The sequence below is a fragment of the Pezoporus flaviventris genome, unplaced genomic scaffold, assembly GCF_033815535.1.
Source record: "Pezoporus flaviventris isolate CSIRO_AGI_PZ_B2104156 unplaced genomic scaffold, CSIRO_AGI_Pfla_v1 ptg000045l, whole genome shotgun sequence".
Classification (NCBI taxonomy): domain Eukaryota; kingdom Metazoa; phylum Chordata; class Aves; order Psittaciformes; family Psittacidae; genus Pezoporus; species Pezoporus flaviventris.
Genome location: NW_026892593.1, coordinates 28022503 through 28166681, shown reverse-complemented (window position 1 = coordinate 28166681; position 144179 = coordinate 28022503). Strand labels below are relative to the sequence as shown.

Sequence of the window (144179 nt, the reverse complement as noted above, 5' to 3'; positions counted from 1 at the left end):
TCAAGTACATGAAAATGAGCTGGGCTTTTAAGAAGCTTGCCTGTACTAGACATTTTATTGGTTGTCATGAGGTGATGAGGGATTGTCTTGGCATAGCAAAAGGTGTTTGTATTTGTTAATTGGAAAGAAGACAATAAAACCTTCTAAAAGTTAATTTGCTGGATTTATGTATCTGTGGAGGGTCATGAGAATGCTTCGGTGATAAGCAGTAAGAAACTTTTAATAAGACGTTGTTGAAGGTAGGCAGTTTTGACTGCAATTTTAATAACCTTGGTGAAGTCATCATAATTCTAAAATAACCTAATAAATTTGTTGTGACCTTAAGACATTGCTAATATAGAATTATGTAAAAATAAATGAATTTATATTTGACTAATGAAATAAGATATTCTGCAAGTGTTGTGGAATACAAAAGTGTATAAGATAAACAGTCTGAGTTTCAGTATGCTTAAGAAATAATTCTTCAGACCTTTTCCCAGAATGACAGCTTTACTTTCTGTGGATCAGCTTGTCCTGTTAGGGTATAGATGCTGTGTCTATAGTGGGCATAAGAAACCTCTTGCAATGCTTTGCCTTCAGTCTACTTTTGGAGTTATTTCTAGAATGACTAGCGACATGTGAGATGAGCAAAGGTAGTAAGTGTCCATTAAACTCATCCAGTCTCAGTTGAATCTGATGGTCAAAAGTTTTTAACATCTCTAAGACTCCCACTGTGCTCATAGATTTGGTTGAAATTGTCCAAGAGGTTGAAAAAATGCCAGGGAAAGTGGGGTAATAGTTGAGCAAATGGATAATGATCCTACATAAACCTCATTTCCTTAGGACATTATACAACAAAGTGAACAACCTGATGGATGGGGGCATCTTCAAAGTTTAGCAATATAGATGTTTTGTTTCAGTTGTTAATCTTACCGCCAGATTATGGGGAAAGAATTCAGTTTGTTTATCAGGAAAAATACTAATCAGTCTTCATCACGCTTGGCTTTTTCTATGGAAAACATGTAAGAGTTAAACTGAGTATGTTCTACCTCGAGTTAGCTGCAGTTGGCATTTCTGATCAGAACATCCAGTTCTTCCTTCTCTCTTTCCTTTTAAAATTATGTTTTTATTTCAACCACTTTCCACCAGCAGGCAAAGCTGCTGTTACACTCTACCCAGCTGTGAAATCAATATGATTTTCATTACAAAGATTACATAAACTCTCTTAGAAAGACTGTGAATTGCCAAAGGTCAAATAACAGTCAGTGGCAGAGATTAGAATTTAGATGTACTAATTAAAAAATCTCATGGTATAAATATATTAATGAAATGAACCCTGAGAAATGTTTGCATTCAAGATGGCAACAATTTTAAAGTGTTAAATTGTTGCTTTAATTGCTGTAGTTCATGTAAGTCATGTCAGAATGTGGTGTATTTTTTCTCTGGTTTATGATTGTTTCCGATAAAATAGGTATTAACTCTTTTTTAATCACAATTATTTGAACTTGATTAGATTAGAAAGTGTAACAGTCACAGAGGTGAGAATATACCTAGTGAGATTTCTGTCATATTGGGCTCTAAAAATGACACATAAAACTGAGTGAATGGGAGCATCAGTTATTTCTGTGACGTATGACTTCATTAACAACAAGAGGAAGTACACAGTCAAACTGAAAGCAGCACTTGAGTCTTTCAGACAGAGCAGCCAGTTCTATTTAAATTAAAATCAGCATTTTCAAATAAATGTTACTAGTGTTCTTCAGATCATCCTTGATGTCTTTTTACTAACCCTTATTTTTTCCAGCAGTTAAGTTACATCTGTCTTCTTATGGATGAAAATAACAGGAAATCAATTATTTTGTCACTTGCATTTGTTTGATATTCCTCTCTCCCAGCTCTCTGTTTTTATTTAAATTCTGTCTTTTCCAACCTGTATTCTAAACCAGAGAACTCAGATTGCCAAATATTGTGGGTTTTGATAGGAAAAAGTTCTTCACCTCACAGCTGAAGAGTTTTTATGTTATTGTGCTCCCTCTGCTGGATAGTGCCTATTTATTTTTTATTCCCTGAGCTGTACTAATATTCATGTTCTACAAACAAGCAATCACACTGCCCTAACGAAGGAGGTATAATAAGTGGGAATGCTCATTTTGGTCTCAGATGGCATGGAAGGGGACAGTTGTAAGGTAGGAAAAGTCCTGTTGTCTGGCAGCTCAGAGCAACTGAAAGCCTTTGTTGGACATTTGAGGAAAAAGTTATTTACTGTCTCTTGAACAAAACCAGATGGACACTAAATAACCTTCTTTCATTTGTATAACTTAGAGAGGATGATGTTGATTCTTGTCCTCTGGTAAGTACAAGAGTATCCTCAGATGTTGCCATAAGGTTATTAATGTCTCAGTCTTAGTGGTGTGGTTCTCATAACTCACTTCATCCTTTGTTGAATCTTACAGAGATTTTGCTCAGCAGAGAAAGCAGATGTGCTCTCATGCTTCATGCCAGCCCCAAGGCAAGGTGGCTATGGCTCAGTCCTTTCCCATCGTTGCTGCAGTGAGGTGAAAAAGGTGAAAAGCAGTACTCTGGTTCTGTTTCTAGCAGTGATTTTGGTCTTCATGGCCTTTGACTTCACTTTGACTTTTTAGGCTTACTCTCCTGCTCACCTTTCCCACTTCTGTCACATGGTGAACCTGGCTTTGTCTGTCCTTCATTCATTCCTCCTATCCTCCTTTCCTCCCTCCTTTCCTTCCCAGGTGGATGTGGCTTGGGTGGGCACCCCAGCATAGCTGATCCCATCTCACAGCTCTCTCTTGGGTGACCTCAGAGCTTCCAGACCCATGGGGCCACTCAGGCACCTCCATGGGGCACTGTCTGGACCAGCCAGCCCCCAGTTCCAGTCCTGTCCAGTCCAGTCCAGTTCCTGGTTTGGATTCCAAAACCGCCCAGCTCTTCCTGTGCTGACTGACCCAGTCAGTCCTATGGAAAGGGGATGGAAACTCAGCGTCGACTTCAACTGCAGGTGGTTTGCCCGTCTGAGTTGCTTCTTCCCAGATCTTGTGCCGTGGTTTTGCCAGAGGAGCTGGATACCTTTGCAGTTTCCTTCAAATTTAAAGTGATGCTGTAAATGCCACTGCGTATTAGTATCACTGAACTGGGAGTTATTTTTCAATTTGGCTTGGCTGCACTTAGATTAGCTCTTCCATATTTCAATATAGATCAGACTGGTAGCATATTCCTAAAAAGCTATTAAAACTTACCAGTCATTGGGGGCAATAACTTATTTTATGAAAATGGTAGCTATTTGACTCTGGGTTTAACTAGAAGTCTCATTTTGGGAAAAGGCATTATGGACAAATTCTAGTTAAGAGTTTTTTTATTGGGGCCAGTTTTAAATTTTGATTTCTGGATATAAAAAATAATATTCAAGGTCTGTGATTCTCCCAGACAGTCCTGCAGTGAAGTAATCAGCATAATTATCTTCTCTATGACTCTCTAATAAACTACTTCCATGTGCATGTACACTTTCTTTTATGAAGTTGCCTTTTTTAAACCATTTCTGCAAGAACAAACTGGTTAAAAGAATAAATTTCCAGTTCCTAAAACCTTCAGTTCTTCCTATTCAGAAGACAGATGTTGAATACATTTTGCTTTTGTTAGAGTAATAAAAGCTTGCGTTGTTGAACAAATAGTCTTCCTTAATTTAGCGAGGGCTAAACAGAATCAGCATTGCCATTTGCGGGACAGCTTATCCTACGGTGAATTCCTTCACTGAACCAAGTCAGGGTGATGATGGTTCTGCTGATGGCCGGGGCTGCTGGGAAGGACTTCTGCAGAAGGGACTCTTTCTGGAGGAGCTTCCAGGATCAGGTTGAAAATCATTTGCCTATTGAGTTATAGCAACTAAAACACTTGACAGTGCTTGTCTCAGTGAGAGCACACACCATATGCTTTGGGTACATTCCTGAGCACACTATTATCCTCCTAGTGCCCAGGTGAGCTCATTAACACTCCTGTTAACCCGTTCAGTGGCACTAATGCAGCAGCCCCTGCAGCTGGTGAAGAGATTCAAGTTGTCTTTAGGATGCATGGAATGAAACCTTAGATGAAGTTTGCATAATTGAAGTCACATGGGTGGTATTATTTTCCAAAGTTATAAATGTTAGCTTATCTGTTGGTTTCTCTATTCCAAGCTGCCTGATTTCCTCCATCTCATGAAGAGCAGTGATGTGAAACGGAAAAAAGAATATGTAAAAACTTATAGCAGGCATTAACTTCACATACATTACTGCTATTTTCCTAAGTTTTCCCACAGAAGGTCTGGAATACTCTTGCATTGGCATTCCATATAATGCTAATCCAAATGTAAATTTCTATGTTGATCGGGTCTTTTCTCCAAATATGTGATCAGGTCATGAGAGGAAGTGTGGAAAATTTATAGTTGATGTGGACAGAGAAAGCTCCAGTTTAAGCTATTGTAGTCCTCGATCAATTCCAGTCATTCTTTATTGATTTATGGTCACACAACAAATTTAATAGAAAAATAATCTTTTGCAAAATAGCTTATTATAGGTAAGAGAAGAAGAATCGGGCTTTGCTAAAAAGAATTCACCCTCAGATCCCAATATTTTTCCAGGCTGTATTTCTTTATATGTGGAAATTTTTATTTTCACTCCCATTCATTTGAACAGCAGATTTGCATTTGGGGGGGGGGGGGGGGGGAGAAAAAGAAAAAAGAATAGGATATGTAGGCAGTGAGGAAGAATGAAGCTACAAACTAAACAGACAAAAGATACTATTTCAAATAAGTGTATTTATGGTAGTGGGAGGGAAATGTAGATCAAATGAGAAGAAAAGGCTGGAGAGGACCCACTCTGGATTCCCCTGATGTGGTAACAGCTGTTATTACAGTATTCAGCTTTTTGAATTAAATATTGATAGAAATAAATGAATAAAAGACTAGTAAACTGAAATGTGTGTTCTGCCTTCATAAAGCCTTTTTCAGCACCTGGAGTACCAGAATCAACACCCTTTTATACAATTAATATATTAAGTAAAAACATCAGCTGACAGGAAATAAGAAAGTTCCTATGGCAACTAAAAATAAGCACAGGAGGAAAAACGCATCAAATGCTGTCAGCAGACAACATGAAAGGCGGCTGTATGGAGATAATAGAGCAAGAGCATACACAGAAATCCTACTCGTAAACATACACGTTTCAATAGCTTTTACTGGTAGGTTTTTGTTTGGTTTTTTTTTTTTCCCCCAAAACACGAATGTGATACCTTGGTTACAGCATTTACTTATCAATGTCTCACATTGCTTCGCTGAGGTAGGGTCCTGGTTTATAGCCACACACAAACACAGGGATAGAACCCTGCATCTTCAGGGGAGCAGATGTAGCCGCTCAGATCTGTACCCTGTTGAGACAGCCTTTGGGTGCTTCAGATCTCATGCACGTCTGCCACTTTCTCTTAAGGTTACTCCTTGGTCCCTGCGCATGAATTGTATGAGAAAAGTTTATGGTAGAAGCAGAAGTGCAAAATACCTGGTAGAAATGTGACTTGTGGAAGAACAAAGGCTGAACACATCATATAGACACTACTTACACATGCAACTGTGTTCATTTAAAGTTATACTGAGCTTGGGAAGGCGTAGATGATAAAATCCCTGATGGAGGGGAAACCTGAGTGTGCAGCTGCAGGGCTGAGGCTACAGCTGGGCCACTTGTGAGCTCCTCCTTTCATCTCAGTGGGAGAACTAGTTTTGAAGACAGTTTAACTCTTGAAATTCCTGGGTTATCTGCTTTTCCTACCTATCTGATCCTCCTACCTTCACCTCTCTCATAAAAAGCAACACCACCAACACCACCTTCCTCCCCCACCAGACCTGTGCATGGCAAACAGAGATGTACCGTTTCCCCTTTGCTCTCTATGCTGTGAAGTTGGACGAAGCCTTGGGTGAGATGGTTTAGTATGAGGTGTCCCTGCCCATGGCAGGGGGGTTGGAACTTGATGATCTTAAGGTCCTTTCCAACCCTAACTATTCTATGATTCTATGAAGTTGTTGCTGCTCCTGCAGATCCATCCAGGCTGCCCCTTCTGATAGATAGATAATGCTGTTTTCACAGTAAAAGTCTTATGCTGAGCAATGCTTCATCTCCGCACGAGACCCTATGGGGTGGACCAAAAACAGGACCAAAAGCAAGGGCTGGGAGAAACGTGGTCGTACTGCCCTGATGCCAGTAAAGGCTTTTATCTTTACTCAGGCCTTTTGTAGTTTCTGATTTTTTTATGTATCTTTGCTGATTGCTGACCCAAATTTTGAATCCAGCGCTCCAACTGTAAAAGACACTTCATTGTTCCAAGGAGAGCTTCATTTTCAGCCTTACTTTTACACAGCTGAAAGGACTTCCTAGGGCAAGAAGCCTCCTCAGCTGTGGTGAGGCAACTATATCATAGAGATGATTCCATAAGACTAATTTGGATGTGTTCCTATATATATATATATACACTTACATATTCTTCCCACTCCTGTTGTATCACACATGTAACTCATCATTACGTGACTTGAGCTGCAAGTCAACACATGTAGTGCACAGGCATGTGGAGTATGAATAGATATCAGCCACTGATACTATTATAGCTTACTCTGCAGTTTGGGTATGTGCAGGCTATTGTGAGCAAGACCCTGCCCCTGTGTGGACTATACTTGCACTGCCGGCAAGTAACTACATGCACAGCTCCAAAGAAATTTAGGAAGTAATCGTTAGGTAGTCCACAGCAAAACATCAGAAACTAGGTGATAAAGTCACTCAAAGGGAACCACTTTCTCAAACTGGCTGACAAGAACAAGCATAAACATGTTGTGTTTTGCTCTGACATAATTAGCACAGCACAGAAATCAGCTGGTTTCTGATTAAGTAAAGGTGTATACTACACGTAAGTACTCCAGCAAACAAACTGCGTCTGAAATGATCAGAACCAGGAAGTCGTTATAAAGGGAATTTGCACATTATATTGTAAAAGAAATTCAGGGCATGGCGGCTGAGTGCTGGCAATTACCTCCAGATCCGTAACAAACTCATTCTCATTCATGTCTTGGCTATGGGAGCAGAGCAGCCTGTGTCTGTGGGACCTGCGGGTCTTGCATGCGGGAGCATTTGGTCTCTGAGCTGTGAGTTCCTGGTGGCAGGAATGGTCAGATACAAGTCGGAGCAGGAGGCGATGTGGATGGCACAACTTGTTCAGTCCTTCCCTCCTGTCTGTGCGCACCCTGCGCTGTTCAACAGCTGAAGGATCTTACCAACCACTTCTCTAGTGCTGCTACAAAGCTGGGTCACGACATGGGTTATAATGATTACAGTTCAGTTTCTCCTACCCGTGAAATGCTGCAACTCCTTCCACCTTTTATTCATGCCAGGCGGTAGATTCACAGAGTGTATGAATGGCTGCTGCAGGAGTAATCCTCTTCCCCATCCCCAGCTAGGAGACACTTTTCACCTTGTGTGAACTAGTGGGGCAGTAAAACAGACAGCATGTCTACTTTGTGTGAGTCAGACTTGACATTTAATTTACCTTCTCATATCCAATAACTCTCTGATAACCAAGTTGAAAATAACAACAACCAACAACAAGCAAATGAAGCATCAGTGACCTCATACTTTATCTTCCTGGACTGAACAGATATTCTTGATTTGCTGAAGAATCTTAAGATAAATATTAAATGAGAAATAGAAGAAACTAATTATGCAGTTTGAACATTTGTACTAAAAAAATCTCTAAAGAAGACGTTTGGATTAAAAAGTTTAGGTTGGGGTTTGTTTTTTTAAATACTTTTTTTTCAAAGTAGAAAATGCCAATTTATTCTTAAACATAAGTCTAGCTTGAACTAAGGCATTGCACCTAACACCTCTAAAACCGCTGCTAAAGCCTACTTCTAGTGGCTAGAAACATGACTGCTGAAATGCTGACTGCTCAAAATGCTAAAATTTACAGAGGTTTAGATTTTAAAGATATCTGCAAAGCCCAAAAAAACCCACCAGTTTTCATTAGAAAAATGTGCTTCAATCAGTGCAAATGCTCAAAGAATTTCAGAAGTCTTGTTTGTGGAAGAGATAAATGAAAGGTCATTCTTCTCTCTTGTGGCATTTGCCATCTTTTGCTCTAATGACGTCCAGCTCCATTGACCTTGGTGAACATCTTGACAAAAATATTTGGCTGATACAAAACTTTCTTCTCTAGCAACAGTCAATCCAACTGTCCCCAGGTGGACCCAAAAACTGAGAGGGAGCCTGTGTTGATCATCCCTATTTCAGCAAAATCAGTTCTTGAAACCTTATGTCTAGTGTAGAATAGAGGAGGCAAAGGCACTCTGAAGCTCACGTAGCTCCTGGTGATCAAGTATGTGAACAAACTCCTAAAGGAAAAGCACTTTTCAGCTGGAGTGAAGAAGCTAAAATGGGAAAAAGGAACAGAAAATGGGAATGCCTTTGCAATATTAATGTGTAGTGTAATGGATTTTTCCTTTATAGAGTGACTAGTGTTCTACTAAGACCTTTTATAATAACAGATCTCTCTAGTGGATCACTTGCAGATTGACAATTCTCTTTGCTTCAGTGATCAATATTTGAGCAAATGTGTATACAATACAGTGACATTGGTTCATTGTGGATAGTATACTTGGAATAAATCACTTTATGGTGACTTTGTAAGCACTCAGATCACAACCTTCGGAAACAAAATAAGACTGGACAGTGCACATACAGCAAGTTAGTGTCTCTGCACGGGATAACTCTCAAAAACCAAAGGATATTCTGAAATCGATGGGTCAAATGTTCTGTAGGCATAGCTGTCCTATTCTGTTGGGAAGAACTTTTCTCATTAAAAACAAATGTAAAATATCTCATGGAGCTGTTTCTCAACTAATTTAGAGCAGGCTCTTTCATGGGCTTATTCCTAAGGGATGCAAAACATTTTTGGCTACTACTGAAATGAAAGACAGAATCGTTTAGTACCTTGCAGGACAGAGTCAGTAGTAATTGAGGGTGATTGCACATTCTTGGGACCTCAGGCAATGCAGTAATGCCATCTATTCAGTGACCTGCTATACTTAATAAATATAGCTGTCTCACTGGAAACTCATTGCGTATGTTTAACCTGAAAATAATCAAGACTGATTTTGTTATATTAGTAAATTGAAAATATTAATTCATTGCATCTTCAGAATTGAGAGTACATGTTTTTTTCACTTTGAGTACACAGTTTTTTTTCCCTATTCAGTAGATTCCTGTTTCTTCATCAAGTAGAGTTTGGAAGAGGAAGAGAAATATATGACTGATGCATTAAAATCAATCATAATAGCAAATTTAATATCCAAAAAGATCTTCAGATATTCTGGGAAAAAAATCTAAGTGATGACAAAATGTAGTGTGATGGTTAGTACTCATTTTCTGTATTGAAGTCAGAAATATGCTGTAGCTCAGTTTTCCTCATGATTACAAATGGCTCTTGACTTTGCGGGTGAGCCCAAACTATACCACAGCTTTTGAGATAACCAGGTTACTTTGCACATGCAGCTTAAAATGCAGATGGCAGGAGGGTATATGACATGCATAAGTCACTGTCCGGATCCCAGTGCATTGCATGAATATTGTTTGTACAGCACAGACCATATTTATAATATTATGTGAATGTTTGACAAGGAAAATTTTGAACAAAGTCTCACAGAAGTCTTTGAAATCTTGTTATTGTAAGTCATAGGATTAAATTATTAAGCGTGGGCTCCAAATCCCTGTTCCAAGTTCAGGCCCTTCAAGGGTCACACAAGGATGCCTGGTGCACTGGAATCTCCTGATCACAAAGGACACATGAAAGAGAGGAAACTCCGAGAAACCTCCTTTTTGTTGAAGCCTGTGGTGGTAAGAAGGATGAAAGCCATTGGGGCTTGTATCCATATCAGTTGCTGATGGCTTGAGCTGAGCAATGGGGGCTCCAAGGGTGTCAGCTTGCCCAGTGAGAAGCATGAACTGAAGGAACGGAGCTAGGAAGTCCTCAGTGGAGCAGTCTGGTACCTCAGATGGAGAGGTCCCTTGGGCTACCCCTGCACTGCTAAACAAAGTGAGACCGGAGAGGCTCCTCATCCATTTGCCCACCAGCACAGGCTGCCCACATCTGCCCTACGCAGCCCTTGGCCTTGCATCTCTCCCAGATGCTCTGTGGCACCCCCATGACCCTACCTGAGAGCTGGTTTGTGGTTGCCTTTGTGAGGTGGAAGTGTCTGAAATGGTTCCCTTGCAGTGGTGTGAAGATGAAGGCACACCTTGGGTTCCCCAGGCCATGGAGGGGGCAGGTGAGGATGCCCAGGGGGTCACAGTCCGCTGGGACAGCAGTGTGGGCAGCAGGGCTGGGGGACATTGGAAAGATTAAATGGTGTGGATGATCTCCAGCCTGGTACCTTGGCCCTCTTACTTGCCAGGCAAGAAACTCTAAACCAAAGTGACTGCCTCGGGTAAAGGTTTAGCCTGACCTTTTTCGGCTGTCACCCTGTGTTCATGGAAAACCTGCTGTTACAGAGGACTGCTTTGTGAGATTGCATCAAAGAGGGATTTTTCCTGTTTGTCGTTGGATTGCATTTCAGTGCTAAATCACATCACTCCCAGAAAGATGTCAGGAAAAAATGGAAAACGTGTCACTGCTGTCATCCTGAGTTTTGTTTACATTTCTTTACATTAAAGCTCTGATTTCTATAGGAGTTTTGAGGCTGATCTTGTCTCTTCTAGGTTTCAGGAATATATTATAAGACACTAAAGCAGGTCTCGGTGTTGCTTGTAGTATTGTTTACATATTGTAAAATTATATGGTCTAAATGATGCTCCTAGGATTACAGAAGCACTTAAAGCTGTACGATTATAATTTCCAGTTTAGCCATCCTGCGTTTTGTTATTATTTGCATGTGTTAACATTATGCATTAAAAAAAAATAATAAAAAACTGTTAAAAGGACACAAAGCTTTGAAAGTCAGTCAGTAAAACATGATTCTGGATTTTTTTCTGGCTTTAAATCTGTGCAATTCTAACTAGTTTCCGTTGGATTTGTGCATTGTGATCAGTATTTAATTAAGAGAATATGTACGATTATTTTTGTCCTTAATGATGAGCCTCTTGTGCTGAAAGTCTTTAAAGTCAGACACCTGGCATGGAAACATGTTTCATATAGATGGCCCGTTAATGAACTCAGCGTTTGATTTTATCCTTGTTTTCGCTGAGCATCCAATGCCTTATTCATTTCACATTGTGCAAACCTGCTGTAATGCAGAATTATTTATTTCCTTATGACCATTTCTTTCATGTTCCTCGTTAGTGTACCCAGCTGTTTCACAAGCAGTAATGAACTTATTGCCGTACTCCTTTGCTGCAATGAAGAGTATTATTAGTCCCATTTTTCAGATAATAAGCTGAAGCAGAAGAATATAAATAATAACTTTAACTACAAATTTTGGACCCTGAGTAAGAAAACAATAGACAACTGTTCCTCAGGCTTTATTAGCTCACAGCACAGCCCTCCCCAGTGTTGGCTGCGGGTGTGAGAGCCCTGTGCTCCTGCAGGACAAAAGCAGCCTCCTGCTCGAGCTGGGCATACAGCAAAGGGGTTGTCAGTGCCTATGGCGGGACAGCTTTGGGGCAGTGTCTTTCTGAGGTTAGCTGGGTAAGAGGGCTGGAAAGGAGACCAATGCCTTTCCCTTTCCACAGGGAGCAGTTCGATCGATGCAACCACCTTGTGTAACCTCCTTGGTATTGTGTCTGGCTCCCAGGCCAGTGCATCTGGGAAGAGCAATTGCAGGGAAAGTCTTGTCTTAGCCTCCTTGATCCTGGGGTCAGAAAGAAAATAGGTTTGGCATGGACAGAATCCTTGGAAATGCTAGTTTATCAACTCCTACTAAGCATATGCAATCATATATTTTCTCAATTATTTATAACTTGGCTACGTTTGAGCATTATACCCCTCCACACTCATAGATGTACAACAAAAGACTGATGCATCATACAATAAGTATCCAATGCCAAATTTCGCTTCCTTGCCTCAAGTCATCATACTGCCAGAAATTATTGACAAAACTGTTGTCCTAATCACTGCTAAATAGTATGATTGGCAAATAATATATTTTCTGTTGACTTTATTATTGGAAACAACTGGACAATTTATGCTGATGCTCTTTCGGAAAATAGACATGGAAAATTTCAGCCCCAACAGTTAAATCCTGGAAGGGTTTTGAAAGACTGAAATGAAGGGTTTCTAATGGGAAGAGTTTGGCAGCGTTAGCTACAAAGAGCCTTAGCCATTCAGTCTGCAATTGCTTTTCTCAAACTGGGAGTTGCAAATCACTTCTACCCCTAATTCTCCGCTGAGTCACGGTCCCTGGTAAGACACCCAGGAACTTTTATCCTTTTATATGAGGAGACATGGGGATAGAGAGGATGGATGGTGATATGAATTAGTGTGAGGTGTCCCTGCCCACGGCAGGGCGGTTGGAACTAGATGATCTTAAGGTCCTTTCTAACCCTAACCATTCTATGATTCTATGATTCTATGGCTCTAGTCTATAGTATTTGTATGAAGACTGCACTGCTAAAATCATATATGGAAGTATATGATGACAAAATGAAAAGTAGAAATAAGCTTTACATACAGTGTACACAATGCACATAACGGTGGTTTTCAGATTATTCAGTTCTCTGGAATGAGTAAGAATAGTGTTATTCGTTGTTCGCATAGCTGATCTCTTCCAGTTGTGCAATCAGTGTAAGGTATTCACAGGAGCAGTTTTGTTTTGGTTTTAGTTATGTGAATTTGATGTGAGAAAGGCACAGACTGTAATGTCATCTTAATATGAGTCCTGTCCACAAATGAAACTATCAGTATATACTTGTTAGAGCAAGTAAGTTACAGAGTACAGGGGGAGCATTGTGTGAGTATGGTACAAATGCTGTTTCTTTGACTGTGCTCAAAGATATCCCAAGTGCAATAATGTCGTGACATTTTTCATAAGCTTATAATTCATGTAGCATGTACTTAAAGAAAAAGTAGCTGAAGGGCCTCATTTAGAAGTGTTTCTTCAGCTTCAAGCAAAGACAATACTTTGTAGGAACTGTGCAGGAACTCTTTTAACAGCATGGGGTTAAAATGTGCTTATTTTTACATCTTTGGGAATTGTCAGTCATTTTGTACCTGTTTATTTCACAGCCAGATTCCTATTACAACCTGCTGCTAGGAAACCTGGCCATAAACATTGGAAAATACAGCATAGAAGACATTATTATATGCTGAGGTATCATCAGAATAGTTGGTGTGTGTGTCTGGGAGGAGGTGAGGGAGAGCAGTAGCAATGAGGACTTTTTCATTTCACTCGCTAGGCATGACCCAGTGAACTTCTTGTGACTGGGAAGATTACACCAGCACGTGGCAGAAAACAGGTTTGTGCTACGAGCACATTCACTCCCCAGCTGCATGTGTCAGGGGGAAATAAAAAAGGCAGATTGTTATGAGTGATAATACAGAGTTGACTGTACATGACAAGACTGTAAGAGTCAGCACCCTGAGGCATGTTTTATCAATGTGGTGGTAAAAATTGTTAATACTTAACATCTGAGAGGTCTGGCTAAGAAGTTTATCCTACCTAAAAGAACAGTCCTTTCGACTAAGAGCTAGCAGTCTATGTTTGTTTTCCCCTCCCCACATTGCCTACTGATTGAAGGTAATGTGGGGCATGCTTCCTAATACAGGCTCCACCAAGAGCCATCCCTCCAATTCTTTATGTTATTTCCTGTGTGAGTGCTTCTTGGAGCTGTGGCTCCAAGTAAGCTACTGAAGGAGCCCATCCCTGCTAGAGATGGATACCTGGCTTTGTTAATATCAAAATGATTGGTTTTCCTCACCTCTTCCTCTTTTCTTTTTTTGCCTCCTTGACGCAGTGGGTATATAGCCTGTGTCTCTGCAATCACTTGGCAGAGCGCTGGGGAGCAGAAGGGGCAATGCTGTCCCAGTGTTCTTCCCTGTGATCATGGTTAATAAAACTCCAGTCTGACCTGTCCTAAATTGTACCCACGTTATTACACGCTTGGATTCCCGAGATCTCCGACACCAACCTGCAACCTCGGAATTAGATGGTAGCAATGTTCTTGTGATAGGATAGCAAGGAAGTCACTTGCATATTAAAAGAAAAATCTGCTCTTTTTTTCACCCCTTTTCTCTTCAGTTTTAAGCCTTTTTAGAGGTCTTTGCACTGTCTTTCAGTAATCTTTATCTTTAAGAATTGAAGCAGCTTTTTCAGTCCAAAGGAACAACATTTTAAGATGCCCATTTTTCTTAGCAAGACCACATCAACTCTAAACAGAAATATATTACCTGGAATTTATAATGTAATATTGTTTGTCTGAGTCATCATAATGAATCCACATTAGTTTATTATCAGTTACGTTCAGCCCCAACACATTATCTAAATGATATTGGGTAGCAGCTTGTCTATCTGAACATTGAAGTCTTATAAATGGTAACTGCTACTCTGATTTAGAACTTGCATGGGCAGAATGGTCTTTATAATGAGTATTTGTTTATTAGAAGTGATAAAATCCTAGGCAAGGCATTAAAGCAAGATTGGGACAATAGAAACACACACCAGAAGGTTGTGAGGAACAAATATATTTCACTTTGTATTGGAGCAGCAATGACTGTACTGAATGACATCTGCCTGGATACAAATTTCCTTGCTAACACACATCCATGCCAGCAGAAGGAGACTAAAGGGCCTGAAGATCTCCCTCAGTTCTTGTAGGGCTGTGGAGTGCCCAGCCATGCTGCTCATCCTGCTGCCTTCCCAAAATCCAAGTGCTTGGAAGAGACCCAGCTCCACCAGCTGTGGTTTCTATCTGAGGTGCCAGGATGACACTGCCTGCCTGTGGCTTTTGTTGGGGTGAGCTCAACAGGAGATGCATGTTCCTTCAGAATCACTCATTTTAGCCACTGGGTGGTTGTCTTCTTTTATAGTTGTTTACCCCACTGCTCGTGTTGTCATGTCCTGTGTTGCATAAGGTAGTAATTGCCATCTGCCGGACTAGTGCTCTTGTCACTATAGATGTATCTCTAAGTACATAACATCATCTACTCAGAGCGTGTGGGTTTGGGAATATTTCAGATTTATAGATATTGCCACATTTAATTAAAAAATGTTTCATCTCAAGGTACAGCCCATAAACATCAGAGATTATGGTCATGCTTACCAACATAAAAAAGCCCTCTTTTTTTCCTTTAAATTGGAAGTCTCAACCGAAAATGAATACACTTGTCTTTAAAAATACTGTTTGCGTTCATGGCAGTGACAAATTCTTCTAAGGCCTAAATTTACTCTGATTATTCCCAGATGTTAATGAGTTCAAAGTGCATTTGTCCAATGAGAAAAATATCTTCTCTATCGCTCTGGCCACCCTGAGTTAAATCATTTTGTCCAATATTGTGTATCACTTTGTGTAAGTCTCCCAAATGGATCAAGAGGGTTTTTACATTCTTTTTCTTTTAATATTTTTTACTTTGGAACGTTTTCAGTTTGTGCGGTATGGAAGAAGCTTTTCTGAATTACTTCCAGAGGAAATTTTAGCTGTGCGATGCAAACATAATGTTTTCTTCGTTTGTGTTACTTCGTCTAAAGCTGAGAGACTGAGTTAAAATAAGCAGGAAAATGTTTCTGTCTTCCAGTTTCAAAACAAAAACCCCGAATGGACAAGAAAACCATCATCTGAATCTGCAAATTAAAGAATATCTGTATGTATTTACAAAGATGCTCTTGCATGTATGGCTGATTTTCCGAAGTGCTTTGGTGTCTTACTGGCACTGATTTTGACAGAGACAGTGCATCAGGCCTACTGCAGTATTTCTGAAACCCCAGAAGGTAATGAACTGCTTTATTAAGCACCAAATACCTTTGGAAATCAAGCCCATGATGGCCAGAAGCAATCTGTCAGTTTGCTGACTACAATTAACACTTCTTTTGTACAATACTCTGGTTTTAAATACAAAGCATAGTTTAAAAACCTTTTTCTCCTGTGTAAACAGCAGAAGAAAGGTCATTTATTTTACCCGCAGAAACAATTTTCACAAGCTCTTTTTGTGCATTCTTGAGATTTTAGTCTTTAACTTTCACCTGAATACTGGTCATAAAACATTCAAGACAGAAAGTATCACCAGCAAATGCGCCGTTACCATTACCTGACATAAAATATGTGTACAACTAAGCTCCCGAATAAAGGTGTGTGGGACAGATGAATTAGAACGTGAACAGGTATTGTGAAAATACCACGTTCAGCCTAACTGTAGCAGAAGTTGCAAATGACCATGGCTATTAATGAAATTGAACTTAACTCAGGAATGACTAAGTGGTCTACCATGCCCATAGGTAGAGGCGGTGGGGTGATGCAGAATGCAGGTGCAACCCCCTCTGTGTGGGGAACACAGGCTGCCATGAGGAAGGGTCTGGGTGGCTTGTCCTCTGCCTGGCCCAGGGACACTCGTCTCTTCCCAACTTCCTGGTTAGCACAAAGGTGACTGGTGAATGCCTTGCTTTGTGCAATGTGCAAAATCAGGCTTGAAATGAGTCAGGGAAATGGCTTGACTCAGTCAAATGAAGGCCTAGACTTGTTAGCATAGCACCTAGGTTCATCTTAGTGAGGTTAAGGAAGGGGTGCAGAGGGTAAAGGCAGGATCTGCTTGTAATAGAAATACCATTAAAGTCCTGCTGGTCCTTTGCAGTGATGCTGAGTGCTTATGTGACCTGCAAACAGACTGAAGGGTGGTCCCCTCACCTGGGGTGACAGCCCATCAGGGAGCAAAACAGCATGTGGCTCTTGAGCAGCCCAGAGCATGATCTTTGCGGATGGAGCAACGTCAACAGTGGCAGCATTGGAAAGGCTCATCAGGACAAAGGTGGGTTCATTTCACAAGTCACCATGGCAGGGCAGTTACTGCAGCAGGATAGACCGTGCTAAATTTAAAATGCCCAGTCTGGAGCTGTGTTGGTTGCTGCTGACCCTGTTTCAGCCCCTGATGAATGTTATGTATCACTGCTGCAGGGAAGACTTCCTCCAAGAGAAAAGGGAGGTCATTCATGTGAAAGGTAGGTCATTCATAGGAATGATTATAGGGATTGAAAGCAGCACCAGCCTGCTGGTGGTTAATGCAGGGTGGTCTCCCACCACACCCCTGTCTTTTGTCACCTCCTCTCTCCTAAAAGCATCTTGGTGCTGCTCCCAGTGCATTCCCAGTGCCTTCTCCAAGTTCTTGCCTGATGTTTGCTGAAGGCACTGGAAACATTCCTATTAACATCACGAATCTTTGTCTTCCCCAGGTACGTATCCAAAGGCTGTAGCCTCTGAGTCTCCAATTTTCTCTCTTCTTTATCTTTTTGTTTAAGGGATGGGGTGGAAGAGACCCTATATCCTGCATGAAAACCCAGAGGGCTGTAAAGTATTATTCTCTTCACCAGGTCATGCCCTGATTTCATTCAGTCTTAAAGCCAGCCTTTCTCACACTTCTTCTTTATCAGCTCTGCTACATGTTGGGAAAAAAATCTGCCTTGATTCCCTGACACAGCAGAGGCTGTTTATCCCAAAAATGTTTAACACAGCATTTTTTCCGTTCATGTAACATGATTTGTACGCACACATGCAGCATACACAGGCATGTCGAATATCAGGCCAGTTTTCACTTTTTAGCTTCAAGAGCGTGTTTCTTGTCCATAAGCCACATGGGTTGTTTTTTGTTTTTGCAGTACTTTATTCTGAGTGACATCTTTTTGGGGGGCACAGAAATGTACAAGTCAAAAGACATTTACTATTTATACAAATACTTCATGCTTACTGCTCATAAGGAGCAATTTAAAATGACAAATCGCTATTCTATAAATCAGATATAGGCAGACAACTTACTGGACTCCTTCCAAGATACACTGAGACATGCACCAAAATATCAGCGTGTAATTACTTTCATTATGTATTCCAATTAATCTGAAAACAACTGAGACTGTAAAGATCGCATCGTGCTAATTTTTACTGACATAAACCCCAATATTATTTATAGAATTGGTTGTCCTCTGTTTACTTGATCAAAATGTGGACTAATCAGGCACTGCTTTTCTAGAAATAGTTCTTGAGTATGGTAATTTGCCATCTTCTGAGATTTTCTTTATTTAGCCAGAACACAAGCGCATATTTTAATTCATGGCAATATTTAAACTTACGTCTGATTTTGAGCCAATGACTTAACTAAAAATGTTCCTAAAGACCATTAAACGTGTATCTGAAAGGTGTGATCTCTTGTGTGAACCCGTGTTCTATTTCTGGTATTTCCAAGGTGTTTTGTTGTTTGACCACAACATTTTTACAAGAAGAATAAGCAATTATTTTTAAGTTGAAAACTATTTTGATGATGAACTAATCCTCACCTTTGACATTGCTTCAGCGGGAGAAAGGATAGATGGTGGCTGTGGGCATAGAACTGTTTTGGACCCTCTATTGTCAATAATTTAGACATTCTTTGTCTTTTGAAAGCAATGATTTATCTGCCTTTATTTGTTTCAGAATATGCTTCCTTCTTCCTTTAAAATGGAGATTCATTTTTGCACATCTGGAGCTCTTCATAAAGCGAAAAGAAGTACAATTAATCTTAAAATGATGTAAGACATTAAAAGCATTAACTAATTAAATACCACACAGAGCACATTTTATTTAAAAGCCTTTAACTCTCATAGATGATTGGGAAGTAAAAGGAAAAAGCTTAATCACAGCTTCCTGGAAACGCAGCCCATGTTGTGGGTAGATGGAGAAATGGATTGCAAAATCTGAGCCCTGAGGTTTGAAGCCCCCCAAGTGTCTCAGTGTCACTGCCCAGTCTCAGGAGGACCTGGGGACAGATGGTTGCCTTTCATTACTTCCCTCTTTTCTGACCTTGAGCGACAAGATATATTTATAGATTGATTAGAGAGGGAGCAAGGTGCCCATGCAGTGGATGAGCATATCATGCATCCACAGTCCAGGGCTTCCTCCCAGCTCCTGATGCTTTACTGGTCTGAAAGGTCTGAAGTTCCCACCCCACATTGCGAGAGCACCCCTGCTTCACCCCTTGGTGTCAGTCCCTGGTGGCTGGGCCAGCCAGGTCACCCCTCCTTTTTTCTCTAGGAGCTCTTCTGGAGGCTGGCATCCCAGCCCTCTCCCACTGTTATTATAGACACACCATTCTGTGTGTAGACAAAGCAAAATTCCAAAATAGCCCCATTATCAGTTTCCCGAACGTCTCTGCTTTACAGATCAGTGAACTTCAATTATATTTTCCACATGGTGATGTTTCAGATAATTCTTTGGGGTTTTTTGTCGTCAATAGTCACAGTGGAAGCAGCGAGTTAAAGAATGAGGTGCTCCTGCTCTGGTGCCTCCTGGGATAACATGATGCCAATGTTCAGATCAGACCAAAACCTCACCTCCACCCGTGGGGCACTTCAGCAGGTGCAGATTTACACAGAAGTTGAACTTGGTGTGCAGGCTCATGATGGCTCTGCTTTAGTAGGTTGATTCTCCCTCACAAGTGCTACCCTCACAGAGAAGACCACTGAAGACAAGGACATCTTGGCTTGGTGGGCAGTGTGCAGCAGACTCCAGAGCTCTTCTATGGAGAGAGGAAGGATATTGCCTTTGCCTACTCCTAATCCCACAGCTTCCAAAACACTGAATTAATTACACTTGTAATCCTGTCTTCCTCTATCAGTTTAAGTCTTCTGACCTCATTCCTCCCTCTTGGACCCATATGCATTGGCACCATACTCCATTCAGGGCTTAATTACTGCACTGTACTTTGTGTTCCCTAGTTTGAAGTTACTACTTTTTGTTTTGTCATTTTCTGATAATCCCCTTCCTTTGAAGGTATTTATATTCTATGATCTTGTCTCCCCTGAGCCTTCTCTTTGGCAGGCTGTAGAAACCGAGTTCCTTCTGTCCAACCTAACTCACCAGATTCCTTTTAATGTAATTTTTCTCTGTGTGTTTTTTGTAGTTTCACAGTGCTTACAAGCTGTGGGGAGTAGAGTGAACCCAATGCGAGGTGCCAGTGCACTTACCTATATAAAGCACTCTGCAGCCCATATTACCTTTACAAAATAACAGTGTACAATCACCTGAACTTTTTCTCCAACTGTTAATGTGAAGGAAAGTATCAAGGAAAAGGGATATCCATTAACCTATCAACAACCTGTTGATTTAAAATCTGTGCCCAGCCTAAAATGTATCAGGCTGTGTATGATTCACCATGTAAGGCAGCACTGAGACTGGCTCACAGTTAAAAAGTCCTTCTGGCTGAGCCTTATCTAAACTGCACTGGCTGAATATATTGATTCTAATGAAGTTATTCATGGCTTACGCTGACTGATTTAAAGCCTTTGTCTTTTATACGTAAATCTATTCTTCCAGATGTAAGGTGGATGGAAAGTTGTGTGATTAGCTGCAGTGAGGATACATTAAAGAAGATAACAACCAGAAGTGCCAAGGCTCCCTCATGCCCTGGATCCTTCTCAGCAAGCGACTGTGTAATATTTTACAGAACAACTTAATTGAAGAAGCTATAGAAATACAGTGATCAGAAAATCTACAGTGATTTCTGATGTACAAAGTTACTGTCAGAAAGCACTAATGTCTCAGCCAGTTTTCCTCCATCATCTTGTCTGTGCTATTTATTTTTAGACCCTGATGGTTTAATCAGTGCTATGCAGGCTATATGTAGCTCCGCATACCTGGAGCTCACAGAGGACTGTGACCACAGGTTGCAAGAGCCCCATGGCAATGACTGCCATTCAGCCCTGTGCAATCTGATTTTATTGGAAGTTATTCATTAAATGCAGGTATCTTGAATCAACCAACATTTTAAGTCCCTCTTGGTTTCAGACATATCGCATCTGCTAGTCATGCCTCCAAAACTAAAGAATAAAACCTGTGCAGAAAAATACCTCTCATTGTTTAGTGAATATCTGGAAAAATAAAAGTAAACTTAAACCAATCCTTTTTCTAGAATCCTTGTTTATGTCAGGATATTATCAGTACTCCTTGTTTTGCTTTAATACAGTAAGTGATAATTGCACCACTTGGATACATCTTGGCTGATGCCTAAAACACATCTACAACTGTTTTCATATTATTATGAAAAACTGTTTGAAATGAGAGGCTACGAGCACTTTAATACCAGGACCACAAAATGATCCATCAATAAACCTCTCTTGGCATTTAAAAAAGCTAATCAGTGCTGAGATTTATTAAATACCAAGTGTCATTTCATTGGCGCACAAAATACCATAGTCCCATTCTGTTTCATTACAAACAAAGGGGAAAATACAAAAATGGGTTTTATGCATTCAGAAATCTCATAGAGTCCAGATAATAACTCTGGTCTTGACTTGGCAGTATACAAAAGATCTACTCTGTGCCACAGAAATTCCCAAAAGCTCTCTGGTACTAATAATGTTTAATGGCTTCAGGGGAACCAGAATTTCTCCCTAAGAAAGTTACTTTCCCCTACTGTTATTGCAAAGGAAGTCCAAACCAAGCAGCATCATTGAAATTATGTTGTACTTTCTAGCACAAATGATGCTATATTTTGTAGGCTTCTCCGTAAGAGGTAAGCAGCGTGGGTCTTGCCTAATACCTGGAGGAGAGACCACCTGGGAGTCCCACATGGTGCAGCAGGTACAGTACAGGAAGTCACGGCTAACCACCTAACAAGCAGGAAGCCACAGCAGACAAACTGGGAAACACCATTTGGCTGTAACACAGGTCGCAGGGACAGGCAGGGAAAAGACAAAGGGGATGCAGCAGGTAAAATTACATTTGCAAAACGATCCTTTTCCAAGCCTGGATCTCATGTCATAAAGCAGTTCAGGCTGCCCACAAGTGCCCCATAGGCTTTGTGCAGGCTTCTGCGTAGGGATGGATGTCTGTCATCAGTGTGAAGAAGATAATCCAAAATACAGATACCAGTAATCATTCTCAGTCTCTTTCTTCTAAAATTGGACATTTCTAACACAGCAAAATTGAAATATGCTTTACATGCTAGCCTAATTTCAGATTTACTATGGAAAAATGTACAGTAGCTTTTCCTTATGTACAAAATCCCCATGGATTCCAAGACAATAAGATCAATTCCACAGCAGTGATCTTTTAATTCCAAGACAACATTGCTTTATTAGAACATCTTGCAATAATCTTGCCCATCCTATTCCTGGCCCAAGAAGCATCCCATGCAACCAGAGTTTGCAATTAAGTGTATTTGTTGACATGACATTTGTTAATGATTTTTCTGCTGTCCTTCACTTTGAAGACAGTTTTTTTCTTAAGATTTCTGTACTGCCAGGCTTCAATGTCTAATCCTGCACAAAAGATGCACTGCATAAAGGCAGGTATTTCTGTCAAACACTACCTGGCACAGTGGAGAAGGGCAGAACTGTGAGGTTGTAAGTCTGTGATGAAGAGGAGTACAGGCTTGCAGCTCTACAGATCCTCTACAGCAAGCATCAGGGTTTGGCACTGAATTGCCAGGAAATGTGTGGATTCTTGCAACTCATTTCTTATGCAAGAAGATAGAAACTTGGGTGTATCTGATCTCAGCCTCTATCAGGCTGTTTAGTGCAACAGGAAAACATCATTGAAACTGTCCCTAGTCATAAGTCTCAAGAGCGCAAAGACAATGCCAACAACCTGCAGCTGTCATGCATCGGCCCATTATTTGCTTGCTAAAGGATTATATGTTTTAAAAACTAATCCTATGCACACAGATTTGAGAGTATGAAAGGAAAGAGACAGACCAGGTATGGTATGAAATGTGTGCTGCACAGCTTCCTGAGAAGTGGGGAAAATGTAAAGAGAAAATACAATTCCAGTTCTTAAAAGTTGTCTGAGTAAAATATCTACTGTTAGCTGCCCTATAAAGAAGAATGGGAAATGGGCAGCTGAAATGCATGAAAGGAGCAATAGTCTCAAAGCTAATTGCTCTTCTTTCCATATAATTCAGAAAGATAAAATTGCCTAAGCAGTATGACAGAAGTAATTTATCCCCAGCCTGTGAATAACCTAAGGCTTACATGTTTCCCTCTCTGAGAAAAACTCATGTGGGAACGCTGGAACAGTAAGCTCCTGCATGCATTTCTTTCCAGGGTGAGGTTTGCCATTTAAAGATGGTATGTAGCTCTTGAGCCTGAGCAGAGACAGGTCATGTCCAGAGAAGCACCCTTCTACTGCACAGGGCTCAGGTCCCTCACCATAGCTTAAAAGCCAACACACACCCCCTTTTTGTAATAAGAATGTTTTGTAACAAGAGCACAAACACCCTTTTCTAGCAAGAGCTTCTGCTGTCCCCAAAAGCTTCCTAGAGAGGGTCTTTGAGGTCCTTAGTGCCTTACTATATGTTGTAACTGTCTTCCTGCAGGAGGGGGCATGGGGTGTCTAGGGAGCCCAAGCTTAATGGTGCCAGAGCTGCACTCAGCTCTCGTCCATCAGCCTGGATCTATGCTTTGTCTTTCAAAAGCAGAGGACAGCATCTCCTGCCCTAGCAGGAAACTCCAGTAACAGGCAACAGTGCTGTAACTGGAAATAGCAATTAAACTTGATATTGGCAGTGCTACATAGTAGGACTTCAAGTTTAATAGTCAAAAGTTAGGACGGTAAAAGTAATCATCGTTCACACAAAAGCATACATCAAAATGTATTTATTTCAAAAACTAAAGCAATTAATCTAAAATCACTGGGAGAGAAAAAATAGTTAAATCTATAGCATTAAGTGAAAGGAGGCATTGTCACTGTTATCAGTCTCATGGGCTTATAGGATAATTCCAGCTGAAAGGGTCCTCAGGAGGTCACTAAATCCAACCTCCTGCTTAAAGCAGGGTCACCTATGAGAACAAACCAGGTCACTCAGGGATCTATCCATCTGGATCTGGAAAAAACTCCATGGATGGAGACTGCACAGCCTCTCTGGGCAGCCTCTTCCACTGCCTGCTGGGGAAAAGTTATTTCCTTCCAACCAGTCTGAATGTCTCTTATTTCTCTATGTCTCTCCTCAAAGGGCAAGCGCTCCAGCCCACACCCAGCTTGAGGGCCTCTGCTCAACTCACTCGTAGCTTCTCCATCTTGTTCTTGGCTCACTATCAAGATGTGATCTAAAAAGTGCTGAGAAATGGGGGATAATCCCTTCCCTCAATCTACTGGCTAATGCAGCCCTGGAGTGTTCCCAGTCACCTTCTTCTCCTTCATGTGCCTAGAAGGGTTTTCCAAGAGAACTCATCAAATGTATTTTCTGAGGGAACAAGTGAGGCTGACCAGCCTGCAGTTCTGTGGATGGACCTTTGTGCCTTTTTGAAGATGGATGAAACACTTGCCCGTCTCCAGTTATTGTGGACCCCACAATGATCTGCATGATAGAGAACAGCCTTGCAAGGACATCAGCCAGTTCTCCCAGCAGCCTTGGATGTAGGTCTCATGGACTTGTATGGGTGAAGTTCTCGTAAGTAACCCCTGACGTGACTCTTATCCACTGCTGGCAGAACTTCCCTTTGAACCCTGGGAGACCTTGTAACTGAAGACTACAGTAAAGAAGACACTGAGAACCTCACCCTTACCGGTGTCTGCTGTCACAGCTCACTCACCCAGGCAGCAATGGGCCCTCCTTTAACTTGTTCAGCATTTTATCATTAATGTAGTGCCTGAAGCACTTGTTGCCCTTGGCATCCCTTGAAAGTCTCAATTCCAGCTGAGCTTTGGCTTTCCTGATGCCATTGCCTGAGTAATACCTCTAAACTTCTCCTTTGTAGTCTATCCTTCTTCCACCTCCTTTATGCTGCTTTTCTGCATTACAGCTCTGCCACAAGCCAAGCCAGAGCCTGTTACACTCATCTGTCTTTCTCAATACTAAGGTGGGTACTGGCCATACTTGGAGGATGTCCTTAAAGGCTTCCCACATCTTCTGAGCACCTTTCAGAGCTGCCCCATGGGATCCCACCTGCCCACTCCCTGAGCAAGCAGCAGTTTGCTCACCTGGAGTCCAGGGTCTGTGCTGTGCCTTCCACTTACCCCACAGGATCTTGGACTATTGGCACTATTAGGTGGTCACTACAACCATGGATACCACTGACTGTCATGTCCCCAGCCAACTCTTCCTTGTCAGTATATAGCAGATGCTGGGGAGCATCACCCTGCTTGGTCCACACAGTACCTCTGTGAAGAAGTTCTCCCTTGTTCCAAAGCAAAACATTAAAAGTAGTCATTGAAATGATAAATATATGAACATGGTTTACAACCTATCATTCAATAAACCATCCTCTGTATTTCAAACCATCTACGAGTTTGATCACAAGCCTATTTTATGTATAAGGGAAGAAAGAAACTAGACATTTATTTTAAGGAAGAGAGTGGAAGTAATAGAGTAGAAGAGTGGACTGTTTTGAACTCAGGCTAACTGCATGAGATTTTCAGCTATTGAAAGGTCAGAAAGAACCCCGGAAGATCCATGGATTGTCTTCTGGAATGCGAGAGCAACCAATTAGGGCAAATTATGTCTTTGTCACATGATGCAGAATCTAACAGTGATCGGTATCAATGCCTAGGATTTGAGTATTAGAAAGAATACAAATGAAGAATGCTGTTGTGTGGAATGCCATCTGCTACCCCAGGACACCGTCTCATCTTCAGCAGTTATTGGGTTTGGATGACTGAGGCTGCAGATTGCACCTAAACCATGCTGCTAAACAGTCCTGGTAATCCCATCCTTCACAAACTCATCTAATTTCCTTTAAAGCTCATTTATAACTTTGGTAGCAAGAAATTACAAAATTAAATTGTGTGTTATGTTGGAAAAATGCTTCCTTTTGTTTGCGTTAAACATACAGTTGAGGCTGTCACTTAGCTTCTGTGTAGCAGGAAACAATGGGAAACAATGAACAGCAATTCCCTGTTCACCTCCTTTCCACTGTACACAGTTCTCAAAAATCCCCATCAAAGCGGCTCTCAAGTGTTTTCTTTCCTGATGAACTTCCCTTGGGATACATTGAATATGTCCATCTGTCTCTCATCCCCTTCCCATGTGTCTCTCCCACAAACACCCGTTTGAGAACTGTTTACCAAACAGTCCACAGATCTCCTGGCAGGCTCTTAAGCAAAACACAGTCTCTAGCCAAAGTCTGTGTTTTGGAAACTGCATTTCTTTAGTAAGTATAGTTTAATTTTTATTTGATTATCTCCATTTGCTAAATGTGGTTAGCGAGCATTTTACAACAGCTATATTTCATCAGCTGGGCAGACAGGAGGGACTCTAATGCTGCATTTGGAAATGGGAGTGGGAGAAAGGTGAAGGAATGGCCTTCGCCAAGGTCTCTTAAGTTTTATGTGTGCAGAGGGCTCCCCACATCCCATGTCAAGGCAAATGCCCCATGGAGGTCACCCCTGCAGCTCAGGAATGCAGGTGGGAGGCTTTGGAGAGGAACTGGAGATTGTTAGGGAGAGGCAGGAGAGAGGCGCTGGGTATTTAGCCCCAGAACAAAGCCTGTGCTGGCATTTGCTGTGCGCATCCTACTAGAACGGTGCCCTGCTCAACATCCTGGCTATCTTGTGTCCTCAAGACCTGTGTTTGTGCCTGTTGTGTCACCACACTTTGCCTCTGCATGTGACATAGAACAGGTAGCAGCACCTTTGCTGTGCCATCATGAGGGCACAACTCTTCCTATGCCCTGGGGCTCTTGCAGAGCACATGATGACCCTTTGTGCAGTCAGTGGGATTTGGGGCATTTTTGCCTTGGCTTTAGTGACTTTGGGAGCAATAGTCATACAAATCAGTGCCAGAAAATTCCTTGCCATGAGGGTAGAGTTTCAGCACAGAGATGACTGGGGTGACAAAGAAGCATGTCACAGACCACCACCCCTTACAACTCACTGCATGGATATTTGAGGCTTCATGATTCGATATCACAATATCACAATACCACCTTCCTTTCCATTTTTTTTTTATTATGGAGCTGGTCAAGGTGCATTTTACCCTTTTATTAGCAAGCCAGGTCCACTAATTAACTCTCAGAGGACAACGTACTCTGGGGATAACTCTTCTAGTCATTCAGCTCAGACCTGCATGTGTTGTACTTACAAAACAAACACCTTCCCCTGCCTCTCATCCTCTCTCGCACAAAACCCACCAGCCAAAGACGTTATTCTAAACCTAGCTAGGGAAGGAAAATGCCTTGTCTTTTCCTTATGGTGACTAATAATAGTGATTGAGATTAAAAAAGGAAAGAAAAACAAGGCAAAGCTATTGATTCTTTCCTTGGTGACGTTTAGTTTTAGTCTAAGTTTTGGAAGACCTTGAGACGTTTCCTGAAGTCTATTGTATTTTATGTCTATCTAATTTGTTTCTTAGTTTTGAGTTTGAGCAGAAGTCTTGACTGTCAGACACACATTTGTAATTTGCAAATGGAGAGAACCAGTGGGGAACTTCCTCAGATATGGCTCTGAATTTCCAATTTAAAGAGTTATCCACTGTTTAACCTGTTTTTCTATGTATTGTAGTGAAGTAAATCAACACTTGTGTTTTCTCTTCCACAAATAAAGCCTTTTGTTTTCTAGCAGCTTCATTGCTTCAGCACATGACATGGATGGATAGTTCTTTTCCTATTTTCACATCACAAAAAAAGGAGTAACCTGGAGGTATTTAACAAATACTTTACCTCTTACCAACGCAGACTTCTCTGCTAATGGCCGCAAGCCTTAATTATGTAGAGTTTAAAAGAGAAAAAACATAAAGCATTTGTTTGCCCGTGCAGATAACACACAGGAGATAACAGCATTTACCTATGACTTTCTCCAGCATAATCTCTTACAGAGCATACTGAAAATATGCAGACAGGCAATCTGTGCAAGGTTTCTGTGGGTGCTCTGGACAATATTTCTGACTAGATCCTCAGCTGATTCAAGTTGGCATTAGTGTGTAGGCTACACTTTTAAATTACCTCAGTTATGTGCACTGAACCCATGTTTATCTCAGATTTAAACAAAGTTTAAAGATGGCTGTGGATCACAAACTCTTCTAACCAAGAGCCCATTTATTCGTACTTGAGTGATAGAAATTTTAAAACTGGTTAAAACTGCTATGCAGCCAGATGCTTTCCACTGGGCAAAGTGAAAATCCTGGTTCAGAAAGGCTTCCAGCATATATTCAGTCTCTTTGATGCTCCATAGAAAGAATTCATCTGGTACAGAAAAGTTCCAGAAGTTTTCAGAAAAAAAACCTATTTTTTTTCCTATTCATCCCAGGGAACTCATATGAGGAAAAAAAGCAGAATCAGATTCAAAATAAATTTTCCTGTGAATCATTAAATCTGAAACTTACCCATGAAGGAAACTGAAAAATATTTAAAATGTGCTTTGCATAGGCAGTATTTCAGATTATGGTACTTTATTGCAGAATTTATCAATTTGGAGTTACACCTCCTCTGTACTGTTACTCTTTACTATGATTCCATTCGGACTACATTGTGATGAATACTAACGGGAAATACCATGGGTATTTTGAAAAATTTTCTCTAGAGATGTTTTTATTATAACATCAGGTTACATTCAGTTAAAATCTGTTTCAGAACCCTACAGATGCTCTTATTTTCGTTTATGATTTTAAATTACTGATAGCTTCTGTTTCCAATTTTTTTAAGATATTAATCAAATTGGGTGTACGTTAGTTCCTAGTGCATCTTCATCTCTAGTACTGAATTTATAAATCAGTAATCAGAAGTAATGTACACATTCCTTTTATATATTCTCTAATTGCATTTATTTTATACTATCCAAATTATACATGCTACTCTTCTTTTTCTTCAAGATAAGCACATCATCTTGTTTCCACTTTGTTTAATTTTAGTTACCAAGTGACTGTTACAGAGTTCATTGCTTCACTCCTCTGGTTTTTGGTGAGGGTAATTTCCTCTCAAAACCACACTCATCTGTTTTTCCATGTGTGGCTGTAGATGGACCTCTACCGCTGGAAAAACTGGAAAAGTTGTGGTGTTCTCCTTCATCGGAGATCCACCAAGATCATACTTTATTTTTATAGGACTTGTAGGAAATGTGGATATAATTTAATAGGAAACATTCAGTTTAGGATTTAGGCTTTCAGTTAGACCTTGAAAAGAGTTCGAGGAAACTACGGTACTTCATCAAAGTGCTCAAAGACCTATTTCCTAAAGCATGAGGGAAAAAGAAAATATCAATATTTCATTAAATAAGCTGTTAACCACAAGGGTTTAGATCATCCAGCATGAGCCTTTGAACAAGGGAGAGGCTAAAGAAAACAATAAAAAAGAAAGATGCAGAGACTTCATGCTCTGTGAATGGAGGGGCCAGGCAAATTCCTGCCTATGTGCTGAACGTTTCAATGTCAGTCGTGGTGCGGTGGGACCTGTGGGGAAGCAGAGCCACCATAGACAGTGCCACCACTGCTGCTGTCCCACCACCACCGTCCCCTTGCCCAGCCTGTTATTGCTCCTGCTCTGGGAACCAGTACTACAGGATCCATAAGGAAAATCAAGGTTGTGCCTCTTTCCAGCAAGAAGTGCATTTCTCCAAGCTTTGCAAAGATTGTGGGTTAAATACTCCGTCCAATCCTCCATTAGTACAGGTCTGTTGGATACTGAGTTGGCTCTTTTAGTTTCTTTCAAGCAGTACAGAATATAATCTGATACTTTTCTAAGTGGATGCCACAGCTGGAAACACATCTGCTTTCTTTCCTGCATAGAGCTGTTCTTTCCTGCATAGTGCTTCACCCATTGTGAAGGACATGGGAGAAGATTTGTACTTCTTTTTAGTTTTTCTCCTGCCATTTTTCAGTCTCCTCTGTGTTTGGAAGACCTTCAACACAGAAACTGCTAATTCACAATTTTTTGTTGCACGTTACCAGATTTGAAGCTTTGTCAGTTCTTAAAAATTGATCTTTGATCAGCAGCTTAGACATCTTCCCAAATGCCTATATTCAGACTCTCAAAAATTATATGTATTTATACAATGTATGCAAAATATCAGGTATAATTCAGGTTTTTAGAACTTTTCTGAGGTTGCTTGCTGTAGAAGAATCACAGTTCTGATCTACAGGAGTTTCAGTGTTTCCTGCACTCTGTCAGTTTTCTGTTTCATTGTGCATTATTAGGACCCTTTTAAACTTTGTACCCTAAGTGATGCCCCAGGTGATTACTCACTGGCCTTGTGCTAAATGCAGTGCTGGATAATCTACCTACAGCTAGGGAACAGGCTTCCCTGGGATTCACAGTCAACAGCCCCACATGTCTGTCTACTTAGACTCTATGCTGTCAGTGGATTGAGAAACCACATGTTTGTTTGCCTTATCTTTCATTATGCACAGGGTTTTTCCAAGCTCTATGTTTCTCCCAGCTCTCCGAACCCTGCACTCTGTACAGCCTCTCTCGGCAGTCCCCTGCTCTCCAGCTGCACGGGGTCTGATGGGCCTTCTGTTAGCTTTTTGTTTGTCCTCTCATCTATGGTTTCCCCTAAAGGTTGCCCCTGAACATCTTCCTTCTGCTGTTCCTTCCCACACACCACCCCCTGGGAGCCAGCTGCAGTGCACTTCAGTGTATCAGGGCTTTTGCTAGCTTAGGTTCAGAATATGCTGTTGTCAATGTGCCTGTGATGACAAGCCCATTCTGAGAATTTTCTTCCTTCCATTTATGTTGGTAGAATTACAACAAAGAGTGAATAAGTAAGCATCTTTTCCACATCAATTCTGATTTTATTGACCTAAATGTCTCTTTTCCAAATAATGAATCCTGCTGATGTAGTTTTTCTCCATACAGAAGGTGTCTCAACCTTTGGACCACCCCCTTTGTCTTTCTCCTACACCTGTATCATTTCTACAGTGATTTTTCACATTATAGAACCTGAACTGTCACCATAAGATGGGTAAATTCACACCATCTGTACAATGCCATCATTTAATTTCTGGTTTGGCTTTTATCCCGTTCCTATATACTGGCACAGTCTATAGGCTAGGTCTCTGCAGTCACTTGGCAGAGCACTGGGGAGCAGAGGGGGCAATGCTGTCCAAATGGTCTCTCCCTCCAATCACAGTTAATAAAAATCCTGTCTGACCTGTCCTAAATTGTACCTGTGTTATTATGGGCTCAGAGTCTCCAGATCACTGACGCTTGACAAAGCTGCATGTCTTTCTGGCTGGTGTTAACAGTGAACTGAGAGCTTCCCACAGACCTACCAGCAGTGACTCCTAGTTCTCTTTCCTGAAAGGTAATAGCCAATTTAAAATCCATTAAGTTATATATGTCTAGTTAAGGTTGTTTCCCTCCATATTCATTACTTCACATTTATTGACATTGAATTTTGTCTGCTATTTTACTGCCTGCATATTCAGAGCGTGTTCATCCTACTAAATGTAGATGAATGGCATCTGAGCCAGGCAGCAGAAAGAGGCATCTTCAGGGTTGTGATTTGTCTGATTCTAATGTCTGTATCCCAGACAGACCAGGGGAATCGAGCCTTAAAAGTGCCTGTTTCTCTCCACTGAGTACAAAAGGAGCCTCAAGTGACTCTTGATTTCTCTAAGAGCTATGTTGTAGATGTTGGTGGTTAGATAAGATGACTCCCACGTGCGTCATATTGTGAGTGGTCTCTGTCACACTGCAGTCAGCTTTTGTTTATATTGCCCTAAACTATTTTGTACCATCAACAAACCCTGCCACGCTGCCATTCACCTTTCTCGGATGATTTATGGGCAAATGGAGCTCACAACTTCACAGATGCTGCTGAGCCTCCTCTGGAAATCTCTCTTTTTTGAAAAAAAAATGACCTTTTGTGCCTACCCTTTCTGACCACAAAAGCTTTATTTATTTATTTAGAAACCTCCTGGGAGGGACCTTGTCAAAACCCTGTTGGAAACACAAGTGTGCTGCATTGACAGCACCACTGCAATCTGTGCTCTCACTGACTTTTTCCAAGGAGCTCAGTGGATTTATGAGGTAAGATTTTCTCCCTACAGAAGTTCATAGTATTTTTTCCCAGTTGTACTCATTTGCCCCGTGTCTCAGTTCTATGCTTTATTGTAAGTTTCCCAGGTCACTGTTCCCAAGTCAGATTTATAAATCTGTAGGTCTCTGGACCTTTTCTAACTTTCTTTTCCAAAACTATGTTCACATCTGGTTTTTTATTGCTTTAGTACCCTTTAAGTAGTGGGTTGTGCACTGCAGTTAGCAGAGCTTTTACAATCCTGGGTAAATACCATATGGTCACGCTGATTCGTTACTACCTACCTATTTTAGTAATCTTCCCCTACTAGTTTTGAGCTGCTCCTATTTGTTGTCACCAGGAAAGCTGATGCAGTGGGAATCTCCATGAGATGCTCTTACCTGGCTAGAGTCCACTTTGCTATTCCTTTCTTGAAGACCTGTGGGCCTCATTGACTACCTGACAGGCTGCCTGTTTGAGAAAGGTTTGACTACTTCTTTTGATTCTTTTAGCCAGTTGTCTCTCAAAAGGTTTTTCTTACTTGTCTCCTTATGACTTTACCTTTTGCTTACCAGAATGTATTCTTTACTTGCCCCCTAGCAATTTGTCCTATGTGTTGTTTGTATCAATCAAATACTTTTTATATTGTAAAAGAACAATATCCTGTTTAGAGCAGTTTAGAGTAAGTGAAGCAATGATCTACATTAGGCACATATTATTTCCTTATTATTATGGTAAAGAGATAGTGTCACAGTTTAAACCCAGCTGTAACTCAGAACCATGCAGTCTCTCTCTCACTCCCCCCTGTTCCTTCCCCCTGGCTCCCAGAGGGATGAGGAGGAGAATCGAAAGAATGTAACTCCCATGGGTTGAGATAAGAACAGTCCAGTAACTAAGGTATGACACAAACCACTGCTGCTACCACCAATAATAATAATGATAAAGGAAATAACAAGGGGAGAGAATACAACCGCTCACCACCCACCAACCAATACCCAGCCCGACCGAGCAGTGATCTAGCCCTTCTGGGTAACTGCCACCAGTTTATATAGTGGGCATGACGTGCTGTAGTATGGAAAAACCTCTTTGGCTAGGTTGGGTCAGGTGTCCTGTCTCTGCTTCCTCCCACTTCCCCTCCTCCCTGGCAGATCATGAGACTCAGAAAGTCCTTGGTCAGAGTAAACATTACTGAGCAACAACTAAAAACATCGGTGTTATCAGTGCTGTTCCCAGGCTGAAAGTCAAAACCACAGCACTGCACCAGCTACTAAGGAGGAGAAAAAATGACTGCTGCTGCTGAACCCAGGACCCGTAGTTTGCCCATTTCTGCTCACAATCTATACTTTTGGTAACGAGAAAGAGAATAATTTCCATTAGTCTGAGATGGCCAAATGTAGGCAGCAGGGGCATTTGTGCTGTGGTACCCTTCCTTTCCATGCCATTTTTAGAATGCTCTCTGCTTTGTTAAAAAAAGAAGAAACACCTTCTGTTTTTTAAATTAATTGAGTTAATATTGCTCTCACAAGAGAGGAACTTCCTCAGAGGAAGGTCAATAACATAATTAGCAAAACATAATTAAGAAAGTGGTGCTGAAGAGCCAAGTTGTTGGCTAGATGCTTCCCTCAGTACAGATGGTAGGGCCAAGTAGTGATGGGTGTACCCCTGACACCGAAGCCAAAATCTGGTTTTAGACAGCACAGTAATGCAGGGTGAGAGGCAGGGTCTGTCCTTTGGCCAGGCTTGTGGAAAAGATAGAATTTGGCAAAAAAAATGCTCCCAGGCTTGAATGTCTGGCACTTGGAATTCAACACACAGTACAGTTTGGGTTTATAAGCACTTGATCTCTTGCAACTTTGCATCACCAGTGTGCACAAAAGGCATCATTTATGTTCTTTATTTCAAAAGTTTTTCATCGCATATTCATTTGGATTATTCAGTGTTTTCAATTTGTACTATGATACTTATTTGAAGATATGAGACTGACTGAAACCTGAAACAATGAAAAGCCTACTTATGCAGTCTACACTTTTTATCTTAATGAACCCTCTCATATGTAAGAGATTTTTATAGTGGGAATCACAATTAATTTGGAATCACAGTCATATTTGAAAGTTTGGACCTTAGTCTGTGGCAGTTCATAAAGAGAAAAACCCTATCAAGTTAGGCAATAAATTACTGGCAATGAATTGTTGTCCTTGCTTTATTAATTATCATAGAAACATAGAACCATAGAATCATAGATTGATTGGAGTTGGAAAGGGCATTATCTGGTTCAAAGCCCCCTGGCACATGCAGGGACACCTTCCACTAGACCAGGTTGCTCAAAGCCCCATCCAACCTGGCCTTGAACACTTCCAGGAATGGGGCATCCACAGCTTCCCTGGGTAACCTGTTCCAGTGCCTCACCACCCTCATAGTAATGAACTTCTTCCTTATATGTAACCTAAATCTCTTCTCTGTCAGTTTAAAGGCATTGCCCTTGTCCTGTCCCTACATGCCCTTGTAAAAAGTCCCTCTTCAGATTTCTTATAGGCGCCCTTTAGAAAGGCTGTGATAATGTCTCCCCAGAGCCTTCTCTTCTCCAGGCTGAACAAGCCCAACTCTCTCAGCCTGTCTTCATAGCACTAGTCTGATGAGTCCATTACTGTTTCTTGCACGGTGGTCAACACTGTATGTTTCAAAGGGAGGTTGAATAGATCCTATGAATACATTATGTAGTAACCAAATCACAGGGACAGTTCTTAACTTCTGGCAGCTGGTGCCTGATTTATGTCCTCAAGCATGGCAACAAAAATCCTAAATGGTTTCACAAGTCTTTTCCCAAAATGACCTTTGGTACCGATAACACTGTAGAACAACATCTGGGTTCCACCTACACATTGTGGTTTTGGCTTTGTTTTTATTTTTTAAAGAAGAGTTAATGACATTTCAGGTATTTACTTGGTATCTTCAGAAAAAGGACTTGTATCTGTCTTTGTAACAGATGCTGGAAAGGCAGAGGAAAAGGGAAATTCCCCACACTGTCCTATGGGGACAATTTAATCAAAGTATTAAGAGAGGGAATGAAGTCTATCATCTCACCTTCTTATTTCAGCTTCTCAAACTCCAGCCCCTGTTCCATCAGAGCACAAGAGGGTTTAATAATACAGCTACATTCTCACTGCTGCTAACTGGATTAAAACCAACTACTAATTTTACACACAGGAATGTCACTTTCCAATTGCTAAGCACAATTGTCTATCAGTCACTGCTGTGAAGAATCGTGTCTATTAACAAGTCAAAATCTCTGGGGATTTCTTGTTGCTTGTGACCCTTCTTTCTCATGTGATTCAATTCTCACATGGGTATATAATACCAGTGAAACTGTAATGTCTAATAATTCGGTCATGCAGAGTGCAGCTTTCGGTGTTTGAATGCTCTGGGCATGGTTTGCCTGATGTTCATTGACTAACACGTGGTTCCAGGTTTTATTTAGTGACCTATGGTTGCTTCTATAAATACATGCTTGGGCATGGATTGAATTCATTTGGCAACACTACTTAGGCATGGATGACTGATGGACCATTAGAAGCCATTGACTGTGGAGAAGGTTAATCAGACAAATCTTCTCATTAACCTGTATCTGATTCTCCTCTTCATTATTGAAAACCAGATAATTTTAATTTCCACTGTGAAGTCAAGGAATTATTTATCTTATTATAAATTATGTTTATATACATATTAAGTGTGTGTGTAGTTTCTGTGAGAGCTTTATAAAATAGGGAATATATTGCACAAAAGCATTCTGTAATGCTGTAATCAGAAAAAAAACCCAACAAACAGTACATGTAAATGAATAGAAGACTTTGTTTCCAGTACAAAAATGCATGAAAATGCATGAAATGCAGCTGATGACCTTGGTCGTCATTATTTTATCTAGCCTCTTCTCAGTCTTCCAAACAGCCTTAGGTGGTAATCCCAGAGGTGGCACACTCTTGTCTCTTAGTGGCATTTATGTTTTTAAAACAGATCTCAGACCACTAGGTAAAACCCCATTTATTTATCTTCTTTTGCAATCATGCTATGCCAGTGCGAGTGGTATGTAGACAGCAGGTCAACGCATTCCTTGTGTCGTTCAAAATTGACAGTTGTTTATATAATTTTGACTTATTAATGGCAGTGTGCTACATGTATGCCTCCATCTACATGTGGGAGAGGAACCAGACTAAAGGAGTCCAGGGTATCCTTTTTCTTTGTGGTTGTTGGACTTCCCCTTAAGATTCATATTGTAGAGAAAGCTGGAAGCAGCAGTATCTCCAGCACATCATATATGCATATGGGGATATCAATCCATAATTAAATACTTAAAATCTTGTCTCTGGTGCTGGCTGACCCTGTCAGGATCTTAAGTCTCCAGGCCCCAGTGTTTCTGCCAGTAAAGTCCTTAATTCTTGGAAGATAGTTTAGGGACATGACCAACCCTGTCTCATTACTTAGGGCAACTAGGTGTTTTCCCATATCCACTAAACATGATCATTTCTTCTTTCAGATCAAGTTTTTTCTTCTCCAGTCAATGTTTCATGTAAAATAAGTGATAATCATGACAGCAGAAAACAGAATGCAACCCTCTTCAGCTCATACTCTAGGTGCCTAGATGTCCTGGGTTCAGCTGTAACAGTTATTTTCCTCTTTCCTAGTAGCTGGTACAGGGCTTTGTTTCAGCTTTAGTCTAAGAACAATGCTGACAACACACCGATGTTTTTAGCTGTTGCTAAGTAATGCTTACCCCAATCAAGGACTTTTCAGTTTCATGCTCTGCCAGTGAGAAGGGGAACAAGAAGGCGGAAGGAAGCAGAGACAGGACACCTGACCCAAACTAGCCAAAGGGGTATTCCATGCCACAACACATCATGCCCAGTATATAAACCAGAGGAAGTTACCGGGAAGGGCAGATCACTGCTCAGGTCGGGCTGGGTATCCGTCAGTGAGTGGGGAGCAATTGTATTGTGCATCACTTGAGTTTTCTGAGCTTTCCTTTCTTCTCTTGTTGTTTCCTCTTGTCATTATTATTATTATTATTGGTGTTCTTTCTATTATCACTATATTTTACTTTATTTTAGTTATTAAACTCTTATCTCGGCCTGTACAGTTTGCATTCTTTTGATTCTCCTCCCCATTCTGGGGAGTGAGCAAGCAGCTGTGTAGTGCTGAGTTACCAGCTGGGCTTAAACCACAACACTAGATTAGGGAGGAGCTTTCTGCCTTGCAAGTACAACAGACATATAAGCATTTGATAAAAACTAGAACAATTTACTATGGAGAAACTGGGAGAGCACCATCCAGTTTGATACTGTTGGCTACAAGATTAGGTTAAAATTGCCTTGAGCAGAGTGACCAAGGCTCCCACAGACCTGTATGGATGTCCTCGCTGCTTCTAGAAAGCAAGAAAAGTAAGAAGGTTGCACCAGCAGCTTGCTGGGACTGAGGGAAAAGAGGCTTTTACCCCCATCCCCTTAGTGCCAGCTCAGTGAGAGGGCTCCCCATTCCTTTTCATGGCCTTCCCAGATACTATTCCATATATGTCTCCATTTATTCAACAGGGAACCTAGGAACATACCCCCAGGCAGGTTATTTCTGGGGGGTCCAAAATCTTGGATTCATCCCACATAACAGCCTAAACTATTGCCTGGAGTTCTCCACTGACCTCGGAGGGGCTGAGCAAGATTTTTGTTCTCGGCTAAGGTTCCCAAAGTTAGTGGGATGAAGCTGGCCGAAAGTAGCAGAAGTTCATAATTTCAGCACTTGATATTGCGACATCTAAAGCCTTTTGTGGACTGATCTGCTGGGGTAATTCTGGTTAGGTAAAGGCAGTGGTGTTTTACAATTGACTTTAATGGCCCTGGAAGTCATTTAAAGAATTCTGTACAAAAGCTAATGCTGCTACTCTAGAAGTAGGTATTAACTCCCTTTGCTCTGATAATATTGAGGGATCAAAGCCATTCCTCCTAGGTCTTTCTCTAATGAAAGATGGGGTTTAACCATTCTTTAAAAGCAGTGAATCTTTTCAATTCTTTTTCTCCTAAAAGCTCTTTCTATCACATGTATTTCGATAGAGTTAGAATCATGTCCCTGTTTTCTTACTAAATGTTCCTATTTATATGTTAAAAAACCTGGCAGGTTTGCAAGTACTGAAAAAAAAAACTCTCAAGGGGACAGCAGTTTTTTAAATGGAATGAGATTTAAAGTGAGAATTCATGAATATCCCTTTGCCTGGGTATGACAGAGATCTGTGATGCTCTTATTCAGCAGAGTCCAGCTGGGAACTGGCAGGTAGTGCCTGTGTAGCCCTTTGCTCTCTGCATAGAGAAGAAGGTCAGCTCTCTAGCTGAGCTCAGCCCAGCCCCATGGTGGAGAAGGATGTGGGGGCTCTGGTGCAAGTAAGAGAGGGGGCCAGCACTAGCATGGTGGCTGTGGTTGCATCTGCAGAGTAGGCTGTATCCAGGGGTTCATAAAACCTGCATCACTTTCATGAAACTGGGCTCCTGTCGGCTTTTGTTTGGTTCTGGACAAGAAAATTCAAGATTGTGGAAACCTGTCTGAGCTCAGCACTAACACACATATCACTAGACATCTGGTTTGGCTTTTGTTGGTGACTTTTAACTGTGACTGTACAGATATATTCAGAATACAAATCACCATATTGCACTATGCATCCTCAATACGGGAAGCAATTATTGCCACTGGCAAGTCAAACACATCTGCCTGAAGGAAAATCTCACAGGCCTAGTGTGTGAAGGTGTTGCTATGAGATTGACCAGTGGTGGTTCCAGCATTGCCCTGTTATGTCACTCATCTCATTTCATTTCATCTGATTGTGCTTCCGTCTTCCTTTTTTTCCAACAGTTCCCTTAAACCAATGGATGAAAGAGCCCTAGGACCTGCGAAGGGCTGGAAGAGCTTCTGTCAGCTGCCATGGGATTAGGTCAAACTATACGGGAGCAGGAAGGATGGCACTGCTCAAGACACTGGTCCAAATTTGTACACCTGATTGAAACTCCACAAAGCCTGAGAACTTACACAAAGATAATTCATTGTTATACTTAACGGGAGGTTGGTTGTATTGCATCAGGTTCCCTTTAGGTTGCAGAGTACTTGGACAAAGCAGATTCTTACCACACCAACAGGCATCCTTTAAAAGCCTGGCAATACTTCTGTATAAAGAGAGACCACAGCTGCTTGATTCAGAAAGCAGATAAAAAAGTAAATGTATGAATAGAGCCAATATGGAGTGGAAGATGAACAAAACAATAAATGTAATAGAAAATCAAGGTCTCCTATTTATTCTTGAGCATAATGCCAAAACAAGGCAATTTGAAATGGAAGTGAAAAGCAGCACATCCTGAGTGCTGTATTATTAATTTATGGTATTGATTGATGCATCAAAATGAAGGATTTAGTGAAAATAAAAGCAAGGAAATGTCTCTGTATGGAGAATAAAAATATCTAAACCCTGTTAGACAGCACAAGATGACAAAAGCCACGTGAACAAAAGGCAGGCCCCTATAGTGTGTTTCTTGTCCCTTCTTTTTGGCAGTGATCTGAACAGGAGTCTGAGCTGGCCAGATCATTTCTGTGGTCAGGTGTTGCAATGCTGTACAGACAGGTTTAGACACGATTTTACTTAACTGCTTAGTATGGCTTGTGTGTATCCACATTTCCAGCTAAAATATGTTTGACACGACTTCAGTTGCACGCACTATGGACAACCTGTTGTCAGCAACAGTTGCTTTCCACAGCCTAAACAATACTAAGGAAAGTGAATTTGGCAAGAGACTTAACTGAAGAGGAGTACGCTCATTCCTGAGGTTACTCCACTGACCCCGCTATTGCTGCTCCAGAGTTCAGCTTAGCCTTGACCTGATTTTCTGTAGTTTGCAAGTCATGTGGCTGGAGAACTGCTGCTGCTTCTGCTGTTCCATCCATCTTTGTTCAAAGTAATAACAAAAGAATTAAAAAGGGTTCAGGGAAGGGTGACAAACGTTGGAGCAGAGAAAAACTCTCATATGAAGGGAGACTGATAAGGTTGGAGTTGTTTCCCTTAGAGATGAGACAAATAAAAAGGACACATAAAAAAAGGAGGCAAAATAATAAATAGTCTAGAAGGACTCATCCGCGCACCCCTTGTGATCCACTAAAGAACCTTTAGAAGTCCATGACAATGAACTTAGATTAAGCTGCTGCTACCTGCCTCTCCCTGCTAGCTGACTGCACAGTCAAGCTCTCTGCTCTGTGCTTCTTTGCCTTTTGGGGTATAAAGGCTGAATAGAAAAGCAGGACAGGGGCAGCTGTTGTCCCTGTTTCCCACCCGTGAAAATAGGGGTATTCACAGAAAGTCAGAGAATATTCCATGCCAGAGGAGAGGGAGATACTTTTCTAATACACATCTACAGAACCAGGCAATAAATAACGTTTGAAGAGCTTGTGCTTTGTAACAAGACTTTCCTGGATTGTAAGAGTTGCTGGAAAAGCTGGGTGCAGCCGTGCACACTGGTTTCTCCATCCTGTAAGCCATGATGGGTGCCGAACAGATGGTGGTTAGAGAGCCACTGCCCTCTCAGCCTGTTGCTGTAAATCTGCCCCTGCTTACTGCTAACAGGTATGTTATCATGTTTGCAACAGCAGGCAGCAACTGGAGTTTAGGAGGAATCCTTAGATGGCACATTCATTATGCCACCTCTGCTTAATGCACACCTAATGTTGACCGTCTGTTGGCTACTGGGTGGGATGGATAGGATGGGATGGACCATAGCATGGTGGATGGACAGCTGCTCCTGTGCTCCTGGTTCTGCATCTGCCAGCACCAGGGCTGCACAGCACCCCCAGAATCCATAGCAATTAATTTCTTCTCCAATAGGGAAATAGCTTCAGCCTTGACTCTGACAACCTTTTGTTGTCCAGAAGAGAAGCTTTTGCAAATACTTTCATTTTAGAGAGGAGTTAGTGCTTTTAAGAGAGGTCCTCCTGTGCTGTTTCAAACTCCATCCTTAGTTACATCTCATTCGTATGGCTAAGAAGACCACCTAGTACCTTTTGGGATCAGTTAGGGGCTAATGTAACACCAAAGTCATCAAAGTTTGAAGCTATAAATGGAAACAGACTAAAACTACATGACGTGTTGAAGTTTTCTAGCAGCTCATTGCTTTCTGAGGGAGTACTGAGGGAGTACTCCACACTAACTGAGGGAGTACTCCACACCCCACCATTCCTGCATCCACCTCGTGCTTACTGCTGGTGTTGGCCTTGGGCTCTGTTGAGCTGATGTGACTCACAATGCAGGCAAAAACCTAACATGACACAAACCTGGAATAGTCATCTGCTGGGGTGGTGATCTGAACTGGCTGATTCCAACTGAAATGAGTGATGACTGGGTGCTGCTTTTAGCTGCAAGACACCAAGCTCAGGTTTTGGGGTTGTGTTTTACTTCTGCTTGAGATAACTCACAATTTTCTATACATCCATCTTCTACAACCAACCACTGTGATAAGCAGGTAGGTTATATGGCATTGTGCGATGAAAGTAGTCTAGTCTCCATGTTTAAAACATGCACTGGTCTCAGAAGAGCACACCCAGCCCAGAGCAGGCTGACTGTACCCGCTGGCTGGGGCACTCAGCTGGACTGTCAGAGGCCTAGGCTACTGTTTCTGTATCAGTGTTTCAATTTATACAGTAGGTTGCTTTTATTAGGATGGGCAATTTGATAAGTGATGAACTGGTTAAGAATCTCTTGCTCTGTTGGTGCTGCTTGCTTTCCAAGAATGAAGGTTGGACTCAGTGGCCCTTTTACAGCTAGAAGTACCCTGTTTCACACGACAGGATTACAACACGCATCTGGGAAACAGAACTGCCCTCCACTGCTTTCACTGCTGAAGGAAAAGTTAATTTCCCTTAATTGCCTCTTGCTTACTGAAAGCCTGTGCCAGCAAGTGGGAAGATGCTTGGCTGATCCTGTGGGATGCATGGTTCCCTGCACCAGAGAGGAGGATGCACAAAGACAGGCGGCAACCATGCTTCACAGGGAAAGGCAAGGCTGAGGTGTCTGGGGCTTGAGCCACACTGGGGAGACAGCTGCCTGAGTCAAGCCATTATCCTGCATCATCTGAGCCGTGAGAGTCAACGTAGCGTGTGTACACACCCCATGGTCGGCGTGGAAGCAGTATCTCACTGCTCACTGGGTAGAGCAGTATCCCTCAGAGGGATGAAACTGGGTCAGAGCCAGCGCAGTTTCTCACACATTTACAGCAGACTGGCATCAGAAACATGTCATCAGTTACCATGTTCATTTGGGTTTTGGTAACTCTGGAGGTGACGGTGACATATCAGGAGACCAAGTCCTAAGAACGTGCCACCTCGTGCCCCTGTATTTCATAGGAAACAACCGTGGCAGCAATCTCTGAGGACTCACTCAAATGAGTTCCTCAAGCAGCCAGCGATAGTGCTGTACTTCCTCAGTAAATTCAATTTTGTGTCAGTGTACTTTATTCCATGAATTTTTCATTCTTTGCTGCACAGCTTCAGCAGTAGCAGGGATGAGGAGTCATGTCCTTGGTGGTTCGTTCATTGCACACCTGGGTTTGTAACCTGGGAAGCCCCAGAAATGGTGAAAATGCATCTCTTGGGCCTGGGGCGTGGGTACCCTAGCTGGTCCCTTACTGCCCAGCAAACACCCACAGGGAGAAGCTCCATCATCTGGGAAACAGGAAGGGTCACTTGGGAGATGGGAAGAGCCAAGGCAGGTGCCGGAGCATCGGGACCCACTTGCAGGAACAGAGCCCTGGAGATGGCAGTGGGTCCCTGCTCCCAGCCTGCTCCTGTGGGGGTTCTGAGTCTCTGGGGCTTTTCTTTTTACCTCCTCTTTCTTCCTTAGAGAGTCTTTGAATTCGGGGAGTTTATTCTTGTCTTAATATGGAGGGATTTACAGTGATCATTCTTGTTAACAGCTGCTAATGGGAATTTTATTCTTAAATCTCCTGCGTTTTGAAGTACCATTTTAGTTTTCAAAGCAAACTCAAATTTGTGAGCATTCATGGGAAGAAAAAAACCCGACCAGACTGGCCTTTGCACTGCCTAACTGATGTTATATTGGCTTCTCTGATTAAAAAGTATTTTTAGCTTAAGTATGTAACATAGAACCCTAGACACAGAGCTTTACAGTGCTTGTGACTTCAAACACAGTATCAACAACCTCCCCCCCAAAAGAACAGGTTGTAGGTGTGTAAAGGACTCCCTTTTTCCCTCCTGCAGAGAGTCTTTACTTTTAATATCAAAAGACTCAGCTGCAGTGATTCCCCCAGCTGCTTCAGCTTGACTCCAGTGACAGCTGAGGCTGCAGGTGAGCTCCCTGCAAAAACTGGGGTACCCCCCCAGTCCAAAGCAAAGCAGCTGGAGCTGGATGGGATGCACTCCACAGACACATTCCCTTTAGTTTTAAATTCCCTTTACTATATTATTTTGCTACATTTCTGTTCAATTTTTTTTCTCATTTTCTGACCCAATTAATGTTGTTTAACTTGAAATGGTTTGCAGTTTGTTAGAGGGATAGCAGCTATAAAATAGAAGCTAGGATGCTTTATCTGATAGCCCTCTGTGACCGCCCCCCTTTGTGTTCTCAGAGGCCTTTGTACACACTAACCTGACTAGGTGAGTTTATCTAAGGAATTTAGGCAGTTTCAGTTTATAGGGGGTTGGGTGGGTTTAAGATGCTTATGTGAAAATTGGGTATATGTGTGGACAAAAATAGTAGTAGAAAAGAAGACTGTAAAGGAATTGCCTTTCTAATACCCAGACAAAAATAACAGGTTTGTGTAACCTAAAGCTCATAGGATGAGCTTTCTTCTGACTGAGTGTAGGAATGCTTATTTAGGTCCCAGATATCATGTTGCCTGTTCTGGTTTTTGGTTGTTTTGTTTCCAGTTGTAATGTATGTGAAAAAGTGAAAGATCATTTGCAAAGTCAGCTGTAAAAATAATAGTTTCATGCAACAATTGCAGTACTTTTTTAGGTAAACTTCCGACATTTCCTGAGCCACTCTTCAGAATACGGATGCAAAGGTTAATTTATGAAGATATCTGCAAATTATTTTTATAATGACATTAGAAAACAGCCCTGCATTGCTGCCCGTGAGGAGGGATGGTTATTGCCATACCAGCCACTCTCTACAAATGTGTCTGGCAAAAATAAGAGGGAAGACAAGTTCAACAAATTGTATTTGTGTTTTATTAACATTCAAAGTTGTTTTCCTTTTCATGTTAATAGGCTTTTAATGATTTTGCATGGGAGAATGTCCTGTTTAAAGAGCGAGGAAACAGCTGATAGGTTCAGGAAATATAGGAAAAATAATTTAACATAACTCGTGTAGCATGGCAGCACATTGAAATTTATAACGTAACTTGTGTTGCCTCGGTTGTGAAATGCCCTCGTCTTTATTCCATTCCATACAGTTTAGTACTCAGCTGAAAGACTGTTGCTAGTAATTGTTTGTCTTTAATACCTTCACTAACAACATCAGGTTGCAGCCCACATTTAATGTAGGCTGCATTTTAGAAATAGACCCTGTATTAGATCACATCAAAAAGGTCCCTATTGCGGAGGGCAGAAACAAGCTGCTTAATAACTTCATTATTGCCTTTGTGAAAGCTTATATGGGCAACTCTGGAGCTTGTTGATCCATCAGGCTTGCTATTAACAGCAGCGATGAGGACCCCAGCAGAAGGGGTTTCCTCACGTACCCCGCTGCAGCTACCAGCAGGACCTGCCCCACTATCACTAGCACTGCTAAGCTGTCATTTGGGGACACGCTGATGGTTGCTAGTATAGGTAATTCTGAGCTTTATTAAAGCTGGGTTTCACTTGAGCTAAAAGGAGGAAAGATTGAAAGCTAAGAGGGGTTAAAGTCACTAAAAAGGAAGCACCTAAAATCAGAAGCATGACAGATAAATGAGTAGAGAAAAATAACTCAGTTGCTGCCTTGTTTCTGTTCATCCTCTCTTTTGAAAGCTCAGTGAAACTCCATACTGAACCTTCAGAGGATGAACAGGGTGGTATGTGACTTCCAGGCTTTACCTCACACAAGGAGGAATAGCTCTTAATCCCTCAGACCGGTAAATCCTGTTGCATTTAGCCAGTAAAATAATAGATATTGGAGGAAACAGCCCATTAAATTACCATTTACTAGTCCTAGAGAGATGTTTCTGAAGAAATAGATTACGAAGGCGTGAAAAAGCAACCAAGTCTCTTATCACCTCCTGGTTTTGAGTTTGGGAAAAAGAAAGACATGGTGCCTGGCTCTGGGTGAGTCACACAGCTTAGAGTAAGTCCCTTTACAGTCTTCTTATTCACTGCAATACTGATGAGAGACACATGTGCTACACGTGTTGTGCCTTACATGCAAATGGTATCTTGGGCACTGGAGGGGACTTTTCCACAACCAAACCCCCCAGACTCCTCCTGGTAAGCAGGGTCAAATTCCAGGGCAGAGGAGAGGCTGACTTCACCCCACCACAGCCTGCAGCAAATGCATGTGCTCTGAGCCATCCCAATACCAGCCTTGGAAACAGGGTGGGTTATCCACTCTTTACTCCTGTTTCTGGTTTTGATGGTGTTTCAGATCCTAGCACAGGCTGGACGAGGTGGTGGGGCCGCTGCACGGCTTGGTGAAAACTTCAGGTGAGGTTCTGTGGTTGGATTCTGGTTTGGGGACTCAACCTCAGGCTGCTTTTTCCAGGTGATGTTGTACACAGTGGAGCTGTCTCAGATAAGGGTGCAGGGTGCAGGGCTGGGGCTGTTTATCTCTTAGGACTTCAGCAGAAATCCTGCCTTCTCAAGAGAAAAAATGTCAGTTTTCTTTTCTTCCACTCTGCTCCCCCTAACAGATTTCAGCTTGGGGTTTCCCTTTTGATGAATTGGTATTCTTTCCTGAAGAGAAATAGGTGTTGTTGAGAAGTTTCCAGTCAGCTGTATCTAGGATGACTGAAAAACTTCCCAGAGAGCTGGTTTCCTTAGCAGTACAGTGCATGGTTAGAAAACCAGCTTGCAAACACAGCCATCGGCACTGGAAAAGCCTTCAGAAACAGCTCAGGGGTGTTGCAGATACGGCAGAGGGGAAAACCCAAGTGCAGGATGTCAGTGGTAGTACCAGACAGGGCTCCCACCATCTGCCAGGATAAATGGGGTGCCATGGCTGGTTTCTGTCTCAGGCTGGGAGCTTGGAAGGACAGTGGAAACTTGCAGTATTGGGTCTTGTGGCTCTGATCCCACATACAGAATCATTAGAATCAACTAGGTTGGAAAAGACCTTTCAGCTCATCAAGTCCAACCTTTACCCCAGAACTGCCAAGTCCACCACTAAACCATGTCACTGAGGGCCTTGTCTGGTTTTTGAACACCTCCAGGGATGGTGACTCCACCAGTTCCCTGGGCAGCCTGTTCTAATATCTGACTATCTTTTCGGTGAATAAATTCTTCCTAATATCCAGTTAAATCTCCCTGGTGCAGCTTGAGGCCATTACCTCTTGTCCTATCATTTGTTACTTGGGAGAAGTACGTGAACCTATGCTGGCCATAAGCTGGTAATGATGAATTCGATGGATGGGACCTTAAGTTTGTTAAAAAAAACCCTAATAATTAAATTGAAAACTTGACTTCAGATGGCCATAACTCATGGAAAGAAAATCCAGGCACTGGAGTACTTCCCTTCTGCTTTTCCTCATTTAAAACTGCTAGTGGCTAGTGCTGACCCAAACCACATCCATAGTGTGCCGGAGGGAGGAGTGGGAGCTGGCAGCCCACTCCTTCTGCAGGCACCCATGCTGCTGTTCCCTGTGAGTGGACCACGCTTCAACCTGATGCTTCCCAAAACTGAAAATACTTGTGCTTCTATCAGTAAAATGAGTTGGGTTTTACTAGATGATGAAAACAGGTTTTAAAATAAACCCAGTCTTTACAAAGCAATGCAAATCAGCACTTCATTCCACATGGTGTCGTACATCTCATTTTATATCTAAGCTAAACCATCAGTAACGACTGTAAACTGTATATCAGAAAATAGTGCATACCTTTGTAACTGATGTAAGTATCCAAGTCTTTTCTTTTTAATTGCAAGATTCTTTGTGTATTGGGCTTTTTCCTAATTTACAATCCTGAAAAATTGTTCAGTCACATTTGGTACATACCTAACATCCAGATCCCAAAGCACTCAGATGTCTTAACTAAAAATTCCTCCAACAGTTTACAAATGTGAATCTTAAAAAGCACTTAACGTCCATGTAACCTTTTTGCTGATTGATGCAAAAAGTGATGGAACTTTTCTTCACCCTTCTACGACTTATATAAAATATATAAGGCACATCCAGGCAACCTCCCAGGAAGGATAAAAACCAAACACAGTTCTTGACAGAAACAGAGCACCGAAAATCAGCCTAAAAGCGAAATTAATCTTAAAATCAACTTTGTTTGGTAACTGATGTTTTCAGTTCTAGCCAGTATCAGCTTCTGGACTTTAACTGCTCTCAAGGCATATATTGATGTCACTAACGGGGAAGGGTCACATAAAATCTGGATTGTTTTATTTCAGTCAAATTTCATTACAAAGCTAGGAGAAGGTAGGCCTAGATGTACTTTAGCAGCAACACCTTGGTCTTAGGGATTTGTAGATTTATGTTAATTTTTACACCATGAGATCTATAGCTCAATATGAACATATATATATATATACACATAAATTTTTGCTCATTCACACACTTTCTATGGAGTGAACATCTTTCACTCTTTTTATCATCACTAAGCTTAATAATCTAAATTGAATCTGTTAATGTGAAATATGTATTTTTTCTTCTGTTAATACACACAAATCCTTGCAGAGAGCATCTTGGCATAAGCGCAGTGTTTCTGGTCCAAGCTGGGAGGAAAGAGGAGGAGATGGTGGCAGAGGAGGGAAAGAAGAAGCAAGGAGGAACATTTCTCCTCTTCCTGCCATGGGTAAGTGTCCAGGCTCACCCTGGGATGCTGAAGGCTTTGACTCAGATCAGCCTTCCCTGCCTTCAAACTTGGCAGGTACTGGATGGTACCTGGGATAAGGGCTAGCTGGGAGGGACTCTCCGAGTTTCTTCTAACAACATCAGTTTATACTATCATGGCATAAGGACCTCAGTCTGCTTTCCTCAAATCCCAGGTGAAAATGCTTTACTCTCTCGCCTTTTCCAGGCTTTTAAATCTGTCTGTGGAAAATTTCCCAAGGTCTTGGGTTTGCCTGGGGTTGTAGAATATAAACCAGTTTGGACTCTTAGAAACTCTCAGGGGACAAAAAATATTTCCCATTCAGCTCTTGCAAAAAAAGAAAGTTTTTTTCTTTTTTACTCAAATTTAAAGGTAGATAAGGGTCGTTAATTAATTCCTTAAAGCTGCGTTTTCATGGAGCAAATAATGTTAGCAGATTAGACAAGCTCGTCCTGCTGTATGGGAAGGTGCCGCTGACAGCAGACCCATAAATAGATTGAAAAGAAAAAAATGGTGGGAAATGCTTGCTATGAAAATTGCCATGAAATTAGGTATTTAAACAGGAGGAGCTGATTTCTGTAAAACCAAGAGTGCTTTCTAATCTCCAGAGTGGTTCAGAGATTCAGTCCTCAAGTGGAAGAAGTCCTAGAAGGCCGCTGCCATGTGTTGGTAAACAAAGGACAAGGACCAGCGAATAAGAAACCAGTATTTGTTTAATAAACACATACGTAGAGCCTCTTCTCTGTAATGTATTCATCATGGAGCAGAAAAAGCACTTTGGTACCACGTCTGAAGAGGAACATTCAAGTTTTACTGCTATTGCAGTGCATCACATGTCCCACTTGATGTGCTTGCACACTCAGTGTATGTTTCGGGATTGTAATTGAAGTGTGCTGGGGTTATTTCTTTATACTTAAATAATCATGTGCCAGACATTTTCAAGGAGTGCCAATATATCTGGCTGCAATGGAACACTGGGAGCAAACTCTTTCATACCAGCTAAGGATCTGGTCCATGTGTGCTTAAAAACAGCCTAATGAAGGAAAAACCCATCTTCCTACCTATTTCTACAGCTCTCCTCCTCATTTGGGAAGGTTCTGCTCAGCTTCTGCTTCATCTCCTTGGTCTCCTCCAAATTGTTCACAAAAGCAAATTCCACCAGAAAGAGAGGCAGCTGTTTCTGCATATATTAATAATACACAGCTCTATGAATGATTAATAAAGGATACCACTGACTTTGAGTTATGGTGTAGTAATTCACACTTAGCTGTTTAGTGGCTCTCTGCCTGCATCCAGAGTTGCATGAGGCACCCGAGCTGAATGATTACCCTGTCATGCAGACTGTTGTTTCTAGTTACTTAAATTGAGCACTGTACATATCAGACGGGATCATACAGCTGATTATGGTACACAAGAGAGACCTCGCCCACCACATGGATGGTCAAAATCAGAAGGATGAATTTTTCAAGTTGCTTAATGATACATCTGTTCGCCATGGACTGCAAGGGCTCTGTCCTTGGTGTGCTGGCAACCTAGAGCTGGTCCAAAGAGTTGTTTAAACTTGTGATCAGATTTAATCACATGTGCAAACATTGTGGTGGATCCTATAAAGTGCCTAGTGCAGAGCAAGGTCCTGCTGCTCCTCCAGTGATGGATGTGGTCATGTTGTTCACCCTATGGGAACTCACTGCACTTTCCTCTGTGCCTCTCCATGTGCTCCATGACATTCATGTTTGTGTGAGATCTATCCCTTAAAAGGGAACACTTCATTTTTAAAAAGCTTTACAAAGATTAAATTGTGCTTACCAAACAAACAAAGAAAACCTGAGAAGCTGGGGGCTTAGTAAATTAAATTGTCCATATGTGGTAGAGAACAGAAGCAGAAATCCAACCTTGCCTGGTCACCTGCAGACAGCTCAGCCAATTCTCGTTTACCTCCAGGTGATTTACCATATCCCAGTGTCAATCAAAATGGATCAGAAGGGTCACACCTGAAAAATGCCAGATTTTCTCTGTTAATTACAACAGGATTCTAGGGTGGCTTGCACAGAGATAGATGCCTATGCTCCAAAGCCCTAAGACTTGGGGAGGTGAGGCTTAGCCTTTAAATCCCTGTTTACCCCAACCTCTATCACATTCTGTTGGGGTGACAGTACACAGGAGATGTTTTACATGCTGTCTCCTTCCCACAGGTAAGTGAAAGGCCAGAGTCATCACTAACAGCCTATTCATCAAATAAATTCTAAAAAGTAACTCTGCTGATACGCAGCATGTAGGGGTGTAAAACCCCCTTAGATACTTTGTCCCTGATGATGGTCTGCAAATGGGAAGTGGAAAATTTGGTTGAGTTGTTCCAGGTGGAAGAAGCCCAAAGTATTTAGATCCGCAATTGAAGTCTTGCTCCTCTTCAGAGGAGAAAAGGGGCCTCAGGAAAGAGGTTGGTGCCTTTGTGCTTCTGATTGAAACAAACCTTTCAGAGAAAACAATGCTAATAGAGTCATCGCTTTGGCACGTGAGCTGCGCTGGAAAGAAAGTCTGTTAATCCCCTCTATAGTTCCTCTATTTATACCCTTAGGCTGCACACAAACTGGCCAAGTACAAGAACAAAAGCTGACTAGAAACACCTCCTGTGTCTGTTGTTCTCATGAGCTATTATCCCCTTTATTAAGGATCAGGCTAAGAACAACCTCTGTTCAGGAGTGTTCTGCAAAGAAATGTGATTATCATGCTGATTTAGGTGAAACTTGGCTCTGTGACTTGCCTTTCCCTCAGCCCTCACTGCCCATTTCTCTTACTGCGCTTGTAAGGGATGGTGCCATCAGCCAGGCTGGAGGAATGCCCTGACCCCAGGCATGTCCCCTTGCCCAGGGACAGAGGCTAGGGTGGCATCAGGGCTTGTACACGCACCAAGATCAGCACCAGCCTAAAAGTACAGTTTGCTTTCTCAGCCATTACTTGAGATATTCAGTAATATAATTTTTTACAGTACAAAATAAAAAAAAGGAAAATTAATCCTGCACTATGTATTTGTGTGTCACCTTAGAGATGGGATCCTCTAGAGAAGGGCAAGGCATGGGACTGTTCCTCATATCACTGGTGTCCTTTCTTGTGTTTCTTTACTTACCCGAATTTTAGAAATGAATCCATTTAATACTTCATTTTTCAATATATCTGAAGCTCATTAATAATTGTGATCATCTGCTCTGCAGTTTTTATTTCATGAAGATAAAAATCCACCAATGTTCTGTTTCACCGGGACTAAATGGAGATGCACCCTCTTGACCTTTGTGTCAGTCAAATCCAAAGAGGAAAACAGACCAAAGATGGCTTTTCAGATCTTTCTGCAAGGTTCATTTCCAGAGACTTTTAGAGAAATTTGTTCTTCATGGAAACATGCCAACAACTGAGGAGATGCTTTGAAAGTGTAGAGTGCAAACAGCTACAGTGGTTTTGTTAGAGAAAAAGTGTGTGTGCTATTCATCATACTTGCTTATGAATGTGAAGTTTCTTCCTTGGAAAGTTGTTTTTCTGCATCAAGAAGAACTGTGATGTACCTTATGTTCCTGCAGCTGGAACTAGTGAAAAGATCTGATTAGACTTACCTGTAAGTTTTACAAACTGTGACCAAACGTAATGCTTCTGTTCATATATTTGAAGTATGGTTGAGGATAAATCATCAGATAATGTGAACTTAAGGAGTCTATGAATTCAACAGTGAAGGTTCTTGAAGTAGTAAATTATGTTTTCAGATGATGTGATTGCAATTTTTTAACCCTTCCAGGACTGGACAACCAAAAATTTTATCCACAGGGTACTCTGACCTTTCAAGTCAGAATCCTACTTAAGGGCAGACAACACGAAAAAATGAAATCGATGCAAAGAGCAACACATTAATTTGTAGGATTTTCATACTTCTGGAGCTATGATACTCATTTGTGAAATGAAAGTAAGCCACCCTCATAACATCTTATTTGTAGTCAGGCCAGATGAGGCTGTTGGCCTTTAAAGACAGAGGATGCTTATATTTAAAGAGATGAAATTCCTGTCACATTGGAAAGGCTAGTAAGATAAGAGTATTAAGTGTTTAGGCTTATGTCAGAGGATGACTGCGGGAGATGCTGGACTTAGATGTGGTGCTGCTGTGTTCTCATGAGCAGGACAGAGAAGAACTGTCCTGGTGCCATTTTGATCATAAGCTACAAAGTGTGAGTATAGTCAGTCTTCTTTCTTTGCAAGACCAAGTGAAAATCAGAAACAACAGGAGAAAGCAAGGATTTGGGAATTTTTGCACAAATGTGACTCATTTTGGGATTTCAAAGCGGGTGAATCAGGGATTTCTAAGTTTTGTAAAAGCAAGACAAATCAGAGTATGTTTATTAGGTCATGTGCACACAACAGGCAGTCCTGAATCTGGAGGTGGGGAAAGCAATCCACCCCAGAGTCAAGGCTGAGGTATGCTTATATCTTATTTCTGGGTGTAGAAGAGGAAAGTTGGAGAGCCTATTATCCACCATGCCAAAGTTTGTCTCTTTGGGCTTGAGTGTCTGAATCCTCAGCTCACTTCTTGCCTTTTAAATCAGGAATGATCTCCCAGGACAGCATCGTAGAGAGCCAACAGCCATGTAGAAGCTATAGTAGCAAATATGGGAGCAGAACCACTGGAAATGTCCTGACTGGTTGTTGTAGAATTTTCTTTCTCTATTTAAAATGTCTATTTAAATATTTCAGAAGAAGTTTTTATTTTCCTCAGAAGCCAACTGTAATTGAGGAGAGGTATCTGGAAAATGGAAGTGGTCTTCCTGAGCCAGCTCTTTGCCGGCTTTGTTAGCATCTCTTTGAGAAGCCACTTCAGAAAGCAAGCCTTGCTCCTTCACAGGTCCTCCAGGATCCTCCCAGCCAAGCCTTGGTGGATATTCAGCTTCATTTGGATCCAGGCCCCTCTCACTTTCCTTCCAGCCTCAGCTCTGCATTTAGAAGATGCGTACTCACAAGTCAAGACAGCACATATTACTCTAGCACAGACATGGTTTAATATTAATCTTTGTTTACTCAACAGTAAAAGTTGTATTTAATCTAAGATCTGTTAAATTTAATACTGAAAAATGGAGCACTTTCTTAATGTATGTTCATGTTCTGTCTTAGTCTATTATATATGTGCTCTACAAATGTGATGCATTGGCTTTGTAAACGCACAAATAAGGAGAAAAAAAGCATTTGCACATCAAGTTACTTTTCTGTGGAGTAATGGGGCTGTGAGAGATGCAGTTCACCCCATGCGAAGCTGAGGATAGCTCATCTGATCTAATACATCATCACCTCTGAAAGGGCAGGTTTCGACTGTGTGCTCTCTCACCCTTGCACGGGTTCTGGTGCTAGCTGGATCTGTAATGAGCTGGTTTGACGCACTGATCCAGAGCAAAACTCAATAGGTAAAAATGGGGGCAATTTTCTGCTGGGTTGGTGAATTGTCTTCACAAAGAGCCTGAGGAATGCCATGCAGAAGTGCACAGTGAAGGCTGGTGGAGAGGGGGAGTGAGGGCACTTTTGGTAGCAGAAATATGTTAGGCCCCCTCATCTGCCTCTTCCACCTCCCCAGCCACGATGCGGGTCCATAAGAGTTTAAAGCAATCCATGTGGGTCCTGCTGTCCTCCCCTGCTGTGCTGTGACACGGTGCCCTGCTCTTTCCATGCACCAGCACGGACACATAATTGTGTCCATCTGGCCCCTCAATGAGCTGGTTCAGTGTGCTAGACTGTCAGAAAAGTGATCGGTATTTGCATGGTTTTATTTAGGTCTCTCCCAGTTTTGCATCTTGAGCTGGTTCTCCAGGATGTCAAATGAACACAGAACACAAAGGATAATGGAGAAACGTGCAGGAAAGCTTGCTGGGGGACACAGGGAGGTGGTTGAACTGTGACAGAGGTGGCTTAGATTAGTTGAAAACTGTAGGCTGCAGTTCCATAACGTATCTGCTTACTGCATTTCTGTTTCCCATTTGCTTGGATGTATTTGAGAGGCACAGTTACATTTTCTGTCTGACTGATTTTTCATCTGTACAAAGCTGTATGCATACAATGGACCTAACTGACACATGATTTGCAAAAATCTCTTCTTACCTACAGGATGCTGAGAGGAGCCTAAAAGAAGGAGAATCCAGCCAAAGAGCAAAGGTGCATGAATAATTTTAAGATGATCATACCCAGATGTGAAAACCAAAACCCAAATCAACTGGTGTTTGCTCATGAAAAATGTCCACAGCTGCTTCAATTATTTTGATGAGGTACAGAAATCAACAAATACTTACCTTCAACTCTGATAAGGCTAAACTGGGTTGTAAGAAATGGATGGGCCTGGAAATGCAGGTCCATGCATATGTCAAGAACAGCAGTGAGAAAGGGTTCCAGCACTATTCCCATATGTACCATAGCTCATACTTTAACTGCTTGAGGCTTTGGGTATCCTTCTTATAGTGAGGTCCATGTACTTGATTGAGTTTGTAGTACAGGTGATACCTTGGTGAGCTATGCACACCTTCTGTGTGCCTGGGACTGCTAAAGGCCATTGGAGAACTAGAGCAGTCATTGTCTTTGATTTAGTAGCAAAACCTGTTTTCATTACTTGGTCTCAAGTCCTGAGGATAGCCCAAATCCTCCAGCACTGGAGCTTTCAATAAGACATTGTTTGTTCTGCTGCACTGTCAATAAGATGTCATTATTTAGCTGCAAGATAAGAAAGGATTTGTTAATGTCTCCTCTTGGGGGACGGTGACATTTTTTTCCCCTTACAGATCACTGCAGAAAAAATATGGGAGCAGGCTGACAAGGAAAGAAAATCAGTTCAGCTTATGTGTTGTATTTATCCCTCCCAGTTAATGCTTTAAGTTATGAGGAGCACAAATGCAGTCTTTTTCTATTATTTGTAGTTGTGTGTGAGCACAGTGATATAATATGCATTGTACCTATTGTATATACCTTTTTAAGAGGGGGAAAAAAAGAGATACTTTAATATCTCCTTAAAAGCTGTACGAGGTCTCTAACCTATTGTTAATATGGAAGTAGGGTACTCTGCAAGAGGCAGATCAGGTTTTGCCTTCCCCAAATCTAACTAAATAGTTACTAATTAACAGTAGATATGGCAAGAATTTTTCAGCTCTTGCTTTGGCATAGCTGTCAGAGCTGTAACCTGGAGGCTGCATGGCTGAGGATGGAGCTGCTGCTGTCACCCTCGCCCCCTGACCTCTGCCTCTGGCCTAAACCTCCTGCAAATACCCCTGTCTGGTGTCACCTCTGTCTCCAGCAGCACAGCAGGCTTCTGCAGGCTGCCATCCCAAAACTGCCTGGTCACCCTGGGGTTTTCAGAGGCCAGGTGACGTTTTGGCAATCTCAGAAATAACAAGGTCACATTCTTTGCAAAACTACGTTTAGGACAGCGTATAAGGTCACTTATATGACAGCTTAAGGTCATATAAGTGTATACAGACAGTCTAGCTGTCTGTATAATCTTCTACATAAAGTTATGAAGACCCAGAGGGCATGTCTGAACTTGAAAAATTCACTCAGCTTCAGGTGAAGCCTGAGCTCAAGGCACAATAAGTACCCTGAATAGGGGTATTCAGAGGACCTGGACCAGGTGCCAAGACCAGCCCTGCCCGTTCACAGTTGTGCAGGGGAATCTTAAAGGCACAGTCCTGCTCCTACAGCTGGATAACCAGCTCGGGGAGGCAGGGAAGTCTCTTGAACTCTCATTAAAATAATCATGGGATGAGGAGCACATTTGGTTGCATTTCGGTAGATTTCTTGGGCCAGAGGCTGCCCAGCTGCTGGTCTGCCTCTCCCACTGTCCCACTGTCTCATTCCTCACTTCCCAGCCTGCATGACCTGCTGGGCTGGCTATGCCACCACAGACACCCATGCAGTGATTAGGCATTGGAACAGGCTGCCCAGGGAAGTGGTGGAATCACTGACTGGAAGTGTTAAAAGAGTGATGTAGATGGTGCCCTCAGTGACACGGTTTAGGGGTGGACTTGGCAGTCCTGTGGTAATTGCTAGACTTGATGAGCTTAAAGGTCTTTTCCAACCTAGCTGATTCTACGTTAGGCAGCACAGGCACCTGTGCCAGCACAGCCGCCCTGCCCTGCCCAGCACACAGCTGCACAAACAGAGGGGTTGGCACAAGGCAGCCTTGAGTGCTGGGAGGAGGCAGAACCCCCCTGCTTATGCTGGCAAGGACACCAAAGTATTTTCACAGGACAAGTAACCTTAACCCCTGGCTCACCTCTTGGTACCTGGGATGCTCTCAGCTCTGTAAAGCCTACGTGACAGATCCCAACCATAATCGACCCTTGCTGGAGGGTATGGGTGTTCGGGGCTGAATGACCAGGTATGGGTATTGGTCACTATTTCCACCAGCCTGCCAGGCTCCAGCAAGAGAAGATCCTGCCATGGATCCTGTGTCCTTGCCACAGAGGCTTACACGGAATTCTGCTCACTTCGAGCAGCCCGACCGGTTTAGAAAGTGACTGCATGAATGAGCACAATGCAGCTGTAACAGGAGACCAAAAGGGATCCCAGAGAATGGGGAGGTAAGGCAATAGCTGCAGGTGGCTGTGGCTCCCAGCACAGCTTATTTAGCCACTTGCTGTGTGACATCCACCCAGAAGCTGAGAAATGATGTGAGAGGCTTACATGGATGCTACATGAATATCTATTAAAATAATAATCCCTGATACTGTGTGTTAATGCTTTGGGTTTGGCTGTAATTTCCCTCAAGTTGCACAGCTCAAGAATGTTAGTTTCTTTTTGATTTTCCCCTGTAAACTCTCTCTTTATATGCTAGATGTGGCTTTTTGATGTCCTGGCCTGTGCTCCCTGCACCATGGAATGCAGTGGGATTTTCTTTGGGGTCTGTATTCTTCTTTTTTCTTTCTCTTCAGCTTAGCCTACATATTTATAGAGAATAATAACATATCTCAATACAGCGGGATTGGAGACTTTTTTTTCTTAACTGGAAAGGAGCATCTTGCAGTGTGAGGCAAGCTGGGAGTTATGTTCCTTATAGCTGGCAGAACACCTATCAGTGTGTGCATGTGTGCGTGCTTGAAAAAGGGTGAAGGACACGTATTCACATGTGCACTTCCATACTCTGTGCTAGGACTGCTTGGAATAACCAGATTAGATTATATTTGGACTATAATGATACTATATCTTTCTGCTTGTAGGAAAATAACCCTTATTATGCTTCATCACAAAGATTCTTTTGTTCTTGCTCTGACAAACCAATGCAAGAGAACAGTTTTGGTACTGGCATCTGTATGACACATGGCCCTTAGTCAGCAGAAAACAGGTTGAAAGTGGTAGTACCTCTGCTTCCACAGCTATCATAAAGCTACTGAAAGCAGATCTTGGAAATCCCTATGGGCAATAAAACCAACACACTCAGTGCAAAGAAGGTCTCTGTTTAAAATTACTGTCTAACCTTCCTGTTCTCTAAGTCTTAGGAAAGGATCTCCTTGAAGTAGAGTAAGAGTCAGAGCAGAAGCAGGTGGCTGGCTGGCAGGGAGAGACACAGTGTGGAACGTCTGGAGGTGGGAGCATCACAGACTCAATCCAGATGAAGAAATAAATGATGACTCTGAAACATAACACAGGGTTTATCATGACAGGAGTAAGAGGGTATAAAGACCTAAACTGTTTATTTGTATGAGAACATAATGGTCCTTGTCATTGACTTGGTGTTGAAAGGAATGACTTCCATCTAGAGGATGCAGAAAAAACAGGAGATAAATTTCAGTACTAGTAACAGTTTAATGGAAAAAGATTGAAAAACAGGAGGAATATGGAAATTAGACAGGGATGATATTGTAATAAGTTAAACGTGGCATTTGGGAGCAGCAGTATTGTTCATGGAAAAACAATGCTAATCAACATCAGATGTATTGCTATTTTAAAATAGACTTTATTTAATGACAATAAATATAAAGAAATTTTAATATTGAGGAACTAACAGCAAACATTCTTAGAAAAAATACAAAAAATACCTTTTTACATTCTGAATTTTATCAACATACACAGAATCTACACTAGTGGCAATGGTCTGCAGTTTATGGTGTGTGTTAAGGCAATCAAATGGTCACTGGTCAAAATTCACCCTGATGTCAACACATCTGTACAAAGTAAGAGTCTGGTCTATATATCAAGTGTAAAAAAAAAAAGAGTAAAATTGATTCATAGTGTAAAGCAAATGTTAATTTTCCCTTCAAGCAGATCTTTAGATGTTGTTCAAGTGACCTGGCCTAAAAAAAAATAAAGTTACAAATACTCGTATGTTGGCAAGTGCCCCCCAGCCCCAGCATTTTGTTCTGATGCCTCTGCAGAGCTCCCTGCCTACAGCATTTGGAGGTAGCGGCTACAGAAATTGAACAGCTTAAATCAAACTATTAAAATGCAATTATTAGGCACTCTGTTGGTTTTCATCTTTCTCTCATTCAGAACTGCGCTGTGGATAACACTGTGCATATGGCACACTGAACTGAATTCCTGATATAATGTCTTCTGAAATTAAATGTTACAGCTACATTAGCAGGGAGCGCGGTGCTTCAGAATCACTGGAGCAAAACAGTTGATGTTGACTAGGTGATGCCCATGCAGTACTCACCACTCTCTTCAGCCTAGCTCTGGTTTCAGCTCTCCAGACTAAGTACCTGTCAGAGACCACTAAGTGCATATCTACAGCCTGCCTTCTGGTTCAATTTGAACCAAGAGCAATTCAGCCCACGTGCCTCGAGCCCAGTCTGTGGTGGGAAGCACTGCCCAGAAAGTGGACAAGTGGAAGACTAGTTTCAGAAGCACACTCTTGCTCTGAACAAAAGTGGTAACGTGGAAACACATCCAAAACTGATTATGATTTTATGATGGGAGGAGCCCAAGTCATAGATCACACTTCGCAGATGTAGCATGTTTTTAATCTCATATTTTAACGGCAGGGATGTAAACTCTCAATATCAACTGAGAGCTAACTCCCCCTTTAGGAAATGCTCCAACTGATTTAAAAGAAGGGAACGTGAGAGGCCACAGGAATAATTACTGGAAGACCAGGCAGTCCTGAAAATTAGGCTCACAGTGTGACCCCAGGCAAGGCACTCAATGCATTTCTCACTCTCTTTACCTCTCAAAGAGGGCAATTAATGCTTTCTTAAGACTAATAACTACTTGAAATAGTCGTGCATTTTTTCCCCCTTTACCACAGGATGCTTCCTTGCCTGTCCAGCAAATACCTGAAAAGCAGCAATACCTGGAAAGGTATTTAAGGCACATTGAGGTTGCGATCACTGATGGGGGTAAGAAAATGTTATCTCTCAGCTGAACACAAGTGCAAATGGTGGAGGGCCAGCTCAAAGATAAAAATCAAGGCTCCAAGTCAAGTTTGCCCAGGGAAGCCCCGAGTACTTCACTAAAAGGGTATTACGAAACAGGTTTTTTTTGACAGAGGTTTGTTTTAAACCAAAGTTTGGTATATTGTGCAGTGACGGGACCAGAGGCAATGTGCACAAACTGAAACACAGGACGTTCCCTCTGAATATGAAAAAACACTTTTTCACTGTGAAGATGACTTGAGCAGGTTGCCCAGGGAAGCTATGAAGTTTTCATCCTTGGAGATGTTCAAAAGCCATCTGGACATGTGGGTAGCCTGCTCTACATGGCCCTGCTTGAGCAGGGAGGTTGGACCAGATGACCTCCGAGGTCCCTTCCAACCCCAACCTCTTGTGATCGGGGAAAAGGTCAAACCAGTGTTGAGAAGATGTATTTTGATAAGAAATGTTGTCTTGTTTAGAATCTTCTGAGTGTTTGTCCATCTGCCCAATTTCCTGGTGAATTAAAGACTTGTCATGATTTTGACAAAATCAAAACGAATTGTAAAGGGTAGAGTCCCCTGTGCAAAGAAGCACTGGTCCCATTGCTTCTCGGGTTGACTGCCCTTTATTGTGATGGTCTATCTTATTTTTCTGTCCTTCATCTTCTTTTTTGTCTTCAGCTGGTACCTACACAAAGTTTTCTGGGCATTATAATAAGTAAGCTTCAGTCCTTCAATGTCAGAAATGCAAGTGGTTCTCTGGAACCTATGTGAGTTTCCTTCATCTTTCCCTGATTTTGAACCAAGCTTTCCTCTCACATTCTTCCATGTAATCATGCAAAGTCTTGCTGAGTGAAAGTCTGTGTACCATGGCTGCTGAAAGGCCGCCCTCTTGTGCTACCTCTTCTGGTTTAAATGTTGCCAGAGAAGCAAGGAGGGGATTCAGCAGAACTGCTACCTCAGACCTCCAGAGGTCTTCCAGACTTCCTTGGCTGTTTAGGAGCCTGGTTGATAGAGCCCCTCGGGAGGAGGCCTGAAGGGCACAGGAGTCCAGGAAGGCTGGACATTCTGCAAGAAGGAAATCTTCAAGGCACAGGAGCAGCCCATCCCCATGTGCTGAGAGGTGGGCTGGCAGGGATGAAGACTGGCCTGGCTGAACAGAGAGCTTTGGCTGGAACTCAGGACAAAAAGGAGTTTATGACTTTTGGAAGGAGGTGCAGACTGATCAGGAGGTCTACAAGGATGTCTTCAGGGCTGAACGGAGGATCTGGGGACCTTAGTGCTGGAGGAGGTTATGGGGCAGATCATCTTGAGTGCCATCATCCAGCATGTACAAGACACCCAGGTGATCAGGCCCAGTCAGCATGGGTGCATGAATGGCAGGTCCTGCTTGACTAACATGATCTCCTTCTATGACAAGGTGACCCACATACCTAGATTTCAGTAACGACTTTGACACCATTTCCCACAGCATTCTCCTGGAGAAACTGGCTGCTCATAGCTTGGACAGGTGTACTCTGCTGAGTAAAAAAGTGGCTGGATGGCAGGGTCCAAAGAGTGGTGGTGAATGGAGTTAAATCCTGTTGATGGTGGGAAGCGTATTGTGCAACAGCTGGCTGAATATGAGCCAGCAGTGTGCCCAGGTGGCCAGGAAAGCCAGTAACATCTTGGCTTGTATCAGAAATAGCATGGGAAGCAGGACTAGAGAAGTGATTCTCCCCCTGTACTCAGCACTGATGAGGCTGCACTTCAGTTTTGGGTCCCTCAGTACCAGAGAGCTATTGAGGTGCTGGAGAGTGTCCAAAGAAGAGCAAGGAAGCTGGTGAAGGGTCTAGAGCAAAAGTCTTATGAGGAGCAGCTGAAGGAATTGGGGTTTTTCAGACTGAAGAAAAGGATGCTCAGGGGAGACCTTGTCCTTGGCTACAACTACCTGACAGGAAGTTGTGCTAAGGTGGGTGTTGGTCTCTTCTTCCAAGTCACAAGTGATGGGACAAGAGGAAACAGCCTCAAATTGCACCACGGGAGGTTTAGATTGGATATTAGAAAAACTTCTTCACTGAAAGGGTTGTCAATCACTGGAACAGGCTGCTCAGGGAAATGCCCGAGTCACCATCCCTGGAGGTTATTTAAAAGACCTGTGTATGTGGTGCTTAGGGACATGGTGTAGTGGTGGACTTGGCAGTGCTAGTTACTGGTTGGAACTGATGATCTTAAAGTTCTTTTCCAATCTAAATTATTCTGATTCAAAGGATATGCTTGAGGTACACAGCAGTCAGTATCTGGAAGTTCTGCTACAAAATTCAGATGTATGATTCCTTCTCATTATTAATGGAACAAAAACGCTTATAAATGCTACTTAGTTTCTGCAAATGAAATTCTTAACATATAAAAAGCTATATGAATAATCTGACTAAAAGTTCTGCATATCTATTACATTTAAGAAGAGTACAAAATTACAAATGCAATAGCAATCACCTGGTTTACAGAGTACGGGCATAGTTCTGCTTTTTAAACAAGATTCTGATTTTCACGATTTCAGAAATTGGTCCACTAAAGCTGTTAAAAGAGAAAGCAAATGATAACCTGGAATATCACTGGTGCAGACACAAAGCAGAGCTCTCCATATATGCCTAATCTATAATTCCCTATCTCCCAGTTTGCAACTGGAGCCAAAATAGCCAAGCAGATCTGCAGCCTAATTTGAAGATGATTGATGGCTCTAACACTTGCATCCACACCTCTAACATCCTTCCTCGTTATTTAAAGCTTCATAACGTGGTTAAGGCATATTAAATGGTTCATTCCAATCTTGAGTTTCAATAGATTCATGGTCTTGTCAGAATTCACTTTATCATGCAATGTTGTACCCCAACAAGTCCAGCTGCACATTCTTCCTGTGTCAAAATCTCAAGGAAAGGCACAGTGTGGGAGAAACACAGAAGACAGCCCTCCACAAATATTGATTTACTACGTGAAAAGACTTTTAACACTCATTACTGTTAGGAGCTTAACACCCATTACTGTTACAAGTAGGAGACCTTCAAGGCTGTGGTCATTGAGAGCAGAATGGGCAAGTGAACTAATGAAAGTACATTGACTAAGGAAAGATAAAATGCCTGAGTTTTCTACTCACTTGGAGTGCTGTAAAGTCAGTTTGTGTGCATTGATTTTAAAGGCAATTCTCCTGTTTACAGACAGATTGATGAACAGGATGGGCTTACAGTCCTGCTGCTTCTTGTGATCCAAGTCCATGATTAATTGAAATATCTTGTTATCCATTTAAGTCTCAGTATGCATAGCTAATTCAGTGTAGCACACAACAGCGCTTAGTATGTCACTTTCAATGGCTTAACAACATGATTTTGAGTTGTATTTTCCTTCTTTTTCCTTCATATTTTGTCTTTTTCTCTTCATTTTATAGTTGGGGTCTGCATTAGCAAGCAATCACAACTCTTTCAAAAGGCATGATGTTATTCTTACAACAAATCTTTCTTGCTCTTAAGGTTTTATTCAAGTCAAAAGGAGAGATCTAATAGCTCTTGCCTAAAGTGGAAAGCACTGTATGTATTTCAGAATTAATGTTCATTGTCGTGAGATGATAGACAATTTTTATCTTCACATGTTAAAAAAGTATGTCCTACTAAAGCTGTTTAAAAAATTGGTAACTCTTCTCTGAGTCGCAGTGGTTGCTTTTGTCCAAGGGCAAGAGGTAAATGAGCAGGTAACAGCTGCAAGAATCAATGCTTAGTAAAGGGAATTAATCCAAAGTGTTTGGTTAGTGATTGGTAATACATGGACAGGTATTAGTTGGCTAAATACTGTTATTCCATATAAAAAAGTACTTAGTCAGCTTTAGGTCGGAAAGTGCTGTCAACTCCTTGGATAATTTTGTCGGCTATTTTGCCCATGGTTTTCTTCACAATTTTGAGATCGTTCTCATGCAAAAGTTTCTGTGTTAGGTACTTCTCTCGTTTGACCTGGCTCTTGGTCTTTTGTGATACATCCGGAATTAAGTATGAAATAATGAACTTCACAAAGTATATGACATGCTGGGAAAGGTGAAAATGAAAAAACGTCAGTCAGGCTGAACAGGACACTATTATTATTATTATTATTATGAAGAATAAAACGTCACATTATCTCTTAAGACTCTAAGCTGGTTCTGTTTTATTTTCATCATACTGAAACAGTGTCTTAAAAAGCAGATACGACTAATGAATAGAATAATTGTCTGATAAACAAGAATTTCTGATTTTCTAATCCTGATTTTAACAAAGACTTCTCTGCCTGCTTTGGGGGAACCGTGGGTACCCAGTGCTTCTCCCCTCCATGATGATACTGGTTACAATTTCTTTTCAATTTGTTTTAGGCTTGTTCAAATGATTCTGGACAATGGACTTTTCTCTGCCACAAGAATTCTGATCTAACCAGTTGCATGTTTCTGATGATGTTGATAGTCCCTAGATCAGGCCCTATATTCCCCTCCCTTCATCTTGGACTGACTCCCATCTTTCATAAACCCAGATGTAGCTCCAGAGGAATGAGCAATTACTTTTTGATGCTCACTTGGAGACTCACCTCTTGCACTGACCATCTTTATCAGTTTCACTCTGCTAGTGAATATGTATTATGTAGATGCATTCATGAGGCTGTGCACAAACTTGTCTAAGTATATGTGAAAATATTTTTGGTGTAACTGCCCCTTCTATTTCTGATGCTAAAAATAATTTAACAATTCTTGAGAAAAGAACCTGCAAACATGTGGGGCAATCCTCAGCTGAGCTAATGACTTCACAGACCTCTTTTTCTAATGGTGCTACACTTAATTTACATCTCCCAAGCTCTTGCCCATGTTAGTACTTATCACCAGCTCTGATAGCTGTGCCTGGACAGAATGTCTTTGAAGGATTTTCTGCATGGAGGGAAGAGAAGTTCGGGTAAGTAAGTAATGCTCAAAATCTCATACTCTCACCTCCATGACAATGACGAATGCCAGCTTGGCTGCAATGACATGCCAGTAGTATATATTATGCTCATACTGGTGCTGATGACCAGGAGGGTAGCGGAGATCCCGGTATCTGAAAGCAATGCAGGAATGTCAGGAACTATTTTCAGGAATCACTGCAGTAAGGCACTGTGGCCAGAGGATGGAGCAAGACATGTCCCTGCTTAACGCATCCAGGAACAGTTGCACGTTAACTACAGTAATGGGTAAAATCCTATCTGCAGAGTAAGTTATATTTGGCTGAAACATCTTTTTTTTGCCACTATATTAAGAAATCATTAGAAAATTTTTAAAGTGCCCTTTTTATTTTTTTTAAGACTATCAATTATGAGAAAGCCAAAATAAAAGTCAGAATCTTCTGAGTAGCACAAACTTACGGGTGAATACTTTCAGTCAGTCCTTCCATTCAGAATATGCTGGCTTTTACTGTGTTTTAACATTTCTCACCAGATATCGTTAACTGAACTAGATGATTTAGATATTAAACAATTATATTTATTTTTGTTATTGGAAAAGAATGGTTATTTGACACTTGCCTGCATGTTTGGTTTACAAACCATGGGGAAAATGGCTTGCTTGCATTCTTGAAGTCTGATATATTGAAGACAGAAAGTGTACTGTTTATATACCCTTTCATAGTGTGACTGCTGTGACTTCCATAAGGAGGGACTGAAAAGGACCAGTAATAAACCAGGCGAGGAATCATATCAGACGTAAAAGCAATGATCATAGCCTGCATTTCAGAAAAAAAAGAAGACAAAAAAGCAGAGCAGTGTTTAAGAAATAAGCCTTAATAGAAAATACGTACTTTTCCAGTTAGTGGTTCCCTCCGTAAATGAGCACATAGTTACTCATGGGCATAAAACACTCTGTTTCTGGAATGTGCACTCTGTACAGATTTTAGATTACGCTAGCTCTGCTGGATGCCTTAGAAAAGTTACACTGCAATCCATTTTTTCCTCATGAGCATGCAGTGGAGGTCAGCAGCCAAACTCACCTTAAACTACTCCAAGGTAACCTCCAGCAAACATGCTTACTATCAGATGTGCTTGTGAGATGCTTAAAGAAATCCTGCCTGATGAAACTCGTGGAAACAAAGGAAGAGTCCTTCAGTAATATAAAATCAGTTTCACCAGGAACCCTGAGGTCTGCGTGAAGGAATTAAATAAATTATATACATAGCTGAACCATCTTTGACCCTAGTAACATTCCACTCTTTCTGACGTGCTAGCCAGCCCAATTCATCTTGGCAGTTGTTGCCTCATAAGTTTCAATGTCACTACATGTGGAAAGTGTTGTTGATGCCAAGCTAATTTTTTCTCCAGTGGCAGCTGCATAGTGCTGTTTTATATATGACGTGACCATTTGTTTTTATCTTGTTCCCAGGAGAGTCCCTGTCCTACTCAGCCTGCTGGTCACAAACTGGGTAGGAAATTGGATCCGTGGGTTTGTTTGGAAGCCTTTTCTAAACGCATGAACTTCCCAAAACATCCTATTCTGGAGGACAGGTTAATTATGTTTAATCCAATCTCCTCCTCCGCTACTGCAAATTCAAAAGGTTTCCCTGTGAGAAAGACTTTCCACTGGCAAGATCTGCAGCTGAGTGCCTAGCAAGAGGCTGCCCAGCCAACTCATATCAACATCTGGGTGCCCAGCACCTAGGGAGGAGTGTGAAGCTGCACTCCAGGGCTGAAAGAGAAGCCTTTAGCCCATTAAAATGTCAAAAAACATCTAACAACATGGATGGGAAGAACCAGGGCAAAGACATGGGGGGGGGTGAGGCTTAGGTAGAGATGCCTAAAAGGTGCAGAAAAAAGCCATTGGAAGGGCATGAGACAGAGGAAGGGAATAAGTTAAGTGATAATAGTAGCATAAGAGCTGGTTAATGTCTGTCAAAGGGCTAGTACCAGCACAACACAAGAGACAACAAGGGGAAGACACAGGGAAAGGAAAGGGCAGGGAGTTGAAAAAGGTGCAAGATCCACCCAACCTCAGGTAGCACCACTGCCAAGTGATGAATGCTATCCTAATATCTTGCCTTTTGAATTAGCTTACTTTGCAGCACCTGAGAAGCTAAACTCTTGTTAAGATAAAAGTTGCAGAAACAATACTTTAAGACCATGGTCATCAAAGTGGTCAAAAAGTGTGGGTTAGATGAGTGGACAGTGAGGTGGGGCCAGACTCTTTTCAGTGGTGCCCAGGGTAAGGGGCAATAGGAACAACCTGGAGAACAGGAGATTGCACCTGAGTACGAGGAAAACCTTCTTCATGTTCTTCTTTACATTGAGGGTGGCAGAGCACTGGAACAGGCTGCCCAGGGAGGCTGTGGAGCCTCCTTCTCCGGGGACATTCAGAACCCACCTGGACACATTCCTGTGTAACCTGCTCTAGGTGGCCCTGCCTTGGCAGAGGGGTTGGACTGGATGATCCCCAGAGGTCCATTCCAACACCAACCATTCTGTGATTCTGTCCAAGCTCTACATCTGGTTCTCCAGAAAATTGTTATAATTGAGTTCAGTGGAGAAGAAGTTAATTTGGCTGATGAGAGAAAAAAAGAGAGGTGTCCTAAGACTAAAATAAACTCATTTAAAATTCTCAAGGGTAAGAGGTTTTTCTGTGCTTTACTCGAGCTTAAATCAAATGTAGTTGGCATGTACTCTCAAAAACTGTTTTTAAGTTTTAAAACTGTTTTTAACTGTTTTTACATGCCACTGTGAAGTGAAAATTATGTGTTGTTTATATTTACATGGAGAGTAGGTGTTTTTGGCTGACAAGAAATACATATTACTGTGTCTTGCAGTTGCAGGGAGACGACCTCACACCTAAATTACTCTGTTTTTAACTGAAGTACAAGCATAAAAAGTTTTATTTAAACATAATTTCTTTCTGTTCATTAGCTCATCCAGTCAGACCATAAATGAACTAGTAGCAAATGAACAGTAAGGCAAAAAAGAATCCCTTCTCTTTTTGGATCAAATAAGTTTGATGATGCTGCTTTGTATCATTTAGAAAGATGCTGAAATATGGTATTTACACAACTTAATATTTGCTCTTACTGTTTTTTTTTTTGCAGGGCCCTAGGTCTCTCATCATCTTAAATCTGAACCCTGTCTCACTCTCCTCCCTCTCCCAGAACGATCTCCAGATGTGCTCCAGAGAGCTGCAAGGACAGAAATATGAAAGCTAATCCTACAGCGTCCTCTCAAAGGAAAAGAATTTTTCCTCCTGAATTATGGGCTGCATTTCAGAGTATTGCATTGGAGAGCTACAAACAAATAGCACATTCTCTACTTCCCAAGCGTTACTGCACACAGTTTTCCATTTATACCGTAACTAATTAAAATCAGTCTTCAAATCAACAACAGATGCTTTGGTATCATGCAATACCAAGTCCGGTGACTGAGCAGCAAGTCTCAAAACTGATAGTTTTGTGCAAAAGTTGCTTGCACGTCACGAGTGGGTGTTGGAAAGGTAATGTATGGGGGGAAAAATGATACGCTACCTGAATTCTAATCAGCTATAACAAGTTACATTGAAAAGAAGAAACACTTTCTGTGAAGGAAAAATCAAGGCAGGGGTGGTAAAGACTGATGAACTATAGTAGATATTAGATGTCAAACAAGAAAAAAGCATACATAAAAGAATAAAACCGCTTCCAGCATTTGCTGTATAGCCCATACTTCACCAGCAAGAAATACAGATCTTTTTGAGGTCCTTACAACTCCTGCAGCAGGGTCTTTTGAACGTGACAGTCACTGGTGCTGTGCCCCTTGCACGCCAACAGCCCACTGAAGCCAGTGGCACATGCACTGCATTCACACTGACATTGGCTATACCTAGCATCTGACATCTCCAAAAAGGGTGAATCTGAAAGAAATGTGCCTGCAGTTGAGTCATGTGAACACTGGGGCTGAGTGCCTGTCAAGGACAGAGAGTAAAACCAAGCTGTAAATACACTTTCGCACATCGAGGACTCCATGTTTTTAGTGATGCCTTGAGGGTGTAGCATGTAAGGAGGAATCTGGAGAGAAAAAAGTTGCAAAGCTCAGATTAGCCTCAGGTGGGCCATGACTGGGTAGTGATAAACACCTACTGCTGGGTCATTCGTCTGCAGAAAGCAGGGCATGAGTACATTCCTGACAGAAGCCTAGGCATGTCTGAGTGTAGGCATGTCTGAGTCACTGTGAGGTCACCAAAGCCCCTTTAACATTATCCTGAGTATCACAAAGACAATGTCTAAGGTACTTATAACAATATGTTAAAGTAATTTTAAGACCTCATAGCAGCCTTCCAGTATCTGAAGGGGACCTATAGGGATGCTGGGGAGGGACTCTTCATTAGGGACTGTAGTGACAGGACAAGGGGTAACGGGTTCAAACTGAAACGGGAAGTTTAGATTGGATATAAGGATGAAATTCTTTCCTGTTAGGGTGGTGAGGCACTGGAATGGGTTGCCCAGGGAGGTTGTGAATGCTCCATCCCTGGCAGTGTTCAAGACCAGGCTGGACGAGGCCTTGGGTGATATGGTTTAGTGTGAGGTGTCCCTGCCCATGGCAGGGGGGTGGAACTAGATGATCTTAAGATCCTTTCCAACCCTAACTATTCTATGATTCTATGATTCTATGTATATGCAGCTTATTTCATAGTGGTATTACAACATCCAGCTGGATTGTTTAGGAAAGACATCTAAATTATCCAATGGCACAACATACTTGCTTTTTCTTCCAGGGCACCAGGAACTTTTTTTGCCTTTTATTTTGCAAGTTTTCTAGCTGCACAGTTCAAACTAGGTTATTGATGCACCAATATTGCCTCTACTTCTAGCTATGGTAGAGGAAGCTGTGCTGCATCTGTGAATTTGCATGGGAATCTGCTGGGATTTGCATCGTTTGCTAGGAGAGTTATCATTAACAATTTTTTTTGCACAAGCAGTAAACCAAAAGAGCCCCAAAGAATCCCTGGCTCCACCTGAAGTTTCTGATGATCTGAACACGTGTTACCAAAGTTGCAATGTTAAAAAATTATTTTATATCATTTTAACACCGGATTTACTACCAGGCCCTGGATGTTCACATGTCTGTGGAACAGCTGGATTTATGTTCGACTTGCCTCTGCAGAGCAGTGTGAAACTGATGGAGCATATGCTCCAGGTTGTTGTGGGCTCCCAGATTCTCTTGTAAATTTTTCATCCTCAAGTTCTGTTTTTTTCTTCTGACATTTCTCTGTGCTTAATTCTCTGCCTTTATGCCCTCCCAAGTCTCCTCTCTACATCCTAGCTATGTTTGCTGTACCTCTTGAATTGCTACAGGGCAAAATAAAGTTCTGCGCATGAGTAATGGCTATTCTGGTAGACCTTCAAATACCTGAAAGTACATCTGGTAGCTGAGGCTGACAGAAAATTTTCCTAATCACTGACATCCACCCTGGACTCCTGTTTCTATATGGCAGCACCCCCATCCCCCAGAATAATGAAAACCAACTACTGAGAAGATGATAACCCAATAGACAGTCAGGTCATGGAAGCTCATCTGTCCATTCTTCAAATGTAGCCTCATCTTTCCAGGGGTAAAACAAACTTTTTAAAATGAAGAAGGGGAAGTGAGAGGAATGTGTAGGGACACTCATCTGGGTGTGGGAAAAAGGAGGTGCACATATTTATCCCTATATGACCTCCATAAGGCAGAACCCTTGGGATTGAGACACCGCACTAGCCAAGAACCTACTGACCATAGAAGGTGCCCGAGATACAGGAATACAAGTTCATGCCCTTACTGAAATTTGAATTACTCTTTTACTTGAAATAAGTTCCCTAATTGAGTTAATATCTACAGTAGAGTGCTCAGCTCCATCTTCCTTCCCAAAGACCACCATTCTCCAAACAGGGTGAACTTCCTGTGAAAACCTGGGATAAGATGAACGTTTGTCTTCAGACTCAACTACTTTCTCCAAAAGCTCCTACTGACTACAGTAAGGTATGTTACTGCAAGGACGAGGACCTGGAGGAAGTGACAATCTAAGTGTGTGAGAAGGAATCCCTAATCTCATCGTTAACAGTAGAAAACGGTGATCTTGTTGAAAAAGGCTATTAACCATTGCCAGTCTGTGGTGTTACTGTCCCTGCAGGGGTAACCAGTGGTCACTGCTCTTTTAGAATGGCCAGCAGTGAGAATCTTTTGAAAGACAGTATGTATTAGCTACTGCTTATGAATAAGCAATCAAATAATGCACAGTGGTAAAATCCTATGGATTATTTTTCTCTCCACAATGAAGGCTATGTATAAGATCTTGGTAAATTCAAGGTATGGGAAATTTGAAAGGTCTGAATGTCATTGTTAGACATAAAAACTAAATTCTAAATATTTTAAATAAACTTTTAAAACTAATTTTAAATCCAACTGAAAAACATTAGTTTTCAAACTCTCATCATTCTGACCTGAAAATGTTAGTGCTGCAATTTTGAGCCCACATTGTATATTTAAGTATACAAGAAAGAAGCTGAATTTCTGTTTTAAGAGCAAAATTACTTAAAGCCAAATTCAAATATGAAGGCATTGACCATGAGAATTGTAACAATTAGAAAAAACAATCAATTATAACTTAGCTAAACTTCAACCTGTTTTTTTCTCAAACCTCATGCACTTAGCAGTAGTCCAAAAAGATCTTCACAGTACGCACTACAATTTTAGGAAAGATGGGCTACAGTCTTCATATGTAACAGATTTTTCTGAAGACTTTAGCGACTCTAAATAAAATTTCTTTTATTTAGATATAATATTATAGACAGTATTCACATTTTGTTACCAAAACATCTGGAAAGTCACTATTTCACAGGGGCTGAAGTCTTAAGACACTGATGCTCATAATTCATTTAGGATCATTTAAGAGCTACATTGCCACATGTGGCATTCCCACATTTGGGTGTAACACCTGCAGTGAAGTCATTTTGCCTTTTGCAATTGTTGGTACCGTACTTACATTGGTGACCACAGCTAGAATGGCTATGCCTTGCATGATAGGCTGCCAGGCACCGATGTCTTGTGCCTTCTGTGGAACCATGCGCCTGAACTGGGTTGTCAACTTCCACGCATCCAACCGGATTTCCAACATGTTGTTAATAAGGGCCAGAAGAGGAGCCAGGGGGAACGATGCCACAAACAGAGTGACAAAGCCAAACTGTATAACTGTCAAAGGGAGAGGTTACATACATCAATGAGGCTTTCACTTGGTGGAGATAAGCATGTATGACCATGTATGTATACATGTGGGAGAGAGAGATACAATAAGGAGTAGCTTGGTTCCTAGTGAATCCTCTGTATGACAATATAAAGGCACAACAATACTGAAAAACCTGCTGGGTGAAGGGGACAGGAAATCGTTTCGAGTCACAACACATCAAGAGGAACTATTCTGGGTATTTAAAAATCCGTTTCTTTCTTATGTCTTCATCACAAAGACCTGGAAATCTAATGACTGTCTCAGTGCTATGCTGGAAAGCCTGAACTAACAATCATCTTATTGGTGTCCAGGTTCTGCAACAAACATGCTGGCAGTGCTGTCACAGAGGAGATGGTGGCAAAAAACCAGAGATCTGCCAGCTCCCAGGAAACCAGTGACAAGTCCTGGTGACTGCAGACCCCAAGCAGAGCAGTGTGACACACAGCTCTGCATACAACACCCGAACATGGCAGTGATCTGCCTTCTGAATGCATTTCTCAGAGGATGGGGCAAACAAGCGGCAATATTCCTCCTTGTACAACCATGTGCTGTTTCCTAATTGTAAATTGGGTTAAGGCTTAGCTGTTTAATAAAAACGTGAAAAACTACCTGTAATGGACCACCAAAATTTATCTGGGAAAACATTCATGTTTCCTCTGCCTATGCATGAGGCATTTCTTCCTGCCCATGGCAGGGGGGTTGGAACTAGATGACCTTAAGGTCCTTTCCAACCCTAACTATTCTATGATTCTATTCTACGCATTTAATAAGTGTTGCTTGTATGAAGATTCTCTTTGAAGTATGTTTGTGCCCAGCAGTGGTAGCGAATCTGAACTAAACTGCTACTTACCCATTTCAAGATACTCATAAAACAGTCCAAGTTTTCCAATGGGTTGCAGGTGGTAGTCGTGTTCCCAGCGTGGAATGACTTTTTCTGATCTAGCAGCTGCACAGTATCTTCCGATTAGATTCTTAACCCAACTATCAGCCAGGGAGAAAAAGACCACTAACATTGGTAAAATAACCTAAAAAAGTTCAGTAAATGGAAAAAATTGACATTTGTGCTGTTATAGCTTTGAACAGTGGATTTCGTTATGTTCTTGAATTACTGAAAGCCCTTCAATCATGAGTATAATCTTCCATTGCCTTATCCTGAAAGCAGTTATTTACAACCATAAATAAACATAAAAGGGCAATATATCAGAATCATTGTGGCTTATATGTCGTACAGGTGAATGACTGTATGAAATTCAAGGTAACAAACAGTCAAGTTAAATGTAGGCCTGTGGTTAGACAGATGAATTCCTTCTGATCACAAAATTTGCAGAATCACAGAATGGTTGAGGTTGAAAGTGTCCTCTGCAGGTCATTTGGTCCAACCCCTCCTTGCACAGGCAGGGCCACCCGGAGCTGGTTGCCCAGGACTGTGTCAAGATGCCTTTTTAATATCACCAGTGATGGAGCCTCCATGACCTCCCTGGCCAACCTGTGGCAGTGCTCAGTCCCCTCACAGCTAAAAGGTGTTTTCTGATATTCAGAGGGAACCTCCTGTTTTTCAGTTTGTGCCCATTGCCTTTGGTCCTTTCACTGGGCATTGGTCACTGAGATTAGTCTATCCTCTCTTCTTTACTTTCGCCCTTCAGGCATTTGTGCACGCTGATGGGATCCCCCTGAGCCTTCTCTTCTCCAGGCTGAACAGTCCCAGATCTCTCAGCCTCTACTCATAGATGCTCCAGTCCCTTATTCATCCATGTGCCTCCCTGCTGGACTTCAGTGTGTCCATGTCTCTCCTGTACTGGGGGACCCAGAACTGAGCCCATCACCCCAAGTGTGGGCTCCCCAGTGCTGAGTATACCTCCCTCAACCTGCTGGCAACACTGAAGATACCATTAACTTTTTTGCCATAAGGACACGTTGCTGGCTTGTGATCAGTTTGGTGTCCATCAGGACCCCTGGTCCTTTTGTGATGAGCTGCTTTCCAGCTGAATGGTCCCCAGCATGGGGTTGTTCCTCCCCAGGTGAGGACTTTGCATTCCCCTGCTGAATTTCATGAAGTTCTTTCTCAGCTCGTTTCTCCAGTCTGTGAAGGTTCCACTGGGTGGTAGCACAACCATTTGACTTAACAGTTTCGTGTCAACAAACTTGCTGAGGGTGCACTCTATCCCCTCATCCAGATCATTAAAGAAGACGTTAAACAGGGCAGGACCCAATAGTGATCCATGGATGACACCTCTAATGACTAGCCTCCAACTAGACTTCATGACACTGACCATCACCTTCTGGGACAGGCCATTCAGCCAGTCTTCAGTCCACCTCACTCTCTGCTCATGCAGTCCATACTTCAGTATCTTCTCTATGAGGCTTCTATAGAAGAAAACGTTAATGGCTTTACTGAAGACCACATAAACAATATCCACTGCTCTCTCTTCATCTAGTGAGCCAGTCATTTCATCACAGAAGGTTAGCAGGTTGGTCACCCATGACTTCTGACTACTAATGACTTCTGTGTCCTTCATGTACCTGGAAATGGTTTCCAGGACTAGCTGCTCCTTCACCTTCCCAGGGATTGAGGTGAGTCTGATCTTCCCATCTGAAAGGCTTGTATGAGAATTTAAGAAAACTGATAAACTGGCTGTAGCCATTTTCAGCGGTCAAATAACCATACTAAAAAAAAGGGGGTGGGAGCAAATGTCTATCAACAGAGAAAAACCCAAAAGAGTTCTCTTTATACTTGCAGAGATGCAGCATAAGAAGAACCAGATCTAGATGCGATACTCAGCATTTCAACATCTAAGTGTTACCCTAGGAAGTGAATTAAAACTTCTGGTCAGATAAAGTTATTTCCTGTACACAGAAGGAGAGTCTCTTTCTGTGGCTGGAGCTGACATCTGCAAGCATGCTCAGTCTAGGGAGTCTTCCTGAGGTAAAAGATGTTGAAAAGAAGGATGGGTCTAAAGGTCCATTCTGCAAGCAGCAGCATATATGGAGCATTGGGGTCTGGAGGAACTCTATGCCAGCAAAGCACCTTAGCTTCAACCCTAACAGTATTTACGGCACGCTTTGAAGTGGGGTCACTATGCAGCAAAGGAGCACAGTCTGTGGGTTTGGAAGAACCACAGTCAAAGGGAATACAATGCTGTGGGCTGGTGATTATGGCATTCAGGAGGGTGTGAGCAAACTGGGAGTTCCCTACTCCAAGCAACATTAACAGCCGCTGATCAGCATAATATAAGTTCTAGGAGAAGGAAATTAGTCCTGGATAGCATCTTAACCTAAATTAAAGGGAAGGCATTTGTGGTTAGCACTTTGCTTACTTTTTACATTAAAACATGACCTTCCAGAGACCTGCCTCGCTGAAAGAGAGAATATAGGCACTATGAATGTCAAATATAACTGCAAAACTAAACGAGTTAAAATAGTAACTTATGCATGACTTCTGAAAGCCCAATATATAACAACGTATCATTCCACTCAACATTAAACAACAATCTTTAATCTTTTCAGAACTTCTACTACCTCAGTTTTAAATATCCAACCTGAAACACATTGAGTCTGACTTGCAGAGGAGGAAAGCATCTCTGATGAGCCAGAACGACAGACACAGGAGCTCAGAGCTACCAGACCAAAAATACACATACTGTCTAAAAAGGCCCCAAAAGACTAGGCTTATTCGTTTAGAATACAATACACACCTATCAAATTTAGTGACCAAATGCCTGAACACATCAAGCAAAACCATTATCTTTCAAATATGAAAGAGCAGATTACTTAATAGTTTGAACTTACGGAAGAAGCACTTCTTGAATGTTGTTCCAGATTGCTTTACCTCCTACTATGATGGCAAGCTGAGTTGTGAGCTCAAGGAGACATCCACCTGGATCACACTGAAGGTTGGGAGAGACAGGAGACATTTGTGAAGCTGGGTATCTTTTCAGGCATGAATGAAGCATTTGAAATAGTGCATTCCTGGTTTATTATGGTAACATTTCTTAAAGCAATACAAGAAGACTATTTAGCCAAAGCTTTCTAGGAAGGTATGCAAAAGCCAATTCTAGTCCACATATAGTCACATATGACAGGTTGACGGGTGTCGTGGTTTAAACCCAGTCAGGCAACTCATTCGCTCACTTCCCCCCCTTTCTTGCCCTCCCCCTGCTCTCAGAGGGACGGAGAGGGGAATCGAAAAGAATGCAACTCCCACGGGTTGAGATAAGAACAGTTTAGTAACTAAGGTATAACACAAATCACTACTGCTACCACCAATGATAATAATGATAAAGGAAATAACAAGGGAATACAACACCTCACCACCAGCCGACCGATAACTTGCCCCCCCAGCCCCGACCAAGCACCGACCGATACCTCCTCCAACCCTGCAGTCTCCCAGCCCTTCCGGCTAACTCCCAGTTACATCCTGGGCATGACGTGCTGTGGTATGGAATACCTCCTTTGCTAGCTTGGGTCAGGTGCCCTGTCTCTGCTTCCTCCCGGCTTCCCCTCCTCCCTGGCAGAGCATGAGGCTCACAAAGTCCTTGGCCAAACCAAAACATCTCTATCAGCTCTGTTCCCGAGCCAAAAGTCAAAACACTGCACTGCACCAGCTACCAAGGAGGAGAAACATGACTGCTACTGCTGAACCCAGGACAACGGGTCAGCAGTGAAAGACAGAAATACCAGGTGAAGTCATGCAGATCTGTACTGTGCTGACACCAGGTGAGGGTCACCCAGCAGAATAGGAATGCTTCTGCTGATGTTCTTCTCTTTCTGTGAGTCAGTTCACAGATTGTTGAACCACGGGAAGATGAGTTTGTCTGGGTACGTGCAATATATTTCTAAACCCAACTGGTCTCATGTCATGTTCTTTTAATGTTAGGGCTAACGAAGGAGGCAATTGGCTTAGGAGGCAGTCACTTTTTGATCCCTCATGTTAAATAACGTACAAGTATGTTATACAATCCTAACTGCAGCAAAATGCCTGGACTAATGGCTCCTGCCGTTTAAAAACAAACAATATCATACACTCTTACCTCTTCATTGCGATACTTTCCTAGCCAATAAACTGGATTTCCAGGGTGGCCTACAAATTTGCCCTTAAAGAAGGCTATGTAGAAGCATGAAGAATAGTAGTTGACAAATTGAAACAAGAACATCTTTGTGGTCAGACTGTTTTCATAATCAGTTTGTGTCCTTGGAAGCTCTGCAATTAAAAAAGATAAAATAAAATAAAAGCAAAAGCCAACCCACAAGTAACCTACAAACTGCCTTAGAGCCTCAGCTGGAGATGCATACGCCCTATATTCCTTAATATGACTGAGAGCATTATAAATTAGATTGTACATAATCCCCAAGTATACTGTAACCATTATGCTAATTCTAAAACTATATGGGTTGTAATAAGGAAAGAACTTGTTCCCTGACGGTAGAGAAAAAGAACAAGCAGAAACGCCAATAACTCAGTGAAAAAAACCCACCCAAATCCAACATACTCAGGAAAGATGCAAATGTAACATTCTGAACTGATGAAACAGTATTAAATGAAACTATATTAAAACGCTGCACTACTCCACATAGCTACTTTAATGTTGATAGCCTGGATATAAAGAATAATAATATTTGTGACTGTTTATCTATTTAATGACATGGGAATGGTATCTAGCTTTGGAACAGTGACCTTATTTCATTTATTCCCAAGAAAATAGCTATTTTCCCCATAAACAAAAGCTAATATAATTGAATGTGTTATGCGTTACTGATCTGTTTTCATAAAGCTTGGTTATTACAGCAATTTTCCTTGCTTTGTCTGTTTCACAAGCATAATACTGTAAACAATTGATCTTTCATGCTGCCTATACAAGGACTTTTCAGGCAAAGAGGTCATTATCATATTCCTATGATATTGAGAAAATCTGTAAATTTCTAGATGGTATCATGTGATTTCAGGATTGGAAGATCCTGAAACATGTGGCACAGGTGTTCATCTACTGAATTCTTATTGCACATATAAATGCTATTTTTGTTGTTATTTTACCCCAAGTTTCTATCTGAGGAACAGCAGTAGCATACCGAAGTCAGTAATCAGGATTGCCACTTTTTCATAGATAATGTTGAGAACCATAATGACTACAAAGCTGATGAGTGAAGCAGTTACTGAAGTGGCTGTCTGTGGAGTCAGGTACTTGCGGATTGCGTCTGTTCCACTAATGTGCTGTGACAACGTTGCAGAAAATGCCAGGAAAACTGAGAGCCTATAGACAATGATTCCAATAACTGAAGCAATAATCAAAAGAATCTGCCAAGGAAATGCAAGAAAGATGTTAATGTTAAACCACTGGTTTTAGGAAAAAGGGAGTTTGAAACTACTTTTTACAGTAGGCAAAAGAAAACCAGCTATGTGCCTGTCATTCCATTGCCAGAGGATGATCAAATATGGTAGAAAGCACTAAATATAGAATCCATAGAAGAAGCTTTTTTTTATGCACTGTAGTCAATGTGCAGCAAAGAAAAGAGATGCTCTGGTTTATGTCTAATAACAAGGTTTGTACTGATGTAAGCAAAGATAATGAGATGTGTAATCAAATCTTACGCATCAAAGCATGTGATGGAAGAAATCTCCCTCTTTTGACATTGGGCAATTGGCATAGGATGGCAAATGTACTAGCAAGTCTGCACTGATTATAGAGGGGGTTGTTCCTTCCTTCTGCATGATAATATTAAAGATTACATAACCTCCAAAAGAACAGACAAATTTTAGGTCAAGTCGTGTGGTCTGCAGGAGTTGTAATAATGATCCACACACCCTATCTTGCTTGCCATCTCCTCTCTTTCTGCTTCTCTTCCTGCTTTTATTTCTTGTTACTTCTCTAGCTACTATTCAAATTGAGGTCCATAGATCTGTGAATATTTTTTTCACTGTCTCTGCAAACTGCCATGAATCCACCTGCCTCCCCTTACCCTGCACATAATGAGTGAAGTAGCACAAATGATAAACCCAGACCAAATCTCTTCCCTTCAATCTGGAGTCCTGCCTATTTAGATCCAACAGTAAACTACTCTTTCCTTTGTGTTACAGACATGTTAACGTTGAGGCTCCCCTGGCTGCCAGCCACCGCTCTATCTCCTATCTGTCTCTTGTCATCTAGGACAAGATCTTTTCCAGCTGCTGTTTGTGCTACAGGCAAGGAGGACACGAAGCATGCTAAAACACGGAGTTTTTCAAAGTGACCTCTCTGGGCATGATCACCATATTATATATTGTTTCGTGGGTGAGTGGACTGCTTTGAAGTTTTAGTTGTAATTAAAGCAGGAGCTCTGGAAGATTAGAGAGCACCCAGATTTGCTCTGTGGAGTGAAACGAAAAACCTGAAAGACGTCCAGGACTGTGAGACACGATATTGAAGCAAATGGCTGGAACAAGCAAGATAGAAACTGGCAAGGAGGAGAGCATATAAACCAAAGTCTTTCCCCTACTCCCCCACAAAAAGCAGAAACATTTGTCTTAAAATAATGAGGGAAAAGTCAGTGGACTGCATTTGCAAGCATAACTCACAAGGTACAGCTGCAGGATATTTTGATGTGCATTTTCTATTGACTCTATGCTAATGAGCATTTGGTGACTACGGCTACCTTCTTCATGTGGGTCTATACCTATTGGGCTTGGTTCATGAATCAGATGGCAATCCAGCTGAATCTGGTCCATTGTTACCTTTCGTTCAGCTCAGGATCTTTTTTTTTAAGACACTTGCTAGAGAGGTGTCTAAATTAAAAGAGAAGAACTTTACCCAGAAGAAGACAGCACTTGTACAGAAAGTCATCCGCATGCACTTCCCGCAGGCAGTGTATGGCACGTGTTCTTCTTGCTGTAAAAGATTAAGAACAGATCAAGGATGCACTCCATATTTTTTTTTCCTTAACTTTTTTTTGCTTCAATCAAACCCTTTACTATAATAATGACAGAAAAAGGGAAGGAAGTCCCTGCTTTGTTATCCTGGAAACTCACATTTACTCATGATTTCAAAAGTCTTGCCTGATTACAGGTATCTTTTGTGGGTTTTCTTTTTTGCTGCCCATTCTAAGATATAAATGACTTCTATAGAGGCTGAGTGTCCTCAGGTCTTACTGACTTCAGCTATGACAGGGCACATAGTCCTTTTGAATGGACACATCCTTCTTGGCTGATCCAAGATCCAAGGCCATTACCTTTCAAGCCCCATTGGCTAAAACTAGCAGGCACTAAAATTCCGGTCCCTGATGTCTGCAGTTCTCAATTTATCCCATAGGAACAATGGAATGGCTTTTCCAAGGAAACATCTACCCAAAATAGTGGTGTGAAAATTCACTGAGTCTTTATAGGATCTCTGAGGATCAAAATCATTATGGTTTAGCATATTCTTCACTCTTTGAATTGTCTGAAAAGGACTTTCCAACTATGACTTTATACACTGAAGGATTATAAGCTTTTAAACAGAACCATTTTTTTTGTAGTACAAGATATTAAAAGAAGACATATATAGGATAGTTTCAACTATGGCAGTTAATTTTGAAACTTTTCAAGTGCCCTCTAGTAAACATTAGTATGACGTGGATGGAATGTGAAAGCAATGCAAATGCTCAGATAAATGCTAGGGTGATATATTGACAGAGAATAATAAAAAGTGAAGCTGAGCTGAAGTGAGCCACAAAAGCTAAAGCTACTCAAAATGTATAACAAATAGCGATCTGCACTAAGATCCTCATAAATATGAATCCTATTTCATTAAAATGAGGATTATCCTTGTCCCTGTGAGTTTGCTGTTATTAATCATAATTGCATCCACATGCACTTAGCAACAATACCTATTTATATAGGGTTCAAACAGAAACATCTTAAGATTAAAAAACCCTGTCTTGGCATAATATATAGTGTAACATCTTTCCCTCTATTTCACCCTTTTTTCCTGATGCAGTCTTAGGCAAAGATAGCAAATTCTCTATGATCTTGGCCTCTGGCAGTGACACTGAAGCATTTCTTGGGGAATTTAATAAGGTAGACTTAGTCTCCTAAGCTGGGGATGATGCTTGCTTCTGTTTATTCATGACACAGGAACCTAAGCAGTGCAAGCTCCTCAAAGCTCCTCAAGCTCCTACCTTAAGATGCCTACAGTTAGGTGTAAATTCCCTTCCATGCACCTGTACTTTATAAATTCACTATTTCCAGGCCAACTCCTTGAAACACTGCTGATTTACACAGCTCCAGCCCAGATTTGCCATTTTCATAGTGTCCTCTCACAACATGTCTGTTGCAGTAGCCATCAACAGTTATCGGAATATTTCTTACCTGTGAGATTTCATTCATCACTACATGAGTGCACCGAGCTTCATATTCCGGGCGAACTTGTTCTTCTTGCTCTAAGTACTCAACTGTGTCCCATTCATACTCCAGTTCAGCCTGCCGTCGCTTCCAAAACTCCAGAAACAAAGTAACTATCCAGAAGACAGACAAAATGAACAATGCCATGTGAGTACTGGACACTGCTTGACGCCCTGTGCTGTAACATTTGGCTTGGTTTTCCATGCAACTTTGCACAGACATGGCATAAAACCCCATGGCTAACTGGCTAATGCAATGGTGAAAATAACTGGATCTACTCCTTCATGCAATTATTGCTTTGGATGCATAGGTACTTTAATAAGAGAAACCTGAGGTAAATGGTGTTGTAAGCACCTGCGAAAGAATGCATATACGTTTATTTGCTTTCTGGCTAAGCCTAGAGTATGGTAACTTTGGATTTTGTATTATAGACTCCTTTTGATAAAGTTTGTCACAGGATGCATAAGAAAGCAAATTGGTTGGATAGGTGAAGAGAAAATACTGAAGAGTGCAGGACATCTAGCAAAGAAAAACTCAGTACACCAGAAATTGCCGCAGGGAAAAACGTTCATTGAATCTGCAGTTTCTACATGGACAAATAATCCGTTTGCAGGCAACAAGAACCAATGATGGTTCAGGTGAAGGTGCTTAAACACAGCTGTCCTTCCTTCTCTGCTAGCACCAATCTGATGAGGCCGCAGCTGTTTTTGCTAGGCATGAAGCTTAGAAACTCTCTGGGCTGGGCCATCAGTTAGTTCCCTTGGACTGCGCTCCTACAACTGGAAGCACAGATGCCTAAGGAGTACTGGCTAGACATGAATCCAGCCAAACTCATTACCTCGTCCTGAGACATTATGTGGGTAGGTCTGGCAGCAGAGGCAATGAGAGGCCCACTGAGAAGGCTGGGAGGTGCACATGACGATGGGTGTCAGTACCATGATCCCTGGTACCCCTGGATGCTCTGTTACTGAAGACAGTGCATCCTCAGATCAGTGGTGTGGCTCTGCAGCACTAACTCCAGGAGGAGTTAGTATCCCATTACTGCATTGTTCATTCTCTGGGAGCAATTAACCCTAAAAGTGGCGTTTGGACTTCATCCTGAATGATGAAACATCAATGGCATGCAGTTACATTTCAAAACATTAAAGGTTATTTCCAAAATATTTTTATTTCCAAAAAACCCCAAATTGAAGAATTTGAAAACCAGAAAATTCCATGGGCTGGGCTGTAAGAGGACCTTGGCATCTACACACAGGCAGAACCCCAGGAAACTCTCCTCCCCAGATTATTCACAGGCCTCTTTCACAAGGACTTCTCAGCTACTTCATACTTAGCAGCATAAAGGCCATTCCAAGCAATGGGCCATAAGACCACATCTGCCTTCTCCTGCAGAGCAAGATTAGTTTCCCATAAACCTCTAACTGCTGCCCAGCCCAAACCACAGGAAGATATACTGGTTTGCCCCAGCTGCAAATCCAGCTGCTGCTGGAGACCCCAGAAGTGCAGGGACTTTTTCTGTGACAGCCTTTCTGCTAACAGTGGAAGAGAGACACATAACATGGGGACAGCCTTCAGCCCCAGTACAAAGAAAACTTCTACTAGCCAAAATCAGCCAGCAGCCAAGCTGCATCTTTCAGAACAGGGAAGGAGCTGCTGCTGGATTTGACATTTTCCTTTTTTCCTCAACCAGTGGGCTTTTTTAACAGTGGAAACAAATGACATTTCAGAGGCAGGACATCCAAGCACTAATTCCACCTCATGCCGGTAATTTGTGGTGACCTCTTTCACGTGTCCCTCACCACTGCCACTCAGTGTGGCCCAGGTATTCTGCCTCTGAAACTGTGACAGCAAGGACTGAAAAGAAATGCTTTTGTTCAGGGACGGGATCAGTGATGGCAGCAAGTGAAGTGGAAGCTGCCGATCTAGTCATACCATCATGGGATAGGTGGCAGAAGTGTTGGTCCAGAGCAAAAAGGTATAGAGAATGAGAGCCTGAGGCAAGATTCCCTGGTGTTTTATGGTGCTTTAAGATCTTTGAAGGGAATACACTAAAAAAGAAGAAATTACTAAAAGTGCATTGATGATAATTATGCAATAATAGATCTAAAAATCTACTAATATTTTAATTGTTTTGGACCAGGAGGTCTACAAAAGTATTAGAGGAAGGTGGAAATTACAGCTGGAATTGCACCGTGACCATGGGTCATTTGGATTCGGTACAATTTTGACTGAATATCTGAATTTGACTGGATTTGTAATGCAATTCACCTCCTTATATAGTGAACTTACGACAAGAATACTAACAGACCTTGCAGCCATCACTATAACCATGCTTCTTAAGTTTGTGATTGTTAATTTTGAAACCATTCTTCAAAACAGGAAACACAATTTTAATTAAAAAGCAAATTGCAAATAAATTATTTCGATGACAGGAGAAGATTACATTCGTATCAAACTTCTAATTTACTTTTATATAGAGTATTTCCTGCTAGTATTTTGATTTTAGCATGCATTTTAAAGAAGTCTTCTTTTGACACTATATGTTTCATCTTACATTACTTTAAAGCAGTAACTATTTGAAGCGCTTTAGGGGATGTTGGAAGTAGATGACCTCCAAGGTCCCTTCCGACCCAAACTGTTCTAGGATTCTAGGATCTTAGGATAATAAAAATGTGGTTTGCAAAGATGATGTATTCTTGTGAGCATACATACAAGTTTAAAATGTTACATGAGTTATTTTATTCAAAGTATCCTGTGTACAGACCTAACACTGAACTTACTTTGGTAATTTCTGGGTAAGACGGTGCGATAAAGGCCAGTTAACAAAGTTGCTAATATGAACAAACAAAATCATTTCTGGGAAAATGAGCCTTGCCATATGCCTTGAATACAGCACCACATGGTTTCACCCATGGGAAACATCCTGGTTTCAGCTACGTTTTCTCCGCTAAAAGACACATCTAGTGCTTTGTAACCACTAGTTACACTTTTTACAGTCAGTTTCTTCAATAAAGACAGGAGGAACAAATTTCCTGGGAACTGTAATAAATGACTGTTTTCCAATTGCCTTGTGCAGCCTCACAGCTGTTAATAGGCACAGGCAGCTCCAAAGCTCTTCAGAAAAATAACAGCTCCTCTGCCAGATATACTTAAGCATGTGGTGGCTCCTGCTGCATGAACATGAGGCAGCTCTAACGATTTCTCCTGGACTTTCCTCCAAGTCAAACGAAACAAAACAGACACTGAAAGACCAACTTTAAGTTCTACAGTTCTTTGTTTTCTTATGATGCTAAAAGGGAGTTCCTGTGAATGTTCCTGTGAATGTTCCTTCTGCTACATAGAACTACCTACTGCTGAATTCCTGACTGCTAGAACATAAAGTTGTTTCAAATTTATCTATGTTTATCTGGCTGATGCTGGAGGCTCAGCCAAAATTAGATGACAAACCACAGTTGTTGAAATCGACTTACCCCATATTCCCATAAATACTGCAAACACCAGTGTTCCAAAGCTATCAAATATACAGAGTTTCTGGAAAAATGGAAAAGAAAAAAGGCTTAAAATATAATTAACCTTTTTTTTTTTTCTTCTACACTAACCCAGGACAGAAGCTGCCTACTGAATATGTCGATTTTTAGCTTTTATGTAGCTTAATAAACAGCCTTTATTGATTGTGTTTCCTCAGCTTCTGTCAATGTACACTATTCCACAGTAAATTAAGGAAATTAAATGCAAAGCCCAGAATTAAAAGTATAAGCCAAATGTGCAGCAAGAGGATAGTAAAATGGTGTGCTGTCAGTCTTCCTCCCATCTGTTGCATAGGAAGAGGAAAAACAGTGTTTCTAGTCCGGGAGCTCAGTATAGAGTTATGTATTTTTAATACACCCACAAAAAGGCAATGGACACATCTGGTTTTCATGAGCAGGATGACAACAAATCAAGCCAGTTAGTGAAAACACATTGTGATGAGATACCTCTGTGGTCTCAATTTGCCTTTTCTTTCCATCATAGCCTTTTCCCTGTATTCTTATTTCTTTTACCCTTTAAATGCATTGAAGCAACACATTAAAGCTGGACAAAATATTTTTGGCAAATAGCAGAAAAATTGCAGTTTTGAGAGTGACTGAACCTATGGAAAGGAATAACAAAAGGCTAACATTAGCCTAGTGAGATGAGGTAATGGAGAAAGAAGGTGAGGTTCCTCTAGTGAGGTTAGCCTCCTCCATGGCTAACAGGACATGGCTGTATCAGAACTTCTATCATGGCCCACAACAACACCTCCTTGTTCCCATCTCCTCCTTGGTAACACAGGTCAAATTCAAGGTATGGATCCAGACAACATCTTTGGGGAGGGAAGGGGCAGAATTTAGAAATGTCAAAACATGCTTAAAAAATTTCCTTAGCTACTGAATCAAGACTTTAGGAATTGAATTTCCCATCCCCCAAATGAGGAAGTATCTCCAAATGAAACAAAGTGTTTCAATAAAAAATCCACTGTAGTCCTGTATCAAATATTTGTGAAATTAAAAAAAAAACAAACCAACAATTTGTTTCATCTTAGATCAAATTGGAGAAATCGATGTTGTTTTTACTTTCCCAAGTTCAGTCGTCCTATCAAAAGGAACAATTACTTGACTATTTCTAGCAATTCTGCAGGACATCATTAGTGGAGTAACAGCTTCTTTTTATATGCAGTACTAGAGAAAGTGCAACTAAAGTTCAATAGTGTGTCTATAAGCTGTAAATGTAGTTACCTTGGATGATTCACAAGTGATGGTGAGGTTCCAGTAGGTACATACTTTATCACACTGAGGGCACATGATGATTTTACCTCCTATGTTGGGATCACATACTTCTTGGCTAAAAACAAAACTAGTCAGTCACTTACCAACACTAAATTCTTTAGTCCTTTTTTTTTTGCACACACAGACAGCACAATAATCTCAGGGAATTGAGAAATAATTTACCAGTCATCTGCTCTCAGGAATTCCCCACCCCAGCCTGGCAATATATCCCCATTTCCATTCTTAATCCTCATCTCAAAAATGGATGACATAAGAGGAAAATGGTTTCCATCCCTCGTACATGGTAGTAATTCTCAAAACTGCTCCCATCAAAACTAAAACCACTCCTCAAAGATCTCACATTTCAACAGGAAACTCACACTTGCACGCTCACAAGAGCTACCATAGCAGGTCTGAGGGGAGAAGGAAAGGAACACTGCCTACCAGAGCAAGGAACAGCTGCAGAACCAAAATAGCTACCTAGTCCTTGTGGTCTTCTACAAAGGATCAGATTGGAAAACGCGCAGAGGGGGCTGCTAGGGCAATACAAAGAATGGCAGATTTGTCTCTTAAGAGATGGCAAAAGAGTTGCCATCTAACCAGTACGTGCTAACCTAGTATGGTGGAGGCTGAAAGGTGGTGTAATTACTTTCTGTAAATACATCAGTAAACACCAGGAAGGGAGATGAACTATTTAACTAAATGATAATACTAGCATAAGGCTAAATGGGTTTATACTCCATTAGCCAGAGGAGTGGAGCTCTGGAACAGCCCTTCAACATGTTTTCTAAAGATAAACACCATTCCAGAAGAGTGTATACAGTGTGACGGTCTGTAGATGATTTAGCACAGTGATGACCTCAAGGTCATTGTGCCACAGTTGAATTTGTCATATTCTGATGAGGGCTATGCATCATATCCTAATATATCCTAGGCAGATAAGGCCCCTTGTGCTTGCTCATTCTCTATTCTTCCCTCAAAATAGAGGAAAGAAATTTTGGGGGTCTTTGGATACCTTCTTCCAGAACGACCACAGTGAAAATGACATTATGGCTTCTGATTGCCACTCCTTTCTTTGTGTTTCTACACTAGGTGTGGTGAACCTAGTGCAAAATATCAATAAAATGAGGAAATAACAAACTCACAGATGTCTACCTCTCTAATGGTCCATGGACATCCATTACTCTTCTTATATTTTGTGTCTTTACTTTCAAATCCAGAACTGCTGTTTTCAGGCCCTTTCATTTTGCCTCTTATTGCGCAGTGTCTTGCAAACCCTGCACAGTCCCCCTCTATAGGTGACTGATCAAAATTTCATGGGATATTAAAAAAGGCCTGATCAGGTACCTCCATGTGCAGTTGTCCTTTGTCAGGCATCCATACAGAAAACAGCCAACTCCTACAATCGCAGCCATGATCAGCATGTTAGTATAAAAGCCCAGCCAAGCAAAGTAGATTCCAATTTTCTCGCCGTAGTATTTCCTGTGGAGGGGAAAGGTTTGGGGTTTTTTTCCTGAAATGCAAGTAAATTCACATTTCTGTTTCAAATGGCTCTTCATTTCATACATTTTGTACCAACTCATATTGTCATATTCCTCCGGTTTGAACTTTGGGATTGCAGTATTGCAGCTGGGTATTTCTATCACCACTTTAATGCCTTTGTAAGAGGATAGGAAGGGGGGAAAAATGGAAAAGGAGAGAAAAAGCATACCTTGCAAAGAAAAATTTTAACTGGCTGTTTTTTCAGGAAGTGGCTTATCATGAAACCAAGTTCAAAGTATGCTCCTGTGCATAAATTGATATAGGTGCATGGATCTGCCCTCAGAACTGAGCTGTGTCTCTTTGACATCCCCAAAACCAGACCTGCTAAGTAAATTCCTAGTTCATTACTCCAGCCTCAATCACACCAACCTGATGAAATCCAGGGGCTGCAGTTTGAAAATGTTTTTGGGATGAGCCCATTCTCTGTAGAGAAGGTATCGTTCACTTGGGCAGTTGGGATCGGTTGACAGGTGCCTAAAACTAGACTGCAAAACAGAAAAAGCATGAGAAGAAGATACCATTAATCTAACCAGCACAGATCAGCTGTCATCTCAGCAGACCCTATGGCTCTGGCCATGAAGCCAGAGCTTTGAATAGCCTTTTAGTCTAATCTGCTGCAAGCCAGGAAAAGGAGCAGGAAGGCAGCTCTGGAAAAGCACCAGCTTTCAGGATAGAAGGTCAGAAAGGCGCCAAAAGCTAAAGCAAACACTTTACGTATGTGAGGTGAAAATAACAGAGACTCACTATTAAATTAAATCGAAGCACATGTCAGCGTCTTGGCACTTAGGAATAGAAAACAGAAAAGGATCCATTCTAATTAGAGAACAGGACTAAATTAAAATGGATTTTAAGTAGCTTTAGCATGCTAACATCCTTTGCTTCAAAATAATACTGTACTGGAATGAAGGCTGGAAAGTCTGAGGGATAAATCCAGGGCTTCTAGTTTCTGTTTTAATTTCAAAAGAGAGTTCACATGGAGATAATACTTGTGGGTTTTACTAGGTTATTTGAAAATCTATTTCAATAAAGCCTGTTTTATTTGAGGGACTTTTCCATTCTGTATCTCTGATGCAACAAGACAAGTGACAGAAATCTATCATCTAATCTTGATTTTCAGAGGAGCCATGATATATAATTGTAATTGTATAAAAAGACAGTCAATAATTACTAGTCATACTGAGTCCAAATTCCCCATGCCATGATAGAAGTAGCCTGCAAGGCAGGTTTTTAATCTCTAAAAGGAAACCTTAAAATGGATAGTCATGAATGGTATTAATTCTATCCTGTAAAGCTTCGGGTTATTTACAAGAAACATGATTTGTCTTGATTCTGCCTTAAAGATTTCCTTGAAATCCTTGTAGGCCTCCTGAATATTTTAAGCCAAGTCCAAAGAGCTGAAGCAGCTACCATTCCTGACCTCTCATGTTCTTGGTGTCTTCACAGCAGAACACACCTCGGTCACAGAACTCAGGAGGAAGTGTGTGGGGTGTGGGTGTATAATAGATACAATGCAGAAAGCCAGCCCTCAGTCTTTGCTTGCTGTATCCCATGCACAGCTTAAGATGGGATTTTTCTTTAGGTAAATACTCTGAAATCTGATTTCTTTTTCCCTTTGTTTTCTTTTTCTGTTCTATTGGTAGCCTTTGTATACACAAAAATTTTCAGTATAATTTTCTTCTTGAAATGAGATGTGACACTTTTTAAAGTGTCAGAAGTGTAGTTACAAAAGCTGGATTTCTTAATACTGCCAGGTGAAATCCATCCCTGTTAAGATTCTCTCTGCATGACTCTGACATCACCTGTGAGGTACTGGACTACCGGGACAGAGCCAGTAGAGGCCTGTGTCTTCCTGCACGTATGTCGCAACGTATGGGCACTGCGGGAGTGTTTATTGCTGTGTGAGACTGTCACACATCCTAAGATGAGATTTGTAGTCTACATCTTTATTAACAATGTTGATATTTGATAGGAACTTTAATACTGAAAAACTGAGTACTAAAAAAGGGGACAATGTTAAAATTGATTTAGAACTGATGAGACTGTGCGCCATGGGAATTACCACTTAGGCCAGGCACTTTACTGAACTACATCTCCCAGGGAATACAAGTTTAACAACTCTTAAATGAAATATATTGGTTTTTTTTTCAGTTATGGAGCTACATTTTTAACCAACAGTGCTCTGAAAGAAAATCTCTTCAGCCAAACTCTGTCTTACTCAACTATGTGGATATAATGACCAGTCAAGGAGTAAAGCAATCAATAGTGCTTCTGTTTTTCGATATAAACCCCACAGATATAGTTCAGATCTCCATTTCAAAATACATTTTAGTTTCAAGCACTGGACTTACATCATGAAGGGGAAATGCTGCTTTGTAGATTCCAGTGTCCAGTAATTTGTTAATGCCAAACTTTTTCACATTGTTTTTGGTTGCATATTCCACACGGGACAGGATAAAATGAACCTGAAATTGATAAATGTTTTGGTGTCTCTTGCAACTTGAAAGTGATCACAGCTATACCTGTCTCAACATATAATCAGGTTAGGAAAGGGTAAGCAGTGCTAACAAAATTAACTGCATGGGGAACATAAACCATTCAAATTTCTCCTTTAAATTCAGGTGGAACAGAAATGGAATAAATGTAAGGTATATTTTAATTCTGGATTGCCCAGGCTGACTCATAAATGATACAGGACTACTGCATCCCAAATATTTATAATTTTTCAGGATGCTTTCATGAAGGTAATTGCACTGATTTGATTAAACGCATCTTTTCTTTTTAAGATCAAATTCTAAAAACACTCCATGGACTTACAATTCGGCTTCTAGTTGCAGGATTGAAAAATGTGTCTTTGTCTTGGACATAAAAACTGGACAAAAGCTCCTTTTGAAAAGGGGCAGTGAAAAACTCTTGCTCAGGTTTGATGATATTTTCATCCACTCTGAAGAGTCTGCTAAACCAGTTGAAAGCTGAGTCTCGGGTTTTCAGGTCATTGGGTTGCAGGGGCAATTTGATGTGCAGAACCTCAGCATATGTGCACAGCACTTCCCAAGGTGCATGCACTTTCACAAAAATAAGTTTTTCATCCAAAACCTGGAATGAAAGAATATTAAAAATACATGTTCAACAAAATGAAAGCAAAGGACTTTTCAGAACACTTTTTAAACTATCCAGAATTTCTCTTTACATCTCATAGAAGACCAACTTAAAGTTGCATTCATTTTCTGTCTTAGGAAATATACCACTGACTTCTGTAAAAGCACTGACACGAGGTGGAAACACTCGGGCATATAAAAGCATATAAAGGTATACTAAGAAAGACAGCTAAATGTTCTTTTAATGCACTTTTTACATATCTGCAAAGTATTTTACAAAGCAATTTAAGAGTAGCATCCATATAGCCTGGCATGGCCGCTGTGGGTTTGGAGCTGTCAGTGTTTCCCCAGCAGTTTAAGTGCAACCCCAATGTGATGTGACTTGATGGAAGCAGTCTAAGCACACATGGATGCTCCTGGGCAACCCCAGTTCTCAGCTTCATAGTGAGAATGGGGAGAGGGAAAGGGAAATCAGCTAAGACTGCTGAGAAAGACTGCATGGGGCACTTTGATCCCAGTTGCATGCGCTAACCAGCACCAGTATGCAGTGGGGACATTAACAGCCACTCACCTCCCGTCTGCACATCACCTGCAGAACTTCTATTGATGCCCTGCATTACTGAGTCTCAGCCACTTGAAATTACATTACATAGCTCACTGGCTCTGGAACATCACTCAGATATCTGATCTAGCCTGGGGAAACTTCCAGTTTCAAAAGTTTTTCAGTCATGACCATGGCAGAACTACTGAAAACTGCAACATGTAAATATAGTGACATGTAAGTATAGCAAGAAGGCCACGTCAGACTTCCAGTAAGCGGTTAACTTATGAATGCGAAGAGCAAGACTACATCCTTGGATGTGCAGCACGAGTCTGCACTGCAGAAACCAAATAAATACCATGACGCCATAGATTCTGAGTCTAATTTAGGAGAAGGGGGCAAAATGACCTTTTCTGGAGCTCGCTGTAGACTGCCAAACAACAACAAATTTAGACTGGAAATGATTGCCTGGGACGGGGAGACCCATATGGAGCACTGCAACCCTGCAGGGCAGGAAGGAAAGGGGCTTTGAGGGCCTCTAACCCTTCCTGCAAGAGACAGCAGCTCCAGCAGCTGCTGTGAATTATCACAGCACTCTTGAACTGCCTGCAGGCAACATCGCAGCCCAAAAATACACAAAGCATGATAGTCTCAATCACTTGCATGGTGCCAGGCCTTGCAAAGAGCAGGGTCACGTGTAGGAGCCCTGCATTGCTCTTCTGGCAGGGGCATTCTGCCCTGCACACCCACTGGCTTCCCACATGTCCTACATGGCCATAATAGGGGGAGAACCTCAGAGTACAGCCAGTGCTTCCAAGTGCTGAACAAACACAACCTCCCATCCAACAAACACAATTCCATGTAATCTCCCAGCTTACCATCTGCATCATTTTGCAGAGGAAAGAACAGACACAAAGTTTAAAAATTGCACATCAGAAAACAGAGGCACTATTGATGGAAAAAGATGGGCTTTTTTCTCCTGAGGAGAGAAATGTTGCAGTAAATTCATATATCCAGTTTCCTTATTCCCACAGGGGCAGCTTTGCTCTCAGATACGGCCGTTCACACAGGGAAGAGCACTCACCGATCTCGTTGCTTCAAGTTGCAAGCCGTTGTTTATCAGGTTTGATTCATATACTTGTCTCTTCCTCTGTTAAAAGGTATTGAACACCATAAAACATCTGTTCCAAGTTTCACAAATACGTATGCACAGAAGAATGGAATTGCCTCCCAAAAAAATCATTGGGTCATTACCTCTATAGAGCCCACTTGACAGCTACTGGCTGATAGGTACAGTCTTACCTACTGATCTTGATCGGGGGTTTTGTCTGGTATGCAACATTGCCCATATGCAACGTTGTCCTCAAATGCAGCTACAGAGTATTCACCCTCTTAGTTTCTGGTACATTACAGAGGTAAAAATGTGTCCCAAATTTTGAATTTTGAAGAGCAATTACCCCTGAAACTTGTGATCTCCTTCATCTTTAGTCTCTAATCAAACTTTTGATGGCAGCCTCCCTCCCTGCATTAATTTGTCCTTTAGAAAGTCTTCATCTCAAGAGCTTTCATACCACTTTTGACCCAGCAACCTGTAACTTTATTCTTCTTTCACAATAATCATGAGTTCACACAGCGGTTCAAATTGTAGTAGCCTTCTACATTTTAACCTATGAATAAGCATCCCCGAAGTAAGTAGTCGAGAGCTATAGCACTTGAAGAGTCAGTGGTGTTATTCTACAAGCATTTGATGTCTCCTGAAGGATATGACAAGTTTTCCTTCATGGATCACTTTAATTTCACTTCACAGTTACCAGAACTTGGCAGGTAGTGAGTTACAAAAATATCTGAAATGTCTTGGCAATCTTTTTGCTTCTCCACACACATGGCCTCCCCCCAAAACCACACAGACAAACAGCCCCTCTCCCCTCAAAATACACAACACCATAAAGTATTTACAAGATATTTTGAAACTTCATATGGACTAATCAAATTTGAAAGCCATCTGCATCAACTGGATACTTCCACAATGAGATGTTTATGAAAGTCAAGGGTGGCCAGCTCTCCCTGGCCTACTGGCTGCATGTCAAAGTACCAGCATGGGTTAGGGGGGAGCACCTGCAGGTGGCTTGGGCTGGGAAAGGGGCCTCTGTGAGCAGTTGCCAGAAGGAGATGACATTAATACACTGTGAACTGATGGTTTTATGTGTGAACTAGGGTAGCAGGGTAAGTTAGGCATGCAGCGAGGTTCTTAGAGTGACTGGGTGATACTACTTTCTTACTCACAGATTGCTGTCATTCCACCGACCAATATTTTTGTTGTTTATATGCCCTGTGCTTAATGGATTCTGCACCTACCACTAAAGGAACTTAAAAGGAGAATGATCCAATGTTTTCTGTCACCTGGTTCTCTATAGTCAGACTAACTGCCTTAAGATCTGTGCTTAAGATGCAGGCCTGTGGAGGACCTAAGTCAATGAATGACCCTTTACATAAAGTCTTAGGAACTTTGGTAGATACATGGCAAATGATCTTTAGGACTAGACCCAAGACCCACTCAGTCTAGGTGGGTAATGCTTAAGCAAAAAGGGCAGAAATCCTCAGGAGTTCTCCCGGCACAGGTCATGTATCCCCACATAAGTTTCATCCAGTTCTTTAATGTTTAAAGACTGCTGCAAGTCCCCATGCAGAAAAAAAACATTTTCCAAAAAACTCTAGCAAGTCTTGGAATTAAAAGTCACAAACCTGAACAATAATCTAAACAGCCTACCCCTTCTAAACTTTCTTAGTTATCAACTGCAGCACCTGCACGTGGCAATGTTCATGAGGGACCAATTTCATATTTTGTTCAAAGGTACTTGTCAAATCTGTTCCAGGCTTTCTGCCTTTTTGCTCCAGTGAATATCACCTTCTTCTTGAGTTAGGGACAGGAAGAGACAAATCTTCCAATCTGTTTTCTTCTTTCATCAATACTTTCTACATTTCTCCTTATTCCTCTATTTTGCCAAGATAAAACCACAATCCCAAACTTTGATTGGGGTCTTCATGGAGGCCTCTCTCCATGTCCCATTAATCCATTTGCTATTGGTGACAGTAGCATGCTTTTCGTATTTTTCCATTGTGTATATAACATTGTGTATATATATATGTGTAATATGCACACTTATATATACCTCATACTTTCTACTGACTAGAATTCTGATGGTAGCTGAGCTTGAAGAGGACACAATATAGCTGTTTACTGTGACATCTAAGTCTCTTCCTTGTACTAACAGCACTAACTTAGAATCCCAAATGTTAATGAGTTTTTTCCTTGCAGTAACGTATTTCCTTTCATTTTTCAAATTTCATAGGTAATAGTGCTCTCCATTTTCCTTCAAAGATAAAGGTTCACAGTTGTCTTAGCTTCTGAATAAACTATGTACTGATTTTCTCTGCAATTTTGGTTATGTCGTAACTCAATCCCCTTACCAGATCGTTAATATATGTAGTGCACAAGACAGGAATTGTTTGTCTACACCACTATTAACTCTTCTGCCTTTTCATCCTACCTCTTTGCTTCTTCCATATTCACATGATTTTTTTGTAAGGTGAATAATACCGAATAATGAAAATAATTCAACCTAAGCTCTCCTTTGTTTCAGAAAATAGAAAAGGCTAAGTAACTGCTTCGTTTCTTCTTAGATAGCACAAAGCAGGGCAATTCTCATTTACAGAAGTCTAATACTGATTTTTTTTTAATCTTATAATTCAGATTGCTTTAATAATTTATTATGGCAAGGCGTTACCCAAATTAATTTTCCCTCAAAATCTTAGAGGAATGTTGACAATATTAAGGTTTCTAATAATGCATTAATGCAAGTACTGGGGAACAAAGCCCCTGGGAGGCTTTGCTAATTAGGGGCTTTGCTATTTTATATAAATGATTGAATTATGTGTATGATGATCTATGGAGGAGCTAGTCTTTTACCCAGAGGAGTCTATAGTGGTTTTGCATTGACTGGGGAATACAGCATAAAGATATGATAGCTTATTAGGCTGGAAGGTAGAGACTGTCCCAGCTTTATTTCAGTATCTGGCATTTTGCTCAGCAACCAGCAAGGCTAAGCTGTAATGATAATGTGATGATGGTAAAGCTCAACCTGACAGATTTTGATGACTGAATGGCTAGCCAGTCGACAAAGACACTACAGGATGCATAAGAACATACAATCTTAAAGAAGTGAAAGCAAGTAAGTAAGTAAATTCCAAGTATTACAGGCATGTAGGAGGGCTAGCTCTTGCGAGCTGCTTTTACACCATAGTTCTTTCAGTGTCTCATGTCTTCCAACCCTGAGGAGACTAACAAGACTCTGAATCTGGAAACTGGTAGCAGACCACTAGCAGTTCTTTTCTCTGTGTTGCTTAAATGGTAGGGAGCACTTGCTGTGATTGACAGAAGTGACAGGACGATGCCCACTCATATCTTTAGTTTCTTTTGTGCAACAGAAAAGTTCCCTACAACAATATCTGTGTGACTTCAGAAGAAAACTCCTAACAAGGAAGGAGTGCTTGAATATCCACCTCTGCATTACCTGACAGGCAACACATAAAACACAGTCAAGAAGAGAAAGAGCACGGGGCCTGAAGCCAATCTCATGGCTATCAAGTAAAGGGAGTGGAGAGGATTGCTATATCAACATTAGCTACCTAGTCTCATGGTTTCTTTGGTGGTCTTTGAAAGCTCTCCTGAAACTCCCAGTTGTCAACATTAGGAAATTAATTGCTTGAGAAGCTCTGCTTCTGTAAGCTTCTTAAGTTTGAAGATAATAAAAATGTGAAGCAAAATATGCTATAAAGGCCAACAAAAAAAAAGTAAACCCAAAGAACTCAAAATACATATTTTCTGAGATACCCTCTGATTTTAAGCAGCCTCGTGATTTTCTGAAACCTGATTCATGACCACACAGCACTGGCAATACTGTAGTGTAGCCCTGCTCTCAACAGTGGCTTCTAGTCACCCTGTTTGGAAAGACCATTTCTGGTCCTATGGATGTATGCAGTAACTTCAGAGTAACTCCCTCCTTCCATTTGACTTCTGTCATTCTCCCTTTTATCCAATTGTGAAAGAAGTAAAATTCAGATTTGGGGTTGCCTCAGGAACAGAGATTTTATTTCAGTGAGTTCCTGCTTCAAAACCAGTCCATCCAGTAGACATCAGGGTAGGTGTGATTGCCCTCCACCCAGTGCTAAAGGTCCTTTTCTTGATTGTTATCAGACTTCCTCGGTAGGTTGACTGAGCATACCACAGGCATGTAAAGCCTGCCATCCTCTACTGCCTAAAATCACCACGTAAAATGGCACTGAGGTACCCTTCTTCTTTGTAAATGCAAGTATCGTTCTCTCACCACAGGTATGACACATGCTAAACACTGGGAAAAGTACAATTAGCTTTTGAAAAGTTATCCAAGTTTTTTTTTGCTGTTGGTTATCTAAACGAAACAAGTCTGGAAGCAGGAACTGTTCATTGTTTGCTTAGGAAGACAAACTCCTCTAACCCTGCTGAGGCTCTCTGCAAAACAGTACTTAAAAGTGTGTAATATTTTTTGTGAATTATAGTTTTCATTTAATTTGAAACAAAAATTAAAATCTAATTTTGTGAAGCACAAATTATTTCAATCCTGGAAATGAAGGTTTTGCCTACATTCCTACTTAATTTACTGACGGTCTTTCTGTTCGTTTCTGTTGGGGGGAAGCAGATGGACTAGAATGACATTCTGCATCGATTTACTTTGAATTCATCTTTCTGGCACTGACCCTTTAACTTTCAACAATGAGCTCCTTGCAGACCCCAACAGATAAAACTGTCATTTTGGAGCATTCCTGGGAAGACTGGTTATATTTAATTCCTGTTCTGATGGTAATCTACTCTGACAAATAGGGTACATAAATTGTAGGTTCAAAACCCATACTTTGAGTAGGAATTCTAATTGATTGCATTGCAGTTTCTGGAATATGCTTCTGACAGTTCGATTTTTGCTATTGCTTGCAAAATTAATTGCAAACCAACTTACAAAGGTTTGGAGTTTGAATTAAGTTGTACATGTGAACTGTATCTGTGAACATTTGGATCTGTATATTATGTTAGAAACTTCCATGAGGGTGCCATTTCTTTAATCTGATTTTGCCTCCTTTAAAACAGATTTTGGAAACATGAAAAAGAGGGAAGCACAGCACCACTGCATCTGTAATTCCGTATTTTTGATTCTTCTATCCAAATCAGCCCCATGTTTTCAGTTAATTCCTTCTGTATTAGACATTTTCCCAAGGATACTGCTAATTACTATAAATTAATGCTGGGTCATTTTCTCAGTTACACTTATGCAATTCTTTTGAAAAAGAAAGCCATTCAAATCAAATGTAATGATGGTCCCAGGACCCGATTCTTCTCTTGCTGCAGAAGAATAGATGGATCTGTGCCCTGTTTCTCTGAATCCAGTTACATTGGATAACTTGGTTGAGGTCTGATTTTCAAATCATAGAAATTTCAAATCGTTCTGACTGAATTCAGTAAGCATCTGGGAACTCCTTCACTCTTGGTATCACACAAAACCACTCAGTCCAGCACACAGAACTTTTCACATCAGAAACATAGATCTGTAGTTGCCCACTAACAATTCAAGTTCTGCCCCAAATTCCATGTCATGCAACCAGGTGGGGTGCACTGTGCGTCAGAAAGAATTCGTGCCAGTGACTACATTGCTGATCCCTACATTTCACAGACCTGCAACGTTGCACATGGCCAGTGGAGACATTGCTGCTGACCTCATTGAGGTGAGGATTTCACCCTATGAGACCAGATCTGGATCTGCTATTACTAATAACCTGGAGATTCCAAATTCTGTGAACCGTAATGCTCCGGATAATAGCTCTATAAAAATGCCAGGGGTGTCAAAGAAAGAGTAGCATGAATGAAGAACCGATTTAGGCTTAAAGCACCTTGAATTATACAAGATAGTGCTTATAAAATTTGGCATTTTCAGTTCATCATTGATCACAGACAGACAGTGATGTATGCAGGATTTAAAGCTGATAGTAAATGGGAATACTGCTCATTTTGGTTGTATTTGGTCACAAGGGTAGAAGTCATTTGTCCCAGAAAAAAATACAACCAAATAAACACCAGCAAAGATAAGCTATCAAATTGGTTTTATGCTAAGACTGCTAAAATCTGTATGTATCTTGGGCAACAATATCCCCACACCACTCTGGGAACTGTGCTAGGCCAAATTATTCCTTTCCATGGAATTCCAAGGATGCAAAACTGTACCAAAAATGTCCTCTTCCTTTCCATCTCAGACATAAGGTATATGTATTTTCTTTCTTCTTTTCAAATATTCTATTCATACATGTTTCTTTGGTACTTCTCAGTTTCTGTCCTTTCACTCCTACTGTGGGTGTGAGGTAGGTCCTAAAGCAATGTCCTGCATCCCACTCAGGAGGACATACAGGAAGAAAAATATCAGTGCTGCCAGTGCCTGTACAGCATTTGCTTAGGAAGTGAAGATCTGCAGCACAGATAGCTTCCTCCACTTGCACAGCAAGTAATCTCAAGTGAGATGAAGGACTTTTCTGTCTTTGGGATGACTAAAGCACATTTGGAGTCCATATCACCCCAGTCACGTGTCTCAATCTCCTGGCTGTGCTTCTGTCTATACAGCTTTTGTTGGCCACTTTGCTCCTTGACGTCCACCAAGACCATGAGGGCCTCTTTCACAGAGCTGCTCCCCAGCCACTCAGTCTTCACTGTATCCCATCATTAGTCTAGTACACTCTCATTCTCACATATACTCTCATTCTCACATATACTTGCATTCTCACATTTTTGCATGTAAGTAGACTGCTTCCTCAGCATGCCACAGAGTCAGTGTGGCTGCAGATCTTTGTAGGATTGAGACCTATGGAAGCAAGGTTTGGTTTTTTTTTTGCAAGCATCTAGTGCATTACCCACAATCTCCAGGTCTTATTACTCGTGATTTCATTCTGGTAATGCCCTAACATTAATGCTGCACTAAAAATACTACTCTATGGTTCACATTTAATTTCCATCACTGCTTGGAAAAGTCACTCGTTATATTTTTAAGTACATTTGGGCAATGGCCAAATATTGCAAACATAAATGTCAAATGCTAATTGCTAAAACCAATTGTTTCCAAAGGGGCAGCTTTTTGTTTCTAATTATGTCTTTCAATTATTTTTTATTGCTGATCTTGTGATCAGGGATAATGCAACATCCACTCACTGCAGGACTCTTTTAAACCCTCCTAACAACATTCCTTATGGCTGCCCTGTTATTGCCAATGACAACACTGTGTAATGAATATCAACCAACTTAGCTAAAGGCCTTTTTACTCCTGTTTTTCTCTTTCTGAACTGCAAATGACTATTTGTATATGTGATGCTTTCATTGTCCTCACTGCCTCTACCAGAGGCTGCTGTTGCACATTTAGAATTCCTGTATCAGAGAAGGAAGCATGTGGGTGGGAGAGTGCAGATGCCAAGGGGACTACAATCCTGTGGATGGATATTTCTCAGGCAGTTCAAAATTAAAACATCTCAGTGGCATGGATAAGCTTGGTTTTGTGGCCCTTGTAACATAATGAATATAGTCCACTGGAGTAATTAAAAATAACCTATGATTGTTGGTCATGGTTGCTAAGAAGCACCAAGTAGAATCATAAAATCATAGAATGGTTAGGGTTGGAAAGGACCTTAAGATCATCTAGTTCCAACCCCCCTACCATGGGCAGGGACACCACACACTAAACCATGCTACCCAAAGCTCCAACCAATGTGGTCTTGAGCACAGTATGCACTGGCATGAGTCAGAAATCTTTTGCAAGGTTCCCAGGAAGGGCAAGCTGTTGAAGTTTCAAGGGAAGGAGTGATACAGGAAGAAATTCTGGTAGCAAAATGGCGTACAATTATTTCCCATAAACTACTTAGGTACTTTATTGGGTAGAACGTCAGCAGCTATGTTCATAACTGATTTGGAGCATCTGATCAGTTGCCTCCTTCTTTGGGTTCCCTGAATACCGTGATTTTAATACTGAAGTTGATTAAAGGCCTACTTCAATCACTGTGGGTACGGAAAGCTGCCCCAGACTGATTACCTTGTGTCCAATTCTAACTAGGAACCTGATACCAGCATTTTGCTGCTCACATCTCCTAAGGGTTCACTGAGGAGGATGCTCTGAGGTCACATAGCACAGTCTGACAAGTGTGCAACATACTGCCTGTTTACCCAGCAACCTACTGGCTTGAGCTCACTCCTTTTCCCAGCTCAGTTTGATGGGCTTCAGTCTCCCAGCTCCCAAGAGCACTCCGAAGACATGGCAATGCAATCACTATTCTGGGTGAGGGCATTGTCCTTCCTGCTCTCATACGCAACAAATTAGATTTATACAGAAAATAACTTACCTTTTGCTTTTTACGATCACTCCTCTTATGAGTCATTTTTCTACTTTCATCTTCATACACCAAAACAAAGTCAATTCTTCGCTGCCCATCACTGAAGAACAAGGAGTCAGCCTTACCATCAAAATCCACCTGGAAGGCAAGCAACATAGCTTAATGTGCAGACTTTCAGTTACCAGTTCCTTACTTCCTTCTTGTTACACAATATTCCAGTGAACAGAGAAATTTAGTTCATAGGGAACTCATATAACAAGAAGCCTGAAATCATAGAACCAACTCGGTTGGAAAAGACCTTTAAGATCATCAAGGCCAACCATTATGCCAGGACTGCCATGTCCACCCCTAAAACATGTCAACAATATAGACAAAAGTAGCATGGAGTAGAATGGAGGGAAAAAAATATATCCAGGAGTTTGGCAGGTCTCTGCATGACATAAAATCAACAGAACTTTGACCTAATTTTGTTCTTTAAAAATAGTATATTAGCTTTTGGCAATAGGAGGAGCATTGGGATTCAGCACCTTCACCAAAAAATGTATCTGTCAAGTAATTTCTATGCCATCGCAGGTACAGTTAGTCTACAAGATATGTTGTTGCCTGACCACAGTCTCAGAATTAGTGCATTCCCATCTGCTCCCTTACCTGCCAGAAGCTTTAGCATCTCTACAATTATTAATCCCCAAACCCACCATTGCCCCGAAAACAAAGAACATGGCCAGGCTGGAGATGAACTCTCAGAGTGGACACATTCTATGTGGGTTTATTTCTCTTTATATTCAAAACATCTCAGCAAGCAAAAAACATCTTTGTATGCCACACATCCATCATGTTATAACAGACGCCAAAATCAAAAGGGTTAATATATCCATAAACCATTGTCTAGTCCCCAGAGGAAAGTAAGACAGATTGTCATATCCACTAATAACATCTTAATGTGTTATTTCACATGTGAATGATACAGACACATTGATGACAGGGGAACCTGTATGCACAAGTAATGATTTTGTAGTTTCTTAGAGTACTATCACATGCCACAAGCCCTCCTTTCAGGTCATCAGAATTGTCATGTTATATAATGAGCACTGAACTCTCCGGTACTTGGCCAAATCTATCCATGGTGTTAATGAGGGCACTGACGCTGAAGTTGTTAGGTATCAAATATCAGAAATGATTGCATTGCATTATAGATGGTAAGATCTCCAAAACCTTCAAGACTCCCATACAGAACCGCAGACAAGCCTTGGCTTCCAGATGGCTGGGCATGCAGGGTGGCCCAAGGCAGGATCAGGCCAGGTGATATGACCTAGAGTAATCTCTTGAAAATGCTGTGCTTCTGGGGACATGGAAAAGATTCCCAGATGTTGTATGCCTGGAATTTCCCCATCAGTGCAGACCAAACTTCATGAGGGATGCCAGTTCCCAAGAACTCTGGGATGTCTGATCCACAGGACAGTACATGGGAATGTGATTATGGTGTCAGAAACCCCTTACGTGCAGACTGAAACGGTTGTTCTTCAACTGCGATGTAACCAAGAAGAATGCCAGTCTTCAGTCAGGAGCACCCCTGTTCCAGGGAGCATATAGTGCTTTAGGAAGTACATGTGTCAGTGTTTCCAAAACAAACTCCCAAGAGTTTTATTCCAAACCTCTCCAAGCAGACTATTTAGTTACTGTTTATTGGCTGAGTCAAAACAGTCGACCAAGATGTATCTCCCCATAATTATGACAAAATTTCCATATTTTAGATAAACTCAGGGGAGTTTAAACTCACTGTTTTTCCACGTTGTATGCGCAAAGGCTGAGACCTGACACAAATAGGTCCTGTTAACATAGTTGCTTCAAACAGTCTGAGCAGATTCTTGCTTAGTTTGAATCCCACCTGTGCCTAAAGATCTGTGACAAATCTGACAGCAAGCAGCTCCTGATACATATACATGCATGCATATATATGCATATATGCTGACATATGGCCAATATACACATACATTTCACAACCTGGACTAGGATTCAGAAACTACCAAGGCACTCACCAAATCAACATAAAACTGCACATTGTGAATAACGTTTTAAAACACTCTCAGGTTTCAGATGGCATCACCAGACCACAATGACCCTGAGTACATCTATCCCCCAAAGCAAGTCACACATGTGAATTTCTAACTTCTTGAGAGCTAGAGTTGGCATAGTCCCATCAAGCAATCCCTTGACCCTGACAAGCTATCCTCCCACTGAGGACTAGCCATGGGTGTAAACTGCAGTCCTGCTGTGAGCATTCCCAGTCTTGTTTAAAACACATCATGAAGATTCCATGTTGACTACATTCCCATCACACAAAAAGCCTCGACAACAGCCAACAGCCCTGTTGTGATGCAGCTTGGCTGGTGCTGGGGCAGCAGCAAAGAGAGGGTGATGGGAGCTGAGCCCAGCCAGGCAGAGTCCAGCCCTGCTGCTTCTGCTCTCCCCTGGGACACCAACAGGCTCTGGTCTGTGCTAAAATTACTCCATGCTGCAATGACGGAAACACAGAGCCTAAACCTTGTGATAATGAATAATGAGGGGAAATGCTGCCCCTAAGTAAAGCAGAAGGTTTTATTTTTTATTCTTCATCTTTTGAATCTTAGAAACATCATTACAAAAACTTCTGCTTACACAGACTGAGTTTAGTTGTGAAATTCAAGCACTTGAAAGCATAAAAGTAGTAATAGCTTCAAAGGTGTTTTTTTTTTCTACAGTTTTTTGCTCTTTTTCATAGAATCACAGAATCATAGAATAGTTAGGGCTGGAAAGGACCTTAAGATCATCTAGTTCCAACCCCCTTTCATTAGACACCTTCCATTAGACCAGGTTGCTTAAAGCCCCATCCAATCCGGCCTTGAACACTTCCAGGGATGGGGCATTCACAGCTTCTCTGGTCAACCTGCTCCAGTGCCTCACTACCCCCACAGTAAAGAATTTCTCCCTAATATCTAACTGAAATCTACCCTTTAGTCAGTTGTCCTTGTCCTGTCATTACATGTCCTTGTAAAAAGTCCCTCTCCAAATTCCTTGTAGGCCCCCTTTAGGTACTGGAAGGCTGCTCTACAGTCTCCCCTGAACCTTCTCTTCTCCAGGCTGAACAAGCCCAGCTCTCTCAGCCTCTCTTCATAGAAGAGAGAGCTCCAGCCCTCTGAGCATCTTTTCCTGTATGATCTGTCCACAGGAGAGAGAAGAAAGAAATGGCAGAGAGGAAATATCAGATCAAGTTTTGATCTAACAAGCTTTGAACATAATTTGTGATTACACCACTGTCTGAATACTTTTTCCTTTAAACATAACCTTCTTTAAGCTTATAAAACCAATATGCAATAGTGATAACTGGCTTAACTGGATTGTTAATAACCAGAGAGAAAGACTGCCTGTTGATCAGTATTCGGACTCATGAATTTATTTACATACATGATTGCATTCACATGAGCATGTACATGCTATGATATACATACTCATTTATGTGTATATGTATATATAAATATATATAAAACTGTACATATATATAATGGAATATAGCTGAAAGATTAATCAATATTGAACTTCATGAATCCAGATACACAGAAGTTCATACTGTGATGTGATCTCTATTTCTTTTAATCAAGAGGGCATTGGTCAATTGACCTATCCATGGACACTTTATGTAACAATAAAATAATAAAAAATTGATTCATTACATCTGAATACTTACGAGAGAAAGATTAAGACCTGCACAAATCAATTTTAATGCAACATTAAATGTTGCTCAATTAAAAATAAGAAGTAAAACTCAAAAGGGAATATAATAGTTAAGGTTCTGACAGCCACGTTAACTTAGATGTGCGGTGTATCTTGTAATCCCTACTGCAGAGTTTGCAATAAAAAATCATATATTATTCAACATAATTACCAGGGGAAAAACAGGACTGGAAGCCAAAAAGATGTGCTGTATTCTGAAGTTAATAATTCCTCTGAGACAATGTTTGTGTTTTTTTAAATATGTAATATTATTTGACAGTATTACAAATGTTATTATCATACAAATGCACACAAGCTTGTGTGCACGCACATGAGTTAATGGGGCTGAAATTCAAATATGTATTTTTTCTTAAGCATCAGTAGCAAATTATAACCCAAAATAATGAACAGGCCTATTGATACCTCTTTGTTTTGGAAGCAAAAACCATGAGGTCTATCTACTGCACTATCTAATTTTCTTAGCCTCAACATAATCACATTTTAAGTACTGATGGAGGCAGTGGGTTGTGCGTTCTGATGTTATAATAATACCCTAGTGGACAGCAGGTTAATACTGATTAACATCATTAATAAATAAAAAAAAAGTAACACATTTAGCTGGAAAATACTAATTATATTTAGCACGCACTCTGCAGCGCTTTTGAACTTTCCAAGTGTGGTACAATCAAACACTTGCCTATCACTGAGAGACAGGGAACTATTAGCTGCTTTATTAACAGAAAGATTCTGAAAGAAAGGGGAGCCTGTCCATGGATAAAGCTTTTTGGAACACTTAGGTTACACCTATGCGATCTAGCTGAGAGGCCACGTTCATGTGGGTGTTTAGTTCAGAGCAGGATCAGACCAGGTAAGCATAAGTGGGTCTTCACTCCATGAAGTGAGACAGGAGGTAGCCAGTGGTAACAAAAAGCCCAGAAATGCGTATAATGCAGGCACCAGCTCCTCAGCACCAAAAGCCTTGTTCTACAGACCCACTGCTTGGGTCCTCACTACCAATGGATGTACACACAGCTGGTGAGATCCTGCTGGAGTTGGGAAGTGCTGCACTGATTCAATCACATTTACACGCCACCTCCTCATCATCCCTGACTGTGGTCCTCTGTGGCCACCATGGGAAAGGAATAAGGAGTTTCCTGTGTTTGCTAATCCAGCCCAAGAAGTCAATGGTAAACAGCATCTGCTCTCCCAGCTTCTGGGACAGAGTGACACTTAGAGAAGGGACAAGTGGGACATGAAGATACGCTTGCCCCTCCACACAGTGCTGTAAAGGCTGAGGTAACTGGTTTGGCTTCAAGTGACCACATCATAAAACCCACCCTCAGCCCCTTGACTCAAGAGTTCCTCAGGGGGGAGACTACCATGTGCTCCTCCACATGCTGGTATCTAAGGGGAGTTGCCATGTCTTACTCTTGAGACTGTTCCTGTAGTCATGGCTACATGTGATGCCTGCAGCAGCAGATGAAAGAAGACCGTGCTAGTGGAGAGCTCCCTTCAGTGACAGTGATGCTCCATGCCAGGGGAGGAAAAAAGGTGGCATTACAAAGAAACCTGTCTGCACTTTTCCACACTGCTCTGGGCATCATACTGTTAAACATTCAGTAGGGATAATGGTGGGAAGGGCAGCACAGGGGAAGGCAAGAAGAAAAATACGTGCACAGGAGCTGCAGTTATTTATTGTTTACTACACCCTGGACAAGCACAGCATTGTAAGCTGATTTCTTTTAAATAACAAGAGACTCTGCAGGAATGACTTTTCTAACTGGAAGGAGGAAAGAAGTGATTTATTTTGTCCGCATGAGCCTTTGGTGTGACTGTCAATAGCACCAAATGTAATCATTACTGGAGGGATAAACTACTTGTCTGCGACCTCACATAATTTTCAGATATGCTTCAAAACAGCTTGCTGCAGCGTGCCTGGGAATAAATCAGTACTGGAGAACAAGAAAGTGGAGCAGAGCCTGTATAACATCTCCTCTGCTGACAGGCACCTGCAAAAAATCCTCCTGCTGGGGACCAGCAGGTTATACTTCAGTTGTGGGTTTTACGTAGGTGAAAATTGCAGTGTCTGTTTAAGAGCACAGTTATTTTTCTCTACAGGCCTCAGGAAACTTCAAATCATGCAAATAAAAAGGAATAAATTATATTACCAGGATATCATGAAACACAATTATTTGTAAAGTGCTTGGAGATCAACTGAAGAAAGTGTTACAGAAATATATTCTTGCTATCATAACTATATAACAAGATCTTTTATTACTTTATGTTCTGAGTGACCAATAGAGACACCTTTCTGACATGAAGACCAACACAAAGCATTTACTTCTGGAAGATGTAAGATATATGTAGAAGACCCGGATGATACAAGTTTATTTGTGTATCACATACTAATGTTGGTCTGTCTCCCTGGGGCCATAAAACTGTTGTGCCTTTAACATTTTTCCTTGTGACTCATGTTTGCTAATACCAACAGAGAACTGGTTTAGTTCTAAAAGCAACAATGAGGTTATTAGCAAGCACTTAATCAAAAGAAGGTGGGGTTGGTTTCTTTCCTTCATTTCCTCAGCATGCAAAGAAATTTTTGCGAGGTAACAAAGTGAAACAAACCGAGACTAAAGGCGAAGTAGGAAAATACCGGGCATCATTACAGTCATACATTTCTGTCAGCAGAAAGCGGCTGGTAACCGGCCAGGCATCGGGATGCCTTGTCCCCTGAGCTAAGTTTGGACCAGACACCCACTTGACTTCCTGTCTGAGCGCCAGGTCGCTGCTGGCTGCAGATGAATTCCAGTCACTCCTGATCAGAGAGAGACAAAAGGTCTTACTTTTAAGGAAAGGTGAAGACAGTATTCTGCTGGAAACCTGCTTTTCAGCACCTCCCTTCTTTCTTGGGATGCGAAAGCTGGGAAATTCCCTCTCTTTCGGACTTCCCTGAAGCCTTCTCGCTGTAGAAATTATATTTGAGGGGCAGCAGTAATAGACAATTTGAAGTTATCCTTCCCTCTGCAGATATTGACTCTCAAAAGAAACCTTACATTTACATCCAAATTCAAACTATCTACCTGTAAGTAGATAAGACTGTATAATGAAACATGAGGGCTGTGAAAGGCTTGAATTAATGCTGTCTATGCAGTTTTATCTTCCTTGTATGTGTTCTTTATGATACATGACTTAATTGCACAACCACAAGCCATACTTCTATACTCCTTGTAGTAGTTCTGGAATATTCCTTATTATCTTCTTTATTCAATGTCTTTCTTTTTTTTTGTTACACCTTATCTAAATAACCTGAACCCCTAAAACAGGGATTTCCTTCTTACTATGCCTGTGGTACTCTCCTCATAGAATCTCAATGTTCTAGAAATGTTGAGAAATTTAATTTTACAAGATCCCCCAGGAGAGAAAGTAACAATATAACCCTCATTTTAACAGTGATCATGTTGTAAGGCATCTAGAGATCAATGCCAAAACCTGTTGACTGTCTGCTAAATTTGGAGTTCCAGCTTGCGACACCAAGACAGTGACATCTTTCCCGGGAGCTCAGCAATTCTCTCTGTTCAAAGAGCAACACTCATTTTCATGCCTGCATGTGACTATTTTGAACTAATGCAAACAGGGCCGCAGACGTTCCCCTCTGACATGCAGGAAATAAAAAGATAGATGTGATTTTGCAGGACTGGCACAGAAACCTCAGAACAGAAACAGGGAAAAAATCCAATTATTTAGGACCAAACTCAGTTTCTCTATTCATAAGAGCCTTTCATTCTGTCCCTGCAACATCTTGCCACATTTCCAGCTCACTGAAATACTACAAACAACATCCTCACAGAATCTGAGCCTTTTGGAGACTAATATCCCAGTCATACGCTAAATGAGGTAGGGATCTTGCTGCAAACTTAGCATATTTTCCTCTTCTTAGAGACAGCACTACAAGAATGGGACTGGTTTTATTAGCCAATAACCTTCTCAGTTTTGACTACTCCAGGACAACTTGTAAAATCAAATCAAAGTTCCAGCTGCAAAGCATATTCTAAGTTTAAACAGGCACAGTACCTCCCTTTTATTCAATCGTTTAAGGTTAGGCTTCCTATTCAGTGTCCATTTCCATTTCTAGCTACAATTTACATCCACTTCACAGACAGGCTCAGGAGACCTCAGTTTCATTCTCAATTTCATCTTTCTGGCCCCTCCAACCACTGAAACTGCCCAGTGGCTGACAAAGAGGACCTGACGAGGAAGGAGCAGTGCAGAATAGATGCTGCTAAAACCGAGCAGAAATTACAGCTGATGGTAAACATGAGTACCCAAAAATAAAACTTGATTTTGACAGTTGATTTTCAGTAGAAATAAATTCTGCCAAGACTGCTTGGAGGAGACTGTCCTGACCACAAGGTATATGACAGTGCAGCTGTTTTGATGCCATTTCACTTCATTGAAATACATAAGAAAAATTAAACTAATTGAATCACAAAGAGAGTCTAAGAAGGATTTTTTTAACATCCTGGTCAGGGCAGTCAGTTGGGAAATGGAAGCCCTTGGTTCCATCTCATGTTCCAAAAAATGGTTAACTTTTTTCCAGACACCAAAGCAGTTTCAAACGAAAACCACCGTGCTGCAAAACGCTGTGGCAGGGGAGGTGAGGGTATCCGGCTCCAGAAAGAAACTCATTTCCTGGTACTTTGGATATTTGTTTCCTATAGCAGAAACAGGAACAAACCTCCTTGACACATAAGTATGAGAAGCAGTTTGCCAACAAAGCTGCTAGAGCAGCTCCCCAAGACTCTGGGGTATCTCAGTGCAATAAGGACTGAATCCCACCGTTTACACTGCTTTCAAAATGCACTACCACATGGAAATCCTTTGTCTCTTTCTTTTATGAGTCTGTTTCCCTGTTCAATTTTATATGAATCAAAAATAGCGTTCAGTTGGGTGGCCAGGCTGAAAAATAAATTATATAAACAGCTCCAATCATAATATCCACATTAAAGACAGGGCAAGCTTAATTAAACCCCTGAATTTGAATGCTTGATTTACATCTTTTAACTATTTAGCTCATTATTCATTGTATTATATGTTCTCCCAGTCATACAAAGAAAACAGTGTATTTTCTTATAGGCAGAGAAGTCAGCAGGACCTGGACCTCCACAGTCTCAGGGGACCTCCTCTTTGCAAGCTAAAGTGATAACCAGCAGCAGTGGTAGCAGGCTGTCATTCCAGGAGCACCTAGTAGATCCTCTAGTGAGATCCTAATAGGATCCAGTAGACAGCAACAGAGATGCACAGATAGTTTCAGTTACTTGTAAATAGCTGAGTTTAAATGTCAATGCTTTGGCTGACTGGGAACCAGCTCCAGCTCTCATTACTTGGTGGCACCATTACAGTATTTTCCTGAATGATTTCTCTATGTGAAAATAGTCATGAGGATCTTAGGTGCTCAAATTAATTGGTCCAATGCGATATTCTTGACACTGTTGAACCTTTTTGTTTACACCTTGTTCTCCTGTAACACTGATGCACTTGTAGAGGTAGCTTGACTAGAAAAGACACACAGTCAAAGCCAGCAACACTAACCTCCATCGTCAGAGTAATGAAATATCGAACAGGCTTTTTGATTTATATGGAGTTGCTCCCTTAGCTTTAGGATAAACTTTTTTAATCCAGGCTTATAGCTCTCTCCTTGTGCAACTGCAGACCACACTGGTACCATTATAGGGGAAAAAAGTATGCCAGCTGGGCATCAGGTTGGCAAAGCCATGGCAGGGCTTGTTGGGGTCAACTGGCCATCCCTTAGAGATAAAGTGAGATCTGAGGCAGGGTATCTTGAGCTAGAGCCAGAAGCCTGTTAGCTGCAGAAAACATTAGGTGAGCTGGGGAGCCTGAGCTTTGGGTAAAGGGAATGGATACTCCAGGTCTTTTTTCTCCTTTCCCCTTTCAGTCTGAAATTGAAGTAAGGAATTTTTTGGTGTCTCCAAGCTTTCTGTAGATATGAATCCTGAACTCACAGGTTAGACAACTAATTCCTGGGTATGCATTAATCTACAGTGTATATAGATAGAGTGTGTTCATAACTATCCTTATATACACACACAGAAATCCTATACATGCATGTACAAAATTATAAATAGAGAGGAAGGGGGTGTGTGTTTGTGTATCAGTTTATGGTCAATATATATAGGTCACTTTTAATTGAGTCCAGTGCCTGTGTTAATCTGATCTTTCACATCTGAATCAATGACTTTAGGTACCATTAGGGAAACAAATACAGCAACTCAGATTCAGTCACACAGATGAACTGCATGTGATGTTAAAGCAAAGGAATGCAATTTTTCTGGAACAGTTACTGACTGCTGCATATCTGTATGAGAAAATATTACAGATAGTTATAGTTAAAGAAGTACCCACCCATTCAGGAGTATGAAGGTTTTGCTGATCCGGCACAGTTCCGTAAGTGGGAATAATCACCTTGTTCAGTTCCAAGACTAAAAAGAAACATAAAAAATTACAACATTTTAGCATTTTGTGTGGTAGGGTTTTTTTTTAATTATTACTTTAAATTTTATTACTGGTTTGTGGAGAAGACATTTTATTGCTCTTATTTAGTAGTGTAGAAACAGAATGCTTGTGTCTCACTCTTCAGTTAGTTACAATCAGCAGGTAGCAAGGTGGCCAAATTTCACCAGGATGACAAGCTAATGCTAGAAGAGCATCCTGACCAAGCTACAGTGATGTAAATCATCCCATTGCTAGTATGTGTTAACTGGTGTTCCACAAACTCTATGCATGCTTCAGCAGTAGTTATGTTTATCTTTCAATGAATTACCAGAACAGGCTCCACCAGCACAGATAGCCCTTCCTGATGCTGACTGTACTTGTCAGGCAATAACAAATAACAGTACCAGGGAATTCTTTAGAAATCCTGGAATAGATGTGATACAGGCAATGATGCTATTACATTCACTCTGTAAGAGGAATTATTTTCACATGACCTTATAACACACTGATGAGTTCAACGCGTACTGATGCCCCAGTTACTCCTCACACATTTCTCCAACACCTGTTAAAAATGAACAACGTGCAAACTGAATTGGGTCCCTGAAAATATTGCATAAAATAAAAATGATCTTGTGAAGTATACTACTCCATGGTGCAATTTTCAAACACGCTGGGAAAACTGGCCGTCAGATCAAGCACTGAATAACACTCAAATTCATCCTAATAAAGCTGCTGGAAATAAGTTACGGAAGCTCTAGAATTGCTGCTAGGTACTGGTTTTAGTTTCTTAACAAATACTTTTGTATCTTAAGAAGTCAGATAACATCCGTGTGTTATTTTTAGACCCTTAAAATAGAGAGGTGTCTCAGCTAAGACTATCTTCCCCTGAGGAAAGGGTCAAGGACATCAGTGATACCTAAATGCCAGTGTTGTCTGGAAAGGATAGCCTCAACTTATCAAAAAATACTGTAACACTAAAAGAAAATGCCCAAACTGTAAAATAATCTGATCTATAGTATACTTAGGATAGTTAAACACCCATTACATGCAATGCCAGGACAAACATAACTAATATGCCTGGCTTTTGTTTTATTTTATCTTAAATGCTTAACTGATACATAGCCAAATTCTCAAGAATGTTTAAAAAGCTGTTTTTCACTGATGATGCTCACTTATACCAGCTGAAGATGTGTCAAAACGCTTAAAAACAGAGCATAAGACCAGCGCTCTTTACAAATCAATAGAATCTTCTCATGGCCTCTGTGCACCTGAATTCTCTGGTTTAAATACTCTTTATAGAATTTGGTAGGGACTTTGTTCCAGATGTTGAACTGTCAGTTTCCAGATCTCTACAATGGTGATAGCGTATGCTCTAGGGAGGAGACAAAAGCAAGTCCATGAATTTTTCCATCAACATCGCTTCAGAAATATACGAGTCATAACCCAAAGGCTGGCCCAGTTGAACAATCAAAGCCGGTGAGCTCTCAAAAACATAAATGTCTTTAGAAACGTCTGCCAGCATTTAAAAATAGAGCAGGAAAATGCGGACTAGTGCAGCACAGAAGTCACAAGGTGAGACCGTAATCTGAAGGCTTGAAAACATGACTATACCTTAGCAGCTAACGCAAGATTGATGTATATGTGCATCATTATATTTTAATGGTTCAGCTCACACTGGTGTGAGAAGGGCAAATATGTGTTCTTGCTATCAGTGTAATGGGCATCACTCTACATTCCTTAGGGCATTCTTTATTTGCTATCTGGACACAAAGATATCCAGACATAAAGTGCTTCTTAAAACCCGCAGAAGAAGGAATGTTTGTGCCCACATATAATGGGCAGAGTGAAGGAGAAATATAAGCATCTTGCTTTGAAATATAAACATTTTCTCTGAAACTGTGTGCCGTTATATAGAACAAGCAGATGTGGACACAGATACAAAGGCATCTGCCACCCACTGAATTGCAGTAACGAGACTCATGAGTTAAAATAGACTGCTTGCTAAGTCCTTACGATGTGTAACTACACACCCCTCATCAGTGCTGTCTAGAAATCCCTTCAGCCAGAACTGAAGAGAAGAGGGAAACTTGGCATTCACAGCAGGAAAGATAACTCCAGTTCTTTCAAATCCTGATGGATCTGGGGCTGGCCAGGAAAACCCTCTGGAGAATTTTATACATGAAGCCAATTTGTTCTGCCTCAGTGTCTCTGTCCAAAGTATCTACCCCATGACATGGTGTCATGCACATTTTATCATTTTATCAATATTTAGCTTCTTAACACGTTTTCACTTGAAATTTTTACTCTACTGCTCAGTGCAGTCCCTGGGCCATTGGCCCAATGAAAGGACCTAGGCACAAGGTATCTTTCCCTCTTACTTTTTATGGGACATTAGCTCTGAACTTAAATTAAATACATATTAATGTTTGTGTAAAGGCAAAAATACAAGCCCTTGACACTACCTGAATGTGTACTTAGGTAAGATTTCTTCTGGCAGTGGTTTGCAAGGACAGTTGTGCCAATTTGTGCCATTTTTAGCTGGAAGTGACCATTCTGGTCTCTCAGAAATATAAAAATCGTACCTGCAGAAACTCAGCTTTGCCAGAAAAAGCTGCACCCAGAAAAAGTGTTTTTCCTACTCCTGAAATCACCTCGTTTTTTTCTTCCATCTCCCTTCCAACCTTAGGGTAAGATCAATTTAAGTATGGAGGACAAGAAAGAAAACTGCAGCACAAAAGTTTGGGGCTGGACATTAGGAAAAGCTTTCTAGCAGCGAGACCAGTAGAAGAGAATGCCTGGGAAGGGAGGTGAGGCCATGTGAGGTCTTCAACATCAAAGATTCTTCAGTGTAGATGAAATATCCTGGAACAATCTAGGCCAAGTTGAATCTGGCATGAACCTCAAGAGGATGGCGTAGATGAGCTTTGAAGTCCATTCCAGATTTTCCTCCGAGTGTAAATCTGGTCATAGTGTTCTCATAGTTGCATCCAAAAAAGACCAGTGTGCTAGGTTTTTATCCTAAAGTAATAGTTCTGCTTACTTATTTCTTCTTCAGAAACATTATTACTCCTGTTAATGTTTGGGTCAGAGCATATCAAGTGTAGATGCTTATGTTGTACCACCCAGAGAAGTAAAGCAAAAGTGTGAGGGAACCAAGAAATCTACTGGATGTGTTCCGGCACACTCTGATTTTAATTGATGGGTACATCAAGTTCTATCTTCAGTGAATCCTGGCAACTGCTTTTGTCAGAACCTTTTATCTAATGCCTTTGAATTGTAATAATGAATTCTGAGCTCTTGCTCAGTGATACCTGTTGGTCTTTGATCTAGTCCTAACAAAAGATGCTCTTGTAAAATTTGTAAGTACTGAATCTGTGCGTGCTACTTTACAAAAACATCTCAATTGTATCTGAGCTGCCAATACACCAGTGATGTATCAGCTGCCCAGAGATCATTCTGCAATCCAGGACACTGAATTGCACTGTCAACATTTCACACCTTGCCTCAAATATGCCTATACCAAGTGCCAAGAAGTCTATGTTAATCCCATGCTGTTGCTTTATAACTTGTGCATATTCCATGCTTTGGGCCAGGCCATGGGAGGTGAATCCTGCTGTTGGTACTGCCTGAGATGTGTCTTATGAGCTTTCTCTATGGTGTTGCTTTCTCACACATTGGCCAGCATTTCTGACTGGATTGAATAAACATCCTAAAACTCCCTGAGAACCAGGGTAAAACATCCAGTCTTTTCATTAGTTAATTGATAGTGACAGTGAATGGTTTTGTAAGTTCAGTGATCTTCCCACTGAATAATTCAATTTTAAAGGCTTTCATGAACATTCCTACTATCAATCTCTGCCTATTGCTATGGCAGAGGTAAGAGACAAGAGAACAATGACAGGCATGGCTGCTGCTCTGCCTGGAGCCTGAATAGTGAAATAATAGAAGCTGCCCAAAGCACAGGTGGTAGGGATTAAGCAGTTTTTTTGAGACTGTTAATTAAGAGGCCTGAGAATGGAAAAAACAGTATCCAGAAGTGAAAAGAAATACACTATTCAAAAAATCATTAATTACAATAAAACCACACAGATTTGGGATAAACTGATGTTTGAAAAAAACATTGGGCTTGGCTCTATAAACAAAGACATTGGCAGACATGCCTGAAATTGCCAAACTTCTTATGTCAAAGAAATTCTTGGCTATCATCAATTTTCTCACTAATGGAAAAAAATCAAAGGTAAATAAGGGCAGCAGCACTCTTTAAACTTGCAAATCGCCTACACAAGCCGAATTAATAGACACAGAATTATTCTGAGAAGCCAAAAAGGTTTTACAACACCAAAATCATAGTACCTGGTTCTTCACTTCCCCCAGCAAACCTGTGAGACATTGCAAAGGACGTGATCACTCTCACTGAGCATGGTACTTCATGAGCAGTCATGAATGTAAAGCCAGGAAGCAATGTCTGGAGTCCCCAGGCGTTGTTGCTTTGCTACAGATATGAGCTCTCACTTCCCTCAGAGTATTTTGTAAGAGTACTGTCTGTCACCGGTGTTTTAAAAAGTGTGAGTCCCAAATCATGATCATACAGAGTGAAAAATAAACTAATACAATATTGTGCTCTCCTAAGTACTAAATTGATGTGGTCGAGAATATCTGCTCAGCCTCTCAGTGGGACCTGCCTGCTGCACAGGGTGCCTCCTCCGTAAGCAGGAAAGATTACAGTATGGTTATAGAAAATGAGCTGCAAAGCTAAACCATAGTGCTGGGGCACATCAACTTCATCTGCTTTTCCTGGCTGTTCACAATGCTGTCCCACAACAAATACAGGAAGGAGGAAAGGGTAGCAGGCATTTACCAAAGAACTGAAGAGATTTTCAAGCCCACACTCTGTCTTAGCTCACAGCACTGCCCTCATGTAGCCATGCCTCAGACAACAACATTCACTGTATATAGAAAAGTAAAAATGTAAGTACACAATTGGACACAATTCTTTTGGACCTTAAGTAGACTGTGAAGAAAATTAATGCAATAACAAAGTACGTCACCAACTGGGAAGTATCAGGAAATATTTACATGCAATTTTTTATCTGAATAGATACATTTAATGAAATGTTTGTTTGACAGCCCTGTCACCACATTAGAACAGAAAAATAGTCATTAGTAAAGTCTATCTGTTCTAACGCGGGGAGACTCAGAGAACTGGATGGAGTCAGATTGTTCCCATCTATTGGGATAAACAAGAAGATCCAAAGATGGTGGGCATTGCCCAGATACTGCTTTCTAAGTAGAGCTGATCCTGCATCACACACATCCTCAGGAAACAGACCAACACTCTGGTACTATCTCCCCATCTCAGCAGGCTGCAGTCATGCTAGCAGAAGATGGGTTTCGAGATGCACACTTGAGATGTTGATGAGAATCTGAACATGAGCCGGCTGCAGTGTGTGCTGGCAGCCCAGAAAGCCAACCGTATCCTGGGCTGCATCAAAAGGAGTGTGACCAGCAGGTCGAAGGAGCTGATCCTGCCCCTCTGCTCTGCTCTCATGAAACCTCACTTGGACTCTGTATACAGTTCTGGTGTCCTCAACATAAAAAGGACATGGAACTGTTGGAACAAGTCCAGAGGAGGGCCACGAGGATGATCAGGGGACTGGAGCACCTCCTGTATGAAGATAGGCTGAGAAAGTTGGGGCTGTTCAGCCTGGAGAAGAGAAGGCTGCGTGGAGACCTCATAGCAGCCTTCCAGTGTCTGAAGGGGACCTATAGGGATGCTGGGGAGGGACTCTTCATTAGCTACTGTAGTGATAGGACAAGGGGTAACGGGTTAAAACTTAAACAGGGGAAGTTTAGATTGGATATAAGGAGGAAATTCTTTCCTGTGTGAGTGGTGAGGCACTGGAATGGGTTGCCCAGGGAAGCTGTGAATGCTCCATCCCTGACGATGTTCAAGGCCAGGTTGGACAGAGCCTTGGGTGACATGGTTTAGTGTGAGGTGTCCCTGCTCATGGCAGGGGGGTTGGAACTAGATGATCTTGAGGTCCTTTCCAACCCTAACTCTTCTATGATTCTATGCCATCATGTGCATCACCTGAGAGGCAACCAAGCAAAAAGCCCCACCTCTGAGGTAGTGTCTCAGAAGCCATGACAAGGCATGAAGTAAAATACTGGATATGAACTGAGTCCTGTAATGAATGAAAACTACTCTGAAGTCCGTCATCTAATCAAGTCAAATTACTTTCACCTTATTTCATAAAAGAACACATTACTTCTGTCTGGAATAAAACTAATATTTCAGAGAGATTCATCTTCTCACAAAGGATGAGTGTTGACATATCCAAGACAGGGTTTCACGTGAAGAAATGGCAATCACTGTATTAAAAATGTAGAAATAATAACAAGGGGAGAGCATCATTAGCTGGTGAATCAGTCTAAATATCCAGAGTCATCCCTGAACACCATCTGGGCACTGCTGTAAAGCTGCTGTCCTGAAAGCAACTTTATGTAGATGGCAGCTTCCTTAAGAACATCCATCTCTCTATCTCTTGGTCCAAAAATGACAACATTCTGGTACTGAAATATGATTCTGTCCTGGCTTTTGGGTAGAAAAATAGGGGAAGAAGGGTACAGATTTATGTCATACTGTCTTAAATGCCCCAGCAGACCAAAAAGGCAGAGAACTGACAATAGGAAGCAGTTTCCCTACTGAGCAAAGATTGTGCTTTTCCAAATCTTAACACTCGGCCAGGAAGTGAAGATATTGTTATAACTACAAGCTCCGGTGCTATGAACAAAGAAAACTTTGAATAGACGCTATTTACACTAGACAAAATAACTGCTTTTTTTCCTGTTAATTTACATAAGGCTTATGTATTAATATGCTAATTATGTATTATTAATATGTATTAACATTATAAATATGTAAATTACATTTTTGTATAAACAAAATTTAACTAATAATTATGACTAAAAAAAGCCTACCAGAACAGATCATGACCTATTTTAAGGGCTGATCATAGAACAAATTGTTTTTCAGTTAAGCATAAACTATCCAAGTCGTATGTAACACAATCAAATCTGAAGTGAAGTAAAACTATTTCACAGTTGAATTTTTTCTGGAAACAGAAACTGTTGGGACTCACATACTGATTTTGTCAGCCACAATCGCTTTTGCTGGTGTAGAATATTTCTTTGCTGCAGTTTATTTTACATGTTTAGTTCATTGTATAGGAATACTGTTGGAGCTAAGAAACTATTTAGGAGTTGAAAAAGCAAGAATATGTATTTTACTTTATAAATATGTGAATCAAACAAAGAGCTTCATAGCTCCAAACCAGAATTAATAAAGGCCATTAGGTTACTGGTGCTACTTCCTTTGTTAAAAAACAAAAAAAAAATCTAAAAATCAGTATTAAATGTGAAATATCCTTGATGGTTTTGATCCTTACATATGAAGCCACACATAACATAGTTTTGTTTAATCACCTAAATAATTTTAAACAACCCCCACCCTAAATCCTCATTAGCTAGGATGATATATTAACCTAATTGCTTTCACTTCACAGAGTAAATGAATAAACACAAGGAGTTAAGAAAATAATGTCTTAGGTTATCCTTCCAAAATGCAAGTCTAACATTTTTATCTTGCTCCTTCCCAGTTGGAGAGAGTATTATCAGGATCTTTTTGGTGGGTAAAGGCCCGTCTGGGTTGAAGTTACTTTTCCAGACTAGCTGTTCCAGACCAGCTCTTTTGGGTACAATCTTTTCTTCACTCGCGTATGAGGGCAGCCATTACAATCACAAATCATAAATGGTTTCACCTCATTCCACCAAAATGCTACTGGCTCGCATTTAGTAGCAGTCATTCTTTTAAGTTCAGTTATTTGATTGGAATGCGTTTAAATTAGTTTTATTTCATACCTGTAGACTTTATTTGAAGAATACATGCTACTAAACCCCATATTCTTCACTTTCTGGAAAGTTATGTATTTTAAGAGAAATCAAATTATTTTTATAACAAACTGTACTTCATAAGATTTTATTTATAGTTAATAAGAGATTTATACAGCTGCCTGCTGTGTGAAAGTCTTGTTCCTTGTTCTCTTCTTATAGTAGCTTGCAGTCTTACAGTACGTGAGAAAACTGATGACAATTAGTAATGCCCGAATGGCTTTCCAAGCTGTCAATAAATTTAATTCTCTGTGCGCTCACACAGAGCAGATCTGCAGGTATTATCAACAGCAAACCTAATCTATGCCACGTAATAAGAAAAACATCGATTTTAATTTCAGATGCTTAAGCATACCCAAAAAGAAGCTATAGACGCTGCTGCATCTCAAAGGCTGTCTTGGAAGATGATTCTTTCATGTTTGAAAGACTATTCTTTCCATTAAGTTATCTTCTCTTACAGCTGTGCAAACAAAGGATTGGGAACATGTGGTATGCCTTCCAAAAAGAAATACTCTTTCATGACTAACCCTAAACAGGAAAACATTCAGTTGGAAATTTAATACAGGGTATTGCTAGTCTAACACCCCATGTCCTGAAACAGCCAGCTCAGAGTCGGGGTAGCTAACCAAAAACAATAAAGCAATTAGCATGCAGTTATAGAGCAAGGAATAAGACTTTATGGAAATTATTTCACTGATAGCAGTGCCTAAATATTTAAGAGGCACTGAGCTGTAAGGTTTAAGGAGTTCAGTACCCAAACTGTCAAATGGTTTTTATGTGTTTGGAGCTCGAAGTGGGCACTTGCCCAAAACCCGTAGCAAAAACCCTAAATCATTTCAATGAGACCTGGACTAGCCCCAGCTTCAGTTTCAAAAACAAACACTGGGCTAATGACATTTTAGTTACAATTCCGTGAATTCAGAGTAATCTGCTGAAATGCAAATGCTGGCTCCTGTTTTTCACTGCTGCAATGCACGCCAGAACCAACCTGTCTGCATCCAGTCTGCACATCAGACACTAGCTGACTGCAAATCACTGCAGAAACTCAGCTGCTAATTAGACTATTCTAAATGCTTTTTCTGAAGCTAAACAATTTACCCACCTTCATCTGAAACAGCTGCCAGAAACAATTATTTTGGCTCTCATCTGTCAATAGGCAATATATGTAAATATAGAAATAATTTTTGAGCTTAGAATGTATTAACACACCTACCTGCTATAATTTTAAACAATATTTGATATGCTTTTTTGTTTTACCATGAATGCGTACATGTCAAATAGCTAGCTAGCTAGCTTTGTCAGACTATAAAATAATGGAATAAAATCATTAAATAGCAAGGCTTCAGACAGATAATCTTTTCAGGCATTAATCTCAGGCTGGAATATGATTGAATCATACTCTCTTCTCCACATACACCTTATAATCTATTAAGTAATTTACATATGTTAAAAGGATGCAACAAATGAACTTTTCACTTAAGGGCTGCTTTGTTTTAGCCATATATGGCATCTGGTAGAAAACTGCTGCAATACTGGCTGCCAAATGAGCCTGCTTCATGATTGATTCAACCTATGCCACGTCATTACAAAATGAGGCACTCCTACATATAAACTTTATTTCTTTCCTTTTTAACAACAGTGTAAACACTGTCCTTCCCGCTGTCAAAAATGCAAGGTCTTAGTTTCTAGGATTAAGAAAAATAACTACCTCGGTCGCTTTAATGTGAACATAAGACATACGGGATCTGCTGGGTCACTGAATCCAGCACCAGCGTACTGAGAACTTTGATTTTTAGTTTTGCTACTAGGTTCTGAGACAAGGAGGCCCAAAAGTACAAAATGTAATCAGTTCTAAGTAATGTTAAGTTTGATGGCTTTGTAATGGAAAACAACTGCGGTGCTTGGAGGTAGCTGACATAGTTTCAGGCCCTCAGGGCCTCAGTACAAAAGGTGTGAGAAAAGCAGAATAGAAGGACAGGACCTGGGGATGGGGAGCATCCCGGACTAGCAGATGTCCAGGATGAGAGCAGTTAAACTAACTGATAAGTAGGCGGCCAGGATGATTGCTGTGTCTGTAATGTTAATTAAGCTTGTTGGGAAAAGTAAACGACCCTTAAAGACCACCACATTTTGTATGCATGCCGGAAACCTTTGGGAAAATGATGTAATATGCTCAGTAACCGTATAAGGATGACCTGTAGAGCAATTCGGGGACACACGTTAGGAGGAGCTATCTATCCCCCGTGTCTCCCGGCGCCGCAATAAAGAATACCCGCTTGTCAACCTGAAACTCTGTTGGCAAGTTTGATCCTGGAGTTTTCTCCGAAATCAGTTCCGAAACAAAAGTTTCTTTACTTAGAATGATCTGTTTAAGTGTGAAAAAGGGATCAGGCGACGAGGCAGATGCTTTGTGCTAGCAGTAAATAAATACCCAGGTATCAGAGGATGAGAGCCACTAATTCTGACAACCCAAAGGGCATTAGGGCAGACTCGCAGAGGGTGTTAGGCATATAAAGTTACAGATAAATTCCTGCTGAGGTATACAAATGTGTCCGAGAAGATTGACAGTTTTAATGCCAAATCATATCAAACACAGTGTATGGCCCTTAGTAACCAGGACAAATCCATCAATTAATTGATTTATCAATTTAATAAATTACTGTTAATGTTTTCCTTGCTTAATAAAATATTTTAAATGCATAATGGTTTATAAAAAAACCACTTTCTTCTTATGTAGACAGCGTATTTAAGACAACTAATAAACATGTTTGCACGTTGCTTTTCTCTATGGTTAATTAACTTTATATACATGTATCTAAATACAAGTTCAGAGTAAATAGTTATTTTCTAGTAGATAAGAAAGTTCAACAACAAATTAGAAATCAGAGTAAGCATGCACTGAGCTACATAATTGCTGAAATGAATGTCTGTCTATGGAATTAAAGAAGGGATATAGGCACCTAAAACAGGATTTGGGAGTAACCAAAACCCTCAGGTCCAGAAGTACATACCAAAACCACAGCTGCTGGTTAACAGGAGCTTCCTGCCTCACTGACAAGCACTGTGGGCATTTCCCCTGGGGGTCACCAAGGACTGGGATGGGTGTAGTCCCTCTGATGTCCTCAGCAAGGTCATTATTCAGCAGAACACAAGGAGTTTTACTATCTTGGCTGGCAAGTGATCAGACCAGTAAGACTCCAAACTCAAAGTCTGGAATAGTCCTGGTTCAAGACTGACTGTCATCACTGATGCTTATTTTAAAGAAGACAAAGGAAGGGATTAGATCCTGGTCTTCCCACTCAGAAGTGATTCCCACTACATAAAAGGTGAAAGGTACACAGTGATACCACTTGATGTAGCATTTAGTGGTGGTGGATGCTGGTGGATTTTAACAAAGGAAGTAATTTTTCATTCTAAAGCCCAAACTGTTATTCTTTTTTCTTCAGGACCCTGTCTCCTTTTGTATACAAGACAGGGCTGTGAAGAGGATGACTCCAGGTTTGGCCAGGGGAGAGGATTTGTCTGTCTAGACCCTTATCTTGTGTTTGCAAAAGATGAATAAGATACAGAGACTGTAGGAAGACTGAAATGAAGAAAATTTATCTGATTGTCAAATAATTTGTGTGTGGCCTTGGAGAAGTGGCCTATGCCCCAGCTTGGGATCCAATACACGTGATGCTGAGCAAGCTGCTTGAGCGACGTTTTGGCCAGCTTTCCATGGCTGAGTTTTCAAGGTAACTGCACAGGGTGTTTGTTACAGCTGGGAAGCTTAGCACTTTTCCAGCAGAACTGGGCATCTGTCTCTAAGTTAGCTGGAGAAGTATGGTGTGATACTTGGAACAGCCAGATTGGGAAACACTCTTAGTTTGGAAAAATCAATTCCAAAGATTTTGTAATTGGTAAGCGTTTTTCTGACAACTTTATATGAAACACAGAGAGTTCATCAACCAGAAACCCAGAATGGTGTTAAGAGCTGATTTTACAAAAGTGATTGAAAATAAATTATTTTCTAGGGGCTCTGTGGTAGATGTGTTCTAGGGAGACCTGCCTGTGAGATATGAGTCAGTTCAGCATCTTATCTTTGCACAGCCCATTCAGAAGTGTTTTACATTCTCCACATCTTATCACTTCAGCAGCCTGCATTCCTATCACTGGGGTCTGGATTCCTGAAACTCCAGCTCTCCCTAAAGAGGGAGTTAGGCAACCTGACACTCTCATCCCTGTTGGATATAGTGCTCAGTAGTAAAAGCACCATTGAAACACAGAAGAGGAAAGTAATAAAAATATATGCTGTGCAAGGCTTGCATAATTTGAGTTAAACAAGGCTTGGAGCCATGCTCTTAATGAGGAAGATAGATAAAAAGAAATATGCAATTACTACCAGTTTACTGAGTAAGGCATTGGACTTAAGAGGGAAAAAAGAACAGTGATTGTGCAATTAGAAACCTTAGCATGCATGCAAACAAATGGCAGGAAAATTGAAGTCGCCTGGGCAACGTTAAAGCTGACATTGCCCAAATTCGAAGTGCTTGACTTTCTAACCTTAATGTTAATATTTTTTAGGCATACTATATAATTAGCCACAGCCAATTAGGGATGCTATGGCTCCTGTTTGCTGGTAATATTTACATATAAATATAGAGAAAGATTACCTCTGGCTATACTGTATTATTTAATTATACAGTCAGTTTAGAAATTAAATTATATCTGAAGCATTTGAGTGATTCCCTTGAGGAGAAGTGATGGAACAATTATTACTGCAATTTGGCATGAGAAAACTTTGCTGAAAGTCTAGAATTTCACCTAATCAGACAATTTGATTAGTGGTCCATGTGTAGGAGCACTCTGTTCTGCTGCTGGGTAACTTCAAAATGCACTGTAACAAAAGTAATCATAATAACTGTGGACACTTTTCCTTAGCAACTCACATATCAAATTTATTAAGTTTAAAAAGTCAGTTCAGAATAATGTAATTAGTGCAAATTCAGTACCGTGATGGAAAAAACCTCCAGTGTGTTTTAGCTTATTACATTCACTATGAGCAAAAAGTTCTGGTTTCTGCTGACAATTCAATTCACAATGTCCAGCAACTACAGCTGGGCAACGTCTGAGAGCTTCATGGCAAACAGCTGTGGTTTTGAAGACACAGAGGTTTCTAAATTACTTTCTGGGAAAAGAGGCATTAACAAGAAGGCTGCATGTGTGCACGCAGCTTTCTAGCAACAGCGATGTGGGCAGCCTAGTGGGAAATAAGAATATGCTCTCTGCCTGGCATTGAAGAGCCCACTATACAAGTAAAACACAAAATAGACACGTGAAAATTTCAACACAAGACATTTATACCAAAACACATTTGGAAAATGTGAAGGCAATAAAAACAAACCCCAGAGTGAATACACACATTTTTCCATGGACTTTGAGAACCTGGAAGTAGAAGGAGGTAAGATCTCAACAGCCGTTACAGTCCTCTTGCAAGAGAAGGGTGGAAAAACGTAGTGGATTTCCTTGGAAAGAAGGAAGCTGTGCTGAAGGTCCTGGTCATTTCAGTTACTGGTAAAGAGCCCCCAGCTTTAGGTGGCATGAATGCACAAATCAGGCCTTGCACATTTAGCCAGAGCAAGCCTAGGGTTTAGGCAAGGTTGGTAATGCTATTAGCTTTTCAAGGTAATGCCGCCATCAGACTGCACCCTTTAGTGCAATCAGCCTCTTGCTGGAATGGATGGTCTGTCATCTGGCTTGTGAGCTGGACCGGTGCCTTGTCCTTTCTATCAGATATTAGAAGGAAACACACCACTTGTCTATGGTCATCCAGCTGCTGTGCTTAGCGCTCGCTCCTGGGTTTTGTCCTTGGATACACTGCCTGCTCCTAGTCCTCTGATTTATGTTTTAATGGAGCTTTTAGCCTATAGCTTGCCTCTGCCCATGCCTACTTGTTCTTGACTGTAAGGCTGTTCCCCAGTTTTTCACAAGGTCAGTGCTTTTTAAGAAACAGCATATGTGTGCAGCCAAAGAAAAACAATGGCACACGAGTGCATAAGAATGTGCTTATGGATCATCTCTCCTGTCCCCAGAGGAGAAAAATGGTGCTCTGGGCCTAAACCCCCATTCAATGTCCTGAAGTGTAAGATGAAGGCACAGAGGCAGGGAAGCTCCCATTGCATGCAATCAGACAGAGGCAGGATATTTTTGGTTTAGATATCTTCTGGGCTTTTAATGAATAAATTTCTCTTTACAGCTTTTGAACCTTTAACTGCTTCTTACACTTCCTAGCGCTGGGAAGAGTGAGGAGCAGTAAGTTCACCTCCACTCCATGAGGTGGCACATTAGAAAACTGCTCGGATACATTACACATTACTACACACCCCGAGTCAGACGCCACAGGTGCCTGAGAAATATCAGCAGTGCTGCCAATGGGATAGCGTGAGCCTTTTGAGCCCGTGATGCGCAATGATGATAATAATGTATTGGGTATCTGGATATTATGTCACCTTAAGGTTTGTGTTTACAAGCAACACACAAAGAAGGACCATTCCCTTGGTAATGTCATACTCCAGATTTCAGTGTGGCCACGCATCATCATTGTGCTTTCAGAGTAATAGTGGGGGCAGCTTTAGACCACCATTTAAGCACATGATAGTGTGGTGTAAAGTACCATTTCTAGATTTCTCCAACAATTGTTCCTAGAAACTTAGCCATCCCAGAGTGACTACATTCAGTCTAAGAGCTTGTCAGGAAAGAATGCAGGTGAATTTTAAAGTACAAATCTCCTTTTGATATAAAATGTGCATAAAAATGTGGAAAATAGGTATTTTGATAGCTTATCTCAGGCAGGAGAATAAAGACGTCAGGACTAAACATTAATGACTCTAATGAAAAATGACTGTCTTGAATCCTAAATACAATTCAGCTGTAACAAAACCAAGCAGCAAGATAATAAGGAGGAAAAAGACAGACAGAAATTCTCTTGTTTTCCTCCTGTCTCACCTGTTCCACAGTGTAATTCCATGAAATCTTAGAGAAGACCTTGAAGGAGGAGATGCAAGGTTTGCTTAGGAAAGCATGGAAAAACATTTTATTTTGGTGTCTATAGTCCTGCTAAACTGTTTTATGACATTATGAACATACCAGATGGCGGTAACACAGTAAGAAACATAGGGCTTGCTCAGTTTTTACAACAGTATAGACCTTCATGAGTGTATGACCAGTGCTGAGAGACCTACCCCTCATCACAAACTCATTTCCACTGAGATTCTAATCCATTTCTTCAGAACTGTGGAAGTGAGAGGATGTAAAACATCAGTTTTCAGATGAAAAATCCAAGCAGCCTCTACAGAGTTATTTTTCATTTCATCTCAGATAAGATTACTTACATATCTCATTAAAACAGTAGGGAAAAGGCAAGTGTGATGGGCTGGTTTTTGTGCTGAGAGGAACAAAAATGATCTTTTCAAATGTGTGAATCCTGCTCATAGATTGTAAGGCAAGAAGGTACCAACAAGGTCATGCAGTTTGGTCACTGAAACACAAGCCAGAGGATTTTGCCTACTATCTTTTGTTTCAGCTCCAACTTCTGGTCGAAACCAAATAATGTCCTCAGTTCCAAAGACTTTACTGGATTACAGACCCATAGAATAATATCAAGGAGACTTCTTCAAACAGACAACAAATTAAGATCCAGTAAATCCATCAAGACAATTTTCTCTGTATCCAAAGTATGGACTTCACAAATCAATAACGTGACACATGGACCATACTCATTTATAACTTCCTGAAAAACTACACAAGCTGTGAAACAAATGCTGCAAGCAAACATACAGAAACAGAAGAATCCAAGGACAAACCAATCTCCACTTCCTCTATACTGGGTTGTGGTTTTTTTAGGCCTAACTGTATTTATAAAGCAGAACTCACAGTGACATTATATTTAGACCTCTAAGTTTAAATGCAAACTCCATTTTGGAAAGATTCAGCACTCGGCCCTTCTAACTGGTTATTAGTTTTCTTGAAAGTCTTTGGAGTATCAGGTTGATGGAGATGTTGCAGCACAGGAATCATTCCCAGTATCTTCTGCTGGAACAGTGAACACATTACATGCTGCTCTCCCTCCACATGGAGGAGGTGGGACAGAGAACGAGGAGGAGAGGGCCTCAGGAGGAGCAAACATCAAAAGTGACAGCAAGGAGGTGACAGTATGAGCTGTGTCGGCCACTCTGCAGTACACACTGAAGGGACTGAGAGGGGCAGTCCCAGGCAGGGTATCTCTGGCGACTCTGGAGAAACACCTCTGAGCTCTCTGCAAGAGGCATGGCTTAGTCTTTAATGAAAAACAAAACTATCACATGCTTGAGGAATATTTGAGGTGGGACAGCTAAATTCCAAGCCATATTTTTATGCCTAGAATGAATAATGCAAAACATCTTCACTGATTTAAATAGCAATGTACATTCTAAAAAGCAGGGACATACAGTTGAGACTGAAACCTTTAGCTGAGATTTGCCTTTCTGGACTTCTTATTGTCCCATATCAAGGGGACATATTAGACAAGGATCCACAGATATGGAAAACCCCACATTTAGGAGAGCATTGGCACTTTCATTTCCCTTGTATCATGAAATTAAGCAAAAATATTTAGTTAAAAGAAAAGGGGGAAATTCTGGTCATACACTTTCAGAGACAAAAAGGGCAGCCCTGATCCCAAGAAACAAGTACAACTCAATATTTTGATCTCCTTCAAAGTATACACATTTTCTCACTTCTGTAGACATCAGTTCCTTACATTAGCACAGTTAGAAAGCTGCCTGATCTTGTAGAAGAAAAGCTTTTTAATCTTACTTATTGTCATATTTTTTACCTGCATTCTACATAGACAAAAACCTTGAAGGCTGTAAGTACTTGCTGTATGAGTCCTCCTCTGCACACAGGGATATACGTTCATGCTGACCTTGCACAGCTAGGATTTCAGTGGTCACCTTTCCTGTAGCCACAGACTTTGTTTTAGTTTAATATCTGCAAAGTGGAGCAATACAGAAAACTTAAATCACCAAATGATTCCTCTGTCCCTGTTTCCTGCTGGCTGGCACTTCGGCACTGCAGTCTGGACTCTAAGAGTACCTTATGTCACTTCTGAGTGACGGACGGTCCTCTTCTGCATGAGGCAGATTGGTCATATGGAGTCAAACTATGAACCCTGAAGGCCAAGAGAATCACTGACCCTAAAGATATAAACACACCCTCCCCCTGCCCCCGAACAGCAATATACAGTCCCTGGGGGCTGAGACTGCAACATTTACACACTTAAATAACTTCATGGATGCTGATGGATCCGCTCAACTCAAAAGGATTGTTCTCATGTTTGTGTCATGTTTGGCTTGTAATATGTCCCTACACAGACTGATGCACAGAGGTGAGCAGCAGCCTGCTGCCTCTGAGGTTTATGCTGTTGTGCGAGGACTACAGGAGCCAGATGCAGGTAATCCTGTAAAAACCAGGATCCCTACTGTAGGCTGAGAGGAGTATGTGAAATCGTGGCAATGTAACAGCTATCAGCAGCACTATACTACTTGGGTCCAAAGAGCATAAATGTCATTGGTTTTATGTGTTTTCTTTCCCTGAGAAATTTCAGAGGAGCTGTTAGTGAGATCTGACTCAAATTAGCTCCATTAAAACACAATATTGCTGATATTTTAACAAGTACAAATGATAAAACCAAGAAGCAGCTCAAGTTCTTTAGCATTTTTGTGAGCTCTCTAACTTCCCTGCTTAGATCCCATGCATGCCCAGAACCTGGCCAAATAAACACGCATATCTCTGAAAGCTGATTTTTCTGCAGGAGTGTGACCTAATGCTTTGGTGGGGACTGTAGAATTAACCCTCTGGTCAAGAATGAAGTGTTTTTATAAGCTGTTTTTATACCCTCCAGTGCTGAAGCACATCATTGCCCATGCAATGTGGCCCGGTCTCCTGCCAATCCCCCTGTACCTTGTTGAATCTGAAAGTTTTCTTCATTGCTTAAAATAATGTGAGGGCTTTGCTGTTGTTGTTGTTTGTTTCCTTTTAATCCCAGAGCAACTAACCCAAATCAGCTGCCCTCAGGCAGGAAACACAAAGAAAACAAGCCACTTTTGCTTTTGCTATGAGACTTACCAAGATAACCCCAAGCATACTGTCAGAACCACTGCCCAGTTCCATGGGAGGGGGTGTACCGTGCCTTAACTGTGATTTACAGGAGGTCAGCCTATATGCAGCAGTGGTCCCCAGCTACAAACACAGCTTTTTTAGCAGCTAAGCTGATCCCATGGTTTGCTTCACCTATGCCAAGCCTCCAGGCAGCTGTGGAGCCTTTTTATTGGGAATTGAAATGATTAACCAAATTGTAATTGCAGATCACTGTTTGGTTAGACTTCAGTGCCTATGGATCAATGAGCTATCTAATTAGAAATCTTAAGTTTGAAATATGTTTATAAAATTATACCCATTGCTATTAAATTTACATGTCTCAGAGGAGATTTATTTGAATTTCTGTAATGAGTTTCTCAGCACGTTTGCTTTAAAGTATTTCCTACACTCAGCTGTTGTACACTGTGTTTACAGGAGGGTCCCAAAAAGATACTTTTAATTTCTTTGACCGTGAAAATACTGAGTTGAAAGTCAAAACCTACAAGCATTTTTGAGCTACTTTGCATGGGGGGGTGCAAAGGCTTTAAACATTGCCAGTGCTGGACCCAGAGTTTAGGAATAAACTATACGTTTGTTTCCTAATCAGGAAATACTTTGTGGTTTTAGCAATTGAAGGACACTTCAGATTTTTCTTCTCACAGCTGCAGCTTAATAACCAACTTTTAACTAAAACCACCTCCTCCTGTGCATAAGAGGTCTAAAAGAGAGCTTTGCTGTTCTTGCAAATGCCAATAAACTAACACAAGCATCTGGAGCTCTACTTGGTGGGACTGCGTTGCCCTTGAAGCGTCTTCTTTCCTCACGTTATCATCAGCAAGGAACAGGTTAAAAAACAAAGAGAACTTTAAATCCAGCACTGACTTATTTATTCTTCAGGTCATATTGAGTTCTTCTTCTTTTTTTTTAACAAATAATATATTATATTTTCAAGTTTCTGCTGGGCTGTTTGTCTTAAGCACCGCCATAAGGTTGTAGATTAAACCGTGCTTTTGTGCAAATTCCTTCTTGTCTTTTATAGACAGCAGAATAATTAAATGAATTTAATTATTTTTCCTAGAATAAATCAGTCTATACAGAGATGATGGAAGATTTAATAGAGATATTTCCTCCATTAGGGACTAGTTCTGCATTCTCTACTATGAATAGCATTTACAAAAAAATAATGTGATTCCCACTGTAGTCAATAGGACTGCCCACAAGGGTAAAGCGTGCATTGTTTGATCTCATCCTTGTTCATTAATGCCTATAAAAACTCCATTAGAGTACTTAAGGAAAAAAACACATAGAAAGACGACACTAATAATTTTACTAACATTGCACAAAACCTAATAAAACTCTCCGGCAATGCTAGAGCCCTCTGGATCATCATCTCAGCCTTGTTTCCTTATATGTTATTATCTCTAAAGGCAGTGCCAAAGCTAGAGCTGTGGAAATGTTTTGCAAATAATTAATGGTATAAATATAGTATTTTATTTCCTGCTGGATAAATTACCTATGAACACATTGTGATTTTTACTATATATTAAAAACATGCATGAAAATGCCACAGATGAATTATTTCAATTCACTGCACCCACAGTTATATTACCTTGGTCCCTTGCTGCAGCTCATTTACCTGCTGAACTGACTTGGAAGAATCTTTATGCCACTGCTTATGAGTTCCTGACTAGACAAATAGGTGAACAGCTGCACTGGTCTGCTTTACCAGAATTAATACCGACAAGAGTTCTTCCTTCCTCTTTCCTTTAACTTACTTCCTTTCTTAGACTGTGCCCCAATCTCAATGGGTGTTTTGCCTTTACTTCCATGTTCTTGCTCTTTCCATTTCTTTAACACTTCCTACGTTACCAGACCCTTCAGTCAAGTCCCCAGTCTGTGCAACACGAGTCTCTCCACTAATGTGAGTTCTAGTTGTTGGTGTTTATCTCAAGCTCCCTCCACTGACAGCAACAGACCCCAGCTTTTCCACAGGCAGGACGTGGCTCTTCAGCTCCTTCACTGTGCCTGATCACAGCAGCATGTCCTTGGATTACTAATATCAGTTCCCAGCATTTAGCAGGATTGCTACACCGACAACATTTTAGAATTGTGCCCTATACTTTCCACCTTGATCTGCAATGCAAATGGTATTTTCTGGTTAAATATTCTTCCCACAAAGGAAAGAACCTACAGTCTCACCTGCTGAAGTCTCTAACCCCCTTCTCCTGATCAGAAGACACTAGCACTGCCACAGCACAGGAGACTCAGTGCATGTCAACACAAGTGCTTCTTGCTCCATCTCTTGATTCCAAATTCTCTTCCCTACCCAGTGAAGATTCCTTATCTGACTGTAATTTCCCAAATTAGCAATGGTTGAGGCTCAGGTCGCAGCTCTCTGCTGCAGCAGCGGAGCAAGAACCAAGATCTCCCTGTAGACGCTGTGAAAAGCAGACGCCTTAGCAAAACATCAACCCAAGCTAGAAGCCCACAGGACAGAAACACATGGTGAACACTCAAGTTACCAGACATGTAGCCTACTGCAGCAGGTGCTCTCAAGCAGCACATGAACGGAAGAGAGGTGGTGGCTGTTTCCTGCCAAACCGGGGCGCAGCAGCTCATTCCGATGACTGCGCTGTAAGCCCTTTCCTATGCAAATATTTAATGTCCCCTGATAAACCTCATCTAAAAAAATGCTGGAGAACCTGACTAACCAGATTAATGGGGTCAGGGGAAATCCATCAGCAGAAAACTGAAAGGAAGGGAAACTATAAAAGCAAAGCAAAATCTGCTGTGAGTGGCTGCTCCTACAAAACTTTGATTTTCAGTTATGTCTAAAGAATACTGATGAATAGCGGCTTAGTTGGAAACTATTTAATGTAAACACCACATTGAAGGGTTCAATCTTATTCAGCCTTCATACAGTATTTTGAAACTAAAATACAATTTCTACCACATGAAGCATAAGATCAGTTAAAGGATGTTTATGCTCCAGCAGACTTGTAACTACACCTCTTAGGATTCAGTCAGTTTGTTTTAATATAGTTTTGTTAATTTTCCAATCTGAATCTGTAATCATTAAAAATGTTTAAATGTGGTCTCTTTCCAAAACCCTTTGGTCTTCATGGCTCTTCCTGCTAAGGGGGTCTATGCTGGTTTGAATCTTATCCTTTTACAAACATAACACACATTCATACGGTTCTTTCCATTAGCAAAACAATCTAGACTCTGCCTATTTTACATTCAGTAATATTACGCCTTTCAACAGATCAATTGTTCCATATAAGATGGACCACCTATATTTATAAGGTTTGGAACTGAAAGGCTTGTGAAGAGAAAGATGCTCTCATATGGATGCAGGATAGGAATGGGAAAAAGGGATTATAGTCGCATTTGATGGTACCACGCAATGGAAGAACATGTGCTGGGCTGCCTGATGTTAAGGAACAAGTAAGACTCCTTTCCCTACCCTTCACCACTCAGCAGTCCATTCCTGATAAACCAACAACTGTGTTAGGTGAGTTATCATAGGCAGAGTATGAAACCATGTATACACAAATGTGGGGCCTGAGCACCCCTCTTGACTTCCTTGGAGAAGATATCCCATGTGTACGTAGTGAGACTGGGGAGTGATTCTGAATCCTGCAGAGGAGTGGGAACTGCTCAAAGATTAAATTGGGCCACCTTGAGGTTGAGGACTTTTTTCTTATTTAGTTCCAGTAATGCTTCAGGACCTCACTTCTGAAATCCATGCGAGGAATCGTGTCTGTATGTCTGCCGTTATAATCAAATGCTTGAGGTTGGGATAAGTGAGGACAATTAGAGAAAATTTCATTGAATCAAGCACAAATATCTTTCAGATGCCCATATAACTCCTCAGGAGGCACCCAAGACACTCCTTGTGTTCACAGAGCCTTCAGAGAGATGTGGGATGCCCAACTAAAGCATGAGGGGTGGAGAAGACAAAGGATTCTGTGCTCAGATGTTTGTATCCTTAGGCTGACTATCACACAAAATCTATTGTTTGCTGACAATTTGCCTGACTGCGACTTTTCATTTCCCACCGACACTGGCAATAAGAAGATAAAGGATACAGTGTCCTTTACAGCTTTGCATTCCTACCATGCTGCCACTGGCATAACCCAATGAACAAAAAGGCCAAAATGCCATGAAAACTTGAGCTGGTGGTTGTAGGGGGAATAGTTCTTTTGGTAGCCAAGCTATTTTGTGATGGCTTGACACGTTTGTGACATTACTGCCTGTATCTTTCAACTTCCAGGTTCATCGGATCTGAATCCTAACACAAGATCCTAGCAAGCTCTCATTGAGGCTAGAGCAGCAGGTGAACTCATATACTCACTCTTCAGTGGGTAAAGTGTTCCACCTGCATTCACAGTGAGCCTGGATACGAATTAAACACCCTAAAAAGTTAGAAGTGGTATTAGGCCATGCCTTGGTGAATATTTTTTAATTTTTATGTAAAAAATATCAATCAAATATCAGTTTAATAACATGCATTCTGCAGAGCAGTACTGCAGACTATTCGAAAGGACCATGCCAGACTCATGCCCTGTAGCAATAGTGACAATCCAGAAAAGCAAGCTGATTTTTTCTATTCATTAGCATACAGAGCTCAGCACTTACATAATATCTCAGTCCCCAGCTTTGTTCCTGAATTTTAGAACAATACATAATCCAACCCCTGGCACCATTCTTCAGCGCCTCCTCCTTGACATTCACACCCTGTTAAATACATTATCTTGTTAAACATACAACTGCAGCAGCTGTATATGCTTAAGGCCTCAACATCGTTTTTAAAGACCTCATGTTAAGCACAGGATATTTAGTTGTCTTATTTTGTGCTCTAAAATGAGCAACCTTTTACCTGACCTAGCCCAGTTAATCCCAAACTTAGGCTAATGCTTCTTTATTTGACTTTTTTAGGGTGTATTATCTCAAACAAAAAACAAAAAACCCACACCAACCAACCACAATAAAAGACAAAATCCATTGTACTTTACAAGGGATAAGCCGGAAGGCATTATAAAGACTATTTAATTTATGACAAGTAATTGCTCTCATACAAAAACACCCTTGAGTTTGTTTCCTCATTTTTTTTACTAAAATGTCTGGTTTAGTACCAGTTCCCCCTTGGGGTTTGCCACATATCTAGTCGCAAAGTAGATCTTAATTCCACAGCATGCAACCCATCGCTTCTTAGAAAATGGCAGGTATGAAGAAATACTAAGATGTGGTGGTTTAAATGATAACAACTTCAGCGAATTTTCCATGCATGTAGAAACAGATCTTATTCATTATCCTTCCCTAATTACTTTTGAAAGATCCATTCGAGTGGAAATACAGTGTCTGTTACGGCATGTGTACATCACCCCTTCCGTGCCTCTGGTCTCCTGAAATTCAAGCCCTCTGTCTGCAATTTGATATACTGCATTAATTGCAAACCAGCTGATACGAGCCCATTTTTTGTGGGTTTCTTATTGCATTACATTCAATAACTGTAGCATTACAGCACTGCTGCATGGTGCTCTGCACCATGTAACAAAACCTTGACTGTTTCGTACATATAAATTTTAATAACATTCCTTGTTACAAATGATAAATGCTTGAAAAGTAATTTAGAAAATCTAAGATGTTGAGCATAAATGTGTGTATGTTGGTTTTCCTTTTAGAAGAACTTGTGGGATTGTACAAATGGTGGAAAAAGCTTTAAGGAATGACCCACGATAAGTATCTAGCATCAAATTAATGACTTGATAACCAGGAAAAAAGCCAGAACTAATACTATTGAAGTTGTGCAAATTGATATAATGGGAAACAACAAGTCCTCCTACAGATTGCAGACTTATCTGTAAACTGCCCTCATGTTCAGGATAGCTAAATCCAAAATAGAAGAACAGAGAGTACTGTCAAAGTAAAGGAGGTTTTCAGTGGACAACTGGGAATTCTGTTGTGGTAGAAAAACTTCAAAAAAAAAAAAGGAAAATCAGGCAAATTTGTGAAGCTTATCGGTTTCATAAATTCCTGCCTGATTCTTGAGATACTCTGCCTCCTCCAGAGTTTATGATTATAAATCGCTTCAAAGCCGTAATTGTATTGTAGTTAAATATTTATACTCCCACTATTTATGTTTTAGTAGATTTGAAGAAAAAAATCATTAAATCAGAATGAAAAAGTGTTTGGTACCAGCAGTGCACTGTTCAAATGCAACCACACTTGGTGACAAGGTTGTTACTCCAGCGTGGCTTGGATTTGATGAAAGTGGATGGAAAGGCTGAATGTAAAAATACAGAAGAAGAGAGGAAGTGATGTGGGTAAACCATCACGATAACAGATATGAGAGGAAGGACATGAAGGCATGAAAGGCAGTTTAAATTTTGACCAGTATTACAGCCAGTGTTTCCTGGACCTGTACAAGTGCCAGTACACCATGAAAAGTCTCTTGTTGCCTCAGTAGCAAATCAGAATAAATGAGACCATGTGTCTGCATTCCGGCTTGCTCCTGTTCCTTGTCTCCTACACAGAGGCAAGAACAATGTTGCAAACAGAGCACAGAATCAGTAGCAGAAATTCTTGGTTATCAGCCTCTCAGACATAGCCATCCCCATCCATCTGCTTCAGGGCAGTGCATGACTGAAATGTGGCTCAATCATTTTTAGGTTGATTGCAAGACAGAAGGAAAAGACAACCAGCTGTGATAAGAGTGGACTGGGACAGTCTTAGTCATTACTGCAAGCAGACTGAAAAGCAAGATATTGCTCTTTCAGAAACAGAACCACTGTTTTTGAAAGAATCTGCTTATAAAGCCTTGCATATTATAAAATGATCAGATCTGATCCCTGCACCTACTGCTGAGTAGATCACTTTTAGCGTTAACTACAGTTAACTATTTTTTACACATGACAGTGCACAAGCCAATTTTCAGTTAATTGCAGTTAATAAATCATAGGGCAAAGCCACAGTTTTCAACCTAGGAATCTTTTAAGGCTTTCCATTGACCTTAGAAGACTTCCATAAAGAACTGACCATTTCTCAGCATCATGAAGGCAAACCTTGGCGTAATGTGTAGAACACGGTATACTTGCCATTCATATTAGAGTACCATATGTAATGTAACAATAATATTTGTAGAGTCATATGAGAAGCAAGTCAAGTTAACGAAGCCACTTAATATGAAAAAATAAAAGCTCGAGCTAGGCAATATGGTAAAATTCAGCACATGCCATGAGGAAACTAGCAGAGAACCGTGAGCAAAAGTAATGAGGTGAAGGGTAGCTGGGCCTGCTCTGCACCACTTGGATTACATCACCTCTTAGGACAGGGCTCCAGTTGTATAGTGGGCTGCACAAAAGTGGTTATTTTAGGATGCAGCTCCAAAATAACGTTGCTTGAATAAGCCAGTACTGTTGGACATTTTTACTGTAACTGGTAAAAACATGTGCTGAACAACAGCATGAAATCCTCTTCATAAAGAAGAGCTGGAATCCTCGTCAGGCCAGTATCTGCACTGTGTGACAAGAAAAAGGTTAACACAAATATCCATTTGTTGGTCACTTATAAAGCATGGCTTGATGATTACTGCAGCAGTGTCAAAATATGGAGATACGCTGACCACTCAAGGCTGAAGTAACACCTAGAAGATATATTTGAGCAAAACCTAGACAACAAAGTGAGCAAGATGCAAAGATATCCCAACAAAGAGAAGAGTATTTCATGTGGAATGGTTTGCCAGAGTGGATCATGCCTCTGGATATTGTCTGCAGAAGTTAATTTTTCTGGAAAGCACACTCAGATATTCTGTAAATCCCAAAACACAAGCAAACTAATTTAGATATGGTAGGAGGTTTGGCATCAGGGAAAGAAAAACTTTACAGTCTGACAGTTTCTACGCAGAAAATAATGGGTTTGGAGAATTTTAAATGCTGTGGCAACCGCAGGTCAATGTCCTTCCCACCATTCCCGCCTGGTAACAAGATATCTCAGAAACAAATTGATGCGACTAAGGTAACAATCCTCTTGAAAACAGCCTGACTCCAAAACAAAAAGTTGACCTTCTTGTTTAAGCACTGGGGAAAAAAAAAAAGGTTTCAACTTGTCCAAAAAGCCTGACCTTAGGAGAAACCTTTCTTCCTTAAGCACAAGTCTGACTGAAACAAACCATGTCAAAGCTATGCATGGCAGGCAGGTAACTGTGGTACTTTCCTGTGGGTTGGGACTCATGAGTCCAGCTCTTTCTCTTGACTCTGGCTAAGCCTGCTTCTGACCTGAGTGGTTTGCTAGTCATCAGCATGGATAACCAAAACCACCTGTATGCCAGCATGAGCCAGAGCCACGTCTGCAAAGTTTGATATGCCATAATAATGCTTTCCGAATGAGCTATAAGCACGTGAGATTGATCTTGAACAGAACTAGAAAGAGTTCGCAAGTCCTGCTTGCTTGCTACAGCAGGGATGACTTTCTTGGGAAAAATGCAGATGCAAGTGGTACAATAAAACTGGGAGTAAACGGATGCTTTACAAGTTTCATGGACTAATAAAACAGCTCTCCTGTAATTATACCTAACGTAAAACCCTCAGGACTCTTACACATGCATTTTGCAAGGCAGAATAGCAAATGCGATAGAGCTGGGCACTGTGCACCAACAGGCTTTGCATAAGAACTTGTGAAATCATCACTACTCAATTTTTAGTCAGTTTTGCCACATAGCATGAGTTGTTCCACACCGCTTTATCTTGCAAGCAGAACGTGCAGCTCATGATTTGCTGGCTCTAGGAGCTGAACTAACCACGGATTTGACAGAGTCGTGAGTAAGAAACAATTTAGTTGTTCTCTGGGGTGAAGAATGGAAAGAAAAAGGCATGTGCTGATTGTTACATTGCAGTGCTGAACCTCCCTTTAATTCATGGAGTGGAGTCAAACAACTCCTCTGCCTCACTTCATACGGAAAACTGAATTTGTCTTCGGACTGTTACTGTAAAGCAAGGGATACTCCCACAGCATCTGAAACAAAGGCTAGTAATGTTGGAGGAAAGACACCCCCCGACTTCCACAGGCATTGGGTGAGGCTCAAACTTTAGACGCTTTTGGAGTGGGCTGATCGAATAAATGAGTCAAACTGTACTGGCCGTTATTAAATAGAAGCAACAGGAGTCAGAGAGAGTTAATGATGCTGGAACATTTAAAAAATTGCAGAAATTCAGCCTCAATATTAAACACCACCCCCCCCAAATTCTGTACTTCTCAGTAAAAACATTCATGATCCTCATGAACAATAATGAGCAAGAACCTTTTTATTTGATAAAATTTATATGTACAAATCTATCTTCTATTTGCTTGTCTAATTGACATTTGCCTGCGTTCCTTGTTTGTTAAATCCATTTTAACAAGTTAAGTGGAAATAATAGACTTCGGAAATAATATCTTGGGTACTGCAGCTGAAAACAGCTTCTGAACTGAAGCAAATCTGTTTCTCTTTAGTGAAATGAATAGAACCCTTCAGTCTGAACCAGCTGAGAACCAACCCCTTTTGGGCTGTTTTCTGGAAATACTTTAATAATTCCCACAGTAAATACAAATGTCATTGTCTTGCTGCTGGGACGAGACTAACATACTCTGAATTTAAACTGCTCTGGTCATTTCATTGTCTGCTTTTCTGGCAGACACAGTATCTGTATTTTTCCAGCAAAACTACCATCTTCCTATGCTTTGCCAATTTATGTTATGTTTTTCTGGAGGGGGGTGGTTTCATTTACCCTCCTTTGCTTGGCTGTCAGACTGGGGCACGCCAGAGCGGCAGGACGGGGAGAAACAGCTGCTGCCAGCCACAAGGATCGGCCCGGGGATCCTGCCCTGACGCTTCCCAAAGATCCAAGGCACCCTGGCACAGCCTGTGCCAGTGCTCAAAGATCACAAGGGCTTCAGCATCGCTGCTACTGCCAAGCGTTGCTTCTGTGCCGACTCGAGCTATTGCCTCCCGGGAGAGGGAAAGGTGCAGGTGAAGTTTTGGGTGCTTCCCTGCCCGCCGGGCAGCGCAGATGTCGGGGAAGCCGGAGCGCGGAGACGCCGCTCCACGGGGCAGCCGCACCTGGCACGCACCGCCCGCGCAGACAAAGAGATCACGCATTTTGCGCCGAACATCACCAGAAGTTGTAGCGGGAGGAGGTGAAGCTGCGCTGCGAGCACCCTTCCCGCCACCCCTCTCCGACCCCGGGCTTGTGCCCTCCCCACCGCAACACCGGCTCCACGGGCCACTTCCCCAGGCTGCAGCCGCCCGGGACCCTCCCCGTGCCAGCCCCCTACTCACCGGTCTCTCCATCATCATCATCTTCCTCCTCCCCCTCCTCCTCCTCCTCCCCCTCCAGATCCAGCAGCACATCTTGGTTCTCCGCATTCATGTTGCCGGCGTTCCGGGCCCCCGCTCCCGCTCTCCCGCCGCCGGGAGCCGAGCCCGCCCCGAGCCCTCCCTGCCCCGAAGGCGGGGCGGTGGCGGGGGGCGGGCGGGGAGGCTGCCGGCTCCTTCCCAGCAGATCCGCCCGCCCTCATCCCGGCGCGCTGCCTGCGGGCTCCCGGCGCATCCCGGCGCATCTGGGGGTCGGGACAGGCAGCAGTGCGTTTCCTTAGCCCGGACACCGTTATCACCTTCCAGCTGGAGCTGTCCGGGTGGGTAAAGGACGCTTGCTGATCTTCGGGCAGAGAGAGGCAGCGACCGTTGTCAAAATCGCCTTCTGTAAGAGGACACATTGATGTACTTCAGTAATAGCATCTTGAGTGATTAAAATGGGGAAGCTGGAAAAAAACATACTAATCATTCAATCGTACAATATCAGGCTGGAAAAGACATCAAGGATCATCTGGTCCAACCTTTCTAGGCAAAGCATGACCTAGACTAGGTGTCCCACCATGCTGTATTAGAAAAGTCCAGTGTTGGGGTATCCACCACTTCCCTGAGGAGATTATTCCAATGGCTGATTGTTCACTGCGTGAAAAGTTTTCTTCTTATGTCCAACTGGAATCTCCCCAGGAGTATCTTGTGCCATAGCCCTTTGTCTTTTCCATGTAAGTCCTTGTAAAAAGGGAGTTTCTGTCTTCTTTGTAGCCACCCTTTAAATTCTGGGACATTGATAAGGTGATAAGGTCTCCCCTAAGCCTTTTTTTCTCGAGGCTGAACAAACCCAGTTCTCAGCCTTTCCTCTTACAGCAGGCTTCCAAGTCTTTGGACCATGTTTGTGGCCCTTTTCTGGTCCCATCCTTTTTTTATAGTGGGGACAAAACCTGAACCTGGTATTCCTTTGCACGTTTTGTTTCTTTTTCTTTATTTTTCTTTCAGTTGGGCATATCGTAGAATTTGTGTTCATGATCATATCATAAGCTGATCAAACACCATCTTAAAACTAATTAGGGAACAGGTTTTCAACAGGATCCAGGGTGAAGATTTTACAATCATAGAATCACAGATGCAAAGACGTCTCTGGCTTCATTCATAGGTTTTGGCATGACCTTTTGGCAATGGGTCAGGAGTGAAGCCCTGCAGTAAATCAGATGATGCATCCAGGCACTGAAGAACTCACCATTGATAAATACTTCCGAAAATGCGAAGCCCACGTATATAAAACCCCCTAACCCAGTGAGAATTGACAGAAACTAGCAGATGTTGGGGGGGGGAATGATGAAGGACTGGATTCAAAGCCCATTATTAGAGCCCTACTGATGTATTCAACATGGTTAACTATTTCATAGCCAAGAGCTTGTCCTCATCTCCATCTCCAGATACAAGCTAATAGAGTTTTGCAACACAGGGAACGCAGAATTGTCACTATGCAGAAATGCTGTGGGAGCAAACATACTCATGAGAAGGGATTTGCTACATGAGCACTCAAGCTCAGCAATATACTGGTCCACTCACATGTATTGGTCCCAGAGGGAAAGTAGAGGGTTCCTAAAACTGGAATATATCTGGAGGAGTGCCCAAAGAGGAACTGGACGGAGCTTGAATATTGGGAAGAAATGGAAATGAGATTGGAAAAATGGATTGAAGAAACTGGGAGTTGTGTTTAAGGAAAGGAGAAGATAAAGAGCAAGATATTTTTTTTTTTTTTCCTGAATAAAGCAATAAATACTGTATAAGCAATCTATTTTCAATCTCTAGTCCATTGCTGATACAAAAATGGCCCACAGGACCCAGGATGTCTGAAGTGTACAAACAGGAATCTGGACGAAAAGCCATTTGTCAGATAAGCCTGTCACTTGCTAATACTGTTATCTGTTGTCAGGCAGCTGTGGGTTAGAGTCACAGCAGGGCCTGGCATTACAACAAGTCGAAGTGCAAGCACTTTCAGACAAAAATGAGTTGGGAAATGTAATTGGGAAGTTTTGGAGCAACTCTGCTTAGCAAAGACCTCCTCACATTGATTGCTTGAAGAGGGAAGTGGTCTGCAAGGGCATAAGTGAAATCATCAGAACAGAAACTACCTCTCTCTACCCTGTTCCTGCCAGCACCAGTATTAGCAAATGAGCATTATCTGCACCATCTGACACTGAACGTTTTTCTCACTGTGTTAGATAAAGCAAGCCTCACAGAGCTGAACTGGAGGAGAGCAATATGATAGGGGGGTACCCAAAGGGGGTCAAGATGTGTTTTCTTATGTCCCAAGTTAGAAATCTGGTGTGCTGGCCTGTGACCCAGCCAGCCTGCCTCTGCCCATCTCAGCATGTGCCTTACTCACTGTCACGACCACTTGTCAGGTTTTACACTTAGTGAGGTGACATGGAGAGAATGAATCACACTGCTGCTTGCCAGAAATGTTCACAAGGCTGCAGACACCACATGGTTTCAATGAGTCCAGCAAACAGATGCAGTGACATCTTTATATGTCTGTGTTGTGTAATATTCAGCTGTCCTCCTTCCCTGTGGGTCCTCCCCGAAATGTGGTCCCAATGGTGAGGTCTCATTTTGTAGGTGATGGAAGGAGAGCAGGGACTGTTACAGAAAGGTACAGCTTGGCTTAGGACCGTAACTAGAGATTTGTGCACTCTCAGATACACACCAGGGACATCACTGTTACCTTGGTTACACACTTCCCATTTTCACATTTCATGAATGAAGAGGTAATCGAAAAGCTGCAAAGTGCAAAATAAATGTGTGCAAAAGAGAAGCATTTCAAAAGCAGGCTATACACAAAGCGTTTTGAACGTTTTTAACGTCATAAAAACACAGGTAGAGAATCTACCTCTTCAGTCCTGTTCGCACTGTAGGATTTCTCCCCACAATTAGAGAACATGAATATTGAGGGATTCATTCAGCCTTTGAACCTGAATTTGAAGCTGAATGCTCAATTTCATAGGTTACGTCAGAGGTGAGTTTTGCAGGTACCCGAAAAGGCGATAGGAGCACTTTGTCTCACATTCCTGTGAACTTTTTGAAAACACATAGCTATTCGTTTTTTACCTTGATACTTAACGCAGCTACTTCCGTGTGTGCTTTCAGTAAAGCACCACAGCAGCAAAGCTTCAGGAGGTTCATTTTGTTGCTCCTGAAAACCAGAGATTGAAAAAAAAACAGAGAAAGCAAACGGAGAGAAAAACGCAACAGCACCACCCTGCTGCCATCTCCTTGTCAGACGGATAATAACAAGAGATCCACTCAAAGAATTGCAGTTGTGTAACTTCGAGCTGACAAGCAGAGTTTTTCCGAAGCCATCTGAAATGAGGAAGTTAGGCTGAACCAAATCCTCCACTCCTGCCCCCCAGCTCTAGCATGGCTGGTTTCAATTTTATAGAAGAAGAAATAAAAGTGTTTTAACATTCCTGGTAGTGAGAAACAGAGCAGAGGTCCACAGAGCCAGTGGAAAAATTGCTTCCATGGGTAAGGGCTCCATAGCAACCCTAACAACATAGGTCAGGAAGAGACTGAAAGAGATTGTTTAGTTCACTGGTGACAGAACTTTGGCACAGTGTTTAACTGACATGGATCTGGGCTGGCACCAGGGTCTCTGAGTCACAGAGCCTTTGACAATGAATCTGGCACCAAGCATCAGAAATACGCTGTTGACCACTGGTCTGGTCCAAGCCCTAGCAGTAAGGCAGGTTTGAATGCATCCAGACATTGGTGACAAATATTTGCTGCTCATGTGCTTCGCAGTCCCTGGTGAGGAGTCCATGAGGTCCCCAGGTAAATTCTTGCCAGAGTCTCACTCCTGTCAATACACAGCCAAAGTAATTTTGCAGCAGTCGAAGCTGTTTTCTTCTTGTCTTTCTCCCAGCATCCATGACAACAGCTGGTTGTTGTCCTCCTAATAATAGCATATTACATATGGAAAGTAATCATCTTAATGCCTCTGAAGCTTTTCTTATCCACATTACACAAACCCAGGCCTTCTAGCCTTCTAGCATGCATTGCTGTCTGCACTTTCCTCTCTGCTAAGATGTATGTCTAAAAAATCTCAGTGTGAGACCCTGTGGAAGGAGAATGCGATATTATTTTACAAAATCTCTTAAGTACATTGGCTTTACTCACTCACAGGCCTTTTATCAATGGTCTCATTCACTCGGACTCTCACACCCACATACTTGAAAGAGCCAAGATGTAAGTGTTTGGGTGGTCTGGCCAGGGTCACTTGTGTCCAACACAGAGAACAAGGGGGCTGTGGAGGTCCTTCCTTGAAGATATTCAGATGCTGCCTGGACACAGTACTGGGCAACTAGCACTAGATACCCCCCCCCCACGCCCCCACACCAGATGACTTACAAAGGGTCCTTCTAACCTCAGCTGCTCTGTAATCCTGTGAAGGGATGACAGGTATCAGGTCCTCATCATATGTTAAACAACACCAGACTGATTTTTGGACAGGTCCTTCATACTCAAGAGACAAAAATCACTATGGCTAGATTCTTTGCATCAGAAATTTTACTTCAACCTCCATGAGTTTTAGACACATCTGCTCCAAGCTCCTTAAGGCCACAGTCTGTATTCTAGCTGAGAAGAAAGGAAAAGGAATGGCATATATGATATGCTGTTACCTTCCTCCCATCTTCCTCTTGTTAGAGGGTAGGGTCTTCTGCTGACAGGCAGTGTGCGGTCTTGTTCTACTGGAGTGCAGTCCTCAGCTTAATACAGGCAACAAGCCTTGATCTTACTGTTGTGGACTATGCCCTTGTTTAGTAATATAGTCAATTTTTTACATTACCCTCGTGCTTACACAACTCTATGCACTCATGCTTCATTTCTATCATCTTACTATTTCCATTGCAAGTCAGTATCTCACACCTTCTTCCATTGCCTAGTTCTTTCTTGTGAGATGCAGCACCCAACAACAAATATTGTATTCCAGGTAAGAACTCAGCCACAGTGAATACAATTCCTGTACCATTTTGAATGTGATGCTCCCTCTAACATATCCCAGACTGT

General features: G+C 41.3%; 1 protein-coding gene and 1 long non-coding RNA gene across 3 annotated transcripts; one reads left to right on the top strand and one right to left on the bottom strand.

The window, feature by feature from the left end:
- The first annotated feature begins 30447 nt into the window (after positions 1-30447).
- Positions 30448-39352, top strand: LOC133276684 (uncharacterized). Its single transcript, XR_009745952.1, has 4 exons — positions 30448-31331; positions 31940-32059; positions 32407-32529; positions 38928-39352. It is a non-coding gene; the product is annotated as an uncharacterized LOC133276684 (long non-coding RNA).
- A 21508-nt stretch (positions 39353-60860) lies between these two features.
- Positions 60861-139236, bottom strand: ANO6 (anoctamin 6). Of its 2 annotated transcripts, XM_061467791.1 has the most exons (20): positions 139080-139235; positions 110567-110643; positions 100409-100537; positions 92037-92102; positions 90131-90409; positions 89665-89778; positions 87686-87801; positions 87122-87256; positions 85745-85850; positions 84461-84521; positions 80958-81103; positions 79423-79500; positions 77708-77933; positions 76672-76841; positions 75431-75528; positions 72495-72625; positions 71405-71610; positions 64966-65162; positions 64397-64502; positions 60861-63473 (listed from the first exon to the last, which is right to left on the bottom strand). In XM_061467791.1, the coding sequence occupies exons 1-20, from the start codon at positions 139168-139170 to the stop codon at positions 63267-63269; spliced, it is 2739 nt and encodes a 912-aa protein (XP_061323775.1). In that variant the 5' UTR covers positions 139171-139235; the 3' UTR covers positions 60861-63266. The 2 variants fall into 2 exon arrangements, 1 of the variants encoding a protein (XP_061323775.1); XR_009745948.1 differs by lacking the exon at positions 64966-65162 and having other exon boundaries at positions 63336-63473; positions 139080-139236.
- Positions 139237-144179: the final 4943 nt, after the last annotated feature.

Excerpts from the sequence above, each read along its gene's own strand:
- ANO6 (XM_061467791.1), bottom strand. The coding sequence starts at position 139,170 with ATGAATGCGGAGAACCAAGATGTGCTGCTGGATCTGGAGGGGGAGGAG. Across the intron at positions 84,522-85,744 it reads TCACTTGTGAATCATCCAAG|AAACTCTGTATATTTGATAG; the intron begins GTAACTACATTT and ends CCATTTTTCCAG. Across the intron at positions 72,626-75,430 it reads ATTCAAGAAGTGCTTCTTCC|TTGGGTTAAGAATCTAATCG; the intron begins GTAAGTTCAAAC and ends CCTGGCTGATAG.